The following is a 134722-nucleotide window of genomic DNA, read 5'->3' on the forward strand; positions in this document are numbered from 1 at the left end:
TTGATATCATATCCCCCCTCAAGCGTCTCTTCTCCAGAGAGAATAGGTTCAGTGCTTGTAGTCTTTCCTCATAGCCGATGTCCTCCATTCCCCTAATTATTTTTGTTGCCCTTCTCTGGACTTTCTCCAGTTCTAGCACATCCTTCCTGAGGACCGGTGCCCAGAACTGGACAGCATACTCCAGATGTGGCCAGACCAGAGTCTTGTAGAGTGGAAGAATAATCTCTTTATTTCTAGAGTGAATCCCCTTTTTTATACAACCCAGTATTCTGTTGGCTTTGCTTGCAGCGGCTTGGCATTGCATGCCACTTCCAAGCCTGTTGTCTACCAGTACCCCCAGGTCCCTTTCCATCCTAGACTCACCCAGAGGTTCCCCCCCTAGTGAGTAGCTTGCTTTCTGGTTTCTGGCCCCCAAGTGCATTACTTTACATTTTTCTACATTAAATCTCATCTGCCATGTAGTTGCCCACCCCGTTATTTTGTTCAGGTCTGCTTGCAAGATTTCCACATCCTGCATAGAAGATATTGGCATGCCTAATTTAGTATCATCTGCAAATACTGAGATTGTACTAGATATCCCCTCCTCTAGATCATTTATGAATAAATTAAACAGGATTGGTCCCAGGACAGAACCCTGGGGGACCCCACTTTCCACACCCGCCCAATCCGAGTACTCCCCATTAATCACCACCCTCTGTACTCTCCCCTGGAGCCAGTTCTCTATCCAGGTACTCACCTTATGGTCCATAAGTGTTAATGGGTTCTTAAAGAATTGAAGAGTACAGTATGGTTATACTCTGCAGATTTACTACATGCCACAGCATTCAATTTGCAGCCCATTTTTTAAAGTGCAGGCCACAGCATACAGCCCCTGGTAGCCTAGAAAGTTTTCCCGTGAATGTTTTTCCTGGTTAACAGAACCGAGAGTGAAGAACCAGTCACAAATTTAAAAAAAAAAAAAAAAAAAAAATTGGTCATTCCTCATTCTCTCCCCCGACACTGCATTTTAATACCAACTGGCTTTACAAATATCCTTTTGTTTTTTTAATCAGCAGTATAGCCAAATCAGTGCCCTCGGTTTAATTGCCATCTGTTCTTATTGTGGGAAATTTTCCCTCAACGTTTTTCACTGGCACAGAAGTGAGGTGAATCTACCCAAAGTGAATGTAGACTACAAAAATCTCACTTTCTCTCAATACCTGCAGAACTGAGGAGGTACCTTGACAGAGGAGTGGCTGTGGACATAGTATACTTGGAGTTTGCAAAAGGGTTTGACACCGTTCCTCACACACGGCTGATGTGTAAGGTAAAGTCTACAGGCTTGGAAAGATCAGTTTGTAAATGGATAGAAAACTGGCTAAAAGATAGAATTCAGAGAGTAGTGATTAATGATTTTCACTCTTAATGGTCTAAAGGCAGGGGTCGTCAAACTATGGCCCTCCAGTTGTTCAGGAACTACAATTCCCATCATGCCTAGTCATGTCTGTTAATGTCAGTTTTACAATGCCTCATGGGATGTGTAGTTCTGCAACAACTGGAGGACCGTAGTTTGAAGGATCCCTAGTCTAAGGCATCAGTGGTATACCCCAAGATTCAGTGTTGGGACCCTTACTTTTTAATATCTTTATAAATGATATAGGGTCTGGGACCATTTCAGTCTTTTCAGATGACACCAAACTTTGCAGTGGAATAACTGCCTTACAGAATGTCTTCAACTAGCAAGCTGACTTCAATGCACTGTTTCATTGGGCAACTATGTGGCAAATTAGGTTTACTGTTGATAAATGTTATGCACTCGGGGGGGGGGGGGGGGGGGTAAGAATTTGCATGCATCGTACATACGGGGGGGGGGGGTTACAATTGGGGGAAACCCACAGTGGAGAAGGATCTGGGTGTTCGGGTAGATAAGCTTAATAGCATGCAATGTCAAGCTTCAGTTTTCAAAGCGAGCAAAGTCCTTTCTTGTATTGAGAGGCATGGACTGCAGAGATAGAGAGATAATTTTGCCCCTGTACAAATTAGTAAGACCTTGTCTAGAATATGCAGTCCAGGGTAACAGTTCTATAAAAAGGATATCAGGGAACTGGAGAGAGTGCAGAGAAGGGCAAACTGATAAGAGGCATAGAGGAGCTCAGCTATGAGGAAAGATTAGAGGAACTGAACTTATTCTCTTAAGAGGAGACGGCGATATGATCAACATGTATAAATACATTAGGGGTCCATATAATTAACTTGGTGTTGAGTTATTTATTTTAAAGGTCCTCACAGAGGACACTCTTTACGTCTAGAGGAAAAGTGATTTAGTCTCCAAATACAGAAAGGTTTCTTCACAGTAAGCTGTGAAAATGTGGTTCTGGCCAGTTAAGTCGATTAAGTCAAAAAAAACAAAAACAAAACCGGATTCTTTCCTAGGTGTACATAATATAAATGGGTACTAACATTTATAGGCAAAGTTGATCCAGGGAATGGGGGGCTCAGGAAGGAATTTCTCCTGCTTTAGCAAATTGGATCATGCTTTGCTGGGGTTTTTTTACCTTCCTCTGGATCCACTGTGGGTATAGGATTGTAGGGTGCTTTTTCTTTTATTGGTTGAGCTAGACGGACTTGTGTCTTTTTTCAACCTAACTATACAACTAGCAGTCTTGGCAGGAGTTTCTCTTTAATAATTACAAACTGTGTGGGGCTGCCCACTCATGAAAAAAAAAAAAAATCACCAGCTGGTGCCAAGTTGACCACATCCCCTAATACCATCATTATTCATGTTACAAACTAGAAGATTCTAGGTCATGCTTCATAATTCAGGTGCTTCCCAAGGCCCTGTAGCTTTTTTAGCTATGCTTTTTTGGTTTCAAATCATGAATACACAAGACAAGAGAAGAATATAAAGTACTTTAATTGAAAACCAGGTGATAAACTAATTTATATTTACATTTCTGGACCTAACTGTAAAACTGCATTTGAGTACGACAAGACACAGGAAAACAAGTAGTGCAGCTGCAAACAGGATTCCTGGAAGAGCCACGGTGAGGTGCGGGAGGCTGGCCAATCCTGTGACACACAAGAACAAGATGTAACAAGAGTCTTTGCATTGGCACCAAGATCATAATATAATATTCTAAGTTTGATATTGACATTTATCAGCATAATGCAGGAAGCAACAGAACTTGCACAATTTTCTGGCATTGAGACTTTGGGTTTGATATGTGAAAAGTCTGTGCGATAAACGATTTTCAGTAGCTTAAGGCTAGGGCCTTCTTGGAGATTTTATAGTGCAGATATTAAGATTTAACCATTTGAAGGTGGTCACTAGAGCTATACTAGATATTTTTAATAAATCAATGCTGCTACTAAAATGGTTAGTGAAAGTTAAAATGCTAGGTGTAGCAAAATCGCTAAACAAATGGCTCTCTATGGAGCAGGCTACTCAAGAAGCATTTAATGGCGATCAGGCTCGCGTGTCATATTACTCTATGTGCAAGTGATATCTACAAGATGCTACTGCATGCCACTTGTGTAGTTAGCACCATAGGGAGCTATGTGCTTCATTTGTTAGCTATATGTAGCTACTCACTAGCAATTTAAGTAGAAGCTAATAGAATTTCCTGTACAACGATAAAGCTGGCCATACACTCAGATTGTCATACTAACATTCTCAGTACATTTGATGTCATACGAACATTCTCAGTACATTTGACGACATGACAAATGTTAGAAAGTAGTTAAAACGGAGTGCCACCCAAAAGTGGAACTTCCACTTTAAATACTGACATGCCACATTTGGCGTGTTTTTTTTTGGGGGGGGGGGGGGGGGGGGGAACAGGTACCTGGATCTGACAGGTACCCGCTCCCACTCGGGTCACCTAGGCAGCTCAAGCAGAAGTTCTCTCCCTTCTATCTTCTGGGACACGTCAGAGGTCCCAGAAGATTGCCCAGCCTTTTACGACGCACAACTCGCGCATGTGCACCCGGCTGTGAAACCGCAGGCTGTCACAGCCGGGTGCCAACACTAGAGATGTTGGCGCTGCTGAGAGGAAAGGGAGAGGAGCGTGCTTCGGGCGGCCGCATCGCTAGATCGCAGGACAGGTGAGTGTGTTTATTAAGTTACCAGCTACACTTTGTAGCTGATGACTTAATAAACACAAAAACGAATGAAACTCCAATTTAAAAATTGCGTTTAACATTCAATTTTGGAATTTTTGGAATACTTTAAGGTTTCCCAAATGGAAAAAAAAAAATACACATTCACGGTTAGATGTGTGAAAAAAAGTTTCCTTGTTGGCCCTTCAAATTCTTATCACTGCAATCAAAAAACGTTGATTTGGCCCCATTAATTAGATAATCAAATGAGCGTTCTTAAAAACTGAGAATTAAATGACATTCTACTTGTATGGCCAGCTTAACATACTTAAGTGGCTACCAGGAAATAGTAAAAGCTCTTTGTTGCAAGAGATTCAAATTATGAGTATGACCCTTGCCTAGGCTTGTCAACATCCCTAGAGTAGCGCTAAACACCCTGACCCTCACCTAAGCAGATCAAGTATATCTAGTGTCTAATCAGGCACAATCAAAAAAGATAACTCAGCGGTCAAACAGAAAAGGCGATTTTGCAAAGTGAAATGTAAGAACGTTTTTTTTTTTTTTTTTTTTTTTTTTTTTTTAAATCGTGGAGTTTTTGTTATGACTTGATTAGAGGAAGCTGTATTTTTGTCAGTTTAGTTAGCTTAGTGAACAGCCTAGACACCATCTCAATATGTTTTCCTGTCTAGATATAGGTCACCCTGTTAGCATGCAAATATCGGCTTTTCCTAGCAAACTGACCACAGTCCCACCGGCTGTGCTCAAATGCCTCCTCCAACCTGGTGTCATGCTCCACCCCCTTCCACTGCATGTCTTGTCTCCTAAAACAGTTGCATCAAAGATGAGCTGCAGACAATACTACGTACAAGCAGCGATGAGACAACCTGCTCCTGTCATCTCGCTTTAAAAGTTGATGGCAAAAGTTGATTGAGTAAACAATGCCGCCCAGCCCTTATAATGCACCTATTGACACTTCCTTCTTACAGAGGACTACTAGATTTGAAATTATCCTTTAAATGGTTGTGACTTTAAAATACATAAGCAAAAAATGACTACCCAAATATATGGGCCCAAAATGGGCAACTGTATACAATATGTAGGCAACAAATAGGTAACCATCACAATGTAGACCAGAAAGTTGGTAGTCATGACAATATGCAGGCCAACAAAATGGGCAACCACCACAATACACAGGCAACAAATTGTGCAAGCATGGCAATGTGGCCATCATGAGGGAGAGGCCATCGCCAAAAATGAATCATCCCTCAAACAAAAAAAAAAAAAAAACCCTCCCCTTTTCAAACCAAAACCTTGTGGAAGCCAGCCCAGCTTTTCATGATATCTGCCATGTGCCTTATACCCTCTTCATGTGTCATGACATTTCAAGCAGCTTTACTTGGAGAACCCAAGTCAGCACCACTTACGTTTCTCCAAAGTGCTGACTTAGCCTGGCTGCAGTATAAGCACCCATAGGTCTTCCATTTTTCATGTGTGCCACTCTCTCTCACTCTGTAAAATTTACAGACATAAAGAGCTACATTCCTCGGTGTAGACCACAGAATGCCAGCACATTGTTGGGATCAATAGCCTTTCTAATGCTGCAGAGTCCAAGGTGTCGCAACTAAGCAGAGTGTTGGGAATGGATGTATATGTATCTACCCAATTTGCCGTGTATGAATCCATTTGGGTATGTGTAACTGAAGGTATCTTGTTTGTGCCACCATTAAAATGCATGCCTTATGTCACACAAGAGGGGACATATCCGTTTTAAAATTTCAAATAAGCCACCAAGTTAAACTTAAATTAACAAAATACCCTGAATAAATGGCCAACATCCCAGTAATGAACAGCAATCACAGAAAAAAAAAGCAGGATTTTCAAGGTCGATAAAGGATGGATGATCAAACAAAATTTTGTATAAAATAAATTTTATTAAATCATAAAGATAAAAATATATGTATGCATACAAATGTTTTACCTAAAGATCATATTCCCTAAGGAATTATTGAAACAAGATACCAAATTGGCAACAATTAGGTCTCATAGCGGGTATAGTCTGTAGGTTCTCAAAGAGCCAGCGCGTTTCGCCAAAGGCTTCTTCAGGGCCAGAGAGACCTTCAAGACATTACCATAAAGTCATGCACTAGGCATACCATCTTCCGGGGCAGGTGCCCAGACCAAATGAAGAGGGAGCAACCACACTCCTGTATTCCGGACCGTGTATAACTCAATATGGATAATACACCTATTATAGCAGGCTGGGAGGGGTATAGATATCCAATAATTTGAACTGATACCAACAATAGGATTTAGCAGGACAATTTGTCAATCCAGTACATCCAGCGTCTATCTTGGGAGACTCTCTCCACCAAAGTAAAGCGCATATGCATGTGACCTAGTGACTTTAGTGTAGTTGATCAAACCCTTCCACAGGACCATGTGGACCAGCAGTGTATGGTCCCAAGAAACCAATACCTCAGGGTATACCCTTGATCATTAATCCTTCTGTGTGTGGCCGCTCCTCAATATATACCCGCTAGGAGACATAATTGTTGCCAATTGGTTATCTTGTATCAATGATTCCTTAGGGAAAATGATTTTATGTAAAACATTTGTATGCATACATATATCATTTTTATCTTTGGGATTTAATAAAATTGATTTTATACAAAATGTTGTCGTATTTGTGATAATCCCTCCTTTATCGGCCTTGAAAATCCCGCTCTCTTTTTTTGTGATTGCAAGTAAAACTTAGTTTGCTTGAGTGTGGAGGGGTTTAAGAGCCAGTCTGTTTTTCGCCTCTGACCCCAACCCCACTGGAGAGATTTCCACCAATTCCTGTCCTTGCGACAACAGAAGTTGAAATCTCAATGGAGGACAGAGTAACAAAACTATATTGTCCCCATGTCATTGCTGTGTTGGGTCTCATTTTTGCAATTTTCCAAATTTGTTCTGAGAACCATCTTTAATATTGCTTGTGCAAGGTAGAAACCTACCACAATGCACCCAAATGCCATTAAGCAGTTTAACCCTTCATTGCAGAGTCATTACGGAGAGACAGTGTACACCTATGTGTGTTTTGATGTGTGCTACATTAAGAAAGCCCATTCAATTTAAATAAGTCGATGTGCTGCCGCTAGTGTACATATGCATCGGGGTACCATTTAGAATGAATAGCGGTCTACAAAAACAGTTGCAACATTTTCATACATGCATTACTGTGGTGTAGAGCCAGACTAAAAGATTGAGTGGTGTTTTTACAGAGCAAATATTGGAGCATTTGTGTACTTGTTTCCTATATGTATTCAAAAACAAAATGCTCATACCAGTTTTGGCCTCCGGTTGAAAGACAAGAGGCCCAGCGGTCTTCACCAAGTAATGGGAATAATCAGTCTCAAAGCGCCGACCTACGATGGTAAAGAACCGGTCAAAAGATCAAGTAACACCAGTAATCAGATATCAGATTCATGCACACTGGACGTTATACAAACACCAAAAGCTTTAGCTGTGGAATACTGCATTAAAAAAAATTGTGAGTTTTTAGCATTCTGCAGAGTTTTGCATTAGCATTTTTGCGTCTAGCAAATACTACACTCCCACAAAAGCTTATGGCTCAAAAAAAAAAAAACAAACACAGAATAGCCAAGTTTCGTTTTTTTTTGTTTTTTTTACGGCTAAAAAATTCCTCTTCAACCCTACTAGTTCTGGTGGGGGGGGGGGGGGGTGGGTTCCAGCCAGAAAACGCCCCTGCCAAAAAAAGCTGATAAAAAAAACTTGTGTGCATGGACACATAGGATAAGATGTTGGAGAAAAAAATGCCTGAATCCAAAAACAGCAGCGATAAATGTCCAGTGTGCATGAGGACTTGGGCTCAACTGAGGTGACTGCCACTTACCTCGCTTCAGGCTAAAGCAGTCCGAGGTGCAAGTTTCATTGGGGGAGGGAACACAGACCGAGACGCTACAGAAAACAAACACCTAAACAAGTGGAGAAAAATATTTTAAAGGTTTTAGTTTTTGCCCTCCACCTACTCCCAAAGAATTCCTATCACAGCGACAGCACTCCTGCTAGGCAGGCACCCTGTTCTCATTTGAGTGGTTTATATATTGTTCAATAGGGTTTAAATACACATTACCAAAAGTATTGGGGCGCCTGCCTTTACATGCACATTTTGGACAAGTTCATGCTCCCAACTTTGTGGGAACAGTTTGGGGATTACCCCTTCCTGTTCCAACAGGACTGTGCACAAACAAGATCCATAAAGGCATTGATGCTGGAGTTTTGGGTGGAGGAACTTGACTGTCCTGACCTCAACCCGATAGAACACCTTTGGGATAAATTAGAATGCAGACTGGGCTAGGCCTTCCTCCTGTCCACATCAGTGCCTGACCTCACCAATACCCTTCTGGACGAATGGTCAAACAGTTCCATAGACTCACTCCTAAACCTATTGGACATCCTTCTAAGAAGAGCTGAAACTGTTACAGCTGCAAAGGGTGGGCCAAGGCAATATTAAACCCTACAGACTAAGACTGGGATGCCATTAAAGTTCATGTGCGTGTAAGGGCAGGCGTATTCATTTGGTAATATAGTGTATGTCTAAAGCCAAACTGCCCCCCCCATTTTGGGTAGATTAGGGATGGGATTTAACTGCTCATGTCTCAGAGACTTCCCTCCCACTTCCTGTTCTGTAGACTCAATGGGAAGTGAGGATCTTTCCCAATGTGAGGAACATACTCACTTCAACATTTCACAGAAACAAGTGCCCCATTGGAAGATTCTTCCTCTTGCTGCTTTGGTGGCAACTTAAATTTTGATTTAGCCATTTTATTTTTTTTCAGTGACATCGTTGATCAATACAATTAGAGAGTATAAAAAACAGATCCAACTACAGCATCTTAGCAAACACTATATAGAAAAATACATGCACACTCATACACCCACACAGGTTAAACTGATGTCTTTTTTTGAACCTTACCAACTTTGTAACCCCTCCAAAATTTAAAAAAGCTTTTTTTTTTTTTTTATAAAGGGCAGAGTAACAGGTTCTCTAATACCACCTCCCCAGCAGCACATATTACCGTTCATTGACCCCACCACTTCCCCACTGCAAACAAAATACTTTGTCATTGTGAAAGGGACTCACACCTCATCTAATGATGGTAGGGAAGGAACCTTCAGTCCTATATAAACTCCGGCTAGCAAAACTTTAAGCTGGCCATAGACTGTTCAAATCGCAGCTGGTTCACCTGAATCTGGCCAAAATTCCAACCATGTATGGGCAGGCTCCATCGATAGACTCGGGTACAACCAGCAGGTCGAATTTTTAGGATGGTATTATAGCCACTAGCAATAATCACCCGTGTTGTCCCAGCAGGGAGAGCTCCCTGGCAAGGCATTCCCCCATCAACACTTGCTGTCAATAGAGGAATCAAGCCCTTTTCTTTCCCTTAACCCATGGATGCACAGTGCCTTCCTTTTGTCGTTTGATGGCTGAAAAGGGCTGCAGAAGAGCAACGGGGAGGACAAAAATGTGCTTTTGGGATTGCGCAAACCTGATGCTCCCATACTTCTTTCAACCCAGAAATAAGCATCCATAAAAATGCCCTCACAAATCATTGAAGCACTTCCGTTTTCCAATGGGTCAGACCTAAGCATATTCCCTGAGTCTCCTCAAATTCTCTTTCCACTACAATTACTTGAAATTAGGGAACAATTGGGGGGCACCTAAGCATTGGATAGGAGCAGCTCCAGTGGCTCTCAGATTTGATTCACTACCCATCAGATGGGCTTTTTTTGGTTCCATTTAGATCTGTGCATTGCTGTAAAACAGATTTAACTGTGAAACTAGGTCAGGCTTGGAAAAAAAAAAAAAAAAAAAGAAAATCTAAATACACAATCCTTAACACCCGCAGCCGATTCAAAAGAAGGCAAAAAACTCCAATAGGTTCAGTGGCATTCATTTTGAATGGCATCCATTGCACCTAGCCACTGCCAACACATACATTTTAGCACACCACAATGTATAGATGTGTACAATTTTTGTGTTTTGGTGTGCTGCAAAAAATACTGAGGTGTTAAAATCCATGTCGTGGTTCAATAACCACTCACTGAAGTGAATCAACCACTACAAGTTAACCCATTGCAACATATGGCCTTAAAAAGTCACAAGGTGCCTTTTTTGTTCCCCTTTTTTCTTTTTACGGATAGTTTTAGAGAACCAAAAGCGAAATCTCACCATTGGACAAACAGCATGAAATACACTTCACGCAAGTTAGAACCTTTGTTTTAATTATTTCCTGCACATTGATGAGGCAGTGCAACATCTACATATCTCTGCGAATGTTGTGCAACTAAAACCTTTATCATTTAAATTGTTCATGCCATTTCTTTGGTAAGTTTGCTTGTTTTTTTGCTCTGTGTAAAGCCCTTCGAGTACACCGGATCCTAAAAGCTAATAAAATTAAAGGTGGTTGCCATTTTTTGTCCCCAATTCCCAACATTGGGGACATTTCCCATCACTTCCTGTTCCGTTGACCAGGGACCAAGAAAATGGGTAAAACTTCAGGTCACGTAGGGAGCACCAAAAACACTGCAAAGAAAAGTTTGTCAAGGTTTGGGTGTATTGCTGCATATTGAGGATATGGAGCCCCCACTGGGGTCACAGACCACAATTTCAAATGAATTCAAACAATGCTTCACTCACTCTTCTGAATGCAGTTCCACACTGAACCACAAACAATTCACTCAAACCTTCTTGCTTATGCCAGCCATCGTGCAACCCAAGGACAGATATCTGGAACTCTGCTACACAGCAAGGCTGCCAAGCACCGTTTAGTCCGGGGTCTTAAACTCAATCTGCACTCATTCATAAACTACCTAGAGGAGGGGATATCCAGCACAATCTCGGTATTTGCGGATGATACTAAACTAAGCATGCCAATATCTTCCATGCAGGATGTGGAAACCTTACAAGCGGACCTGAACAAAATAATGGGGTGGGCAACTAAATGGCAGATGAGGTTTAATGTTGAAAAATGTTAAGTAATGCACTTGGGCGTCAGAAACCAGAAAGCAAGCTACTCACTAGGGGGGGGGAACCTCTGGGTGAATCTAAGATGGAAAAGGACCTGGGGGTACTGGTGGACAACAGGCTTGGCAGCGGTATGCAATGCCAAGCTGCTGCAAGCAAAGCCAACAAAATACTGGCATGTATAAAAAAAGGGGATTCACTCCGGAAATGGAGATTCTACCACTCTACAAGACTCTGCTCCGGCCACATCTGGAGTATGCTGTCCAGTTCTGGGCACCGGTCCTCAGGAAGGATGTGCTGGAACTGGAGAGAGTCCAGAGAAGAACAAAAATAATTAGGGGAATGGAGGGCATCAGCTATGAGGAAAGACTACAAGCACTGAACTTATTTTCTCTGGAGAAGAGACACTTGAGAGGGGATATCAATGTACAAATACTGTACTGGTGAGGACACTAGCATAAGGAACAAACTTTTGGGAAAGGAAATACAATAAGACACCAGGCCACTCACTAAAACTAGAGGAAAAATGGTTTAGGCTCCTTTCACACACTCCGTTCGTTGGACTGAGTCAGTTTTTCTCAGCGGGGGATCGAGCCGCCGATCCCCCGCTGAGCAGCAGGAGGACAGCTGTGTCTCTGTGCTGTGTGCGGAGACACAGCTGTCAGTTCCCCATGCATCTCTATGGGGGAAATCAGATGGGAACGGACCGTCTGTCCGTTCTCATCCGATGCAATCCGATCCGCTGGACGGATGGAAAATAGGGTTTCCATCCGTCCAGATTTGACGGATCGGGTCGGATGTCAGCAGACATGTCTCCGCTGACATCCAATGCCCCATAGGAATGCATGGGGGGACCGTTCAGATCCGCCAAAAAAACAGACAGGCGGATCTGAACGTACCGCCTGTGTGAAAGGGGCCTTAACCTTAAAATACGTAAGGGATTCTTCACTGTCAGAGCGCTACGGATGTGGAATTCTCTTCCATAAGCAGTCGTATCAGCAGGGAGCATCGATAGTGTCAAAAAACTATTAGATGGGCACCTTAAAGACCACAACATACAGGGGTATACAATGTACGGTTAACAGCAAACACACATCATAGGTTGAACTGGATGGACTGATGTCTTTTCAACCTCACAAACTATGTAACTATGTGCAACACTTGCAAAATGGCAAAGTTATCCTTCTGGTACATACCTGTGACTGGCTTGAGAAACCAATAAATGTGAATGCAGACACAACAAACCTCTGGTAGCTGGAAGGAACAGGCCCTGTTAAAATATTGGTCATTGGTTCATCCTCTGTATAAGGACATCTACAAAAAGACAGAACATCTAGATTAGGCAAACCTATCTCCATACACATTTCGATTTTTGTATCCTTGCCTTTTTTGAATGTTGGTTACTTGGATGTACAGGGCCCTGTTTTTCCTCCTTGATGTCCAGCCTTCCCTTCTCCCCCATAGATCCAGTGAACATGACTATGTTGAGAATCTTTTTTTGCATTCTGTATTTAATGAAGTTTTTTCCCAAATTTCTCAAGAAAAAACGAAAAAAATAGGACTGGCAAAATGCAGTCTCAAATACAAAAATCAAGCACAAAAGAAACATTTAAGGCTGCCTGATTAGGCATGGCACTGCAAATTGGGTACATAATAGTGACCCAAGCCAGCGTGAACAGTCCATAAAATTTGAACCACTCATCGGAACAAAGAAAAGCGTGGTTTGCCATGTGTGTCGCAGCTGAATCTTGTTGGGCATGCCATTAAAAAGAATGACACCCAAAATTGCGTCACGTGTTCTGGCACAATTTGGAATCGGGGCAGAACAGCTGCAATTCTGACCACAATCCCAAATCACGGGATGTAGATGGGGCCCTATGGACCAGATCTGATTTTACATTTCTGCTATAGGCCTGTCGGTTTAATATTTTTCTTTAAAGGACAACAAATTAGACAACTGATTAAATACTTACCTGCTCTGTGCGATGGTTTTGCGCAGAGCAGTCTCGAACCTCTTCTGAGGTCCCCCGCAAGCGCTCTAGGCTCCTCATGTGCACCACCATAGCAAGCCGCTTGCTATGGGGACATGTGTGGGCTTGCTCTCAAGCTGGGCTGTGCGAGTCCCAGTATTTGACAGCAGCCAGAGCCAATGGTAAAAAAATAAAAATCAGCACTAAGGGGCAAGCAAGCAGTAGGTATAAATACAAAGTCGTGTTTAGTTGGATTAAAAAGAAAAAAAAAAAAAAAAAAACACAAAACACCCATTATTTAAATCAGGGGTGGGGAACCTTTTTTCTGCCAAGGGCCATTTGGATTTTTGTAACATCATTCAGGGGCCATACAAAATGTATGCATAAATGTAATAGGCAAAAAACGCTGTAAAAAATTGCGTGACTGAGGTCACAAAAGTGTGCCCCCTTTCAATGCAGACTGACCACAGCGTGCCCCCTTTCAATGAAGAGAGAGACCACAGCGTGCCCCCTTTCAATGAAGAGAGAGACCACAGCGTGCCCCCTTTCAATGAAGAGAGAGACCACAGCGTGCCCCCTTTCAATGAAGAGAGAGACCACAGCGTGCCCCCTTTCAATGAAGAGAGAGACCACAGCGTGCCCCCTTTCAATGAAGAGAGAGACCACAGCGTGCCCCCTTTCAATGAAGAGAGAGACCACAGCATGCCCCCTTTCAATAAAGAGAGAGACCACAGCGTGCCCCCTTTCAATGAAGAGAGAGACCACAGCGTGCCCCCTTTCAATGAAGAGAGAGACCACAGCTTGCCACAGCTCTGCGCCCTGGGTCCACCCTTTTCTGAGACTCGTACTGTCAGGACGGAGCCATCGGCTCCTTCTGACACAGCGGCACGGGGGGGCGTACACAATGATTGTGCGGCCTGCAGGTTCCCTACCGTTGATTTAAATACTCCTTTGCCCATTTTAAACCATAAGTCTACGCTCACGTCTTGGCGTTGCCATTTACAGGCGTTTTTCTGGATGTTTTTAGGTTGACTAGTGACCGATGGAAAAAATAAAAATGCCTGTAATCTGCCCAAAAAGAAGCTCATGTACTTTGAGCGTTGGGCGTTTTGCTTGAAACGTCAAAACGCTCAGATGTGAACAGGGGCCATTGAAAAGAATAGGATTGGTCTTGTTGGGTGTTTGAGCTGATCCTAGAGCAGAAAAATGCCCCAAAACGCCTACAAGTGAACTTAGCCTTATGGTCTACATGCATGTATGGCTGTCTGGCATATCTCAGGGTGGCTTTCCTGATGGTGACAACAGCAGACCTCTGGAATATGGGTGCTGAAATGAGTCACACTTGTGGTCATGTTTACTGGACTCTAAAAAAAGCAATAGACCGTGGAACACTTTTGAAGGGCAGTATTGCGTTTGCTCAAAGGTGTTCAGCAAGTGCTACTTAAACAGCTATTTTACATTGTGGGACTGTTCCACAACTATAAGCCAAGCATTTGGCCTGCCATGGCCCCACTGATCTCAACGGGAGAGTTTAACAGGCGGTGCAGCCCGAGTAAAACATGCCACGTCAGAACACAAAATCCCAGTCAGTCACATGTGTATAGCCCTGTCTGGCTAGGTTAGAATTTGGGTGGGTGACCAGAAGGTGATAAAACTGCTGCTTGGTCATCTGTTTTTACCACCCCTTTTGGAAGCCCATGTTCTAAGGTAGCAATGCAGGAGAACTGAGAGACCAGGACAGAGCATCCTCATTCTGACAGAAGTGACTGAACATGGACCTTTATGGCAGGAACACCAAGTATATTATTGAAAGCTTTAGATTAACTTGCTAAAGCTTAACACCAGGGTTAATACTCACCCCATCCTCCATTTCCCTATGTACAGCTAGTGAGAAAAAAGTAATCAATTCTGTAGCCTAAACATGGTTATATTATACAGTTGAAGATGGAGCCCTGGGATTATGGAGAACACCCAAGGCACTTAAGTTCATCTAAACCCCAACAACTTTATACACCAAGTTGTTAGGCCCAAGAGCTTTGTGGTTTAAGAAATATTTGTGGTAACCCAATTTTAACCCTAGGATAAAATCTTAGGCACATGGTATGCTGTGTTTGGGTGCAATCTGAATGCATCCATTTGGACAACGCATAAGCACCAAGTGTGCTGTTGTGTGCAGCGGCGTGTTGTAACAAAAGCATTGGAGTGCCATTTAAAGTGCATGGGGTGTGAACCAACCACAACTGACACACTACTGTGACACCAGATAAAAATCATGTCACCATGCCTCACCCATCATTAATCAGAGGCCAGCGAACTGTGGATGCCGGGTCCAGGCTTGGGGTTCCCCAGCAGTGATGAAGACGGAGATGTAGTCTGGGATCAGATGGCTGCAGGAGTCTAGTCTCAAAAAATATGGGATCTCGCAGAAGTATCTGAAGTGGGTAGTCCATTGATGTGTAAAATTCAGAGAAGTCTGGACCTGGATCAGATTTAAGAGACGTGGTCACAACTATGCTTATTCAAGAACCTCAATATTAAGTCTAAACTGAGCAGGCTTGCATATTTCATGACAGTTATTAAGCTGGAGAGCCAAGGTCATCTGACCACAGAAGGCTGCCCTGTGAATTACTGGTCAACGCCTCATTCCCCAGCATCGGAGTATGCATAAATAAAAACCTGTAGTCGCCAAGAACACTTGTGCAGATAAATGTAGAAAGATAACCAAGTAATTGCACAAGGGTAAGTTGGTAGTTAACCACTTAAGCCCTGGAAGATTTTACCCCCTTCCCGACCAGGGCCTATTTTGCGATTCGGTACTGCGTGACTTTAACGGACAATTGCGCGCTCGTGCGACGCTGTACCCAAATTAAATTGACGTCCTTTTTTTCCCACAAACAGAGCTTTCTTTTGGTGGTATTTGATCACCTGTGCGATTTTTTGATCATTCGCTATAAAACAAAAAAAAGCGACAGTTTTGCATAAACAATATTTTTCACATTTTTTTATATGAAATTCCCCCCCCAAAAAATGTAAAAATCTAACATCTTAGGCCAATTTGTTTTCTGCTACATATGTTTGGGAAGAAAAAAAAAAAAAAGCGTATTTTTATTGGTTTGCGCAAAAGTTATTGCGTTTACTAAGGGAAAGATTGTCATTTTAATTGTTTTTTTTTTTAACTAGTAATGGCGGCAATCTGCGATTTTTGCGGGACTGCGGCGGACAGATCGGACCCTTGACTGACATTTTTGACACTTTATGGGGGTACCAGTGACATTACTGCAGTAATCAGTGCTATACATATGCACTGTTACTGTAAAAATAACACTGGGAGGGAAGGGGTTAACTTTATTGAATGGGGAGGGGTTAAGTGTTTCCCTAGGGGCGTGTTTCTAACTGATTGGATGTGACTGTATCAGCACAGATCAACAGTCCTACATAGCAGGACCGTATGATCAGTGCTTTTACACAGGGAAGAATGACAGGCGGCTCTGTTTACATTAGCCGCCTGCCTTTCTCCCTCTCCACCCGACAATCGCGAGTGACCGGCGGACATCGGGTTTGCCGGTCACACGCACGGGCTTCTTAAAGAGTACGAGCGGGGGCAAGAGCGCGCCTCCGGCAGCGCGCGCCCCCTATTGGTTTCCAGGCTAGTGACATAGCGGTACGTCACTTTGCCTGGGAGGGGCTGACCGTCGCCGTATATAGTCGGGCGGCGGTCGGCAAGTGGTTAAGGGAACCTCTACAGCAGCCTTGCAACCTTTTCAACACAGAGGAACCCTTGAAATAAACTTCTGGTCTCGGGAAACCCCCGCTTTAAAAAAAATCTACAACGTATGACAGTGGGAAGAATGCTCCTTACTCTTATCATAGGGAAGAATTACCCCCTTACAGATAGCTAAAAGGAACAATGGTGTCATTGGAAACTACTGAGAGGCAGAAAATGCCTATTGCTCAAGGAACTCCCTAGCAACCTCAGGAGGAACCTTGGTTGAGAAACGCTGCTCTACAGAGTTAATATGAGTGAGGTCATTCCTTATCTACTTCTGAACATGCTGATTGCCCAGATGTTACTGGTTTCAAATTAGTTACTGATCCAGAACAAGTATGCATCAAGAGATTGTGAAATTCAGAACTCCTCTGCATACTTGTACCAAGTCCCTGATTAAAGGATGAAAGCTAATCAGCCTGTAAACCAGCATTTTCAGAAGATGAGGGTAGCAATGGCAGCTACTATATAGTGCATTTGGCCATACAAAAGGCTTAGGACAGCAGATCAGTTTGCTTTGAGGCCCACTTTGTCTGAAAACTTGGAATGAGGTGTCCAAATAGTGGCTTAACAGATTGCCAACTGCCGCACGACTACTTACTGCGGCGGTCAGCCCCTCACAGGCAAAGTGACGTAGTACTATGTCACTTGCCTGTAAGGCTCTAGGGGGCAAGTGCGCACCGCCGGAGGAGCGCTCCCGCCCCCACTCGTTCCCTAAGCAGTCCGCGCGAGTGACCGGCGGACCCGATGTCCGCCGGTCACTCACGATCTCCCCGTGAAGGGGGAGAAAGGCAGGCGGCTAATGTAAACAAAGCCGCCTGTCATTCTCCCCTGTGTAAGAACAGAGATCATACGGTCCTGCTATGTAGGATCGTATGTCTGTTACACCACTAGCCACACCCCTTTACAGTTAGAAGCACGCCCCTAGGGACACACTTGACCCCTTGATCACCAAGTTAACCCCTTCCCTGCCAGTGTCATTTTTACAGTAACAGTGCATATGTATAGCACTGATTACTGTAGAAATGTCACTGGTAACCCCAAAAGTGTCAAAAATGTCAGTCAAGGGTCCGATCTGTCGGCCGCAATGTCGCAGTCCCGCAAAAAAAAAAAAAAACGCAGATCGCCGCCACCAAAAATGACAGAAATCTTTCCCTTAGTTAGTAAACGCAATAACTTCTGCGCAAACCAATCAAAACACGCTTACTGCGATTTTTTTTTTTACCAAACATATGTAGCAGAAAACAAATTGGCCAAAAAGGTTAAAAAAAAAAAATAGATTTTTACATTTTTTTGGGAATTTCATATAAAAAAATTTGAAAAATAGTTATCAAAATTTACGCTCTTTTTTGGTTTATAGCGCAAAAAGTAAAAATCGCACAGGTGATCAAATACCACCAAAAGAAAGCTCTGTTTGTGGTTAAAAAAAAAAAAAAGGACGTCAATTGAATTTGGGTACAGCATCCCACGACCGCACAATTGTCCGTTAAATTCACGCAGTGCCGAATCGCAAAATCGGGCCTGGTCAGGAAGGGGGTAAAATCGTCCGGACTCTTAGGGCTTTAAAAAAAAAAAAAAAAAAGGAGATTCCGCACAGCTGAGAAACCTACTTATGTGCAAATTACATGATCAGATGGTCCTACTGATATTTAAAGTAAGTCTGGATACCTTTAGCAATGCGCAGCTCTACATCCAGTATCCCGCTATTGGTCACAGATGGGAAGGGCGGTGGAGGCTCCACAGAGGACACTAGCGTTAATGACAGAGTGATATTGTACAGGCATTGAATGGTCACCCTGAAAAAGAGTATGAAGGATGTTAGAGCACAAATTCAATCCTATACCTAGTCTATGTATGCAGCCATGTATGACCTGCAACAGATATTTGCTGGGAAATGCCTTACAAATGGGATCAATAACTGTATAATCCTTTACTGGAGTACATTAAAGCCGAACGCCAAGAACTAAGCTATTTTGTAATATTTGCTGACTTCGCATGCGTTGTGCACCTTGTTGGACCTACCACTTTGTAGAATTCGGGTTAATTTCTAACTGACATTTTATGGAGCTTTGGGAGCATAGCCATCACTATATTTCCAGAGCGCCAACACTGGACCTTCCGGCCTCCTGTAGCTGTATAGTCACATGCAACTGCTCTTAAGTTAAAAGATTGTCTCCCATGCACAGCTGCACCGGATTTTGCACTGTCCAGTTTTAGTAAATCAACACCTATGGCTGATTATTTCAGATGGCATTCCTTCATTTACTACTCCTAATGGCGCTGACTGCCAGATTCCGCATGTGTACAATAGCTTTGTTGCTGCTGGGGGCAGAGGCGTAAGTAGAACCTTCAGGGCCACGGTGCAAGAAACCCTAAAAGGCCCTCCGGACCCCTGTCCGGGGCTCTTCCCTTCAAGGGACTCTTCCCACTGATCCTGGGACCCTTTACTCTCATCGTGGGACCCTTCCACAATTTCTGCAGTGGGCTCCCTTCCTGCCATCTTGGGGCCTCCACACGGTGGTTGAATGCCAGGGCCCGGTCGCAAGTGTGACCTTTGCGATCCTGGAAGTTCACCCAGCACAGTAGGAGGGGGGGGGGGTCAGGGGAGCACACAGAGGCCCAGAGACAGAACACAAGTAAACTGGATAGGAGTAGGGGTGGGGGCAGCATACAGAGTAACCAAAATCCTCCATTTTCCTTCTGCAGCTACAGGAGGAAAAAGGAGGACAGTGATTTCTCTACATGCTGCCCCTCCTATCCAGGTGTACAGGGGAGCCGCACAAGCCCCCTGGAGCATGGAGCCCGGTTGCAATTGCAACCCCTGTAGTTACACCCCTGGCTGGGGGATTTATTGTTTAAAAGGGGTGTTGCTGGGAGGTGGGTGGGGGCAAAAAACATGGGGCAGTTCTGAGGTATTGATAGGGGGGGTGGAAACAAAGGTGACCCTGGGGTAACGGGGGGGGAGGGGTCAACAGAGCGAGCAATTCCCTCTTGGTTTTCCTAAAACATTTAATTTTCTCGTTTTTTTGTACACCCAAGCACCCATTGTTTGAGGCCCCAACAATAAGTAGCTTGCTTTGTTTTGCATGCATGCATAAAGATAACCAATGTTGGGCTTTGGATTCCATCTTGACGTGATGAGATGGAATGGTGTTTATACTGTCCTGAAATTCTGTAATCCTAACTATAGTATGACATTCACCCAATAACTGGATATAAATGGCTTTACCTAAAATACCAGATTCAAAAATAATAATGCATTAGTCTAGGGGGGACAGGAATAGGCAGTAAATATTTACATAGTCCATGTTGCTGCAAGCTTGCCCTCCAACTGCACAGCCGGCCATCCCTAAGCCAATCTGCCAGTCACAGACTGGCGAGGGCCTACCCACATCCCGGGACATTGAAGCACACAGCAGAGTGCTGGCTGCCTAGGATTGACAGAACAAGGCAAGTACTACTGCTAATACCAATCCCCTTAGGTCAGTGACTTGGGACACCCAATTGTGAGTCATCTTCTCATCCAAAATCTGTACCCAACCTCACAAAGATGGTTTAAGCCTGAATAGGCATACATTTCTACAGATTATCCAAAACATTAGGGAACGCTTTCCCAGAATAGTGGAAGCCATTATAGCCACAAGGGGTGAGATCAAACTCCATATTAAAGGCACATGGTTTTGGAATAGGATGTTCAACAAGCTGATATAGATGATAACTGGGCTTAGGAACTGACACACTTACGTAAGAGTGCTATCTCGAGTTATCGATCCCGATGAGGAAACCAGAACATCTTGCTTTGCCATGATGGGCAATTGATAAATCAGCTGTCCCTGGACAAACTGAAAAAAGACAGAAAAGCTGATACCAAATTATGCACATAATGTCTTATAAAGGGCACAAAATGATCATCCCACCTGAGGGGTGCTGCAATCCAGAAGCTTTCCTGTCACCACCAGAAAATCTCCTATTATAACTGGGGAAGGACATGTCCCAAAGCCCAGAACAATCGATGTCAACAACAAGGGGGGATTGGTGGTATAGCGAGAAATTACCAGCTGGAAGAACCCATCCCATGAGCAATTTGCCGTCACTGAAAGATAAAGAAGGGTCTTCATTAAAGATGTAGAATGCAATGTGCCAATAGTGACCAGAGGCAAGTTTCAGATCTTTAAAAATCTGACTGGCTCTGCACACTTTTGGCCTGAATAATCAAAACATTTTTCTTCCACAGCAATGGAAACTTATGTAATGGAAAGAAAAAAAACGAACATTACTTATATCTGCATAGCGAGTTCAACAAAAATCAACAAAAATCTACAAAAATATAGACTATCATACAGATCAAAATGGTGCACTTTGTCTGCTCAATTCCAATGATATTTGCTTTAGACCTCATGGACCCAAAATCTAATTTCAGGTCTTTTTTTGAAAACTGGAATAAGGCCACCATGCTGTGTACTTAAATGGTAAGGCAGACTTCTTACACACTGCGACCCACTCAGCAGAGGCACCCACTCTTCTCTAGGCAGAGGAACACCAGTTTCTTAATGCCTGCATCATGTTATTTGATCACACGGTACACAGTCACCGTAGGCACCACCCTGACATGTGGGTCTGAAAAGTTTTCCTGAAGACTATCTCCTTTTTCTGCAACGCCAGGTGGTTTATATAGTATTTCTCCAACACTTTACCCTAGTCACCAGGACCAAGAGGAGGAGAATATACCTAGTGGGGAAACAGTCTTGTCAGGTTGTAATCCTGCCACATTCTAGACAAAATAAAGTTTTATGCAATGTAAAATAATTTATATATTCCAGCTTACAGTTCCTGTCCTAGGACTACTACAAACAGGTCTCCCGCTCTCTCATCTCTAAACTTGAGGGAGGGGGATGCTGTATCCTGGCCTAGGCCAACAAGGCCCAGGCCTAGGGCAGCACTTTGCAGGGGGGCGACAAAAAAGCCACCCACACATGAAAAATACAGCCTCCTCCCGGCTTTTATTGTAGCGCCATTCTTATGGGCCGGACTGGGCAGGGTGGCAGGGCCTATGAGGCAAATCGGTCTGGCACCCCCAAAAGCGTCCAATAGACTTGCAAACGTATGGAAAACCTACTTGAAGCAAGCAAAAGACTCTTAACACAGCTTAGGGTACATTCGCACCAGCCGCTACACTGGTGAAGCCTAAAGAGGAAGGGGTGGGGTTTGCAGATGGCAGGGGGGGGGGGGGTCTTAAACAGGAAGGGTAGTGGCTTTGGCAGAAGGGGTGGGTCATATTTAAATTAGAGGGTGCATGAGTTTAGTCAGGCCTAGGGCAGCACAAATCCTAAATACACCACTGGGGGGGGGGGGGGGGGGTTAGTTTACAGAAGATGGATGACAGTGAAGTTCCAATCACAAGGAACAATAAAGATAGTTGATTGCTGGTAGGATCAACAGGTATTGTCTATACTTGTGAAAATGTTCTCAAGATGAGGAATAAACACAAATGCAGCCACCACATCTAGTACGTTCTAAGTAAGCTGCAATATAACTGAATGTTTAGATATTTCTTAGGGCCTCTAGGCTGCATGTAGGGTAGGCGTGGTGGTCACCACGTCCATGTTTCCCTCCCCGCTGGGTGCAAAGTCACATAAGAGGCCTACCCCAGGGTGGGTTCTGGGCTAAGTTAAGCACTTTGTACAGGGTCACTGCTGTACACCTAGGGCATCTTTCCTTGAGCCATGCTTAGGACCTGGACATATGATTAAACACGAACGCTAGTAAACTGTCATGTACACAGACGCAGTTACTTGTGAATTTAGGAGGGACACTCTGAGCAAATGCCCTCTCCACCTGTCCAGTGCATCATCGCTACCTCACTCCCAGTAGTTACCATCCCATACAGTTGTATGGGATCCTGCAGTGCACCTAGCACAGACTCCATGCACGCACTTTACTGTCTTCCGTACCTGTGTATAGGACAAGGGCATAGGCGGCACAGAGCTGCTCCCATTGCTTTGGGAGATGGATCATGGCCGAAGGAGTGCAGACAACATCTCCCTCACTGCAAGAGGCTCTCTCACCTGAAACATGTACACGCCTAATGACAGGCTGCTAGAGAAACCTTCATTATCCTTGGTAACCCACTTGTGTCTTCACACTATTAACTGTACCATTAGCGTCCTACCCAAATATGCTTTATGATCCAAGCTGTAGACTATGTGCCAGTTACTTTCATTGCACCCCTTTAGTAACTTCAGGCTAGGCAAAAATTTTAAATGTGATAAAGAATAAATATGATAACCGTTCGGAACAAAGTGAAGACAATTTCCTAGCATCCCTAGTCTCTAGCTCAGGCTTGTGGCTGCCCCAGCATACCTGCATAGGAAAGAGTGCATATTTGGCAGGGTCCATACTTTGATGATTCCATGGATAAATAAAATATTGCACTTATGTAACTCAAACAATTTAAGCAAAGCTGCACCACAATCGTGAGATCTTGACAATAAATGAATAACTGATTGAAAAAAAATAGACAAAACCAAATTTGTGACAGTCTGAAATTAGGCTGGACATTCCAGCTTCAGAATATCCAGTGAAAGATTTGAAATCTCAATCCAAAACTCCCTCCACTGCGTATTCAGCGCCACCAAATAAAGGATGTGCTCTTACCAGAGAGCCCGGCCCCCCCTATTATGGAAGGTCATACAGGCTAGAATGAATCCTCCAGCACAGATCTCAGAAAGGAGACTGGGGAGCTGTTCCAATCCTTTTGTCCTCAAGCCGTCCACTTGGTAGTAATGCACCCAGTAAATAAATCCAAAAACGCTGATAGTGTAAACCCCTCTCACAAGTAGTGTTTTTATAAAAAGTATTGCACTTACATAATTCTAGATAAAAGACAGAATAAACAGCAGATATCATGGTGATGGTGGGCATAAAAAACATCCAAACTGCGAAAGTCAGAGTGTGTAGCTCAGCCCGACTGATTGTCACCCTTTGGCGAGTGCAATATTTATTTAATGCTACTCGCGAGAGGGTTTTAACCTATTAGTGTTTTTGTATTCATTTACTGGGTGCATTACCACCAAGTGGACGGCTTGAGGACAAAAGGATTGGAACAGCTCTCCAGTCTCCTTTCGGAGATCTGTGCTGGAGGATTCATTCTAGCCTGCATGACCTTCTGTAATAGTGTGTCTTGGCTCTCTGGAAAGAGCACACCCTTACTTGGTGGCTCTGAACACACGATGGAGGGAGTTTTGGATTGAGATATGGAATCTTTCACTGGATATTATGAAGTTGGAATGTCCAGCCTAATTTTAGATGGTCACATTTTGGTTGTCTATGGACTTTTTCTTCAATTGGTTATCATTCAGCACAAAGCCTTTATTTTATTATTCCAAGGATGGTATCTTCAGGAAGGACTAAGTTCCAGCAATCCCCCTGGACACAGGCGAGTAGCAGTATACTACAAATCGGGAACAAGAACACCCTCCTACTATTGGCTGTCTGTCTTTCCTCCCATACAGTGAGTAAATCCCCCCTCACACCAACATCCTGGCTTTTTATTATATGAACCCTCACACAGTACCGGAGGGTCGGACCCAAGAAAAACCTGCCAAGAAATACCCGGTGTTCAGTTAACCCCGACTTCCCACTGGGGCAGCAGAGATCACTACCTACCTACTTGCATGCATTTCAGGATCTTCAGAGTATCAAGCTACAAAACTGACACCATTAAATCATCTCTTCCAGTTGATCATTCAATAACCACTTATGCCTCGTACACACGCAACGATTGTTGGCCGTGAATTTTCGGCCAACGTCCGATCAGCCGATGGTCGGCTTGTTAGTATGATGCTTCCGACAACCGACCGACTTTTCGGCCGAAAGAAATCTGGTGTGCATGCTATAAAATTTTTGTTGGCCAACAAAGAACGGCCGATTGTTCTTCAGTCAGTACAGATTTCGGCAGACAAAAAACAGATGAGCAAGACTGGGCATGCTCAGAGAAGAAAACACACACGGAAAGTCAACCATGACATCACTTCTGAAGTTGGTTTTTGTTGGCCAACAAAAGTCCAGTGCAAGTCTAGAGCACATTTCAACCAACAAACAACACTGGACAAAAGACGGCCGATCGGTCGGCCAACAATCAGTGCGTGTGTACGAGGCATAAATCTCCCCTCACACCAACATCCTGGCTTTTTTTTTTTATATGAACCCTCACACAGTACCGGAGGGTCGGACCCAAGAAAAACCTGCCAAGAAATACCCGGTGTTCAATTAACCCCAACTTCCCACTGGGGCAGCAGAGATCACTACCTACTTACATGCATTTCAGGGTCTTCAGAGTATCAAGCTACAAAAAACTGACACCATTAAATCATCTCTTCCAGATGATCATTCAATACCCACTTAGTTGGCTTTGCTGCATGCATCCAACATTTGTCTAGGGCTAAGACATCAAGGCACGAACCAGCCTCAAACAATGTCATCTTCTGCGAATATAAGTAGTAGTTTTTCTGGGCATTGGGCCCGATTATGGTCTGCCATTGTTACCGGTGACACCTTCAGCCCATTTAAGCTGAATACTCAAGTGTGAAGTTGAGACAATGACCATTCCGGCATCTTTGGTTTGTTTTGTTTATTTGATAATGGGGATGGGAGAAGGGAATGAGTGGGATACTCCTCTGGCTCAACTAGGTAAAAACTGGGACACTTTGCAGAAAAATGCATGTCAGTGCTGTCTTGACACCAGCTGAATGCCGACCAACGCTTACTAGAGCTCGAAAAATGCCATCTTCCTGGACTGTGCAAGAACTTAGTTTTTAACCCTCAGGTTAACTGAAAAGATCCTGGACTGTAGTAAGACTTGACTCTTGACACTGCATTTAGCGCAAAAGTCCTGTGAACAGCTCCCTCCAGCCCTTCACTGGCTGAGGTAGCTCCTTGTAACTGCTTGTGCTGCTGCAACTCTCAACACTGTACATTTCACACTGCACACTTAACTCTTCAGGGCCCAACCACTTGCACCCCCTTTACACATTCAGGGTCCTCTCACTAGGCAACCCCCCTTTACCGCTAGCTAGGTCCTGGGACCCTTGGACCTTCACCGGAGCAGTCCCCTCTCAGCTAGGCAGACCCCAAGGGCAGTTACAGCACTCACGAACTTGGAATGCTTTCCTGAAACTGGGCCCCCTCAACTCCGCTGGTCCTCGGCACACCGGATCCTCTACAGCTCAGCTCTCTGTACTCTCCCGCAAGCCGCCCGGAACACCTGATCCTTCTGACAGGAGGAGAGACCGCTGTACTCTCCCTGCTGGAACTCTGCTTCCTGCCATAGACGCTGCGTCATACGCGCCCCTCAAACTTATACCCACTCCCAGAATCCAGTGCGGCAGAATCTGCCTTTCTGGGGTAGATACAAGCCTGAATGTGCCACCGATTGGGTTTGCGCCACTGCCCAATGAGAATCCTCTCATGGAGCCAGTGGGGAGACTCCCCAGCCTCAACAGCAACGCCTGGGAGACATGACAGCCCAGCTGAAAATCATGGCCCTGCTGTAAGGCAGCCAAGGCCCCCAGCACCACCCCTCTACATGTAATAGAAATATGTTGAAGTTGGAGTGTTAGTAGTTCAATACAGGAGAGTAGGGTAGGGTTAGATACCATACAGCAAATGAGTTTGTCACTCAAGAACAGGAAGCATGTTAGCTGCAGGATTATCTGGTACTAAATTAAAAAGAAATAATTGAAAAAACCTGAAAGCAAAAAAATGATTGCATCTACAACACATGGACTGGTAAGCTACAATACAGTATATAGAATTTTTGTAAATAGATATACTTCGAACCAAATTTATTTTTTGGGCATTTCGTAATAGAGTCAGGCTACACACAAGTACATTGCTCTTTTTTCCTTTTGCGCTGCAGCAAGGGTGGCCCCCGTGCTGGCAGGACCTTTAAGATTGACTGCTCCGAACACAAGCAGGGACCTCAGTCTCCAGCAGTCCCGACACGTCACCTGCATATTGCTTCAACAGGGAGGTAGGGCACTCTTGATTAGAGCAGGTGCATGGGGCATTTTGGAATGTTGCAGTCTGACCACTGGAGACCTGGGCTACTTCTTTAGCGTGGGAGCAGTGATCTTAGTCTCCAAGGTGCTGCTTGTGTGGGGTACTTTTGAATGCTTGCTGCAGGATATTGGTAACTGTATATGGAGCCTGACTGCATTACAGTAAAAAAACAGGGGGTTTGACTTGGCAAGGACCAGTTTTGTAGACTGCCAATCATTACTTTCAAAAACCTCACCTGTATGTCCAAAGTAGCATGGCGTGATGGGATCTTCAGGATCATGACAACAGTGGTAATGCAAGCATGTGTCACGGGAAACGCTAGAATCCAAGCACGGGACCCTTTCGTTAGGCACAAAGCACTGTGAAGCATTTAGGATATCTGTTAAAAGGAACACAGTATTAAGGGGGTCAGGCCACCCAAAAAAGAAAAAGTTAGTTTTGGGAAGACGCCAATGCTTTTCACTAACCAATGGCTTCTCACGTGTCAAGACACAACGGGATTTACAAGTCTATTACAAATTTAAGTGGGAGTTGGGCTCTTGTTAGAGTTGAGCCATAAAGCCATATAGTGATCGTTAAAGTGGACGTAAACCTCTACATATAGCCAGTGAAGGGACTAGCCTCAAGTGACGCAGAGCTGAAGCAAATCCTCCTACAAAACTTGTACCCGTTTATCTGCAGCCCTTTTCACTACAGCCGCTCAAAGTCCAGAAATAAAGGATAAGTTCATCTTTGCAACATGTTCCACTCAAATTCAGAGTATAACATGTTCGATGCACCAGCAACTCTGCACGCCCCCCCATCTAGAAAAAATGCAGCCGTGTTTACAGGGTTCTATAAAATCTTAAAACTACCAGTACAGACCGCCTTTGCAGCTGTCTGCTTGTATTTCTCAATGAACTCCCAGAGCACTGTTCAGCGTTCTAGGTAGTTCATTGAGCTTCCTGTCATTTAAACTGCCTACCCATATCAGAGGTATGCGCCGACAGCTACACAGTCTGCAGGACCATGGCATTACACCATGATCTGCTGATCCTGGGTGCATTGCTTTATGGGCTCCTAACAAAAAATAAAAATGCATATTTTTTTTACCTGCAAAAAAAAAAAAAAAAAAAAAGTGCATTATTCATTTTTTATAAAGGTGAACTTCTTTAAACAGCTTTTCTGAGCTTTCAGAAAGCAGGGGGTGGGGATCTGAAGTTACAGTCTGCAGAGCTAAGCGGCAGGAGCTCAGAGTTGATTGGAGGGAAGGGACTGATGGGAGCTCGTAGAGCACAGCTTGCCTTGGAGAGGTTGGGAAATCCCTTCTCAGCTCCATAGGTCCCTGTTTAAGTCACCCTGTGTATTAGGGGCACATGGTGACTGAGAAAATGATGGACCGCTACTTAGACACCGACTGGTTTGGATTACTTCAAATTGAACAGTAATATTTATCCACAATATCCCTCAAGAAATCTGATACATTAATTCCACTGTATCAGAAGGATGGAACATTGTACAAGCTTTGCCATAAAGCCTGTTGTAGCCGTGAAGTCTGACTCTGGAATAATCAAAGCATTGCTTGGATGTAGATTCCAAACATGTAATTGGAACACCTATTGCCTCCTGCTATGGTCCAATAAGGTGTTCTGTGTTTATACTTCGGATAATGTGTAATGTACTTTGTTTTAGCCTTGTTGCCGGTCAGTCTGGTCATCCAGGCTGGTATAGGTGCTGAGTTAATTAGCATGTTATTTATAACATCGTCTAGGTGTGGATTTCCATTCATCTATTGTTTCTGTCCAGATGGCTAGTTAATTCGCCCAGGTTGTTTGTGTGCAATTTGTATTGTTAGGGTGATCTGATCAGGAGGGGGGGGGGGATGTCCTCCTGTGTGTGGTATATATTCTGTGTGAGTTTGTTCAATAAAACGGTTCCAGATCTCTAGTCTTGCATGTAGGGCAGCTAAAATATCTGATATCCATGTTCAAGACTGGAGGAAGCAGTATACTGATGGAAGCACACAAGCACATTGCGGGTTGGTTCCATTACAGGGACAAACCCAGAGACAGAGCTGAGCCTGTCACAAGCTGGAGCTCTCTCCCCTGTCACTTTTTTACCTCTGTCAGGAAAACTTGTTAGAAGTGACTCATTTATGGCTGAGGAACGAGGCAGCAGATAGAAAGTACACAATACAGAGGGATAGGCTTTGTTCATATTTTAGAAATCCACAACCACTTTAAACAGGAACAGATCCTCCAATCAATTTTGTACAAGTGCTGCCTTCGGGTTACCAAAGACAAATGCCAAAGAAAACCAAAATGGCATCTTTCTCCAACACAAACATACTGACCTCACCTGGATAAGTTTGTGGTCTACTCGTAGTTTGCTGTTCAATAGGGAGAGGCCTTGGGGATGTCACATTTTTCTTTATTTCAGCGATTACATCAGGCTCCTTTGTTTCAGGGACTTTGTCAGGAGGAGGAGTTGGTGTTGGTTTTTGATCTTCACCTTCTTCCTGAACAAAACGGGTTTTAGTTTGCAATGTTGCATTGGTCAGCAAATCTACACTTCCTTTGGTGAAAGTACTGCTGACTCTGAGTGGTGTTGTCCAAGTGGGCACAGTAGTCAGCTGAGGCACTCTGGTCCTTGGCGTTTGTGTAATCACTCGAGGTTTTTTATCTTTTGACTTTGGGCAAACGATGTCTATGTCCTCAGTTCTTTTACTGCCAACCAATCGCACACGAAGGCTCCATGACTCCCCCTACCAGGAAGAGGGAATAAAGATTAAAAAGGACAGCATTTCCATAGCCAATACCCACCTGGTTATTCATCACCCACATGGTAAATGTGGTCATGTGACATGCCCTTCCCATATATGTAGTCATTGTACAATCGATTGACTTTCTAGAGCAATGATTTGTCAGGAGCTGAACTTGAATGAATTTGATACTGTAAATCTCACTTGCCATGATCACTGAACTTTTAAGCAGATCTGGTTGAAATACAATGGATACATTGAAGTCTTTATAAATGCTAGTTGCCTGGCCGTTAGGGTGACCCACTAGCAATTCTTTACTGTTACTAATTTTTCACATAAAAAAAAAAGGCAGGACTGTGTGCATGCTAGCTCCCAATCAATGAGTCAGTTTACTCAAGCCAGCAGTGGGTGAGACTAATAACCAGGCAATTAGAATTTTGGTAAGGAAAGCTCATTAGCGGCAGCTTCCAATTTTATTTCATGACAGGATTCCAACTATTTTGGCTTTAAGCACCAAACATAACAGGTGCAATAAACACAGTCTGGACATGTGATCTTTAGTAGGGATGATCGAACTTTTGAAAAGTTTGGCTCGACCAGAAGACCCGAACTTCCCGAAAGTTCGGGTCCGGATTCCAGAACCCCATTGAAATCAATGGGACCCGAACTTCGGTAATCAAAAAACAATTTTGAAGCCCTAAAACCCAATAAATGCCCCTAAAAAGTGCCTAGGGTTCTGGGTCATGCCCCAGGGACTATTAATCACACAAAAAAAGTTCTTAAAAATTGCCGTTTTTGATAGAGAGCCAATTATTGAAAAAATTATTGAAAAAAAAAAAATTAGATTTCTTTGGATTTAGTGTCGGGGGGGGGGGGGTCTAAAAAGCGTACCTGTGAAGTTTCAGCTCTGTAGCATGTCCAGAACCAGAAAGAAAAAAAAAAAAAGATAGCTTGTCTTAGAATTCCAGTAGAGCAAGGATATGGCTCCGCTATTTTCACACCTGGGCGTTTTTGTTGCAGATGTTTTTTGGGCATTTTCTGGGCGTCTTTGGAGGCAGGCATAACATCTGAACTTCTGTATAGGGGTATATATACACACACACATATGTATATATACACACATAGGTGTGAAAGTAGCAGAACCCTATGCCTGCGCTAATGAAATTTGCAGGCATAGGGCTCCGCTCCTATCACACCTATATGTGTGTATGTGTATATATACACTATGTGTGTGTATATATACCCCTACACAGAAGTTCAGATGCCATGCCTGCCTCCAATGGTCTCCACAAAAAAAAGCCCAATAAACGCCTGCAACAAAAAAACGGCCAGGTGTGAAAGTAACGGAGCCATATACCTGCTCTACTGCAATTCTAAGACAAATGATCTTTTTTCTATGGCGGTCACCCTGACATGGAAGAGTTTGGTCACCCTGTCATAGCAGTCAGTCAGTTCACCCTACACTACAGTCACCCTGACACTTACACTTTACCTACAGAAACTAGATTATTAAATCTAACTATAGTGGAAAATACCCTAACTACACTAGATATCCCTTTCCTCACACTAAATTGCTAAATGACACTTTTGAAGCAGGAGTAACAACTGCTTCCACTCTCTTCCACAGCCCCTGTATTACAGTGCTAGAGATTTGGCGGGGCTATGTTATATACTGGGGGGCGTATTCACTAGTGATTGGCCTCTGGACCCCCTAGTCACTTCAATCACATTCCTATCATTCTCCTGCCCCCTCAATTGGCTTTTACTGATGGTTCTGGTCCAATCACAGGTCCAATCACAGGCTTTTAAAGCCCAGTTCCTGTCCCATTGCATTTTGGTCGGTTATGGTTGCCGAACTCCGAACTTTTTCCGCAAAAAGTTCGGAATTCGGCCGAATTTCGAACAGTCAATGTTAGGGTCGAACCGATGGTCGACCCGGACCGTTCGATCATCCCTAATCTTTAGGAAACAGGTGCTGAATTCACCAAATTTAAGCAATGGCCTAACAGTTGTCACACTGATCATTTATCCTCCCCCTGGACAATATCTAGCACCCCTGCAAGGCTCTCCTTCCACATTGCTAGAAGCCCAGGCACCACTGTACTCTGTGGAATCAAGCTCTCGAGCCTTCGCTGAATGTCAGGAAGGGACCAGAGGGTACAAGGACGAGGGAGCAGGGCCGTCTTTAATATGGATTGGACCCTGAGCAAACATTTTCTTGGCCCCCTCCCCCCAAATGCAATTTTGCATGCACCTTTTTTTCTGCTGGAAACACATAGCAGCCCATTCAAATGAATATGATGCTGTGCCTTTGAAAATGTGGGCCCCCAACCTGCATACATGTGAATCAGGCCTAAAGTAGGCCCATCAAGCAGTGTCCGGCCTGGTGGTGGCCCAGAGCCATGCAGCGTGCTCTCTAAGGCCCCTTTCACACATGGAGTCCGTCGGACGGACTCAGTTTATCTCAGCGGGAAATCAATCCGTCAATCCCGCGCTGAGCAGGCGGACGACAGCTGTTCTCCGCGCTGTGTGCGGAGACACAGCTCTCAGATCCCCATACATCTCTATGGGGGGAATCGGATGAGAACGGACCGTCGGCCGTTCCGATCTGCTGGATGGATGGAAAATTGGGTTTCCATCCGTCCAGATTCGACGGATCGGATGTCAGCGGACATGTCTCCGCTGCCATCCGATGCCCCATAGAGATGCATGGGGGACCGTTCAGACCCGCCAAAAAAATGGACAGGCGGATCTGAAATGGTACGCCTTACAAATAAATCCTTCTGGACACAGCTGGAAATGGTCAGGATTTACTAACCAACTGTATCAACTGTGGTCAGGCATCAGTTGCACAGATACAAAGTGGAGGGGGGGGGGGGGGGGTTAAACATGACAGCATTTAATAGTCTGTATTTTGTATCTGTGCAACTGCAACTGATGCCCTGACCACAGTTGATATTGGGCAGCAGTGGGAAATCTCTAAAAATTTCCAGGTTGGCAGGTTCATGCATTAAGGGGTACATTAATATACTATTACTACTCTAACTCACTACTACCTATGGGGAGCCTGGGAGCCTAGAGAGGAGAAAGACCTACCTGGCCAGCTCCGCTGTGATCAGTGGCTGCAAGTTGTAACTGCGGCCTGAGTGACAGCCAGGACAGGAGCACTCTGCTGTCGGCTCCACTGTGCAGTCCTGCTGGCTACTCCGTCTCCTACCCCGAGGCCCTCCATCACATCACACCATTCACAGCAAAGGGGCGGGGCTAGTGTGTCAGTTGAGCTCAAGGCCCCGCCCACTCCTCTGCTCGCTCCATCCTAGATATGCAATGACCAGTGTGCGGCGCCGATGCCAGGTCCGGTGTTCCGTGAGAATTACCTACCCGTGAGAAAAACCTACCCTCGTCACTTCTGGTTCACGGCAGTGTGTAACGCGAGCAGTTACATTAAAACAGCTGTGCTGCACTATGAGTCATCTCCGCTCCTGTCCCGGTCGCTTCCCTGCTCTCGGCTAGTAAATATAAAAGCGGTGGCGGCTGTATGCAAAGATAAATCACGGAGCCGCCAGCCGCTTTTATATTTACTAGCCAAGATCAGGGAAGTGACCGGGACAGAAGCGGAGATGACTCATAGTGCAGCACAGCTGTTTTATGTCACCGCCGCGTCGTTAGTTTTTTTTAACGGACACCGAGATCGTTACAGACTAGTGCGCATGCGCACTAGTCTGATCCTCAGCTCTTCCATTAGGTATCCGGGGCTGTGAGCATGCGCACTGCTGCGCTGCTCAGCTGTTCCTGGCCGGAAGTGACGAGGGGTAGGTTTTTCTCACGGGGTAGGTAATTCTCACGTTACACCGGGTGTACTGGCGATTGTTTCAACTTGCCGAAAGTTTCAACCATATACGTCACTTCCGCCGCGAGTACGAGACTTCCAATGCGAGTTTCCAATGCAATGCAGTGGCCGCGGGAGTCAAGATCTTGCCGAAAAATCCAACTCTCGTGCACAGTGTTCCCCGCTATGCACGGGCATCGACTCCCTCGGCCAGGGCATTGCATTGGAAACTTGCATTGGAAGTCTCGTACTCGCGGCGGAAGTGACGTATATGGTTGAAACTTTCGGCAAGTTGAAACAATCGGCAGTACACTGGCCAGATGCCGGTGTAACGTTAAAAAACCATACCCCTCGTCACTTCCGGTCTGAAACAGCAGAGCAGCGCAGCAGAGCGCATGCTCAGAGCCCCGGAGACGTGATTGAACAAGAAAGAAGTTAACAAGTGCGCATGCTCGGAGGGTATGATATGTTAACGGCACTAATACTTGCGGCGGTAACATTAAAACAGTTCTGCTGCAACATCAATCATCTCCTCTCCTCTCCCTGTCACTTCCCTGATCTCCCCTAATATAAAAGCGGCGGCGGGTGTATGAAATGTAAGTGACGGCGATCTGTGCTCCGTGATCCGCTTTTATATTTATTAACCGAGATCAGGGAAGTGACAGGGGAAGGAGCGGACATGAGGCATGATGCAGAGGAGCTGTTATAATGTAACCGCCGCAAGTTAAAGTACCGTGAGAAATCCATACCCTCCGGAAGTGACAAGGGTATGGTTTTTTCACGGAACACCGGCTTCTTTGCACAGAAAGTCACTGACAGTCTGAGAGACTGTCTAGACGCAGCGCCGTGGACCGGAAGTTCGGAACGGTAGATTTACATTACAGCGGTCAGCGCCGATTTGCGGCTTAAGGAGCAGCTCTGCTTTGGGCCCCTAAAGATTGACAGGGCCCTGGCAGCTGCCCTTTTTGCCCTGCAGTAAAGACGGCCCTGCGAGGGAGGCCAGACAATAAGTTATAAATGTTTGTCCATCACGCATCCATGGAAACTGGCCAGCACACTATCGCTAGTGCCTGGGTCTGGGCACAAAAAAAAAAAAAAAAAAAAAATGCATAAAAAAAAAGGAGCACGCACATACTAATATGAGATCAGGGTAGATGCCACTACCTTCTGCTTGTCAGCCAAGCAGTCTACTAGACAATCACACACTACTTGTACTGGACTGCATCCAGACAGTGAATAGCAATTACCCTTGGGCACTTTGGAGCAGGGAACAAAGATGGCAGGACCGAGTCTTCGTGGAGGTAAAGACTAATACCACATTAGAAAAAAAAAAAAAAGGGGGAAAATGTGTACCTCGTCTTTGTGAAGAATGAGAAACTACTCCTAAGAGAGGCTGACAGACAATCGTAACCAAGGCAGCCACAGGTAGCTTCTGGAAGGCAGAGAGGACCATATTTAGGGCCCATGAAATCACTGGGTGCTGTATGGGGAACTTGATCTGAGACACCTCAGGGAAAAAAAATGTAACAAAAAAAAAAAAACTTTGACAGTGAGACCACGGATGATTGACAAAGGAAAGGGCTGAAATCTGTCTTGTTCGAGTGCTTAAAGCCAAGTTTTGGTCAAGTCCTGATTGCAGAAGGCCAGAATGAAGGACAGAGTAATTTCAGATTAAAGTGCCTGTGTTAAAACCAGCCAAAGAAAGATTTCTAGGTATGGGAGTAAATATTTCCAGAATTGGCTTTCATTGATTTTAGCAAAGTAATAATTAGTGAGAAGCAGGGTGTAATACAAGACCCTGAGACAACCGGTCTCGCTAGTTAGGAGGAGGCCAGGGGTTGTTGCCTAGTAGTCCAAGTCTGTCTACAAGGTTCTTTCGGGCCAGTTCAGTGCAAGATCAAGAGAATTTCTTCTCTTGCTCCATTTTTCTTTTCAGAGAAGGAGAGGTAGAATTCACACTGGAAAGAATGCATTAGTTTGAACTGAGACCAGGAAATTGTTAATGCATCAGAGACCAATGCATCAGATGCCAGTGCTACAGAATCAAAGCTCCTGGTCACAACTTCTTGTTGAAACTGGAGGCCAGGATATCTACATACGGGTCCCCCCCCCATTTCTAACATACGTGGTTGAACATGTCAGGGTGAAGGGCTTGTTCCACCTGGGACGTGGACAGCAGAGGACAGCGTTTCTCACTCCCATGAGATGATCTGGCTTGCTTCCTTCAAGGCTGCACAACTCCTGGTGCCTTTTGGTTGACACAGGCTACAGCCGTGGCATTGTCAGATTGAACCCCAATTGGGTGTCCATAAAAGTGTCTAGGGGTTCAGAGTAGAGTTGAGCGAACACCTGGATGTCCGGGTTCGGCGGGTCCGACCAAATTTGGGGAAAAAAAAAAAAAAGTCTGGGTTCGTGACCCGGATAAACACTAAATTGACCCCGATCCCCATTGAAGTCAATGGTCACCCGAACTTTTGAGCACTAAAATGGCTCTAAAAAAACATGGAAAGGGCTAGAGGGCTGCAAATGGCAGCAAAAGCTTGTTAAGAGCATGGCAAGTGCTCTGCAAACAAATGTGGATAGGGAAATAAACATTAAAATAAAAAAGAATCATCTTGATCTAGGAGGACGAGGCCCATATGGAGTAGGAGGTTGAGGTGGCGGTGGATGTGGCGCCCAATTGAAGTTGAAAGGGGCAGATCCGTCATTCAGTATGTCTAGGCGTGTGCACACATACTGCTCCACCATGTTGGTGAAATGCTGCCTCCTGCTAAGACGTTCCATATCAGCTGGTGGTGCTGCGGCTTGGTGTGGCGTGCTGACAAAGCTTTTCCACATTTCGGCCATGCTAACCCTGCCTTCCGAGGTGCTGGCGGTGCCCTGGCGACCTCTTCCTTCTCTGCCTTGGCCTTTGTGCTTCCACTGTGCCCCCGCTGTCAGGTGGGAATGCCACCAGCAGCGCGTCTACCAGCGTGTGCTTGTACTCGTGCATCTTCCGATCACGCTGCAGTGAGGGAATAAAGGACGATACGTTGTCCTTTTAACGGGGATCCAGCAGCATGGCCACCCAGTAATAAGCACAAGTTACAATGTGGGCAACTCGGCGGTCGTTGGAGACACTGCAGCATGAAATTGCTCATGTGTGCCAGGCTGCCCAGAGGCAATGAAAAGCTGTCCTCTGTAGGAGGTGTATCGTCTGTCCTCTGTATTCCCCCAGCCACGCACCAGTGATGGCCATGAGCTGGCCTGGGTGCCACCCTGCTGTGAACATGGTTCCATCTCCTCATCCTCCAGAACTGTGCCCCTGGACAATTGTGTACCTGGCGTTTGTGGGTGCAGGAACTCACCCTCGGAGCCACTTGTGAAGGAGCCATTTGTGAAGGAGCCATTTGTGAATGACTGCCCTGAAAGCCTTGGAAATGATCCCTCTTCCTCCTCCTCCTGTGCCACATCCTCTTCCATCATCGCCCAAAGCGTTTTCAAGGAGGCATAGAAGTGGGATAATTAAGCTGAGAACGGCATCATCAGCACTGGCCATGTTGGTGGAGTACTCAAAACAGCACAACAAGGCACACAGGTCTCGCATGGAGGCCCAGTTATCGGTGGTGAAGTGGGGCTGTTCCGCAGAGCGACTCGCGTGCGTGCTGCAGCTGAAACTCCACTATGGCCTGCTGCTGCTCGCACAGTTTGGCCAGCAAGTGCAAGGTGGAGTTCCACCTTGTGGGCACGTCACATATGAGGTGGTGAGCAGGAAGGCCGAAGTTACACTGCAGCGCTGACAGGCGAGCAGCAGTGTGAGAGCGCCGAAAGTGCGCATAGACGGCCTGCACTTTCTGCAGCAGCTCTGACATATCGGGGTAATTTTAAAGGAACCTCTGCACCAAATTCAGCACATGCACCAGGCAAGGGATGTGTGTCAAACAGGCTAGGCCCAGAGCGGCTACGAGATTTCGCCCATTATCGCACACCACCAGGCTGGGCTTGAGGCTCACTGGCACCAACCACTCATCGGTCTGCTGTTCAATGCCCCTCCACAACTCCTGCGCGGTGTGGGGTTTTTCCCCCCCAAACAGGCAAGTTTTAAAACTGCCTGCTGTCGTTTACCCCTGGCTGTGCTGAAGTTGGTGGTGGAGGCGTTACGCTGACCGGATGAGGAGGCGGTAGAGGATGAGGAAGCGGAGTAGGAGGAGTTAGGAACAGGAGGCAAACTGAAGTGCCCTGCAATCCTCGGTGGTGGAAGGACATGCATCAAACTGCTATCCGCCTCAGGCCCAGCCACTACTGCATTTACCCTGTGTGCTGTTAGGGAGATACAACATCCCTGACCGTGCTTACTGGTCCACGTATCCGTAGTTAGGTGGACCTTGCCACAGATGGCGTTGCGCAGTGCACTTCTGATTTTGTCACCCACTTGGTTGTGCAGGGAAGGGATGGCTTGCCTGGAAAAGTAGTGGCAGCTGGGCACGACGTACTGTGGGACAGCCATCGCCATAAGGCTTTTAAAACTCTGCGTCTCCACCAGACGGATTGACAACATTTCAAAGGCCAGGAATTTGGAAATGCTGGCATTCAGGGCCAGGGATCGCGGGTGGTTAGGGGGGTACTTCCTCTTCCACTCCAGTGTTTGGGAAATAGAAAGTGAACGCTTCCACAGGACATTGTGGAGATGGTTGGTGACCCAGGTGGGGGTGTTGCTGGCAGATCCTCTGTTTGCAGGGTGGCAGGTGCCGTCTCCCTACAGAGGTGGATGAAGAGACAGACTGCAGCAGAAGAGGAAGCAGGAGTCCGAGACCTTTCTTGGTTTTTGAGGCGTCTACTCCACTGCAGCTCGTGCTTTGCACTTAGATACCTGGTCATGCAGGTTGTGCTCAGGTTGAGAAGGTTTATGCCTCGTTCCACAGGACATTGTGGAGATGGTTGGTGACCCAGGTGGGAGTGTTGCTGGCAGATCCTCTGTTTGCAGGGTGGCAGGTGCCGTCTCCCTACAGAGGTGGATGAAGAGACAGACTGCAGCAGAAGAGGAAGCAGGAGTCCGAGACCTTTCTTGGTTTTTGAGGTGTCTACTCCACTGCAGCTCGTGCTTTGCACTTAGATGCCTGGTCATGCAGGTTGTGCTCAGGTTGAGAAGGTTTATGCCTCGTTTCAGGCTCTGATTGCACAGCGTGCAAACCACTCGTGTCCCGTCATCAGCACATTGTCTGAAGAACTGCCACGCTAGGGAACTCCTTTGAGTTGGCTTTGGTGTGCTTGGTCCCTACTGCCTCGTTGGGCAGTAGCAGGTGTAGTGTTTAGGGCACGGGTGCTCCGCTTTTGAACCCTGCTCACTTCTGTTGTGCTGGTGGCTCTGTGCGACCACCACCTCTTCCTCCAAAGTACTCAGGTCACCTGCATAATGTTCATTACATGTGGGGTCGAGGACCTCATCGTCCTCCACAGCATCTTCCACCCAGTCTTCACCCCTGCCCTCCTTGTCGGTCTCCACAATTCGGAATGCCGCAGCAGTTGGCACCTGCGTTTCGTCATCATCCGAGACGTGCTGCGATGGTCCTCCCATGTACTCATCTAGAGACATAAGTGGTTGGGCATCGGTTCACTCAATCTCTTCCACTTCTGGGGCAGGGCTAGGTGGATGGCCCTGGGGAAACCTACTAACAGAGTCAAAAAGAAAGACTGCTGCATGACTTGGGGCTCAGACAGCTTGGCTGATTTGCAAGGGGGTGAGGTGAAAGATTGATGGACATCGGCTGCAGGTGCCAACTCTCCCACCCAGTCTACTGCTGAAAGGTCAGACAATGAAGGAACTGGAGGCACTGTCAGCAACCCAATCTACTATTGCCTGTACTTGTTCTGGCCTCAACATTTCTAGAGGCGCATTAGGCCCTGCCAAATACTGCTGCTGGTTCTGTCGCCTACTCACACCTGAGGAAGGCGTTTCACTTGTGCGTGTAGCTGGCACAGATTAACCACATCCTCTCCTTGCAACAGGAGCTCCACCAGCAGCACCACGACCCAGGCCACGCCCCTTATTTTTTACCTCTCATATTTCTCCAATTTAGGATCTTCCCCTAAATGGGTGTTTATTGAATAGTGGAATAGAACAGTATCCAAAGGGTGTATCTCACAGTAAAATATGCAGACTAAGCCGCAATTTAAATTTTTTTTCCCCTAAATGGCTGTTTATTGAATAGCGGAATAGAACAGTATCCAACGGGTGCATCTCACACGTACAGATACAGACTAGGGCGCATTTTAATTTTTTTCCCTAAATGGCTGTTTATTAATAGCGGAATAGACAACAGTATCCAAAGGGTGTATCTCACAGTAACGTATGAATGAAAGTTTTTTATTTTTCCCTTTAATTGGTGATTTTTGAATAGCAGATTTCAACAGCAGTGTCTAAACGCTGTATGTCACAGTAAAATATGAAGGAAAAAACTTTTTTTTTTTAAAAATCCAGATTAAGCAGACACATATGCACTGAGCTTGCATTAAATGGCCGCTGCACGCCACCCACCTAACAGACTGATAAAGTTTTTTTCTCCCTCCTCGCTGGGCTCAGGTCAGGGCAAAAAGATTGTATTGTGTAGGGATGCAGTGCACAATCAATGTAGATCGCTGTCTGATTAAAGAAAATTCTTCTGTCCTGTGTTCCATTCTTTCCCTGAAAGCAATCTCCAGCCTGTCCTACAATAATCTATTTCTCCCTCGAATAAGCAGCAGCAGGAACCTGTCCCTACAATAGTTAGAGCAGAGTGACGTGTGGCGCTACACGACTCCAGCTTATATGAGGCTGGGTCACATGCCGCACTGGCCAATCACAGCCATGTCATTAGTAGGCATGGCTTCTAAGGGCACACTAGTTAAACGCTTGCTGATTGGCTGCCCTGCAGCTGTTGAAACCGCACCATTAAAACCACGCCAAAACATGAAACAACCAAACGGACTGTATCCCGAATACACAGTAAAATGTTCAGGTCCGTGTCCCGAAAACCCAGAAGTCCGGTACAATCCCGAACAATACAGTCCGTGTTCGCTCAACCTTAGCTCAGAGCCATCCTTACCGCTCTGAGCTCCAGGATGTTGAAGAGCTTGACTTCTACTGATGACAATATTCCCTGAACACTCCCCCCCACCCCAGGCTTGAATGACTGGCATTTGTTAAAACTTTCCAGGAATATAGAAGGAATGACTTTTACATTGTTAAGGCTGGGAATACACTAGGCCAGGTAATTCATTGCTTGGCTTAACAGGAGCATGGGTAGGTCAAGAGCAGGAGCCCGCTTATACCATGCTTACAAGTGTTAGAGAGATCCTAACTTGGGATAGGACTAGAATTAGACCCAAGTATTCGGGAAGTAATTCACCCATCCAACAGCCTAAAGCATCTGAATTGTCCTGTGTATGTATGCAGAAAGCTGGAAGGGAGACGTAGATAAGCCTTTGACCTAGATGCCCTAAGTTGTCATAAGGGCAGGAAAAGGTGCAAGGACTTTTGTGAATACTCAGAGTGCAGAGTATAGGCCAAATGGCAATACAAAGTGATTGACTCCTATAGCAAAGTGTAAAAATTGCTGATGAGGTAGATAAATAGGAATGTGCAAATAGGCATCTTGGATGTCTGTGGATGCCAAGCATCCCCTAGTCTCAGACAATAACTGGCCTTGTGGATCACATGTTAAAATTCAGAATTTGCTGGCATTTTTTAAGTGATTTTATGTACATTTTAAGTGATTTTATGTACAGGATAGGACAACACCCCCCATGGGTTTTAGTATTGTGAACAGAATCCTTTGAACCCGTCTTGTGGGGGTACTGGCATACCTACGCCCCGGGACAAGATGGTCTAGGGCATTCGGCACATCTGACCATCCTTGGGCAGATTTTGGTTGAGTTGAGAGAAGTGGTGAGTGAGTAGAATTTTGAACAGAGGTGTAACCTTCAGGGCCCTGGTGCAAGAAACCATGAAGCTGAGCCCAGAACCCTTCCCACTGATCTCAAAGAACTTTACTCCCATTTCAGAGCCCTTACACTTGTTCTGCAGTGGGTCCCCTACAGTGGCAGAACAGCAGGACCTGGTCAAAAGTAGGACTTGATACCCTGGTAGTTCCAGGACTGGTGTCCGTAGGAATGTGAATAATATCGCTCAGAAGACTGGCAGCAGGGCAGTGGACCAGGTCAGTCATTTTTATTATTTTTTTTAGAGCCCAATAGAGGGGCTTTGGTGCAAAATAAGGGGTCTAAACAGATTCTGTGTACAGAACACATCCAGGTAGCCATATTGCATTTCACAGAAAAAAACAGAGCTGCAAATGGACAAGGAAAGGTCATTTTAATAACCTTATTTAAAAGATTTGTGTCGTAATTGTAGAAGCTGGATTTTTCCTTGCCATTTTATTCCCTAACAAAAGTGGAGTTACCCTTGAAGGACACCCCTCAATCTCTGTCCCTGCAACCTCAACTGTACAAAAAACAGACAGGAATAGCTCTGTAAAGAGTCCAGTTCATTCGAAAACTGAAGTATAGTAAACAGTTTACTATGCTTCAGTTATATATCATAATTTTATTTAAAGGGCCAGGCGCCTTCTCTTTTCTTTTTATGCTTCAGTTATGACTGGACACCGGAGCAATTAGTACCGATCCCACATGGTGCCCATTCAGAAATAGGGGCCAGTAAATTACATATTTATCAGCATCTTCCTCCACTCTATCCTGAAAGCAGTCCCCGAAGCAGCCAGGAGAGGGGAGGGGAAAAACTGGCAGTACTGCAGTGGGAGAGTTGGGACCAGGGGGTACTGAGCGGTGAGACGGTCGTTCAGTGCCCAGGGAGAAAATGGCAAACTGAACTTACATCAGGAGTCCCCCCCCCTTACATCATAGCCCTTCCTTACACCAGTGTGCCCCCCTACCTTAAGCAGCATGGCTGTAGCAGCAGAGGAGCTGGGAGGCGGAGCGGGTGTGAATAAGTACTGTGCTTTCTGGGGGAAAACAAGCCATGTCATTGGTTGTACAACCAAATATGACTAGAGAAAATGTTAAGGGTTTTTTACAGAAGTGAGCACATCCACATTGGCAAGAAAAATGGCATAAGCATAAAAATCAGGTGCATAGGAGTCTGCATTGAAAAAAAATTATGCAGCCTCCAACACCGCCTAAGGGATCTCTTCATTCCCTTTCTTTGCCAGGCATATCGAGATCTGCTAGAGAAGGAGCCTGGCAGTTTTGAGCCCTGGACAGTGATGGCTGTATTAAAACCGTGTATGAGGAATTGTGACATACTGGGTGTGTTGCAAGGAGATTTTGTTGTTGCATCTTCACCCAGTTAACATCAGCATCATCCCAAAATAGGCACATAATGAAAATTAGAGACTTTGAATGTGCCAATGAGAACAAACTTTACACCTACATAATAAAAATGTAAGTTTATTTTACTTTACATTAAAAATAGGCAGTGTTTCTTTAAAAAACATTAGCTACATAAAAAGGTATTGTAGCACTGCCCCCTTGAGGACTGCTGGATTTCACACTTACGGGTCCCCCTAGGCTACCAATAGCAACTTTGACATTCACAGGCTATCACTTTACTTCTCGACTCAGTCAATCCGTCCAGGGGTATGTAGCTTTGTATTTTATTTTATAAATTCGGGATGGGAGAAGGGAATAGTGGGATACTCCAGATTAACTATTCACAAAATGGAGGACTTCTAACTCTTGGTACAGCCAGGCTGTTATTCCCCTTAGCCCAGGTGGGTTTAGGGTTAAGTCTCTTCCCAGATGACTTGATGAACTAAATTATCTTCAGGACACTCTCCTAGTATCCCCTTTGACTGCTGACACCCATCTGCTGACTATCCTATTCTTGGGATGGCCCCCCTCAAGTCAGGCCCCTTGACACGATCCCCTGTACTCAATACTGTTTTTCTACGGTCTCCAGTGACTCCCTCTCTGTCAGCTCTCCTGGACCTCTGGGTTCAGCCTTGTTCCTGTGGCCCTCAGGATGACCCCCTGAGACCACGTTCCACTGCTACAGAGGAGGAGGTAGCTGCCACCCTCCTTCCGGGACACTGCATACCAGCCAAAGACCCTGCAGCACATGTGCTCCTGGCTTTTATACAGTATGCCACAATTGACCAAAACAGCCCATCTCTGCCAATCACCAGGACTGTATCAAAGCCTATGTATCCATTGGTCAGGTTTCCACTAAGCCCCCGTTCACACTGGGGTGACCTGTCAGGTGACCTGGTGGCCTGACAGGTCGCCGTAGGTCGCCTGCCATAGAGAAGCTGTTGACCCGTTCTAATAGGAGCGACACAAGTCGCTCCGACTTAGAAAAAGGGTCCGGAGCTTCTTTGGGGCGACCCGGAGTGACCTGCATAGACTTCAATGTTATGAAGTCCGTGCCGGCCGCTCCGAGGTCGCGGGGCGAGCAGCGCGCCGTGACCTATGAGGTCGCCCGGCAAAGTAGCGTCGCCCCAGTGTGAACGGGGCCTAACTGTCCAACATGCCTCCCTATTGGGAACACTCTAGACCCAATTTCTCACATTGCCTTACCAACGGATCCTGCTCTCTGGTAGGCAGAAAGCAATATAGATTTGCCTCTGATAGGTAGGTGCTAGTGAGAGAGTATAGTCGTTTTTTGCTCTGCCTAAGAGGGGGCTACACGATGTCTAGAGCAGGTAAGGAACCAAAACTTGCTTTTCTTCATTACTTTTTCTGAATGCAGTAGTGCTCAATGTTGATCAGATGTAGACTTAGTGTGTGCAATCTATGAGGAATGGAAGAGAAGTCTGGGGCCCATGCAGCCTCAATGGGCTGAGGATGTAAAGGTATGGCCAATACCTGAAAGATAGAGGCTCAGGCTAAAACTGGAAACAGAGTCAACATAGTTTGCAGATGACAAGCTTAGCTTTTACTATGTAATGCAGAAACTAGCAAGTCCCATTCTTCAGATACTCCTACAGTTAGAGCCTCCCTGACAAAAGGTCCAGTTCTGTTCACCTGCAAATTTTGGGTGTTGCAGTCTACCTTTGGGTTTTCCAGCAACTTATACAGTATTAAATATAACATACAGACCTGTCGAAAGGAAATACAGATGCGGTAAGACACAAAGAAGACGTTTTCCCCATTTGGCTTCCTAGTCGAGAAGACACATTTTGAAATACATCCATCAAAGTCATAAGCAATATCGAATTCATCTGGAACAAAACAAAAAGGGAATGAAAGTAGGTTTGCCAAAGCTGCATTAGTTCGTTGGCAGTTACAGAATATGTAGAACTCTAAGGGGACAAAATGTTTAAGCACTGTACCAAGAGCCCTCCTCCCAAAAAAAAGTGTTCCTTTTCTAGAAAGCTAGCCCCTACCCTAGGTTTCTTATACTAGATAGCTGGTTTATTCTGGAAAGATCCAAGATTTATGAACTGAAAAGACAGTAATTAACATGACTGGGGGTATTGCCCAATGTATAGGCTGCCCGAGCCTGAACCAACCAACCCACATACCTTCCCTGTATCCCAATAAATGACTACACCTCTTTAGTATGGTTTAAAATGGCCAAAGCAGCCTATTAAAAAAACAAATAACCACATTTTTATTACACCATTTTTAAATATATAACATACAAAAACCAGCCTGACAAAAACTACCTGCTTTTCCAATAGGTCTACCAGATTTTTGAAGGCACCCTTAAATGACCAACCGGCTGTATCTGTCACCACCTTAGTGTCACCATAGGCCCCCAGACGCAATTACACCGACTCGGGGACAAACATTTGTAACTCCTCCAACCGATACAGCCAGCTTCCAGCCTTGAGTATTAAAACCACTTATTAAGGCAGGTACACCCATACCAAAGATGGGCCCAGACCCTTGCTCTCCAAAGACCCCTGCCTTCAAAAACCTAGCGACCTCTGCCTGCTGCCCTGACAACACCCGCACCCCAGAAAGTAGCACTGACGAACACATGCCAACACCAAAAACATTCTCCACAGGGCGGGTAGGGAGATTCTAACCCTGCGCTGTCCCTTGCTGGAATGAAGCTACAATCAATAACTCCCCCAGAAGACCCCCTGAGACCACACCCTGACCTTCACCAATAAGGTAAGTCCTCTATTTACTTAAACCTTAACCTACTTAAGCCTTCGCTCTGTGGCCTGTATGTCCAAACCCCAGTCATGCAGGCCCTCTGCCTAGGCTGCTCCTCAGCTCCTGGCCTATTACTTTTTTTCTACCCCCAATCAGCCTCTGCTTGGTCAAACTGATTTGGAATTTAGCTGAAGGCTCCAGAGTGATATGCTTATCCCTACCCCACTGGCCTGCTGCTGTACAACCACCTTAACAGCCTAATGCAGCACCACATATGCCATCAAAATTCTATATAGCTTCCCTTTCTAGCCTCTCCTAGATCCTAGAAGACACTAAAATGTGGCCAACGAAAAATAAATTGATATTTCTTTGAACAGAGACGCACAGATCTATAGTTCCACTCAAGAATGGCCTCTCCAGCACATTGACAACCCAGTTGCCGACCATCACAGTCCCATCTCCACTCATTAAAAACAGGGAAAATAAAAAAATTAATAAATAAAAATCAGCCACACTCCCATTTAGGTCTTCTTGCAGAATTTTTACTCCAACCCAAATCCAGCCTTCCTTGATGCGTTTCCCCATTCCTGGTTTGCTCACAAGGATAAAGAAAGGCCTCCCACTCAAGTCGTCCTTGATGTCATGAAACGCATCATGAAAGGCTGGTTTTGGGTTAGAGACGTCATTGTATGCAGTCAATGCACTGATTTTTGACTTCCAATCCCAAGTTTCCCATTCCTAATTTTTTTATTTATGCCCATTTTTCAGAACAGTAATAGTACAATTTTTCCCACCTAAAATGGAAGCACTTTAACACATGCTTTAAGTATCCTATAATTATGAAAAAAAAAAAAAAAAAAGTTGTAGCACAACAAATGGATTGGCAAAGTCGTGTTAAGGTGCCATACCATAGAATAAATGTCGTTCTTAACCGTCTGACCCCTTCCAAAAAAAAAAAAAAAAATAAAATCTCATGGGCTTAGTAAATAAAGGTTTTTACATATATTACTTCCGAGCGTATTTATTTTTCTATTTTTTTTTTTTTTTTGCGAATAGGTCAAGGTAGAACACTATAGTATATGCATGGCCACAGCCTTTTTTATTTCAGGCATTTATACAGTGCTTTACATACCATGTATTTACTTCAGTCTCAGCTTGAAAGAGGTCCTGTAACGACAATGAAACACGGCATTCTATTCTGAGCATGACACAGAGAAAAATATTGTTTTCTGGATGTCACTACAATTACCTGACCGGCCAATCACCGGTAAAAAAAAGTGCAAGCCACCTGATCTCCTGTACCCTGAAGTACCAGGTATTATTATTTACTCCCTGCAGCAACCGGGAGCAGGACAGTGAAGTGAATGCAGCTTGTGGAAAACTTCTATAGGACCCATTTACACCAAGGCAGAATGTGCGTCGCAGTAAGACAACCTATTCAATATGAATTGGCAGGTGCTAGGTAAATGTATAGTGGGCCTTGTCTGCCTAACAGCAGGGCTGTGATTTGCTAGGTAGGGTGTCAGGGCTTCCAGATGTGCCTGCTGAGGGGAGAAGTATCCCCATTGGTCCCTGTGAGAGGATTCGCATAGGGCAGTGTGGGAAGCCCAATCAGGGGACACATCCCAGCTTGCGACTACCCCAGAAGGCAGATTAGGCTGCAAAGGATTCTGGGAGTGGGTATAAGTTTGGGGGGGGCGTGGCACGGTGTCTTTGGTGGGAGCAGAGTCCCAGGAAAGAGTGCGGCTGTCTCTCCTCCTGTCTGAGGAAGGTGGATGTCTCGGGATGTCGCCTGAGTATCCAGAGAGAGCTGAGTTGAGCTGAGGGGATCCGGTGCGCCGAGAGCCTGCAGAGAGAGAGAGGGGTCCAGTCCCAGGAAAGCTTACACAGGTCGTGAGTACTGAGGATTGCCCCTGGGGGTCTGCCTAGAGTTAGAGGGGACTACTTCAGAAGAGGTTCAAGGATACAGTGTCAGCTAGCTGCAAAGGAGTTACATAGCTAGTGAGGTTGAAAAAAGACATCAGTCCATCCAGTTCAACTTATGATGTGTGTGTGTGTGTTTGCTTTTAACTATACATTGTATACGGTTGTGTTGTGGTCTTTAAGGTGCCCATCTAATAGTTTTTTGAAACTATCAATGCTCCCTGCTGATACGACTGCTTGTGGAAGAGAATTCCACATCCTTACCGCTCTTACAGTGAAGAACCCCTTACACACTTTAAGGTTAAACCGCCTTTCCTCAAGTTTTAGTGAGTGGCCACGTGTCTTATTGTATCTCCTTTCTCTGAATAGTTTGTTCCTTATGCTCGGGTCGCCAGTACAGTATTTGTACATTGATATCATATCCCCCCTCAATCTTCTCTTCTCCAGAAAGAATAGGTTCAGTGCTTGTAGTCTTTCCTCATAGCCGATGCCCTCCATTCCCCTAATTATTTTTGTTGCCATTCTCTGGACTTTCTCCAGTTCCAGCACATCCTTCCTGAGGACCAGTGCCCAGAACTGGACAGCATACTCCAGATGTGGCCGGACCGGAGTCTTTTAGAGTGGGAAAATAATCTCTATTTCTGGAGTGAATCCCTTTTTTATACAACCCAGTATTCTGTTGGCTTTGCTTGCGGCGGCTTGGCATTGCATGCCACTGCCAAGCCTGTTGTCTACCAGTACCCCCAGGTCCCTTTCCATCCTAGACTCACCCAGAGGTTCACCCCCTAGTGAGTAGCTTGCTTTCTGGCCCCCAAGTGCATTACTTTACATTTTTCAACATTAAATCTCATCTGCCATGTAGTTGCCCACCCCGTTATTTTGTTCAGGTCCGCTTGCAAGGTTTCCACATCCTGCATAGAAGATATTGGCATGCCTAATTTAGTATCATCTGCAAATACTGAGATTGTACTCAATATCCCCTCCTCCAGATCATTTATGAATAAATTAAACAGGATTGGTCCCAGGACAGAACCCTGGGGGACCCCACTTTCCACACCCGCCCAATCCGAGTACTCCCCATTAATCACCACCCTCTGTACTCTCCCCTGGAGCCAGTTCTCTATCCAGGTACTCACCTTATGGTCCATACCTACCTTCCCTAGTTTGTACAGTAAGCGTTTGTGGGGAACGGTGTCAAAGGCCTTTGCAAAGTCCAGATACACCACATCCACAGGCTTTCCTTTATTTAGGTGGCAGCTCACTTCATCGTAGAAGGTTAATAGATTGGTTTGGCACGAACGATTTTTCATGAATCCATGCTGATTACTACTTATAATACCGTTTTCATTACTAAAGTCTTGTATGTGGTCCCTTAACAACCCCTCCAAAATTTTGCAGACTACTGATGTTAGGCTGACCGGCCTATAGTTACCCGGGATATATCTCGGCCCCTTTTTAAATATTGGTACCACGCTGGCTTTTTTCCAATCAGCTGGCACCATACCAGTCTGTAAACTATCCTTAAAGATCAAGAATAATGGTCTGGCAATCACCTGGCTGAGCTCATTAAGAACCCTCGGGTGCAAGCCATCCGGTCCCGGGGATTTATTTATGTTAAGTTTCTCTAGTTTAGCTCTAAGTCTATCCTCTGTTAGCCATGGCGGCACTTCCTGAGATGTATTATTTAGTTCGGCCTTACAAGCAAGGTTCGTGTAGCCCCCCCGATTCCTTTGTGAAGACTGAAGAAAATAAATTATTTAACACTTCCGCCTTTTCTCTGTCCTCAGTGGCCATTTTTCCTTTATCTTTAATGGGGCCAATGTGCTCTGGCCTCGCTTTCCTACTGTTTATATACTTAAAGAACTTCTTGGGGTTCTTTTTACTCTCCTCCGCTATATGTCTCTCGTGTTCTATTTTAGCCGCCCTGATTTCGTCTTTACATTTCTTATTACACTCTTTGTAGTGCTTAAATGCTGTCAATGACCCCTCAGTCTTGTATTTTTTGAAGGCCTTTTCTTTAGCTCTAATATACATTTTTATGTTGGAGTTTAGCCACCCAGGGTTTAGTTTTGCTCTTTTAAATTTATTTCCCTGTGGAATGCACTGGCCCACCCCCTTGTTAAGTATGCTCTTGAAGCACTCCCATTTTTCCTCCGTGTTCTTTGTTCCCAGGGTTCTATCCCAATTGATATTTTCTAGCAGCGAGCGCAGTTTAGGGAAATTGGCTCTTTTGAAATTCAGTGTCCTTATATTACCCTTGTGTTTCCTATTACTGTAATTAATACTGAAACCAATTGACCTATGGTCACTGTTCCCTAAGTTTTCCCGTATTTCTATATCCGTGAGCAGGTCTGTATTTTTGGTAATCAGTAGGTCAAGTACCGCATTGTTTCTTGTCGGTGCATTCACCATCTGACCCATGAAATTGTCCTGCAAAACATTTAGGAACTGCCGAGCCTTGGCCGAGTGCGCGGTTCCTTCTGCCCAGTCTATATCCGGATAATTAAAGTCCCCCATTATAATGACATTTCCCATCCTTGCTGCCAATCCTATCTGTAACATGAGGTCCGCCTCACCCTCCTCCCTCTGGTTGGGTGGCCTATAGCATACGCCCAATATTACCTTCCCCACCGTGCCTTCCCTTTGAAGCTCTACCCATAGGGATTCTGCCTCGTCCTTAGCTCCATTATGAATATCATCCCTCATATTTACCTGTATACTGTTCTTAATATACAGACATACCCCTCCCCCTTTTTTACCCTCTCTATCTCTGCGATAAAGGGAATACCCCTGAATGGTTGCCATCCAGTCATGAGAGCTGTCAAACCAAGTCTAAGTTATCCCCACAAAATCTAAGTCCTCCTCAAACAGCAGCTCCAGCTCTCCCATCTTGTTGGCCAGGCTTCTGGCATTGGTATACAAACCTCGTAATTTTGGTCGGTTACATTTATCCTCATTTGATGTTTTTAGGCTGCTCTCTTGATTTTTCCCCGTACCCACCCTGGGTATAGGAGCTCCGAACACCCTACCGCTAATGCCCCCATTTCTGCCCTCTGAAACTTGCTTTCCACTGGCTAATTCTACATCTGTACCCTCCCCCCCATTCCCTAGTTTAAAAGCCCCTCTAACTTTTCGGCCATCTTCTCACCCAGTACGGCTGCACCCTCCCCATTTAGGTGCAATCCGTCCCTACCAAAGAGCTGGTGACCGAATGAGAAGTCAGCCCAGTTCTCCAGGAACCCGAAACCCTCCTTACTACACCAGCTCCTCAGCCACTCGTTAACTTCCCTAATCTCCCGCTGCCTCTCTGGTGTGGCTCGAGGTACAGGTAGTATTTCGGAAAATACTACCTTGGAGGTCCTAGTCCTCAACTTAGCGCCTAAGTCCCTGAAATCGTTTAGGACTCTCAGTCTTCCTCTGCCTATGTCATTGGTACCCACGTGTACCATGACAGCTGGGTCTTCCCCAGCCCCACCCAGTAATCTGTCCACCCGATCCGCGATGTGCCGAACCCAAGCGCCCGGCAAACAAGACTGTTCGGCGCACACGGTCTTTGTCACAGATTACACTATCTGTCCTAATAATTGAGTCCCCTACCACCAGCACCTGTCTTTCCTTTCCCTTTCTCCCGGCCTCACTGGAGGAGTTCTTCCACTGGCAGCTAGGGGCGTCCCTCTGCTCCAGCAATACTGGTCCCTGACTGGTTTCCCCAACATCACACAACGGGGCGTATCTATTGGGGTGCTCCAGCCCAGGATCAGCCTCCTTGCCTTGTCCCCTTCTACCCCTCCTAACTGTCACCCCTCTACTCTGCTCTGATGCCTGCACCTCCGATACTCCGCCCACCTCTGTGCAGACCCCTGTCTGCACCTGACTGGTACGATCCTGGCTCTCCTCCGGTATGGACATTCATCTCAGTGTTGCCAGCTGCTTCCCTAGATTCAGGACCTGAGCTTCCAGGGAAGCAACGTGCTTACATTTTACGCATTTGTATTCGCCCTCGATCACATGTCTGAGGAACGCATACATATCACAAGATGTACACCGAGTCGCATCTCCACACCCGCCAGGCATTGTACCTACTAATCTAATCTAATGGGGATTCAGCAATTTAAGTCTATCCTATGTGGCTATTTCCTGGCTTCCTAACGCTACCTTCTCACCCTCTGGTACTCCGCTCCACTCACTTGACACTCAGACGCACAACACTCCGGTAGCAATAGGTACTCCCAGACACTCCGGTAGCAATAGGTACTCCCAGACACTCCGGTAGCAATAGGTACTCCCAGACACTCCGGTAGCAATAGGTACTCCCAGACACTCCGGTAGCAATAGGTACTCCCAGACACTCCGGTAGCAAGGGTACTACCTCAAGCTGGCCAAAGCGGGGGACAGTATTCAGTGAATTGTACAGCATAACAGTGTCAGGAGTTCTACAGTTTCACAGTCCTGGATGTTCTGGACTTTCAGTCGAGGATTCAGCACTTCTATCAAGTTGTAGTGCGTTAGTGAGCGTTGGCTGGCGTCAAGGAAGCGCCAACAGGCAGTTTCAGGATCAAAGTCCCAATTGTAATTAGTTCGAGCCTAAAGGAGTATCCCACTCATTCCCTTCTCACATCCCCTTCAACTTATAATAAAAACCACAAACAAAGATGCCAGAGTGGTTGTTGCTTCAGTTGTCACACCCAGGGACTCCGCTCACATGGGCTGGAGAGGATTCCGGTACTAATTGCAGACACATATCAGGTCACAGGCCTGGAAACCTTGCTTGCTATATATACACATACATATACACATACACATACATACACATACACCAGGTCATTAAGAGAAGCTCCCGAGCAGAGTATTTTGGGGGTGGTCTCAGAGGTTCTGTAGGTGTATTTTAGTGACCCTGTCATTAAAGTTACTTGCCTAATTACATACCAAGGATGTAACATACTTACCGTTTTGAAAACCAGTGTGTTGTAACGTAACCGCTTAGGGGGGGGGCAGCGGCACGGGAAGGGCACGGTGGCATTTTATTGCTTATCTACCTTAACTATAGTATTTTATATGCGGCCCAAGAAAATTTCTCTACACTCAATGTGGCCCAGAGAAGCCAAAAGGTTGGACACCCATGCCCTAGAGCATAAAATGCCGATCATTGCAATATTTTATGTCCATTTGCGTAGCGGTCTTTCAAATGCAAGTTAGCCCAATTTTTTCGTATAATGTGAAAGATGTTTCACCAAGTAAATAGAGACCCAACATGTCATGCTTTAAAATTGCACACATTTGTGGAATGGCGACAAATCTTTGGTACTTAAAAATCTCCATCGGTGAAGCTTTAAAAATTTTTAACAGTTATCTATTTAGAGTTAGAGGAGGTATTGTGCTAGAATTATTGGTCTCGCTCTGACGATTGCAGCGATACCTCATATGTGTGGTTTAAACAGTTTCATATGCAGGCGCGACTTGCATATGTGTTCCATTTCTGTGCATGAGCACGGAAGGATGGGGCGCTTTAAATTTTTTTTTTTTTTTTTTTTTAACACCATTCTTTTAAATGAAAAGATTTGATCACTTTTATTGCCGTCACAAGGAATGTAAACATCCCTTGTGACAGCAATAGGCAGTGACAGGTACTCATTATGGAGGGATCTAGGGTCTAAAAGAACCCAAACCCCTCCACTACACCTGGCTATTTTGAACGCTTTCTTTTTTAAATCTGGCGCCAGCAAGGCTCCAGTACCCGGAAGTGATGTCATGACTAGGGATGATCGAAAGGTTCGGGTCGACCATCGGTTCGGCCCGAACATTGGGTGTTCGAGGTTCGGCCGAATTTAGAACTTTTTGCCCAAAAAGTTTGGAATTCGGCAACCAGAACCGACCAAAATGCAATGTGACAGGAAAAGGGCTTTAAAAGCCCGTGATTGGACCAGAACCATTAGCAAAAGCCAAGTGAGGGGGCAGGAGAATGCTAGGAATGTGATTGGAGTGACTAGGGGGTCCATAGTCCAATCATTAGTGAATACGCCCCCCAGTACATAAGATAGCCCCCGCCAAATTCCTAGCATTCTTATACGGGACATGGAAGAGAGTGGAAGCAGTTCTGTTACAAAGTGTTACAAAGTGTCATTTAGCATTAGTGTGAGGAAAGGTATATCTAGTGTAGAGTGCTCTTTAAGGCTCCATGTACACGGGACGCTGGAAATGGCCGTTTAGGAGCAGTTGGGCGTTTTTTTCAGAAGCCCCTGAACCCATCTACATTTTATCTTATCTGTCCATGTACACCAGGTCGTTTACAGTCATTTGCAGGCAGTTGCGTTCAGGGACTGTTTTTAGAACGCAATTATTTGCGTTCGAACGTGTGTTTCCCGGCGTTTCAAACGCACAAACGCGTCTGAACGCGTCTGAACGCGTCCAAACGCGTCCGAACGCGATGACCCGCGTTTAGCGTTCTCGTTTTTCCATTTTAAAGGGGAATCATTTTTTTTTACCTCTAGGAACGGTTCTAAACGCAAACGACCGCAAACGCTGCTAAACGCCCGCTAAACGCCCGCTAAACGCGGGTACAAACGCGACCGAACGGACGTTTCAAACGTCCTAAAAATTTCAGCATTCAAAGGGACTTTTAACAACGTCCCGTGTACATGGAGCCTTACACTTTAGTTAGCTTTAATTTATTCAGTTTCTGTAGGGAAAGTGTTAAGTGTAAGGGGACCGTAGTGTAGTGTAGGGTTAACTGACAGTGACTGCTATGGCAGGGTGACCAAACCCTTCCATAGCAGGGTGACCGCTATAGAGAAAAGCTAGTTTCTCTCAAGTCACTTTCGCTTCTGTAATATGGCTTCGCCGCCGCCAGCATTCTTTTTGGCTGCAGGCATTGCTAGTGATTTTTTGAGCACATGTTTGGAGTCAGACATGACATCTGAACATGTGTATAGGGGGTATATATACACACCCATGTATGTATATATACACCTGCACATATATAGGTGTGAAAGGAGCAGAAAAAACTACTTGCGTTAAAGAAATAATTAACACCAATATAGTTACGCTCCTATCACACCTATATATGTCTAGGTGTGTATATACATATATGTGTGTATATACACCACTATACACAAGTTCAGATGTTTTGCCTGCCTCCAAAGAACCCCAAAAAATGCCCAAAAAACACTAGCGTCAAAAAAAAAAAAAAAAAAAAAGCCCAGGTGTGTTGCAGGCATTTTTTTGGGGTTTTTGGAGGCAGGCAAAACATCTGAACTTGTGTATACAGGTATATATACCAATATACACAAGTTCAGATGTTTTGCCTGCCTCTAAAGAACCCCAAAAAATGCCCAAAAAACGCCTGCTACTAAACTGGCAAGGTGTGAAAAGCGAGAAGCCAACAACCTGTGTTCTAAGTGACAAAATACAAACAATCTTTTTTTTTTAATGGTTCTGGACATGCTACAGAGCTGAAACTTCACAGGTTCACCTTTTAGACCCCCCAGACAAAAAAATCACACAAAAAAAAAAAATTGTCATTTTTGATAGATTTTAGATAGAGAGCCAATTATTGAAAAAAAATTAAAAAATAAAAAGGTCTTTGGATTTAGTATCTGGGGGGGGGGGGGGGGGTCTAAAAAGTGTACCTGTGAAGTTTCAGCTCTGTAGCATGTCCAGAACTATTAAAAAAAAAAAAAAAAAAAAAAAAAAAAGATTGTTTGTATTAGTGCAAGTATAGATCTGTAATATGGCTTCGTTCTTTTCACACCTTGCCGGTTTAGTAGCAGGCATTTTTTTGGGCATTTTTTTGGGTTCTTTAGAGGCAGGCAAAACATCTGAACTTGTGTATAGTGGTATATAAACCCGTATACACAAGTTCAGATGTTTTTCCTGCCTCCAAAGAACCCAAAAAACGCCTGCTATTAAACCGGCAATGTGTGAAAAGCGAGAAGCCAACAACCTGTGTTCTAACTTCTAAGTGACAAAGTACAAACAATCTTTTTTTTTTTATGGTTCTGGACATGCTACAGAGCTGAAACTTCACAGGTACACCTTTTAGACCCCCCAGATACTAAATTCAAAAAATCTATTTTTTTTTTAATAATTGGCTCTATCAAAAATGACAATTTTTAAGAACTTTTTCTTTTGTGTGATTAATAGTCCCTGGGGCATGAACCAGAACCCTAGGCCCTTTTTAGGGGCATTTATTGGATTTTAGGGCTTCAAAATGGTGTTTGATTACCGAAGTTCGGGTCCTATTGATTTCAATGGGGTTCTGAAATCCGGGCCGAACTTTCGGGAAGTTCGGATGTTCTGGCCGAACCTAACTTTTGAAAAGTTCGATCATCCCTAGTCATGACATCACTTCTGGGTTTTTACATCGGAGACCCGATCAGAGCCGAATTTGGCTTCGTTTAGGACTCCAACCAGCAGGCGAATGTGCCGGCTGGTGGCTCGGGTCTCCCTGTGGGACGGGAGACCCGGACGGGCCGCCCACTTCCGCTCCTTGTAATGACAGCCGAGTGGCTGCTCAGCCACATCAGTCATTACAAGAAAGCTGACCGTCCGTTCCAAACAGTACCGGGAAGATGCCTCTAGCTGCAGACATCACCCCAATATAACCCCTTAAAGCCAAGGCCGCATATTTGGTTCCGTTGGCGCTAAGGGGTTTAGGTGTATGAGTGGACCCTACAAATGACATCTTTAGGGTTGGACGGTGGGCCTGTAGGTTTCAAAGCTCAATGTGCTCTGTCCAGTTCAATGTGCTTAGAAACTGGTGCACCTAAGAGTGTTGTATATGGTTTGGAGAACTTTACGCAAGTCCTCGGGCTCTTTCGCCTCCGGAAGGCCTCGGGCTCTGATGTTATTGCGGCGATTGCAATTGTCCAGGTCTTCCAGATGCCACTGCATATCCCGAAGAATGTAACGGTCAACTGTATTGTGACTGAACTTTGTGAATAGTAATTTTTGTAGTTTGCAAATCCTCCCTTATGTCCACCTGTTAGGCTAGATGATGAAAGTCAGCCTACAGGGTTTTAATCTCGGCCCGACAGTCTCCCTCACTTCTGTTATCAGCAATTTAAAGTCCTCTTTAGTGGGTAGGAAGTGAAGCTGCTCACGCCATGACATCAATTGGTCTGCTGTGAGGATGGAGGGGGATCTTAAGTGGGGTACACACTAGTAGAAAATCTGCCGAAAATTGCTGTCCGAGGTAAAATCGTCTGATTTTCGGCTAGTGTGTACACACAACTTTCAGCAGCTGATGCCGACATTTTCAACGAAAAAAACTGAGGGACAAACACCAAAATTTTTATCGTCTGTCCCCAGACGACCAACTTTTGTTTAATGTGTATGCAGTACGTCCGTGAAAAATCGGATACGAAAGACCACGCATGATCTGAAGTTGCTGACAACCCGGAAGTCTGGGAACAAATGTCCCAAAAAAAAAAAAAAAAAGGACGAGAAATTTCGTGAACATTTATGCCCTGTCAACTAAAAACGGTAATGATCGCTGAGCAAGAGAGAAAAATCGGAGGATATTTCGTCCAATTTCCATCAAGTGTGTACGGGCCTTTAGGAGAGCACGAGGGAGGTCTATGGCCTTATGCCTCGTACACACGCAACGTCTTTTGTTGGTTGGAATGTGCTCTAGACTGCACACTAATTTTCTCGGCCAACAAAAATCTACTTCAGAAGTGATGTCATGTGCTGGTTTACTTTCCGTGTGTTTTTTCTTCTCTGAGCATGCCCAGTCTTGCTCATCAGATTTTTGTCTGCCGAAATCTGTACTGACTGAGGGAAAATCGGCCGTTGTGTTGACGGCCAACAAAAATTTTATAGCCTGCACACCAGATTTTATTCGGCCGAAAAGTCGGAGTCGGTTGTCGAAAGCATCATACTAACAAGCCGAAAATCGGCCGATCGGACGTTGGCCGAAAATTCACAGCCAATAATCGATGCGTGTGTACGAGGCATTAGGCAGTGGTTCCCAGGGTTCATACCAGTCCCTTTGATCATCCGATTGTGGGGTCTTTGGCTGTGAGGTTCCTGGGTTTGTAGTAGGCCGGGGGAGATCATGAAGGCATCTGCCAGTGCTACTGGAGGTCCCTCGAGCAGTGTTCCCTCTGTGGCTTTGATGAGGTAGGGACAGAGACCACCATTACAGTAGTAGATTGAGTAGGCCGCAGCCTCGGCATAGATTGAGAGCGGCCTTAGTGGGAGGGAGATAGGCCCCAATTTTGGAATGCTGGAGGTGTGCCCAGTAAAGAGTGAGTCATTGTCATGTCCCCTGGATAATGGTGGGGATGGAGGTAGGCTCACCTGTGGACAGATAAGTAGCACTTCCCATACCTCTCAGCAAGATGGTGAGGCCTGCTCCACGTTGGCCAGCGTGCGTGAACGGAGCGGTGGAGGAGCAGCCTGAGCAGGGGTGAGAGGCCCAGGCTTGCTGCGTGCCATCATCCCACCAGGGGAGCTCTCCCGAAGAGCAAGTGTAGCAGCTTCTTGCAATCCTGGAAGCCCAGGAGGGATGGGAGAGTTCTGGGCAGAGCGCTGCGGTGCCATATTGGTTGCCTCCCGCAGTAACGGGCCAGCGAGCTGCTCGAAATAATTGTGTATTGGTGGTCCCGATTGAGATTGTCCAGAGGACCCCACCCTACTTCTGCGAGCGGGTGTTGCGGGATTTGCTTATCCAACGGTGAGGATATCTCCCTTAGAAGCTGTTTTTGTGCAGGCCCGTGAGAAGCTAGAGAGGTGTGGTTATGGTCCTACATAAAGTGAGACCATGGAGAACCAACGTAGCCACCCTCTAACACAGGAAGTCAGTCACGCCCCCCTAGGTTTTGTTTTTTTTAAAGGCTTTTTCGTGGTGACTTAAGAGTTGAGCGAACACCTGGATGTTCAGGTTCAGCGGGTTCGACCAAACTTGGAAAAAAAAGTCTGGGAACTTTGCCCTGATCCCGAACCCCATTGAAGTCAATGGAAACCCGAACTTTTGAGCACTAAAATACCTCTAAAACAAACATGGAAAGGGCTAGAGGGCTGAAAATGGCAGCAAACTCATCTTAAGAGCATGGCAAGTGTTCTGCAAACAAATGTGGATAGGGAAATAACTTAAAAACAAAAAACAGAAAAATAAGAAATAATCATCTTGAATGATGTAGGAGGACGAGGCCCAAATGGAGTAGGAGGTTAAGGTGGCGGTGGATATGGCGGTGGGGACCCTGCCACAGGGCTGTATTTTGGCCTAGGCCAACAAGGCCCAGGCCTAGGGTGGCACTTTGCAGGGGGCAGCAAAAAAGCTGCCCCCCCCCACCCGAGACTCTATTGGCCACTGGTTGCTAGAGCGGCCTCTCTCATTCCCCCCTCTCTCTCACCCCCCCTCTCTCTCTCGCTCTTATCCTCCCTCTCACCCCCCTCTCTCATCCCCCCCCTCTCTCTCTCTCATCCCCCCCCCTCTCTCATCCCCCCCCCTCTCTCATCCCCCCCCTCTCTCTCTCTCTTGCTCTCTCATCCCCCCTCTCGCTCTCTCATCCCCCCCTCTCGCTCTCTCATCCCCCCCTCTCGCTCTCTCATCCCCCCCTCTCGCTCTCTCATCCCCCCCTCTCGCTCTCTCATCCCCCCTCTCGCTCTCTCATCCCCCCCTCTCGCTCTCGCTCTTATCCTCCCTCTCACCCCCCTCTCTCATCCCCCCCCTCTCTCATCCCCCCCCCCCCTCTCTCTCATCCCCCCCCCTCTCTCTCTCTCGCTCTCTCATCCCCCCCTCTCGCTCTCTCATCCCCCCCTCTCGCTCTCTCATCCCCCCCTCTCGCTCTCTCATCCCCCCCTCTCGCTCTCTCATCCCCCCCTCTCGCTCTCTCATCCCCCCCTCTCGCTCTCTCATCCCCCCCTCTCGCTCTCTCATCCCCCCCTCTCGCTCTCTCATCCCCCCCTCTCGCTCTCTCTCGCTCCCTCATCCCCCCTCTCGCTCTCTCTCGCTCCCTCATCCCCCCTCTCGCTCTCTCTCGCTCCCTCATCCCCCCTCTCGCTCTCTCTCGCTCCCTCATCCCCCCTCTCGCTCTCTCTCGCTCCCTCATCCCCCCTCTCGCTCTCTCTCGCTCCCTCATCCCCCCTCTCGCTCTCTCTCGCTCCCTCATCCCCCCTCTCGCTCTCTCTCGCTCCCTCATCCCCCCTCTCGCTCTCTCTCGCTCCCTCATCCCCCCTCTCGCTCTCTCTCGCTCCCTCATCCCCCCTCTCGCTCTCTCTCGCTCCCTCATCCCCCCTCTCGCTCTCTCTCGCTCCCTCATCCCCCCTCTCGCTCTCTCTCGCTCCCTCATCCCCCCTCTCGCTCTCTCTCGCTCCCTCATCCCCCCTCTCGCTCTCTCTCACTCCCTCATCCCCCCTCTCTTTTAGTCCTTCAATTTTGGAGGGAGCCACATCCGTTAAGAAAGGAGTGGGGCAAATTTATATAGGTGTGGGGGGGGGGGGGGTGCCCAATTTTAGTCTTGCCTAGGGCAGCACAAAACCCAAAATACACCGCTGCCCTGCCAGTAAGTGTTTTTCAGCAGAACAAGCTGTCTTGCAGCTGTAGCGGTTACAGGGTTGAGACAAACCCCATTTACCACTGACAGGGGTGCTTACAATGATCTGCTTTTATTTACAGATGTAAACCCTGTATCCCAAAAGGAAGAAAAACTGTAACTGCTTAGCACCGGTTCACATCAGTGCGAAGACAGACATTGCATGTGATTCGGAGCGCATTGCTCTGAAAATCACATGCGATGTCTGTGCGATGTGAATTCAGCCATACAGATTGTAGGTCTGAATTTGCATTGCATTCGGACAACACTCACAGGACCCTTTTTTGGGTCCGCAGCAGAATCAGATCTCGCATGGTGGTTCACACCTATGCGATCCGATTCCTGTCCGAACTAACAGTTCGCACTGCGATATGCGAACTGATCTGGGGGTGCCGTTAACTTTGTATTGACACCCCCAATGATTTGCATATGGCAGTGTAAACTGCCTGCGATTTAAATGTGATGCGGGAACCTGCAGTGGATTCTCAGGGTTCCCGCATCGCATATATGTGAACCGACACTTATAAAGGGTGAGGTGGAGTTGGGCTTCAGTTTGTTAGTGTATCAAAATCTGCTAGTTCAGCAGACACTCTCCTCCTCCCAGATTAACAATGCTGCTGTCTAAGGCTGAGTTCACACTAGCAGCTCCACAGCAGGGGGTCGGGTGCATCTGTTCACCATTTCAGGTGCGAATGAGGTCCGAATTTGTGGCTGAATTTGCACCTGAAATGGACCAGAAGACGCACAGGACCCTTCTGCAATTCGGACCACGGCCGCCCCAGAGGGGTGTGAACCGGATCCTTAGAAACCTGCATCTAATTTGCATCAGTGTGAACGCAGCCTTAGGTTTAGCCTGATTCGCATGCGACCCACAGCAGGGAGTCCGGTGCGTCCCTGTTCTCCATTTCAAATCAGGCCAGAATTTTCACCTGAGTTCCGACCTGAAACCGAACCAAAGACACACAGGACCCCTGTGCAATCCGCTTTGCAGCCATCCCGGAGATGTGTGAACCGGATTCATTGAGAGCCAGGCACAGTCTACGGTCATGCGAATTGGATGCAGGGAAACTGGCATCCAAATCGCATCAGTGTGAACCCAATCTTAACCACTTGCCGACCGTATACTTTATATATACAAGTCGGCAAGCTGGCTCTCCCAGGCAAAACCACGTATCAGTACGTCATTTGCCTGGGAGGAGCTAGGGGGCGAGCGCGCTACCGCCCCCAATCGTCAGCGGGGAAACTGGTGCGTGTGTCAGGCGGCTACGATTGCTGCATGACACCCACGATCTCGCCCCGCTGACAGGACGGTCAGCTGATGTAAACACAGCCGTCCGTCCTTCTCCCTCGGATGATCACAGCGACCATGTGATCCTTCTATATAGGATCGCATGTCTCTGTTCATCACACAAGCCACGCCCCTCCACAGTTAGAATCACTCCCCTAGGCTTACATTTAACCCCTTGATCACCCAGTGTTAACCCCTTCCCTGCCAGCGTCATTATAACAGTAACAGTGCATATATATATATATATATATAGCACTGATTACTGTAGTAATGTCACTGGTACCCCCAAAAGTGTCAAAAATCAGTTAGGGGTCCGATCTGTCCGCCGCAATGTCGCAGTCCTGCAAAAAAAAAAAAACGCAGATCGCCGCCATTACAAGTTAAAAAAAAAATGACAAATCTTTCCCGTAGTTAGTAGACACAATAACTTTAGCGCAAACCAATCAAAATACGCTTATTGCGATTTTTTTTACCAAAAATATGTAGCAGAAAACAAATTGGTCTAAAATGTTAAAAAATTTTGATTTTTAATTTTTTTCTTGGAAATGTCATAGCAGAATGTGAAAAATATTGTTTTTTTTTGCAAAATTGTCACTTTTTTTGTTTATAGCGAAAAAAAAAAAAAAAAAAAAAAAAAAAAAAAAAAAAAAAAAAAAAAAAAAAAAAAAAAAAAAATCGCACAGGTGATCAAATACCACCAAAAGAAAGCTCTGTTTGTGGGGAAAAAAGGACGTCAATTTTATTTGGGTACAGCATCGCACGACCGCGCAATTGTCCGTTACAGTAACGCAGTGCCGAATCGCAAAAATGGGCCTGGTCATTAAAGGGGAAAATCATCTGGTCTTAAAGTGGTTAAGGTGTGCCTGTGCCCCTTAATTCAGTGTGGGGGCACTCCAATACCCCCTGTGTTTTACTGTGGCCAGATCACCAGGTTAAAAACGTAAAACGCTAAAAAAAAAAAATAAAAAAAAAAATGCAGCCTAACCGCAGGCAACCACTTGCTGTACAGTTATATGCTTAAAGGTTGGCAGCCAGTCGTTAATTCATACCAACATACCGACCACTTCTGTTCACATGCGCCTGTCATTCCAGCCACAAGAATCCACTGATTTTTGCAGCTAGAAGCTGGCGTAACCTTAACCTCTTTCCGACCGCCCACCGCAGATTTACTGCGGTAGGGCGGCTTGGCTACGCAAAATCGCGTAAATTTCCGCGATTGTGCACGAAGTCTCAGCGGCACGCGCTGCCGGAGCCGCGTTCCAGCTGTGTTTAGACACAGTGTGAGGCGGCCCGCAAAAGTAGTTGGCGGCGATTACTGCCGGCCTCCCGCAATTGTCAGAGAAACTGACAGAAGACCCACCTGCTTATGTAAACAAAGCAGGCGAGTCTTCTGTCACACAGGCAGGGAGAGGTCAGGAGTCTCAGCCACAACCCCGATCTCTCTGAGCCCATCCCCCAACGCATATTTAGGCACACATTAACCCCTTTGATCACCCCCAGTGTTAACCCCTTCCCTGCCAGTGTCATTTTTACAGTAAGTGCATATTTAGCATTGATTACTGTATTAATGTCACTGGTCCCCAAAAATGTCAGGGGTCCACCGCAATGTTGTCCCGTTAAAAAACGCTGATCGCCGCCATTACTAATAAAAACAAAAAAAAAGATTCAAAAAGTCTATCCCGTAGCTTGTAAACGCTATAACTTTTTGCGCAATTAAAATACGTTTTTTTGGATTTTTTTTTTTTTTTTTTTTTTTACCAAAAACATGTAGCAGAATACAAATTGGCCTAAACTGATAAAAATTTAAAAAAAAAAAAAAACATTTTTATTGGGAATGTTTTATAGCAAAAAGTAAAAAAAAAAATATTGCTTTTTTTTTTAAAAATTGTCAACAACAAAAATTACAAAAATCTTTTCCTTCGTTAGTAAATGCAATAACTTTTGCGCAAACCAATCAAAATACGCTTATTGCGATTTTTTACCAAACATATGTAGCAGAAAACAAATTGGCCTAAAATGTTAAAAGATTTTGATTTTTACATTTTTTTCATATAAAAAAAATGTGAAATTGTTATTTTTTCAAAATTTTTGCTTTTTTTGTTTATAGCGCAAAAAGTAAAAATCGTACAGGTGATCAAATACCACCAAAAGAAAGCTCTGTTTGTGGGAAAAAAAGGACGTAAATTTTGTTTGGGTACGGCGTTGCATGACCGCGCAATTGTCAGTTAAAGTCGCACAGTGCCGAATCGCAAAAAGTGGCCTAGATGTAAGACAGCAAAATCCTCCGGTGGGAAAGTGGTTAAAAAACATTGGCCAGTTTGTGATCCATCATCAAGCCTGCTGTGTACTATATTGCATGGTAAAGCTCCAATACTACATATAAATAGTTACCATTATAGAAGATCACAAGGAATACAAAACAACAAAAGACAACAAACAAATTATTACACAAAGAAGCGAAAGTTTGCTCAAATAAGGACCAATTTTAAAGCTAAAGAGTTACAGCTGGAACTTCAGCTGCTATCCCTGGTGGGAATTAAGCAAAACTTACCCCGGACAAGGAAAGTCACGTTTGCCCCTAGATAATCTGGAGGCACCTGAATTTGGACCCCTTCATTCCCACACAAATATTCTATTCCTGAAGTGTAGCCGCACAGTCCAAAGAGGGGCCACCCAGCCAGAACCAACAACCAGACACCATCCAGCAGCAGTTTGGGCACCATTCTGGGAGGGGGAGAGAGGAGCAGTGGCGCCCACTTCAGGCACATATATACAATAGCAGGGTGTGGTCACCTAAATGGAAGCCCATTTAACCACTTAAGCCCCGGAGGATTTGGCTGCTAAACGACCAGAGGGCATTTTGCGATTCGGCACTGCGTGACTTTAACGGACAATTGCGCGGTCGTGCGACGCTGTACCGAAACGAATTTGGCGTCCTTTTTTTCCCACAAACAGAGCTTTCTTTTGGTGGTATTTGATCACCTGTGCGATTTTTTGATCACGCGCTATAAACAAAAAAAGAGCGTAAATTTTGCAAAAATAGCAATATTTTTCCCTTTTTTTTATATGAAATTCCCCCAAAAAAAAATGTAAAAATCAAAATTTTTTAATATTTTCGGCCAATTTGTTTTATGCTACCTATGTTTGGTAAAAAAAATCGCAAAAAGCGTATTTTGATTGGTTTGCGCAAAAGTTATTGCGTTTACTAACAAAGGGAAAGATTTTTGTCATTTTTGTTGTTTTTTTTTTTAACGCGTAATGGCGGCGATCTGCGATTTTTTTTGCGGTACTGCGACATTGCGGCGGACAGATCGGACCCTTGACTGACATTTTTGACACTTTTGGGGTTACCAGTGACATTTCTACAGTAATCAGTGCTATACATATGCACTGTTACTGTAAAAATGCACTGGTAGTGAAGGGGTTAACTTTATTTGAGAGGGAGGGGCTGTGTGTGTCCCTAGGGGCGTGATTCTAACTGTGATTGGCTGTGGCTTCAACTGTATGAGGAGTGATCAATGGATCTACATAGTAGATCCATGTGATCAGCTCTCATACAGAGAGGAGAATGACAGGCAGCTTGTTTACACAAGCTGCCTGACTATCTCCCTCTCCCCCGCCGATCGCAGAGTGGCCGGCGGCGATCGGGTCCGCCGGTCACGCGCGCGGGGGGGTCCGTGACCACGCGGGAGCGGGAGCGCGCCTCCGGCGGCGCGCGCTCGCTCCCTAAACCCTCACAGGCGAGCGACGTAGACCTACGTCACTTTGCCTGTGAGGGGCTGACCGCCCACGTAGATAGTCGTGCGGCGGTCGGCAAGTGGTTAACATGAGGGCGGCAGTAGCTTAACCACTTCTGGACCCTAAAGCCCCGTACACACGTACCGATGGTCGGCATACAAATGTTCCTCTTTTCTCCCCGGGATGTCGGTGTCTGCTGAAAAGTGCAAAGACAGCACAAGGACAGCACAAGAATTTTGTCCGCCGACTGCAGAAGTGATGTCATGTAATGGTTAACTTTCCCTGTGTTTTCTATTTTCTGAGCATGCCCAGTCTTGCAAATCTGCGGTCTGTCGGCCGAATTCTGTACTGACAGGCGAACAATCGTCCGTTCTGGTGTCGGCATACAAAAATTTTCATGTTTGCAAGAAAGACTTTTGTCCGCGGATTGTGCGCAGACATCTGTCGGAGGCACCATACTAACACGCGTACAATCGGCAGATCCTTCGTCCACCGACGTTTGTATGCCGACGATCGGTACGTGTGTACGGGCCTTTAGGTTTTCCCCCTTATTGACCAGGCCATATTTTGCGATTCGGCACTGCGTTACTTTAACTGACAATTGCGCGGTCGTGTGACGCTGTACCCAAATAAAATTGATGTATTTTTTTCCCCACAAACAGAGCTTTCTTTTGGTGGTATTTGATCACCTGTGCGATTTTTATTTTTTTGCGCTATAAAAAAGAGCGTCAATTATGAAAAAAAAAAACAATATTTTTCGCATTCTGCTATATAACATTCCCAAAAAAATAAAAAATCTGAATTTTTTAACATTTTAGGCTAATTTGTTTTCTGCTACATATTTTTGGTAAAAAAAAATAACAATAAGCGTATTTTGATTGGTTATCGCGTCTACTAACTACGGGAAAGATTTATGTCATTTTATTATTTATTTATTTTTTTACTAGTAATGGCGGCGACTGCGACATTGCGGCGGACAGATCGGACCCCTGACTGACTTTTTTGACACTTTTGGGGGTACCAATGACATTACTGCAATAATCAGTGCTAAAAATATGCACTGTTACTGTAATAATGACACTGGCAGGGAAGAGGTTAACTTTATTGGTGATCAAGGGGTTAAATGTGAGCCTAGGGGAGTGATTCTAACTGTGGGGGCGTGGCTTGTGAAATGACCATAGAGACCTGTAATCCTATATGGAAGGATCACAGGAGCTCTGTGATCATTCCAGAGAGAAGAACGGTCAGCTGTGTTTACAACAGCTGACCGTCCTTCTCTCTCAGCGGGGAGCGATCGCGGGTGTCAGGCGGCAATCGGAGCCGCTTGACACACGCATCGGAGTCCCTGCTGCCGGAGCGCGCTCGCTCCCTAGCTGCAGGTGCGCGACCGAGGTAGAGCTACGTCGGTTTGCGCAAGAGGCGCTGCCTGCCGCGGTATAACTGCAGCGGGCGGTCCTTAAGGCCCCTTTCACACTTATGCGACTTGTCCCGCGATTTTGGACCGCAAAATCGCATGACAAGTCGTTCTCCATTATTTCCAATGAATACCGTTCATATCAGTGCGTTTTGAAGTTGCACCGACTTCAAAGTAGTTCCTGCACTACTTTGCCACGATTTGATTGTGTTTTGAGCCATAGCCATAGCTTTCAAAATCGCAGCAAAATCGCGCGGCAAAATCGCGGTAAAATCGCGGTAAAATCGTGTCGCATAAGTGTGAAAGGGGCCTAAGTGGTTAAATGGGTAGTGTGGGCTTGCTGCCTGCCGATCTTCATATGTTGGATAGTTTTCCCCGCGTAAATAAAGTGGCATGTAAACACCTGTGTCATTGCAGCATAAGGGGGGCCAAAAAACACAACTCAAACACATATTTTTAATCCCCCCCCCCACCACCACCACCACCACCATGTCTAAATTAAGCTTAAAACGATTAGTAAATTCCACAGCGGTGCACTGGGGACACCGTGTGGCTGTTTTTGAGTACTGCATAGGACTTTTCACAGGTTTCTGCAAGTGAAGGCTCGTACACACGATACGAAAATCAGAAGTCAAATTTTGTTCGAGGAACGATCTGCCGATTTTCGGATTGTTAGTACGGTGCTTTCGACAGCCGATTACGGATTTTCGGACGACAAAAACTGGATGTGCAGGCTAATACATTTCTTATTATACGTCAACACAACTTCCGATTTTCGTTTAACTAGTAAAGTTTTAGTCCGAAAAAAATCATAAGAGCAAGACTAGGCATGCTCAGAAACGAAAGAACACATAGAAAACAATCCAACACATGACATCACTTCTGGAGTTGAATTCTGTTGTATGAGAATTTTCGTATGAAAGTATCCTCTTCACTTTCCATATGAGCATGCAACAAAAAACGGACGACAGATCGTTTGATAATCTGATCGTGTGTACGAGGCTTGAAAGTGTACTGAGCGTGATGGAACATTTACAGAAGAACCTTCGCTTCATTCAGAGGCATAACTAGAACCTTCAGGGCCCCGATGCAAACCATGAAGAGCCCCCCGGACCCCTGGCCGGGGTCCTTCCCTTTAAGCCTGGGGCTCTTCCCACTGATCCTGGGGCCATTTAATAATCTCTATGCAGGGCCCTTTATTACGGTCCCGCAGTGGGACCCTTTCACAAGTTCTGCAGTGGGCCCCCTTCCTGCCATCTTAGGGCCTCCCCACAGTGGTGGAATGCCAGGACCCGGTCTCAAGTGTGACCTTTGGGATCCTGGAAGTTCACCCACTGGTGTCAGTAGTTTTTAATTTTTGGTATTTTAATTGTATCATTTTTTATCATTTTATTTTATTTTTTTACAATGTCACTGACTATGACTCTGTCCATTCAGGAAAGGAAGGAGCCGGTAAATTACATATTTACCGACCCCTTCCTGGTTCTCTATTGTGACACATCCCCTGCAGCAGCCGGCAGGAGAGAGATGGGAGCACAGTGTGGGGGGGGGGGAGCACACAGGGGCCCAGAGACAGCAGAACACAAGTGAACTGGATAGGAGGAGTGGTGGGGGCAGCATACAGAGGAACCAATCACCTCCATTTTCCTCCTGCAGCTCATAGGTGTGCATAGCCTATTGCATTAGGGTGTGCACCCCAAAGCCTCAGCTGCACAGGGAAGTGAATAAATGGGAAGTGCTCTGAATATTTACTAGCCCCTTCCTCCATTCTCCATACTGAAACATCCCCCACAGCAGCTGGGGGAGAGGAGAGGAGGGAAGCCAACAGTACTGCAGGGCAGGGGGGGCAACAAGGCGGGGGAACCTAGGCAGTAGGGGGAACCAGCACTGAATGTAGTGATTAGGGTGTGCCCAGGCACACCCGGCACACCCCCTGCGCACGCCTATGCTGCAGCTACAGGAGGAAAAAGGAGGACAGTGATTTCTCTACATGCTGCCCCCCGCCGCCCCTCCTATCCATGTGTACAGGGGAGCCGCAAAGGCCTCCTGGAGCATTGGGCCCGGTTGCAATTGCAACCCCTGCAACCCCTGTAGTTACGCCCCTGGCTTCATTTATGGGAACATTTCTCATTTTGTGGCCTTACAACATTTCCTTTTTGTTGGGAGAATTATAGGTCTACTGAGAGCTCATTGTAATTTTTGCTAAAATACCTTTTATGTTTTTTTTTTTTTTAATTTTTGACTATCATGTCTGAGTTGTGATTTATTTTATTATTACAGGCTTTAATATAGCACCATCAATTTACACAGCACTTTACATTCACATCAGTCCTTATCCTCAAAGACCTTATAATCTAAGGTTCCTATCACACACCAGGACCAATTTAGACCAAAACCAATTGATATACAAAAGCAGGTCTTTGTAGGGTGGGAGAAAGTCCACACAAGCACTGGGGGAATATGCAAACTCTATGCAGATAGAGTCCTAGACGGGATTTGAACTGAGGATCCCAGTGCTGCAAGGCAGAAGAGCTTTCCACTGGGCTGTGGGATCCAATATAACACACAAACAGGTGCTGCGGCAGAGTTATTTGTATAGCCCCGTACACACGTACTGATCGTCGGCCGAACGATCGGCCGTCTTTTGTCCAGGCATGTCGTGCTCATCTCTGAAGTCTCAAAACGTCCAACAAGCAAAATCCCATTCATTTCAATGGCCCCTGTTCACATCTGAGCGTTTTGGTGCCTGAAGCTCAAAAAAGTACATGAGCTCCTTTTTTGGCAGATTACAGGCGTTTTTGTTGGATGTCAATGAGTGCCTCCAAACACCGGCAAAAATCGCCTGAAAAACGCCCCCAAAAAATGCCTAAAAATGATACGTTCAGGTGTGAATGGAGCCTAAGGCCGCTTTCACACAGCCCATCCGTCAGACGGATTCCGTTTATCTCAGCGTGGGATCGGCAGGAGGATGACAGCTGTTCTCCGCACTGCGTGCGGAGACACAGCTGTCAGTTCCCCATACATCTCTATGGGGAAATTGGATGGGAACGGACCGTCCGTTCTCATCCGATCCGCTGAATGGATGGAAAATAGGGTTTCCATCCGTCCAGATTTGACGGATCGAATCGGATGTCAGAGGACACGTCTCCGCTGACATCCGATGCCCCATAGAGATGCATGGGGTGACCGTTCAGATCTACCAAAAAAACTGACAGGCGGATCTGAACGGTCCGCCTGTGTGAAAGAGCCCTTAAGCCCGGTACACACGGATCGATTATTGGCCGGGAATTTTCAGCCAACGTCCAATCGGCCGATTTTCGGCTTGTTAGTATGATGCTTTCGACAACCGACTCCGACTTTTCGGCCGAAAAAAATCTGGTGTGCAGGCTATAAAATTTTTGTTGGCCGTCAACACAACGGCCGATTTTCCGTCAGTCAGTACAGATTTCGGCCGACAAAAATCTGATGAGCAAGACTGGGCATGCTCAGAGAAGAAAAAACACACGGAAAGTCAACCATCACGTGACATCACTTCTGAAGTTGGTTTTTGTTGGCCGAGAAAATTCGTGTGCAGTCTAGAGCACATTCCAACCAACAAAACACAACTTGGACAAAAGTCGGACGATCGGTCGGCCGATAATCGTTGCGTGTGTACGAGGCATTAGAGAAAGTCTATTAGTAGAGATGACTGGCCAAATTTAGTTCTGAGTGGTGGAAATGTGCGCGGGCTAATTTGTAGCGTCTTACTAGCAGTTACCCACTTCTGGACCGGAAGGATTTGCCCCCTTAATGACCAGGCCATTTTTTTGCGATTCGGCATTGCGTTACTTTAACAGACAATTTAACGGTCGTGCGACGCTGTACCCAAATAAAATTGATGTCCTTTTTTTCCCACAAACAGAGCTTTTGGTGGTATTTGATCACCTGTGCGATTTTTATTTTTTGCGTTATAAATAAAAAAACAGCAACAAATCTGAAAAAAAAAACAATCATTTTCACTTGCTGCTATGTAACATTCCCCCCAAAAAATTGAAAAATCTAAATTTTTTAACATTTTAGGCCAATTTGTTTTCTGCTACATATTTGTGGTAAAAAAAAAATCACAATATACGTATTTTGATTGGTTTGCGCAAAAGTTATCACGTCTACTAACTACGGGAAAGATTTATGTCATTTTTATTGTTTTTTTATTACTAGTAATGATGGCGATCTGCGATTTTTAGCGGGACTGCGACATTGCGACAGACAGATCGGACCCCTAACTGACATTTTTGACACTTTTGGGGGGACCAGTGACATTACTACAGTAATCAGTGCTATACATATGCTCTGTTATTGTAATAATGACACTGGCAGGGAAGGGGGTTAACACTGTGGGTCATCAAAGGGTTAAGTGTGAGCCTAGGGGAGTGATTCTAACTGTGGGGGGGGGAGGGGCTTGTGAAATGATCATAGAGACCCATGATCCTATATAGAAGGATCACAGGCACTCTGTGATCATTCCAGAGAGAACGGTCAGCTGCATTTACAACAGCTGCCTGTCCTTCTCTCTCAGCGGGGAACGATCGCAGGTGTCAGGCAGCAATCAGAGCCGCCTGCCCCGTGCATCAGAGTCCCCGCTGCCGAGTGGGGGTAGGAGTGGGCCGCTGGCGGCGCACGCTCGCCCCCTAGCTGCAGGCGCGCAACCGACGTATACCTACGACAGTTCGCACGGAGGGGCTGCCTGCCGCAGTATAACTGCGGCGGGCGGTCCAGAAGCAGTTAAATGAAGTCACAGCATACACTTTCATTTTATAACATCAGCATTGTAATATCAATAAAAAACAATCATTGTTTTTGACAATCCAATGGGGTTGATTTACTAAAATTGGAGAGTGTGATATCTGATGCAGCTGTGCATGGTAGCCAATCAGCTTCTAACTTCAGCTTGTTCAATTAAAGCGGTAGTATACCGCTTTTTGTGACTTTTAACTACAGGTAAGCCTATAATAAGGCTTACCTGTAGGTACAATTAATATCTCCTAAGCCTGCATGGTTTAGGAGATATTTGCACTGCATGCAGCCGCTGACGCGAGCGGCGCATGCGCTCTGAAGGTCCGGCGGATAGGGTTGCCACCTCATCCCTTTAAAACTGAACACATATGAAATACACAGGTTCTGTGGCTGATTAAGGTGGTAATTAAACTCACTTAGGGCCGGATTTAAAGAAACTGCAGCTTCAAACCTCTATGACGTGTTTCAGTTTCGCCGCGTTCAAATCAATTAACTGGCGCTGCGGCGAATTGGCGAGTAAAACAGCAATAATGAATTCCGCCGTCAGCGGGATTCACTTACGATCGCGGCTTCGCCAATTCGCAAACTTATGTCTTCGTGCTTATAGCAGTTTCACATAGCGATGTGGGCTAGTGGATTAGTGCACACATCACATGTCTGTAATTCATCTCCCTCTGCTGTAGGTTCGAGGCTTACCATCTCCACCTACTTTTTTTATTTTCTTTTTTTGTTTATATTGCTAAAATGTAACGGATTACATCATATATATTGCTAAATAATGTTACACTCAGAAGCGCTTGCAAGCTTACACCATTTTAAGTGTTTTTTTGATCTTGTCTGTGTGTCGAATCGATCTTATGAAGGAAAGTACCAAAGGCAAGTGACCAAACCCCTACCCTAATTCAGGGCAAGATGAAACCTCACAATTTTACCATGGTCTTCTTCCCACATTCCATACAATGTTTAGTTCTTTAGCTATATGTGCTTTTTAGCCTTAACACACTCCATTTTTTCCACCATACAGCTTTATTCTGCACAATAGCTAAGTGCTTTGCAACTTCACTGCAGTTCACAACGTCATGGGTTCAAATCACATCACTACACTTGGGATCTCTTTTCACTCTCATTTTTTTAAACAGTTTTTTTAAACTATCTTGAATTTGGGGGGGGAGGGGGGTGTCCTACCCAAATTTCAAGCACATCAATGGAAACAACACAATTTTGATTTTATGAGTGTGGTCCTAGTTTTATCGAGATGCAATTCTTTACATATTTACCATGGTTCTTACAATTTCTTGACCAATAAACATAGGTGTCTGATATTGGACTCTCTCCATATTTCAACAACACAGGCCCTCATAGTCCAACACTACATTTGCCTCACACCTCAACACAACACTGTCACATCCCTACTCTACATTACAACCCCTCACATCACCAGTACAAGCAGCATGCAAAGTGCAAAACTCCGGCCTTGGCAGCTTAATGGGCCATACACTAACAATTTGTCTAGACTTTTTCCTGTAGACTTAACCAAACCATATAATAGAAGCTCAAACCTCAACACTTTCAATTTGGATGCAATCAGGCAGGCCCTTGCACTACATAGAAAATGTCAATCGGAAGGATAAAGTCTTCTCTAAATCTTACAGTGTGGATGGCCCTTTTGTCTGTAGGCACCCACACAAAACAAAAAAACACATGTTCAATTCTAATGTATTTATTTATTTGAGAATGACAGCAGAAGGAGGGATGCAGCAAAAGAATATTGTCACTCTCCAGTCCGTGTGCCTTTACAGCGCCAGACCACGATCTTTGCTCCATGGCTACGGGATTCTGATGTCTTCCACAACTTCCGGCAGAGTTCAGAATCCATTCTGCACCTCTACCAGCTCATAGGGGACAGGCATGGCAAGGTTGCTGGGCAGCTTCCAAGCCACTTTCGAAGTTCCAGGGTGTTCATGTTGGTCATTGGCCATGTGCCTTACCAAATATCCACTGACCACAAAAGAAAATGAGTGGAGTCCATCAAGGTGGGTTTCTACCACCTACACCCGCAAGCAGTACCACTCCTGGAAAAATAAAACAAAGGATAAGACATTTCATTATGAAAATCACATCTTAATGCCTGTTTGCTTCATTCTGAACTTCATTTAATTTCGACATCACGAGTGAAATAACACATTTTATGCCAACTTACACAAACCAGAAATCATTAATGTAAACATTTGAATACACACCTGTGACGCCAGACAGCCCATCACCACAGGCTTCCCATGGTACGTGCCATGATTCCAAGATGTTGATGTTCTGGAAAATTACAACACCATAAGATACCAAGCAGCCGTTCATGTTATCAATAACTACACAGGTGGCATAGACACAAATAAACACCTGCCAGCTCTTCTCAGCCCTTTACACTATTCACAATACCAACATGTTTATGGTTAGAGGTGCATGTTTTTGCTCAAGTAACACAATTTTACCAATGTTGACTACACTTTATCTACAATGGCAAGTGTCATTGGCAGATGATAATCACCCTCTGTCTCCCTGTGAGTGGCACCTCTGCTAACTAGCTAATTAATACACATGCCCTATCTTGACCGGTTACAGTACTTACATGTAAAGTGGCTAGCAACCAGGGTATTCCGGGTGGCCATACCGGCAGCGGTGCTCCGCCGCCTGGGGGCCGCCGGCTGACGGACCTCTGGCTCCCTCTCCTCCGTCAGCTCCCAAGAATCATCCCGGGCAACGCACATGTTGTGCAACACGCAGCACGCCAGGATGATCTTGGAAGCCTTTGTAGGAGAGTACAGGAGTTCACCCCCAGGCCGGGCCAAGCAGAGAAACCGGGACTTGAGAAGACCTATGGTCAACTCAATGATACTCCGGCTTCTCCGCAAGGCCCTGTTGTAATTCCTCTCTGCTGGGCCCTGGGGGTACCTGATTGGAGCCATCAGCCACGTCAGCTGCGGGTAACCAGCATCCCCTGAAAAATAAGAAAAATATACATTAGTTATTCATATCATGTGACTTTAGATGACTCCTCAAAATGGGAGACAATTAGGCATTTTACTAAACAACCTGCTCGTCTGTTTGCAAAAAATCATATGAAACATCTCAACTCTGTCTAACTGCCTAAATCACTAATACAAATGGGAAAAAGGACACACAAAGTGGTGGGTTTCTCTTGCAAGTTACAACTTGGCCCCTATTTTGTTCCTATTACATTAGCCTAGGTCTTACTTCTGGAATATATCTGCAACTAGAGTGAGGAAACCAATATTGACTCACTTATGCAAAGTACTTTGGGGATATGGCAATACCATTGGAATCATTTGTAGGTTTTCTTTGGGTGGCTAGAGGACACCATTTACACATTGGTTAACCACCTTCATTGGACTCAAAGACAACTTTGCAAATCTTTCTTTTGTGAGCTGCTAAGCTGCTGATCTGGTTGTGTGTGAACAGCCTGACAACTAATAACACATCCATTTTAGGTAGGCTTTGCTTAAATCAGGGTGTACACCGATGTAGCTTATTCCTATGTCTATGTAATCTTACAGTTTATGTTGTTAAGACAAAATACTTTACCAATAAGCCACCCTTCGGGCATTTGTCCACTTTCAAACACCTCGTACAGAGTACTTGTTCTTAACATACTGGAATCATGGCACGACCCTGGGTGACCAGTGTTGACACTCATGATGCGCTGTTTGGCGTCACACACTAATTGGACGTTCACAGAGTGGTACTGCTTGCGGTTCCGGTATTCACTTTCGTGGCTCCTTGGGGGCCTAATGGCTATGTGGGTGCCATCGATTGCCCCTAGGATTTGCGGCATGTGTGCCCGCCGGTAGAAACCCAACTTGACTTCATTCCACTCATTTTCATTCTGTGGCCAGTGGATAAAATTGGGCACTATATCCACTATGGCATTAATGACCAACATGAACACCCTTGAAACTGTGGGCTGGCTAATGCCCATGATACTTCCCGAAGTGGCTTGGAAGCTGCCACGCCCTAAAATATACAAAGTGGCCAGCAATCTGGCCATGCCGGGCACCGCATGGCCGCGCTGTGTGTCCGGGTCAATTTTCTCTGCTATGAGCTGGTAGAGGTGTAGAATAGTTCCTCGCTCGAGCCGGAACTTCCTCCTGACATCAGAATCCCGCAGCTTGTCCAAATAGATCCTTGGAGCAAAAATGCGTGGCTGGCGAGGTAAGGGCACACGGACTGGAGGTGCTGCTGCTGGAGGTGCTGCTGCTGCTGCTGCTGCAGCTTCCCCACCTTCTGCTGCCTCCTGTGCCAGGGCTTCCTCAAACAAGGCACCAATAAATGCCAGCATTGCACCATCTAATGCGTCTGGGATATCGTCCTCCATTTTGAACGCGCAAATTCGCGAATGCGCAGATATATATAGAAACGGCCGCTAATTATCACACCTGTGAGCCAGCTATAAAAGGAGCACATGGCCAATATGGCTGCTGGATGTTATAGATCGATGTTTCTTATGTGCTAGCAAGACCCTGTGACCCACAACCTACATTATCTGGAGGTAAGACAATTGTATCTCTCTCTCCCAAAAAAAAGGAAGGAGACAATTTGTACTTATCTTGGGTGTGCTTAAGTTGTCTATGGTGAATCCCCTCCAACCCACAATAGCTTGGGAACCCCTCAAGTGTCTTTTAATCATTGGCAGTTGGCCCCATGTGCATGTGGTTTGGACATGTGTTTTCTCATGTTTGTTAAAGGTGTGCAGTCTAGATTTGGCATCTAAACCTGCCCCCTTACCTTCCCAGCTTCCAAAGACACCATTTTTGCTTTCCTGATAACTGTAATTTATTATGTGCACGTATGTAGGTCATGCGATTTCTCATGTATGTTTAATGTTTGCAGCCTCCTTTTGCCTATAAAGGATTACACCACCACCACCACCACCACTGTGTTTGTGCCATTAGGTAAGTGTTTGGAGGGCCTCGTGTGATTTGTACCCCTATGCGTTTTCTTATGTGTTTTTTTTTTACATTTCTTTGCAGCCTCTTCTGCTCTTTGCCACCACCACCACCACCACCACCACCACTGTGTTTGTGCCATTAGGTAAGTGTTTGGAGGGCCTCGTGTGATTTGTACCCCTATGAGTTTTCTTATGTGTTTTTTTTTTCCATTTCTTTGCAGCCTCTTCTGCTCTTTGCCCACTACTACCACCACCACCACGACCAAGTCTGTTTGTGCCATTAGGTAAGTGTGTTCTGTAACTGTTCACTAATTATACTGTATATGAAGAGCAATCTGCAAATCCTGTTTTTTCTGTTTTCTCTTTTGTCATTTCAGATTTAGGAGTTTGGGGCTCTTTGCTGCTGCTGGACAGCCAGATTCTCTGCCCACCTCGTGCTCCCATGGCCCCACCCACTGGAAGGATGAGAAGGGGCAGGGTGGCCAGGGGGGCCAGGGGGGCCAGGGGGGGCAGGGGGGGCAGGGGGGGCAGGGTGGGCAGATCGTCTGGCTCTGGTGTGAGGGAGGCTCCAGCTGTATCCATGAGGGAGTCCACCATCCCCATCCCGGAGGAGGAAGCCGGGGGAGGTGTTAACACACCAAGTGGACAAGCTGGCTCTTCTGACAGTAGTCCTGGAGCGGGTCCGTCCACCAGAGTCAGCTTGTCCACATTACCCCGGCTTCCCCGTTTCACCCACAATCAGTGCTGTGCCCTGGTCCACGCCTATATGGCCAGATATCAGGCGATACATGGGACCAGGGCCGCGTCTTACTCAGTAACAGAGAAGAACAGATTGTGGGATGAAATCCGGGATGCTGTAAATGCACTGGGTGAAGCACCTCGCCACCGTGACAGTGTGCGGAAGAAGGTCAACGACATCTGTGGGTCCGTTCGGAAGAAGCTAATTGCATGGGCTGCGGAGGGTCTTTATGACCGTCAAGGTCGGCTGGATGAACGTGCACGAAGTTCTCTCTGGGATTATCAATTACCTTTCTTGAACATCATAGGACCCGATACCATCTTTCCCAGAGAGGACTTAGATTCGGATGCTTTGCACCGAGGTAGGATATTATCTTGGATGTCAATTGTGTGAGTTGTTTGGAAAAGATTAACTACTATCCTATGTGTGACATTAAGAGAATGTGATACTTGCCCTTCCAATTGTCCTTTTTTTGTTTTCCCCAACCTGCAATTTGTTCATCTGTAGCACGGATCTCAGCCCCTCCACAGCCCATGCAGCTTGGCGAACCAGACGGACTCACAGGTGTTGACATCAGTGCTGACCCTCCTCCTGGTAGGTCCAATATCATACTGTGCCAAACAATGTAGATGTTTTTTTTTTGCCAAGATAGCTCATATTGCTATGTCCTTTACAGAAGATCCGCAGCAGGGAACACACCCAGTGCAGCTAGGCCTGGAGGAAGGTGTTGGTATGTCTAGTCAAATAATGTTTTTTTGAATCTTATTAACCCCATTAACACACATGTTTTTTCTTAGGAAAGAGTGTTGCCTTTTAGATGTTTACCCTGCAAAACACAGTTGACAGCATTAATGGGTGCCGTCATTAGTAGGCAGACCAAGCCTTCTTAACCTTTGGGAGGGTTTAGCAAGTGTCCTATGAGCCCAGGAAAGCACTTTTGAATGTTTGGCCTCAATGCTTCATTCATGAAGCTAGGAGGGCAATCTGGCCATAATCATTACTGACTAAGGTTATGTACTAAACATGTTTTTTTTTTTTTGTTTTTAAAAGAACATCAGGCCCCTCTTGACGTTGCAGCTGGAGTTGGATCAGGAGCTGGCGACGATTCTGCATCCAGTGCTGTGGTATGTGATATAAGGGAACAAGGTGCACATGTAACATTTCAATGGTAGCATTGATTTTGGACTAGATGTGGCTTACATTGTGTGTGTTAAATTAGTGCTATGACATTCTGACGATGCACCAGCACAACAAGAGTTCTATCTTGAACATCAGGGAATTATGTTATAATTTGGTGTGCCACTAATGTTCCAAAAACATCCAGGATCTTTAAAGTCCGGCCCGTCTTTGATTTTCCAGGTCCAAAATCATGGGTATCGTTTGGTTGGGTTGTCCTGTAGCCGATTGATGGCAAGATTTTAGACAACATACGTAGATGTATAAAGTCATTGGTGTAGTAACAGATTTACCAAAAGCATAAACAACCTACCACACCAGGGTTAATTGGGAACACCTTCATGTTGAATCTTTTTTGCCTTTGTCATATTAGTCACACCAATATAATATGTACCCATTATCAGAAGTGTTGCTAGCTTGGATAATCTTACAATGAACAAGTACTCATTAGAAGCACATCAAACTTTTCAACGTTCTGCTTGGGGTGTTAAGTTGTCAAACTAATCTGAAATATTTAGTCATGATGTTTGATAATGATTTGGTCTATTTCTTCTGCTTTCAGGTAGCCTTAGATGCAGAGGGATTGTCACCTACCCAACTTCGTCCATCTATGCTGGATGTAGCCGAGAGGCTGCTTGATGAGTATCAGGTCCAAAATGAGTTAAGGAGGCGTACTCAGCAATCTACTGAGGCAGTACGTCTGCTCGGGCTCATACAGGAATCTGTAGCAACAATGGTACAGGTTCACCAGGATATGTTACAGGTTCAACAGGATATGCGTAACAGCTTGGTAAGTTTAGCAGACCAGCATCAACGGGATCGGCAAAGTGTTGACACTCAGGTGCTGGCCACACGCCAATGCCTGTTTGGATCTGAAGATGCCCCATTGGCAGAGCCCTCCCAAACATCTCACTCACCTGCCACTGCAGGTTGTGGTAGTGGGAGGGTAATGCCAGTGTTGGCCACTTGTCAGGCAGCTGGGGATGGGACAATTCCTCCTGTAGCCACTCCTAGCACTTCACACTCCGTTCGGACTCCCACACCCCTCAATGAGCAATCCTCCTGCACAACCTCAATGCGCACTGGTTCCACAGTACCCCTTCCACCTGACTACATTCCCTCCACACCTTTATCACTTCACTCCTCCCCAGGCCGTTCTTCTTTTTTGTCACCAATGCGACATGTCGTTTGCCCCCGCACCGTGGACCACAACAAACAATCAACCACCACTCCCCACACATCTTCACAACCCTTGCACCACCAGCAGCATCAAATAGCCTTGGAGCAGCAACGATCCCATCTCATGGTAATGGCACACGTTGCCCAAATGCTTAGGCTGACCCCAGAGCAGATGACACTATTGGCCGAACATCTTCTGTCTGGGACATTTCCAACGTTCAACACCCTGCATCATCAGCAGCCTCAGACAGAAGATATGATCCTAATGGGCCACTTGAGCACAACTCTACAGTTAACCCCAGACCAGATGGAACTCTTGGCACACCATTTGATGGCAGGAAACTTAACAATGCTCACCACACTGCTTCAGGCACGACCACCAACTTGATTTTTTGTTTTTTTGTTTAATTTGGTTTAGTTTTGTTAATGATTTACATTGGCCAATTTTTTGGGCCATTTTTTTTTTAATTTGAGGGTGGCACAATATGATTTATTATAGTGCTTCTTTTGGGGATGAAATAAAATTTTATGCAAAATGATTAGTTTGTGTTTGCTCTTTGGTTTTTTAGGAGTGTTGGTGGCCAAGTAATGGCCCTGGTTAATGTAGGCATTTATACACACGTGCTTCTCTATCTCCAAACATATGATTTCATGTAAATTTAGATAACTCAATGTTCACATAACGACCCAAGAAAAGGTCTCCCTTCAAATGTAGCTTCAAAACAAGTCTCAAGGCTAACATAAACCAAAGCCAACATACTAACAATTACAGACCACACCACTCAAGTAAACAAATACAACACAAAAGACATTCGATGTGTACACCAAAAAGAAAACTTGGGTAATAAAATAAATGTTTTAATAACACATGTGGGTGTCTACCAACTGTAGCGTACAAAAAATATATTACAATATATAATAGAATGAACTAAATTGCCAATGTAACATTTGTGTTGCAAAGAGCAACATACTTAAATTTAATTTAGATAAACATTTTAAACATTTTTTATGTTTTGACATCATTTTTTGGAAGGTTTTCACAAAAACAATTCTTTTTTGTAAACATTTGTGGTTTTGTCCGTTGCCATAAAAACAACAAGGCTTTTTTGTAAACATTTGTGGTTTTGTCCGTTGCCATAAAAACAACAAGGCTTTTTTGTAAACATTTGTGGTTTTGTCCGTTGCCATAAAAACAACAAGGCTTTTTTGTAAACATTTGTGGTTTTGTCGGTTGCCATAAAAACAACAAGGCTTTTTTGTAAACATTTGTGGTTTTGTCCGTTGCCATAAAAACAACAAGGCTTATTTGTAAACATTTGTGGTTTTGTCGGTTGCCATAAAAACAACAAGGCTTTTTTGTAAACATTTTTGGTTTAGTTTGTTACCAAAAACAACAAGGCTTTTTTGTAAACATTTTTGGTTTTGTCGGTTGCCATAAAAACAACAAGGCTTTTTTGTAAACATTTTTTTTTTGGTTGCCAAAAACAAGGCTTTTTTTTTTTTTTTGGTTTTTTTGGTTCCCAAAAAAAGGGTTTTTTAAAAATTTTTATATTTTTTTTGGTTGCCAAAAACAAGGCTTTTTTTGTTTTTTTTGTTTTTTTGGGTCCCAAAAAAAGGGTTTTTTTATAAATTTTTATATTTTTTTTGGTTGCCAAAAACAAGGCTTTTTTTGTTTTTTTTTGGTTTTTTTGGTTCCCAAAAAAAGGGTTTTTTATAAATTTTTATATTTTTTTTGGTTGCCAAAAACAAGGCTTTTTTTTTTTTTTTGGTTTTTTTGGGTCCCAAAAAAAGGGTTTTTTATAAATTTTTATATTTTTTTTGGTTGCCAAAAACAAGGCTTTTTTTTTTTTTTTGGTTTTTTTGGGTCCCAAAAAAAGGGTTTTTTATAAATTTTTATATTTTTTTTGGTTGCCAAAAACAAGGCTTTTTTTGTTTTTTTTGTTTTTTTGGGTCCCAAAAAAAGGGTTTTTTTATAAATTTTTATATTTTTTTTGGTTGCCAAAAACAAGGCTTTTTTTGTTTTTTTTTGGTTTTTTTGGTTCCCAAAAAAAGGGTTTTTTATAAATTTTTATATTTTTTTTGGTTGCCAAAAACAAGGCTTTTTTTTTTTTTTTTTTTTTTTTTGGGTCCCAAAAAAAGGGTTTTTTTTTAAACTGTTTTTGATTTTTTTGTTAGATTTTTGTTTATAATGGGCAACAATTACAAATGTGACATTTCTTTGTGTTGCAACGTGCAACATAAGTAAACAAACAACCAAAAAAAAATACTAGGATCTTTTTAAAGGTGTGACATTCCTAACGAATGGCTCCTTAGGGTCTGGATCCACGCCACAAAGGTGTTCCAAATAGAGAATTCGGTCTCCGCACCACCTCATATAATCCAGGAGGACCTCGTAGGTGAGGTGGGTGTGCCCTGGGTAGAAAAAAACATGACAATTAGTTTTAGGCAAAATGATCCAAACAAGGATTGTAATTAATGTGCCTCAACAAATATGCTTAGGAGTCTATTGGTTGGCTTTTATCAACACTCTGAAGCAAATATGCTAAATTGCTGTTGTAAACCTTAAACTCAAACTTTCACAGCAAATTGTTCAAAAGGTTACATAAGATGGCTTGGAATGTTAGTAGCAGTTCCACCAAAGCTAAGTAAAATGCTTTTCTGCATGTAAACACAAGCAATCATTTTGAAGAATGTAAGGTGTTTTGGGTTCAATTGGTCAACACGATACATGTGCACACATTTATCTCTATCACCATTGGAATCTGTGGAGCGTTCTCTCTCACTCTTACTGTCTATAGATTGAACCTGACACATAGTAGAGACTCACCCTTAGGAATTTTGAGGGCCAGTTCTGGACGGAGCAGATGTGTCTGCTCCCCTGATCTCCTTTCCGCCATCCCAGCTGTGTTAAGAGAGAAGAAAAAGTTTATCAACAAATGGACTCACGCTAACTGTAGGTTACGCAGTCATGAAAACGCTCTAACACCCACTCATTACCCCTCCACATTTCCCTGAAAGTTTTATTTAGACATTGATATGGTGGTGATGCAGATTTGTACAGTGCAAGCGTCATTCTTCTGGGTGAAGCTTGTAGCGTTAAGGATACGTACTCCCTGCTTTTGTGCTGATTGTGTTTTTCTGATGTTTTTGGTGCCTCAGCCCTGCCTGTTCTAAGTGTAAGAAACATATCATTTTGGGAGGGCTGCGGAAAACTAATCAGGTTAGACTTACACTCTCTAGGTTTTTGGGGACAAGAGAAATAACAATCCTCCTTTTTACATGGCCCCTGTACACACCTCTAGGCACCTCCCTCCTGTTGTTTGACCCCACAGCAGGCAGCTTGCTATGGAGGCACATGAGATGAAGCCAAGCACCCTGTGCCTGTTCAGGCACTAGGCTGTGAGCCAGCCTTGCCCCCCTCCCTTCCAATGGTCTCAATGATTAGGAGTGACAGCATCAGGAGGCAATATTGGCATGCTGTCACCTCAGTTAAGGAGGAGGGGGAGTCTGTTCCAGACAAGTATTAGTGCAAAAATTTGGACCGTAAAAAATGGTCCCAGTAAGTCTTAGGGGGAATATGCACACCTATCACTTGGAATACTAATGCATAGAATGCATTCACATAAAGAACCCGCTGCCTTTAGAACAACTTGAAGCCTGAGCGGGGACATACACAGTTAGCATTTCTCCACTTACTAAGTAGACACATTACTGGAAAAGCACACAACTTACCATCATCAGGTTTTTTTGGGGCCCCTGAAGTGGATGGCGTGGCTGGCTCTGGAGAAACTGCACAAAAAGAACACAAATTGTGAACTGGAATGTGGTACATTACCGAGGAAGAGTATTTATGAAAGATTGACAAACACACATTTTCAGTGTTGACTAAATCAGGACATGATTAAATTACAATGTCCCCTAAAAATTTACAAGTACAAAGCACACATTTCCAATGTAGAGAAACTAACACCAATTTAGAATAGGGTGGCTTGAGATAACTTACAAAAGATAACATGTCCTGTAAAGCTCCCCAAAACCACCTTTCAAACATGAAGGTTAAGCAAGAGTGTTTCATGACCAACCTTCCTGTCACATATAGCAAAACTACACTTGCTTTGACTCCAACTTAGATTATCCTAGATACACATCATCCTAGCACACACAATTCATGTGAGAATCTAATTTTAGGTACTTACAGACTAGTTCAGGGGAGCCTGGAGTGGGGGAGGATGGGGGAGACCCTACATGGGGGGATGGTGTCCCTTCATGGGGGGATGGCGTTGTATCTCCTAGAAACACAAAGACACAAATACAATCCTTGAACAAAAGCTATTTGATAAAGGCACACAGAAAGTAGTCTGGAAACATTGAAGGTAGTAGTTACAGTGGACTGGGTAAGCAGTGGCCCCTCTTCCCCAGTCCTCCACAACAAACATCCTCAATGTCAGCTGCTACAAAACCCCAATGTCAAAATATATATATTACAGCCCTTATATTTACCAGGACACATTGAACACACAAACACATGTAGAATACTTACTTCCCCTTTGAGGAGAGCCCAGGTCCTCATCCGAGTCGGACCAATTGGCCTCTTCTTGGCCAACAGTTTGTTCCTGGCCCGGATCCAGGCGACTTGGCCCTGCCTGAGGCTCCTCTCTTGCTGAAGTTACATCAACCACAAAAGAAAACAAAACAAACAATCATTCCTCCAAGTTCGACCTAATACACAACACACCAGCACATCCACATTACTTACAGGGGGCCTGAGAAGGCTGAGCCGCAACATCCTGATCACTGGTTTCTAAAATAAAAGAAAAACATTATATATTATTTATGGACACAAATAGGCAGTAACCTCTCATCATGCTAGCACCATACTCAATGCCCCTACAATTCAGAACATAGAAGTGCACTTACACCAATGAGATGCATTGACCATGTTTTAAAACAGGAGGGCACCATGCAAATTAAGCGGGCGCCTAAGGCCTCGCACCTACAGGGGCCTTGCGGCCAGTGGCGGAGCACCAACATTTCGAAGGGCGCAGTCAGGGAAATCTCCCAAGTAAAAGATTGCTTTCAATCCTCGGATCAAAAAGTTGCAGCAGTGTGCTGCAGTCCCTTCACTGCGTCTGCCAGGTGTCTGTTGTCCGCTGACACTTACTCCTCCTTCTCTGCCTGGGGATTGGCCGTCTGATCATGTTATCCTAAGATGTGGAGGAATCGGTAGGTGTGTACCTGCACCAGTAGGAAGTGACTGGCCGGTCAACTCACTCTGCTATCATCAGTTGTTGCTCTGGGAGGAGAGCTCCGCCCTGGACCCGGAACATACAGGTAACCAGGCCCAGACTTGATATTTTGCAGGCTGGTCATAGATTTGTTGTGTCCACTATGCAAAGTGGTTGAGTAGCCCCAGGGAAGTTGGAAGAGTCTGAAAATGGTTGGTGGAGGAGGAGGAGAAGAAGGCCCTGGGTGGCTGGGGGACAAGGAGAGGGCCCCTGGGGGTTTTCTAGAGGAGGAAAGATCCACAATGACGCCAGAGTCAATTGCCAAGGAAGAGAGTGGAGCTGAGCAAGTCCTGCCTATCTGACATGAAAGCCAAACATGGTGTAGATGGAGCCCTTTGCCCTACACAATGACAGCACCAGAGGTGGAAGGTGAGTGGTAGCGGGTCTTTGACATTATAGAGCATATGGACTCTGTCCATTATTGGTAGTTTTGTTTGGAGTTGTCCTTTAGATGTTTAACTGTGTTGTTTTTGACCCGAGCTGTGAGGGACTGAGGTATGACAGCCCACTATGCTGAGACTTATAGTGCCCTAGAATGTTGAGGACTGAGGAATCCTTAGTCCCTAACAGAGGGCACTACAAGTCTTAGCATAGCAGGCAGTATTTCCTCATTCCCCTACAGAGAGGATTACAAGTCCAAGCAGGTAGCCTTCTGCAGTGGGACTTGTTGTGCCCTTGACTGTGGTGGACTGAGGAAGGGAAGTGTAAGAGGGTCTCTGTAAGCTCAGATGTATGGGGGAGCTTTGGGGAACACAGAGTTCCCTTTTACACCAGAGTCCCCAGCTTCCCCCCTCAAATAATGGTTCCCAAACTCTCCTTATATCAGAGTCTTCACACTTCCCTCTTACAGTGTAGTAAGTCTGGAGACTCCGATGTAAAGGGGGCTCTGTAAAATGTGATTAGAGATTAGAAATTTCTAACATTTTTATTTTCTACTTACGATCCACAATTTTCAGCTGCTCAAATGGCTCGCTGCCTCTGACTGCATATTGGAGTGTGGCCGTCCTCCTCCTCCCCTTCTTCACCAAAAGCACAAGAGGGTGCCGTCCGTCCGCTTTGGCTAGAAGCAGAAGAAAAAAAAAAAACATAAAAAATACGAATGTACATAGTAGTATTAAAGGTTGTGAAGAGACACTTGATGGGGTGTTGGTATTAGTGTTGTTGCATAGCTAAACACATGTCCACCTACCCAAAAAATTGTAACCTATCTGGTCACATGTAATGTATATTTTTACTTACCGGAGATTTGCTCCACAGCCTTTAGCAGGAGCTTGGGTGAGCGCCTTTTGGCATCACTCCAGGCCCGCTGCAGATCCACTATCTCAGGCAGAAACTGAAATCTCCGCTGCAGCCTCATCCGGAGACGACACATCATCTTGTGCTTTTGGTGAAGATGCGTATAAACTTTATCATACCCCCAGAGGAGGAGGAGCTGTGGAAAGAGCAGTGTATGTTTGAGTCCAAGTATGTCCAAAATAGTACAGTCTTCAAATAACATGCTAGGTCGTCTTTGAGATATTGTAGAACAAAGAATTCCATTTCTGGTGATACATATACATCGATGTCCAAATCTACCTCCATGACATAGGTTGCCCCACACTGGTGATTTCCTCTACATGATATAGCCATTTTCTCAATTGGCCTTTCATAACACACCCAGGGCCGCCATCAGGGGGGGACAGGCAGTCACTGTATTTACAACCTTATTGCTGTCCATTTAGCAGGGTGCAAGTAACTTTACACACATGTAGCATAGGTATCAACTTTTGTCACCATGTTAAAAGGACAGCAGTATGGGTAGCATTACAGTGACTGTTATTAGTCCAGGCTCACTAAACTAGCCAATGCTTGGAAAAGCAAGCCATGCAGATTGCTTTTCAGGTCCCTTTTAACACGAGCTGTCTGATTGGGTGTGGCTGTTAATTTTTGACGCAGACCTGATAAGCCCCTCAATTCTCCTTTATGGAGTGTTATATGTAAATGGGATTGCTTCATTTGAGATGCAGATTTAAACTGTGTATGGCCAGGCTGAAGGTACCCAAGTTGATTGGTCGATCACCTGGAGGACAACGTACAACCAGTCTGTCAGATTTTACACACACTTATCGCTAGCATCTCTTGTAGCCACTAGCAATAATCACTGTGTTTTCCTGGCAGGGGCAGCACCAGGAGAACACAATGGCTCCGCAGGAGGGTTTCCCCTGTCTGTGTTGATGGTGGAATCAAGGCAAAATGTTTTTCCTGCAAGCCACGGGACAAACAAAGATAGTTTTTTAATTAATCCATGATTTTGCCAAAATGGAAAAAAAAAGATGTTTGCTTTGTATATTCTTAAGTTTGCTACATAACTAGAACATGTAACAGTGTTATATCATTGCAGGAGATTTCCCTTCACTTCCTGTCTTGGTGTCACCAGGACAGGAAGTGAGGGAATCTCCCGTGGGGATATAGCCAGCAATTCTTTCCTTTTATATATACTATGGACATTATAAGGCAACAATTGCAAGCTATTTCCCCACAGTGATATTCCCCTCACTTCCTGTCTTGGTGACACTAAGACAGGAAGTGAGGGAAAATCTCATGCAATGATATCACCCTACTAGAAATTGTAGTTCCGTCTAAAAAGTATACATAAAGTAAGCACTTGGTTTCCAAAGTGGCAAAATTATGGAGGAGTTAAAACCCCATAGTGTGATCGGGTAATCTGACGGTGTGTTCCTACACTCCTCAATGTGTCTGTTCATTAAGCTGTGCTGAATTATCCTTGATTCACAATTCCTGCAAGAGTTGCACATGGTATGTGGGAGATGCAAATTTAAGGTGGCATAATTATCCACACAATCACACATAATCCTTTTTAAAGGTCACCAGCAGAATTTGATGGCATAGTGGTTCACAGCAGTGCCATCATATTCCAGTTAGATCTGTAAATTAACAAAGCAATGTGATCTGGGGGTGTATTTAACTTGCAATGGACACCCCCATTCATTATCATATGGCAGTGTGAGATGGGTGTGTTGGGAATGTGATCCATTGAGACAAGTGATTATACACTCATGTGTTTCTTTTAGAGGTGATTTGTTCAAGGCAATCCTTTGAAGACATGACCATTCCAGATTTTTGTGATCACTGATTCCATCTCAGGTGAACCAATTAGCTGCTGTGTGCAGATCCAGCTTATGATGGTAAGAGTGTCAGACAAGACAAACGGGGCCGAGCTTGCAGTGTGTATGGATGTATGTAAGGCAATAATTTTTGGCATTATGCATTTAGGGAATATAATGTTTCTAATCTTGCATATATGAAAAGGGTCAATACATTTGTCTTTATCTAGATAGATTCCAAAGCGTCAGAGCAATCTGTCACAGATAATTGGGTTTCATTTTGTGTAAAAGTTGAAACGAATCAAATCTATCTATATACAGGCATAGCCCACTTTAAGTACACAATGGGACCAGGGCATGTATGGAAACTGAAAATGTACTTAAAGTGAAGCAATCCCTTTTTTCTTTTCTCGATGCATGAAAATACACCAGCTCCATTGTAAATTTTGGCCACATTGACATAGCCTTACTCCCAAACCATGTGGGAGCATGTTAAGGGGATCCAGGACTATGACATGATAGATTACCTAGGCAAGCTGGCCAGCCACAAAATGGATATGGTGTAGTCCTGGGTACCTGGGTACCCTGTCGTTGCTCCCTAAGTTTGTTATCCCTGTCACTTATGGTTTGTGAGCAGTGTCATGGCAAGCTGAACAAGCTGTGTCCTTACTCACGATTGTATATAAAGTGAGTGTACTTAAAGCAGGGTATGCCTATCTATATCTATATAGAAAGTTCAGAGATGTGAACCTGTTCCCTATTATATACACTAATATATGGTATATAACATATTCTATAATGTATCTAATGTATATATATTGTATATAATATATACATAGTATATATATTGTCTAATATATATATTTTTTAGATACACATACATACATCTATATATATATACACATATAATATATATATATACATATAATATATATATATATACATATAATATATATATATACATATAATATATATATATACATATAATATATATATATATATATATATACATATAATATATATATATACATATAATATATATACATATATATACATATAATATATATATATATATATATATATAATATAATATATATATATATACATATACATATACATATAATATATATATATATATATACATATATACACATATATATATATACACACATACATATATATATATATATATATATATAGGGAACAGGTTCACATCTAGGAAGTTTCTATAACAGGAAGCTTCTAGATCACGTCTAATAGGCAGAAAGTGCATGCGCAGATCAGCAGACCAAAAGTTTCTTGCACACCCGCTAGATAAGCGACCCACCCAGCCACCATCCCCCATCCCCCATCCCGCACCCTGCACACTCACACCCCCTCCTTACCTTACACACAAATGCCACGATTTCGGCTGTAAACAGTGCAGGAGCCATGATGCACACTTACGACAGGGCCTGGACAATTTCCGGAAACGTGTGCACGCAGCAAAAGTTTCGTTTCCGGTTTCATGTATAAATGTGAGAACGCGGTTTTGTATATTCGCGAATTCGCGAATAGTGAACATACACAACCATTAAGCAGATTTAACTTAGAAAAAGAAATACAAATACATACATTTGTGGACACCAGAAAACTTTATTTAGACACATGAAGACATTTTAAAAAAAAAATTGGAAACATGCTGTTTATTACATTTGTATTTTTCAAACCAAAACAACCTTTGTACAACATTTAGACCATATACATCGACAAAGAGCCCATAATCAACAGATGCATGTGCAGATTGACAGAATTATGTTAACAGCAATAAATACTTACAGAGAGTCAACACACAACACAGCCAAATCTCACCTCCATAAATAACAAAGGGCCAAAAATGTTACCCATAAAACATGTGACACACAAATATATTGGACCTCTTCGTAGGTCAAATCTTTCCTGATGTCTGAGTGAGCTATATATAATCCAAGCAAACACACCCAGAATGGTAACGCCCAGTCCAAAAATTAACTGTGTGTATCCTGTGTGTTTTGGAGCATGCTCAGTTGCCAAAACAAGGGAAATAGAAATGAGGAATAGAAATGTATGTAGGTGTGTATAGTATATGTGAATTGAAAAAATTCTCTCTTGAAGTTTGCTAGTCATTATTTAGAATGTTTAGATACAGGAATACATACATATATATACAATTACGTGAGAGAGAGAGAAATATATATTTAGGGAAACAATTGAAACACACCTTTTGGGATTTGAGAAGTGAGATTGTGACGATTGACCAGATATGTAAGCCAACAATCTGACTCATCACTCATGAACATCCCTAAATTTGGCGTGGCAATTATATCAGGCGTTCTTATGTGCATTTTGGCTGGCGTTTTCCCAGGCGTTTTGACATGCATTTTTTGGGCAGGCATTGTTATATGAAATCACCTACAAAAGCCCCAAAAACAGACCACAAACACGTACATGTGAACGTAGCCCGTTTGGGGGCGTTTGAGGGGGATTTGTCCAGCTCAAGGATCAGCTCCCAAAACAGGCAAAAAATCCAATCCTATTCAGTTCAATGGCCCCTGTTCCCATGTGAGCATTTTGACGGCATGAGGAAAACACCCAACGCTCACTGAGAAATAGCACAATGATTAGGGAGTCTGCCTTCCTGCTGTAGGTTTGTAAGTTCGAATCCGGAAGGTGCCCTCTGTATGGGCAACACTTGGATATCTCCAATCCTCCAAATGTTGACATCATTAATTTTGTTCATGTTTGAAAAAGGCATGTGTATCAGCAAACTTTTAATCCAAAGACATGAACAAAATACAAAAGATGCCCCATAAAGTCAATATGTAGCAATATTGTGAGCTAAAGCTCTATTTGTTTGTTGGGCATACTTTGCTAATTAGCCAAGTATAAGGGATATATATATATATACCTTCAGTTAAATGTGTAGTAAAATGGTAACACTTGGCCATACCCATATGGAAGAAAAGGTAGTATTTGCAATATATTTCTAAAAACATTCTTTGGAAACACATAAAATATTGTCAAAATTGTGACATTTCCTTGATATGTGTGAACTGCTAATAATCTTTCTTTGAAATATGTTTTACATCTATTTTTTTTCTATCGGACGACCAATTCCCCAATGTAATATTTTGTGGGTTTTTTCAGAGAATGTGGAGGTTCTATATAAACACTGTAGATTTGACTGCTATGATTTCGGAGTTAGCAGGAAAGGTGTATGGAATGTGATGGTGTTTACTAAAGGATCCCTTGTTGGAAGTGTGCATGTTTTTCCAATTCCGCCGGTTTTTGCCATTTTCTATGGGCGAGACAGCGGATTTGCAAGCGGTATTCAAAAAAAAATTGACCCAAAATCGCGCTGGCGAAATTTTTTGAGCCAATTTGACGTTGCGCATGCGCACATTCGCGAGTTCGCAGCTCGCGGCTGGAGGAGCTGTTTAACCTTTCCACACTTTCGCAGATATCTCTCTTTCTAAGTCAGTTTTTGAGATTTTTTAAACGCAAGTCATCTCCAAATTGACTTCCACACCTTCCACAGTGATTTGGGATTTTTGGGGGTACAGGGGAAAATTTGGCTAAACTTTAGTCGAGCTTTTAGCTGGCGTGGTTTTAAGTCGCGCTCTGACCATATTGCATCTTAATGAATCTCACACTAGGCGCTATTTTCCGCCCGCCGTTCTTTGAATGCCAATTTCAGACTTAAATAATCGCCGCTTCGCAAAATCACGCCGAAACGCCAATTCGCCGTACTATGAATCAGGCCCTTAGTGTCTTATCTGCATCAAATTAGCTCCAGAACCTGTGTAATTAATATGTGTTTGGTTTTTAAAGGGATGAGGTGGCAACCCTACCGGTGGACCTTCAGAGTTTCCTTGTCGGGAAGCGCCGGAGCCACCGAACCCTGAAGAGACGCCAAGGGATCATGTCCGCTCCCACAGCGGTGTCCGGGGGTCCGTGTCGGGGCTTCGTTCTAAGGTAAGTAATTCATAATGAGCTAGTGTACGATGCATACTAGCTCATTATGCCTTTGTATTGAAGGGTTTTTTTTTTTTTTTTAGTATACTACCACTTTAAGCTTTGACTATAAGGCCCCTTTCACACCTACGGACCGTTCGTCCATCTTTCATCCATCCATTGACAGATGAAAAACTGACATCAATGCATTCCTATGGAAAAACGGATGTAAATTGATGATCATTCATTTACATCCGTTTTCCTCTGCTCCCGTCAACATCTGTTTTTTTTAATCTGTTAGACCCCGTTCACACTGGGGCGACCTGTCAGGCGACCTGGTCGTCTGACAGGTCGCCGTAGGTCGCCTGCCATAGAGAAGCTGTGGACCCGTTCTAATAGGAGCGACACAAGTCGCTCCGACTTGGAAAAAGGGTCCGGAGCTTCTTTGGGGCGACCCGAAGCGACCGTCATAGACTTCAATGTTATGAAGTCCGTGCCGGCCGCTCCGAGGTCGCGGTGCGAGCTGCGCACCGCGACCTGTGAGGTCGCCCCGGCAAGTCGGATCGCCCCAGTGTGAACGGGGTCTTAAAAAAAAACGGATCGGATGACAAAGGATGAAAAACGGATGACAACAGATGAAAAATGGATGACAAAGGATGAAAAACAGATGTGAAACTGATGTTGACTGAAAAAAACTGATGACAAAAAAACGCAACTGAACTGTGCGAAAGGGGGCTTAGGCCAAATGCACACTGGACGTCATAAAACCGCCAGTAGAGTTAGCTGTAGAATGAGTTTTGCAGCATTTATGCAGTAGTGTTTTTAGCTGTAGCATTTTTTAGCTTTTTTTTTTTTAGCAAAACTATACTCCCACAAAAGCTTATAGATCAAAAATGCTGATAAACGCCAAATAGCCGCGTTTTTCTGAACTTTCAAGCTTTTATCAAAACCCACTGGTTTTGGGTTTTCTTTCCAATCAGAAAACGCCCCTGCCAAAAACTGATAACAGCCTGTGTGTGCATGGACACATAGGATAACATGCTGGGGAGTTTATTGGCTGCGGAAAGAAACGCCTGAAGCCAAAAACAACAGCTGTGAAAACGTTCAGTGTGCACGAGGCCTTAAGGCCCGTACACACGTGCAGATTGTCGGCCGAAAAGCTTCGGCCGACGAACGATCGGCCGATTTTCGGCTTGTTAGTATGATGCTTCCGACAGCCGACAGCGCACTTTCGGCCGAAAAGAATCTGTAGTGCAAGCATAAAAAATTTTGTATGCCGACACCAGAACGGCCGATTGTTCGCCAGTCAGTACAGAATTCGGCCGACAGACAGAAGATTTGCAAGACTGGGCATGCTCAGAAAAGAAAAAACACAGGGAAAGTTAACCATCACATGACATCACTTCTGCAGTCGGCTGTAGTCGGCGGACAAAATTCTTGTGCAGTCTTTTGCACTTTTCAACAGACACGACAGCCCGGGGACAAAAGACGGCCGATTGTTCGGCCGACGATCTGCACGTGTGTACGAGGCATTAAACCTTTCATCTGGTTTCTCTGCAGAGCTGCACCAGATTTTGCACTCTCCAGTTTTAGTAAATCAACCCCAATTTAGGCTTACCTAAAAAATATATATTAAAAAAGAATAGCGCGCAAATGCAAAGGAAATTACTACCAAATCTGAAGAGAGTCCATAAATAAAAATGGGGGTTTGGTCCCACCATATGGCCATATCGTGCTCAAGCCCACTACTGCGTCAAAGTACCCCATTGTCAGTGGGTCCTACACTATCCATGAAAAAGAGATGAATCCAGCCTTTCTAACCCATGGAGATAATACTCCTTGCTGGGAAAAATGTGCAAATGCACTACAGGGGACTCCTCCTATATCCACTTGATGGTGGACACTGATTGAGTACAGGTGTCCTCAAAAAATATATCTTTAATGTTCTGAGTGCTCCCTGTCTTCTGGCCATCTCTTTCCACAACTTCCTGGATTCTCTGCATGAATTGCATCTTCTCCTTTGCTGTTTATTTTTATATTTTTAAAGACTACATATCCCATGGTACCTTGCTGTCTATAAGCTGTGTTTCCTGTACTGAAGCCATCTCCTGAAACTCCTCCTCTCAGCTTCCCTGTAGTTCAGAAGGCAGGCTCTGTGAAATGTGTGAAATACAGAGGCTGCCATGGCTGAACTCCCTCTGAAATTGCTAGTTTGCTGACTGTTTATAGCTTTAACATTTTCTGAGTCACTTACCTGAAACAAGCATACAGCCAAAGTGAGGTCAGAATCCTCATAGTGCGCCCAAATTCAGTTGTTTATGTGAGTCCAGTGAGAAGCAACAATGGGTTCTTGTGCTAATGAGGATGGGCATAATCATGAAACAGGTGGTTACTGACCTGCTAATGTGCCCCACCTAAGAGAGGAGTACCAGTAGACATGCTCACTTTCCTCTTTGGGGGTAAATGTATAGGCCTCATGCTGGAGGCCTGGGAAAGTAGAACAGCATTGTGACCACCTCAGCACCCCCTTCTTTAACCACTTTACCACCGGAGGATTTTGCTGTCTTACGTCTGGGCCACTTTTTGCGATTCGGCACTGTGCGACTTTAACTGACAATTGCGCGGTCGTGCGACGCCATACCCAAACGAAATTTATGTCCTTGTTTTCCCACATACAGAGCTTTCTTTTGGTGGTATTTGATCACCTGTGCGATTTTTACTTGTTGCGCTATAAACAAAAAAAGAGCGTAAATTTTGAAAAAATAACAATATTTTTCACATTTTTTTTATATGAAATTCCCCCAAAAAAATGTAAAAATCTATTTTTTTTTAAATTTTTGGCCAATTTGTTTTCTGCTACCTATGTTTGGTAAAAAAATTCACAATAAGCGTATTTTGATTGGTTTGCGCAAAAGTTATTGCGTTTACTAACTAAGGGAAAGATTTTTGTCATTTTTGGTGGGTTTTTTTTAAACGCGTAATGGCGGCGATCTGTGATTTTTTTTTTGCGGGACTGCGACATTGCGGGGGACAGATCGGACCCTTGACTGACATTTTTGACACTTTTGGGGGTACCAGTTACATTACTGCAGTAATCATATATATATATATATATATGCACTGTTACTGTAAAAATGACACTGGCAGTGAAGGGGTTAATTTTATTGGAGAGGGAGGGGTTAATGTATGCCTGGTGATTACTGACGTGTGTGGGGGGAGGGGACTATGTGACACAAGGACAGATCAGATGTTCAGCTATGCTGAACCCTGCAATCTGACCCTGCTTGTCACTTAGGAGATCCGCCCGCTTTGTTTACACAGGCGGGCGGATCTCCACACTAGATCCCCGACGATTGGGGAAGAGCAGTGGCGATAGCCGCCGCTCCTCCCCTGGCCCGACTCCCGCTGTGACTGAATACAGCGGGAGCGAGCCTCTGGCGGCGCGCGCGCGCCGCCGAAAAAGGGGAGTGTCTGACGACGTAGTACTACGTCGTCAGACGATAACGAACCACTTTGCCACAGTAATATTACTGCAGGCAGACGTAAAGTGGTTAATAGCTGACAATTGGAAACCGTTACATAAGGTTACCAATCATATTTTTGACACATTCTGACATATTTTTAGGACTTTTTTATTTCATGTCTTTGGACTGTATTTCTGCTAAGTTGCCATTTGTTTTGTACACCATTAAAATGTTCAGTAAAAGCCATAAAAAGGGATAAAATCAATGAATATCTTGTTGCAGGGTTCGATAAAGGCAGTCTGCATATGAAGTAAGTTCAGCTGGATAACAATCATGCAGCAGCAAGGTCTAGGTGGGTAGTGATGCTGGTAAATACCCTGGACTGGTCTCCATGAGAGGAAAGGGCACAAGGAAAAAGAAACCTAGCAGCTGGTTGGGGTCTATAGAGAGTGGTGGTTTAGTTATGGGTCTGCCAGTGGTGGTTGCTGTGAATGTTCCCTGGGCACATGCGCCCGCCACATGAGCCCCAGGTTTTACGGGCCTTAGGTGTTGAACAGGATCCCCTTGGCGCAAAACCTGGAACCCCTGGGAAGCTGAGGCCTCATGAACAAAGTGTAAATTTTAACTCTTTACCATACCTACAACCGAAGTAAAGGGAAAAAGTGTTTATGGAGGAAGTGGGTTGGAGTCGGTTCCTCAGCTTGCTTTCTCTGCCCCAGCCTTTAGGAAATGGTTTAATAAACTGGACGCCAGTTAATGTGATCTTTGCTCCCAAGGAGACACCTGCAAGTCTATGATCACCTTATCCTTGCCTATCCTATTCTGTGTAGTATAAAGACTAATTGCAACACAATATTTTGGTGTGTGCCCCTGTGTGTGCTCAGTGGAACGCCCAAGCTGAGCAGAGCAGCAGGGGTTTCCTGAAAATAACACTGTGCAGTCATTCTGCATGACATTTTTGACACTTTTGGCGGGACCATTGACATTACTACAGTAATCAGTACTAGAAATATGTACTGTCACTGTAATAATGACACTGGCAGGGAAGGGGTTAACATTATGGGTGATCAAGGGGTTAAATGTGAGCCTAGGGGAGTGATTCTAGCTGTGGGGGGTGTGGCTTCTGAAATGACCATAGAGACATGTGATCCTATATAGAAGGATCACAGGCGCTCTGTGATCATTCCAGAGAGAAGAACGGTCAGCTGTGTTTACAACAGCTGACCATTCTTCTCTCTCAGCCAGGAACGATCGCAGGTATCAGGCGGCAATCAGAGCCACCTGACCCATGCATCGGCTTCCTCACTGATGAGTGGGGGTAGGAGGGCACGCTCGCCCCCTAGCCTCCTGAGAGCGAGCCCCATACATGTACGGCGATTTGCCTGGGAGTGGCTGCCTGCCGCAGTATATCTGCGACGGGCGGTTGTAAAGAGGTTAATAATGTTAAGTTTTTGTCTTCTATGTACCATATGAACATATGACATGATTACCGGTGGGTGGCCGATTCTATGTCTCTCTAGGAAGAAAATGAGATTTTGAGCACTGGTAGACCCACTTATTATATTTATAAGAGATCATCTAAATGCGGTAAGTGGGCACACTTGAAGGGACACTTTAGCGCACAAATCGGTGTTGAAGTTGGTGACTTTTTTTTTAACAGAAGTGTAGCACCCTCCTAGGTAGGTGCTAGAGAGTGAGTATAGTTTTTGGCTCTGTCTGCCTATCAGAGGAGCAGCAGATAAATTCTATATTCTCTATGCTTAACAGGGAGCAGGATCTGTGAGTTAGGTCTGCTCAATGTGCTCAGTGTGTGATTCATCTGGTCTTGGGGAGTGTACTCACTGGTCCAATGGGGAGGCACATTGGACAGTGGAGGAAACCTGGCCAATTGGTACACAGGCTTTGATACAGCCCCAGTGATTGGCACAGACTGGTTGTCTCGGTGCATTGTGGGGTGTGGTATAAAAGCCAGGAGCACGTGTGCTCGGGGTCTTTGAGCAGAGTCCCGGAATGAGGGTGGCGGCTGCCTCTTCTTCTACAGCAGTTGGTGTATGGTCACAGGCAGATGGCCTGGAGAGCCAGAGGGCAGGAGCGGAGGTTCAGGAGAGCTGACTAAGAGGAGTTGAGACAATGGAGAACCTGGAAAAATAGCATCGTGAGTACAGGGGATCGTGTCTAAGGGTCTGACCAGGAAGGGGGCCACTCCAGAGTAGAGTAGTCAGAGGACAGGTGTCAGCTGGTGGAGTGAAAAGGGGTGTTAGGCGAGTACCCTGAAGATAAGTGCTAAGCAAGTGTCTATTTAGGAACATTACCTCAGATTCATCTAGTGGCAAGGTGAAACTGCGGCCTTGCCGCATCCTCAGATAGAAGTCCTAAGCATTGTGAATAGTTCAAGTTCTGGAATATCCCACTCATCCCTTCTCCCATCCCTATTTATAATAAAACAACAAAAACAACCAAAATCCCTAGACTGTTCATTGACTGAGCCGGAGAGTAAAGTGTTAAGATTCTGCATGTAGTTGCCACTGGTAGCCCAGAGGGACCCGAAAAGGTGAGAAATCCAGCAGCCCTCAAGAGGGCAGTGCTACAGAGAGTCTGTTTGATGGACTGATTTCACGTTTGTCAACTTACATTGGGGAATATTATTTTTGACATCACAAGCTTTAAAGAAACCGAGGCATTTGTGGATACGTGATAAATGTGCTTTAATGAGATTGTGTCACACTAGGGTGACCACTGTAATGGAAATATTGAATTCTAGTGTTTTTTTAACTGAAATGGACATTATTCTGATTATTAATATGACAGTGAAAGGCTGTGTGGACATCCTGATACACCAAATGGGTGCCATACACAGCTGTCCCAATTCCTCTTTTACTGAGATGCTAAGGGGGAGGGGGGTTTTGGTTTCACTAGGAGAATGTTTAAAATGTATTGATCAAGTAATTTCCCCATCCCTTTCCTTTCATGGTCAAACCTAGCTGGGGGCTGGATGAACCACAAAGGATGCTGACCATCTGTTTTTTTTGACTATATAGTAAAGGTGACCATAAATGGTAATTGAACCTTTTTAAGTCCTTGACCATACAAGGTATGCAAAGGGAGGGGGTCTTCCCCTGAGAGGGGGTAGATATAAGCCTGAACTGGGGGTCTCATCCCTCTCTGTTGCACTGAAGGCTGACTAAGCTACAAGATGGTAACGTAGAAATTCTGTGTGTGTGGGGTAATCTATATCTGGTCATGTATCCTCTGTCCCGTGTATGGTTCTGTGTAACTTTGTCCATTTGCAACACTATTTGTAAAGATCACTGTTTCTTAAGATTTTTATTATCTATGTCATAATTGATTCATCTAAAGTTTATTTTCTGTAAAATAAATAAGATCTTTATTTTTAGCAGTTATCATTCATTACTTATTTTAATGGTAGTAGCCTAAACAACATTGGCTAGATTTTTGTATAAAAAAGCTTATTGACTAATAAGTGGAAAAGAGAGGGGACTAGGAAAATTTCCTTAACACCACGTGTCCCGGATTGCCCGGGACAGTCCCGCATTTGGAGAGTCTGTCCCGGGTCCCGGTCCCCCTCATTCCGGGACAATGCAGTGTCCCTGAATATCGTGAGAACACGTGCCGCACTGCCGCTCCGCTCCCCCACCGAACCGGCAGAAAGGAAGAGGAAGTGCGCGGCAGCGTGAGCTGCATTCATACTAGTGCATCATCATCATGTGCTGGTCTGGACTGTACCATGTCCGGCGGCCACTGGATGAGAGGATGGCTGGCTGGGCTGTACCGTGTTAGAGGGCGCTCAGGGCGGGCTGTACAATTCGAGCCAATACGAGAGCAGAGCAGTGAGCAGAGGAGTGTATTGTAAATGAATAGAATGTCTGCTGTGCTCTGTGTCACAACAGCGTGAGTGTCCAGTGTGTGTGGCTCAGAGCCACTGGCTCCCCCCCTGCCTTGCTGCACGCTGCGCAGTGCGCGGCCGAGTGAGAGTCACGTCACGTGACGACGGTGACGTCAGCCGGACTCCGGAGCCGGGATCTGTCTGTGCGGCCCCGCCTCACCTCAGCCTGCTGCTGTAACTGAGTCACTGACTGTGACTGTCTGTAATCCAACCACGGCCGGCCGATATCAGCATTTAAGAGGAGGACAAAACCTGGACAAATGTAAGTTTAACTTTTTAATGGATGAGTGTCTGGGTGTAGGGCCTTAAAGATGTAATAGTGGTAAATGTGGTGGGATGCTGCTGCACATATTGGCACTTCTGCACTAAATTGTTGGGCATTTCAGTCACCAGGGTATAGCATTGAAGCAGGCCCATCAGCGCTGGTGTTTTGGCTATAATTTATAGTGATCAATCTTTCCATTGTAGTATAAAAAGTTTTCCGTTTCCACTTTCCTGCTGAAGAATTCTACCATCTATACAGCTATTGTTTATTAAAGTGATTGTAAAGTCTCCTTTAAAAAAATAACAAACATGTAAGAGTCCATTCACACTAACGCGACTTGTCAGGCGACTTGTCAGCCTGACAAGTCGCCGTCCCTCCCGGTCCATTGACTGCTACATGACCCGTTCTAATAGGAGCGACACAAGAAAAAGGGTCCTGTACTACTTCGGGGCGACCTCGGAGTGACTTGCATAGACATTCATTATATGAAATCCGTGCAAGTCGCGCCGAAGTCACGGTGCACGGGACTTCACAAGTCGCCCCCGAAGTAGTACAGAGTCGTGCCGCGGTAGTGTGAATGCGGGCTTATACTTACCTCCTCTGTGTGTGGGTTTTGCACAGAGTAGCCCAGATCCTCCGCTTCTCGGGTCCCTCATTGCTGCTCCTGGCCGCTCCCTCCTATTGAGTGCCCCCACAGCAAGCAGCCTGCTAAGGGGCACCCGAGCCGATCTGCAGCTCTGTGTGTCCATTCAGACACAGAGCTACCATTCAGCCCTGCCCCCTCTGTCTCCTGATTGGCTTTGATTGACAGCCGCGGGAGCCAATGGCGCTGCGGCTGTATCTCAGCCAATCAGGAGGGAGAGTCTAAGGATGGTGGAGGGACTCGTGGACATCGTGTCAAGGTCTTACCTTGCCCTCCTGTTGGAGGAGAGAGCAGAGCTGCCGCTTCCTTCCTGTACAGCTTCTGTCACAGGCGGAGTGCACTGTGCATCACTCCGCCTGTGACAGGAGCCGGAACTATAGAGAAAGTAGCGGCTTCTTCTACAGTGCGGCGGCCCCTCCTCACAGACCGCAGCGCTCGGGGATGGCGGGTTGGGATCGCGCAATCTGGGCTTACCGACCCGCCATCCCAGAGCATAGTGATGCTGGTTCGGGGGGGGGGTATTGACCCGTTGCTCCCCTCCCCCCCCCCCCTGGATCCGCCACTGTGACTATATCTATCACCTGGTGGGTTGCAATTATTACCCTTGTGTTTGTGCTCCAAGGTGCATCTCTGCTAGCGGTATTTTGTTCTCTGTGTCCCTCCATGCATGACCTGGCTTGGCTGACAACTCTCCTGGCTCTCGACCCCGCATCAGCTGATGACCCAGCTTTGGCGGATGATCCTGCTTCGGCAGTATACTCACTTCTGGATCCGACCCCGTCTTGGATTACTACCCGCTCCTGGACTTACCCCGGCTTGTTCCTGCTCTCATTTCCTCACTGTTGCTGTGCGATTATTATTATTGTTGTTTCCTCCAATAAACTGCTTCATTTTACCTGCATTCCCGTGTGGTCTGGTTTCCAGCCACCCTGATACATCGCAGGACATAGAGGGGGCACAGGTAAGTATTAGGGGGTGCTGGGGCGGCTGCTACACACAGAAGGCTTTATATCTTAACCACTTGCCGACCGCCGCACGACTATCTACGTCGGCGGTCAGCCCCTCACAGGCAAACTAACGTAGGGCTACGTTGCTTGCTTGTGAGGGTCTAGGGAGCGAGCGCGCGCCCCCGGAGGCGCGCTCCCGCTCCCGCGTGGTCACGGACCCCCCCGCGTGTGTGACCAGCGGACCCGATGTCCGCCGGCCACTCGGCGATCGGCGGGGGAGAGGGAGAATGTCAGGCAGCTTGTGTAAACAAGCTGCCTGTCATTCTCCTCGCTACAAAGACACTGATCACATGGATCTACTATGTAGATCCGTTGATCAGTGTCCTTACAGCTGAAGCCACAGCCAATCACAGTAGAAAGCACGCCCCTAGGGACACACACAGCCCCTCCCTCCCAAATAAAGTTAACCCCTTCACTACCAGTGTATTTTTACAGTAACAGTGCATATATATAGCACTGATTACTGTAGAAATGTCACTGGTAACCCCAAAAGTGTCAAAAATGTCAGTCAAGGGTCCGATCTGTCCGCCGCAATGTTGCAGTACCGCAAAAAAAATTGCAGATCGCCGCCATTACGCGTTAAAAAAAAAACAACAAAAATGACAAAAATCTTTCCCTTTGTTAGTAAACGCGATAACTTTTGCGCAAACCAATCAAAATACGCTTTTTGCGATTTTTTTTACCAAACATAGGTAGCATAAAACAAATTGGCCGAAAATGTTAAAAAATTTTGATTTTTACATTTTTTTTTGGGGGGAATTTCATATAAAAAAATGTGAAAAATATTGTTATTTTTGCAAAATTTACGCACTTTTTTTGTTTATAGCGCGTGATCAAAAAATCGCACAGGTGATCAAATACCACCAAAAGAAAGCTCTGTTTGTGGGAAAAAAAGGACGCCAAATTCGTTTAGGTACAGCGTCGCACGACCGCGCAATTGTCCGTTAAAGTCACGCAGTGCCGAATCGCAAAATACCCCCTGGTCGGAATGGGGGTAAAATCTTCCGGGGCTTAAGTGGTTAATGCATAGAATGCATTAAGATAAAAAAAAAAAACCTTCCTGACTTTACAACTCCTTTAATCCCTGGGTTGTATAGTTTGGCTTGAATGGCATACAAGGCTCTCTCACCTTGATACAAAGGTCAAGCTGATAGGGACATAATCTGAATGTGCTGCAATTGTGATGAGGCAGCAAACCCCTGAGTGTGACAGCCAACAAGATAAAAAGCTTGCAGCCTTTTTATTTATTCACTTTACATCTGTCACTCATCAGATTCTGTTGCCATTATATAGGAGCTGATGACCAGATCAACATACCTGTTTATGCACCATAAAATCACTACTGGTGCCGGTCTTATCTCATGGATATTTGCCAAAAGAATCCAACTCAGTAGATTGAAGCTTTCCCCTTCTAAAGTCTACAGATATGTTACCAATAAACAGGCCATAGACCTCCCAGCATGACGAAACATGCAGGAACAAATCCAACCACAGGGAGAGAGATTTTTGGCAAATTCAGGCATAATCTAATAACAAGGTTCTCTCTGGTATATTCTACTGGATGTGATAAAATGTTTGCACTGGTGCTCACTGGCTTGTGGAGTAGTACCCCACGTGGGCTTTTTCCTCCCTCTGCAAAATCCACACTCACAGGATGTACAGTGATGAGTAGTAGCAGAAGTGGTGCTCACTGGCTTGTGGAGTAGCACCCCACGTGGGCTTTTTCCTCCCTCTGCAAAATCCACACTCACAGGATGTACAGTGATGAGTAGTAGCAGTAGGTCTCCGGTGTGCCAACAGTGTCTGTCTCGAGGGGCAGAATGCGGCCTGGCCGGCCCAGACTCAAGTGGGGAGGGTTCCAAGATGGATGGAGTGTCCCTGCACTTTCCCTATTTGTCTAGAATCTCTCTTTGATGCTAAGCACTGTCCATGACAGATGGGTTATCTGTACCTACTCTATCCACACGTGAAATGCGTGCCAAACCCGGGAGCCAGGGTTCTAAATAGACTTTGCTTGACCTAAGATTGCCACCAAAGTCACATGGGAGATCTTTACCACTTGCCGACCGCCGCCCAACTATATACGGCGGCGGTCAGCCCCTCCCAGGCAAAGTGACGTACCGATACGTCACTAGCCTGGGGGGGGAATGTCAGTCAAGGGTCCGATCTGTCCGCCGCAATGTCACAGTACCGCAAAAAAATCGCAGAACGCCGTCATTACGCGTTAAAAAAAAAAACAGCAAAAATGACAAAAATCTTTCCCTTAGTTGGAAACGCAAAAACTTTTGCGCAAACCAATCAAAATACGCTTTTTGCGATTTTTTTTACCAAACATATGTAGCAGAAAACAAATTGGCCTAAAATGTTAAAAAATTTTGATTTTTACATTTTTTGGGGGGGAATTTCATATAAAAAAATGTGAAAAATATTGTTATTTTTGCAAAATTGTCGCTCTTTTTTTGTTTATAGCGCATGATCAAAAAATCGCACAGGTGATCAAATACCACCAAAAGAAAGCTCTGTTTGTGGGAAAAAAAGGACGTCAAATTCGTTTAGGTACGGCGTCGCACGACCGCGCAATTGTCCGTTAAAATCACGCAGTGCTGAATCGCAAAATACCCCCTGGTCAGGAAGGGGGTAAAATCTTCTGGGGCTTAAGTGGTTAAGAGCAATCTATAGAATTCTGTGTTTGTAAAGTTCTCATCTTTCTGAAATTGTTACCAAGCACGTTCTTAGTCAAGAGAATTAATGATAAAGACAGATATTGTTCAGGCTTGTTCAGTAGACCTCAAGGCGTGCCTCTCACTCTGTCAGCAGTGTAGTACTCTCCTAGACAGGTGCTAGGTAAAGCATTTGTTTTGCTCTGTCTGCTTATCAGGGGAGCCTGATCTTTTAGTTAGGCCTGCTCTCTGGGCTCAGTGTGCATTAATTTGGTCTGAGGGAGTGTCCCCACTGGATCCAATAGGGAGGCATGTTGGACAGTGGAGGAAATCTGGCCAATGATGCACATGCTTTTGGGGGAGTGCCAGTGGGAGGGCACCATGGCAGTGCATCCTGGGATTGACCCTAAAAGCTGAGAGCACATGAGGCAGGGTGTCTTTGGCGGGAAGCAGAGTGCCAGGAGGAGGGTGGCGGCTGTCTCTTCTTCTGTATGTTGAGTAAAGTGGTCACAGGCCCGGTGAGCCAGGTGTGGAGCTGAGCCATAAAGGTCCTGGAGAAACTGACAGTGGAGCTACCTGGGAAAAAAAGTGTCAGTGAGTACCAAGGTTCTTGCCAAGGGGTCTGCCCAGGAAGGGGACGACTCCAGTGAGGTCAGTGGACAGAAGGTTAGCGCACACAGTCAGTAAGAAAGGGGGTGCCAAGTAGAACTCTGAAGAGTAATCTACCAAGTAGTTCACCTTTCACATACTTCACTTCGGTGGCAGGGTGAAGCAGCAGCCTTGCCGCATTCAACATAGATAGAAGTCCTCAAGATTGTGCATAATTTGCTTAGTTGGAGTATCCCACTCATCCCTTCTCCCATCCCATCATAAAATAAAAACAACAAAAACCAAATCCCCTGGACTGTTTACTGACTGAGCCAAGAATCTAAAGTACTAGGAATTTACAAGTCGTTGCTATGGGTAACCCAGGGGAATCCGCTTTAACCACTTAAGCCTCTGAAGATTTTACCCCCTTCCTGACCAGGGCCTATTTTGCGATTCGGCACTGCGTGACTTTAACGGACAATTGCGCGGTCGTGCGATGCTGTACCTAAACGAATTTGACGTCCTTTTTTTCCCACAAACAGAGCTTTCTTTTGGAGGTATTTGATCACCTGTGCGATTTTTTGATCATGCGCTATAAACAAAAAAAGAGCATCAATTTTGCAAAAATAACAATATTTTTCACATTTTTTTATATGAAATTCCCCCCCCCCCCCCCAAAAAAATGTAAAAATCAAATTTTTTTAACATTTTAGGGCAATTTGTTTTATGCTACATATTTTTGGTAAAAAAAAATCGCAAAAAGCGTATTTTGATTAGTTTGCGCAAAAGTTATTGCGTTTACTAACTAAGGGAAAGATTTTTGTCATTTTTGTTGTTATTTTTTTTAACGTGTAATGGCGGCGATCTGCGATTTTTTTTGCGGTACTGTGACATTGCGGCAGACAGATCGGACCCTTGACTGACATTTTTGACACTTTTGGGGTTACCAGTGACATTACTACAGTAATCAGTGCTATACATATGCACTGTTACTGTAAAATGACACTGGTAGTGAAGGGGTTAACTTTTTTTGAGAGGGAGGGGTTAAGTGTGTCCCTAGGGGCGTGATTCTAACTGTGATTGGCTGTGGCTTGAGGTGTAGGAACACTGATCAACGGTCCTACATAGTAGAACCGTGTGATCTCTATTCTTACACAGGGAAGAATGACAGGCGGCTTGTTTACATCAGCCGCCTGCCTTTCTCCCGATGTAACGGACGATCGCGAGTGCCCGGCGGACATCGGGTCCGCCGGGCACACGCGCGGGGGGGTCCGTGACCGAGCGGGAGCGCGCCTCCGGCGGCGCACGCTCCCTCCCCAGAGCCTCAGAGGCTAGTGACGTACCCATACGTCACTTTGCCTGTGAGGGGCTGACCGCCACAGTATATGTATTTGCGGCGGTCGGCAAGTGGTTAAGCAGCTCCCATGGGAGTAGTGCTACATCGGTGTTTTTGTAATTGCTTGAAATACCCATAACTGGTGACAGCTTAAAACTGATCTACTAATGTGGGGGGATGTGGGGGGGGGGGGGGCACTGGCACAGAGATCACTCACAGCTCAACCACCCACATCACTGTAACTTTACAGCCTATAGATTTGCAAAAAATCTGAGTCTGCCTAAAGGGAACAAAACTTTGGCTCTGCTCCCAGGTTAATACATGTGGTTGAATCAAGGCCCAATGAGGCACGCCTCTATTCTGAATAGTATGCTCCAGGTAGACAGAATTGGCTGCACCATTGCTAACTACTTTTGACACTCACAAGAATTTTTTTCATTTAGTTGTCAAATGGTACATAATTAAAAAAAAGACTGGTAACAGAGATTATTAGTTCTTATTAAATGAACCTTTACCAAAAAATAGCCTGTGCAGTCAAGGGGCTCCAGTAGATATTAACCACTTGCCGTCTGCTCACTAGAGCTGTACTGCGGCAAAGTGGCTCTTGTAGGTCTGACGACGTAGACCTACGTCGCCAGACACTCCCCTTTCTCAGCGGCGCGTGCCCCGCCGGAGGCTCGCTCCCGCTGTATTCAGTCACAGCGGGAGTCGGGCCAGGGGAGGAGCAGCGGCGATCGCCGCTGCTCTTCCCCGATCGTCTGGGGAATTGAGTGTGGAGATCCGCCCGCTTGTGTAAACAAAGCGGGCGGATCTCCTAAGTGACAAACAGTGACAGATTGCAGGGTTCAGCATAGCTGAACATCCGATCTGTCCTTGTGTCACTCAGTCACCTCCCCCCCCACACGTTAGTAAGCACCAGGCATACATTAACCCCTCCCTCTCCAATAAAATTAACCCCTTCCCTGCCAGTGTCATTTTTACAGTAACAGTGCATATATATAGCACTGATTACTGCAGTAATGTCACTGGTACCCCCAAAAGTGTTTTTTTTATTGCGTTTACTAACTAAGGGAAAGATTTTTGCCATTTTTGTTGTTTTTTTTTTTTAACGAGTAATGGCGGCGATCTGCGATTTTTTTTTTTTGCGGGACTGTGACATTGCAGCGGACAGATCGGACCCTTGACTGACATTCCCGCAAAAAAAAAAAAAACGCAGATCGCCGCCATTACTCGTTAAAAAAAACAACAAAAATGACAGAAATCTTTCCCTTAGTTAGTAAACGCAATAACTTTTGCGCAAACCAATCAAAATACGCTTATTGTGATTTTTTTTAACAAACATAGGTAGCAGAAAACAAATTGGCCAAAAATTAAAAAAAATTTTGATTTTTACGTTTTTTTGGGGGGGAATTTCATATAAAAAAATGTGAAAAATATTGTTATTTTTGCAAAATTTACGCTCTTTTTTTGTTTATAGCGCAAAAAGTAAAATTCGCACAGGTGATCAAATACCACCAAAAGAAAGACCTGTTTGTGAGAAAAAAAGGACGTAAATTTCGTTTGGGTACGGCGTCGCACAACCGCGTAATTGTCAGTTAAAGTCGCACAGTGCCGAATCGCAAAAAGTGGCCCAGACGTAAGACAGCAAAATCCTCCGGTGGTAAAGTGGTTAAGAAGCCAGGGACCAGCTGATAAGGCTTCACCTATACCTAAACTATCACCTTTGGGTGGACTAACCCCTTATGATATTTATGATAAAGATGTTTTATGTTTTTTTTATTTTTTTGCATGGAGACAGATTCTTGCTCTGCACAACAACATGTTTACCCTTTTTATAGTGGCCGGGCTGCGTTGTAATTATACTTGCACTTTAGCCTTGTACAGAGTTGTAGATTATCCTGTCAGTGGAAACCTGAAAAACCAGTCTGACGTATAACGAAACAGCTTGTTTTTCACAGAGTGTGGCTGACATTTGGATCGTTCTGATGACACATGCAATGCATGTGTGCCGGGCATGTCCTATGTCCATCTAGCCCTGGGGCATACCTCTATGGCCTGTATTCCAGATAGCTTGGACAATAGGAGCTGACTCAACTAGTCAATGGGTCAAGGACACCTGTATTAATCTGAGCAATGTCACATTTTATTGGTTGTAAGGTTTGCTGAATAACAGATTAGTTTGGTTGTTTTCTGTCAGTAAGAGAAATGCCAATCTAAAGCCTCGTACACACGCATCGATTATTGGCTGGGAATTTTCGGCCAACGTCCGATCGGCCGATTTTCGGCTTGTTAGTATGATGCTTTCGACAACCGACTCCGACTTTTCGGCCGAATAAAATCTGGTGTGCAGGCTATAAAATTTTTGTTGGCCGTCAACAAAACGCCCGATTTTCCATCAGTCAGTACAGATTTCGGCAGACAAAAATCTGATGAGCAAGACTGGGAATGCTCAGAGAAGAAAAAACACACGGAAAGTAAACCAGCACATGACATCACTTCTGAAGTAGATTTTTGTTGGCCGAGAAAATTCGTGTGCAGTCTAGGCACATTCCAACCAACACAACACCACTCTGGACAAAAGTCGGATGATCGGTCGGCCGATAATCGTTGCGTGTGTACGAGGCATTAGGATGACCATATGCTCTAGGGCAGTGATGGCGAACCTTGGCACCCCAGATGTTTTGGAACTACATTTCCCATGATGCACATGCACTCTGCAGTGTAGTCTAGCATCATGGGAAATGTAGTTCAGAAACATCTGGGGTGCCAAGGTTTGCCATCACTGCTCTAGGGTGAAAGTTTCAATTTGTTTCCTGAGTCTAATAACTGGCTCAAAGATAAGATATCTTCCAGAAGTCCTTCTTGAGGTGACAGATACACATTTACATCTCCTAACCCCCCTAAAATGAGAAAGGGTGATATATTTTAGTATAAATTATGTAGGAAAGGAACCCATCTCTGTCACGTTCTTTATTACACAGTGCATGAAGAACAGTGCTGGGAAAAATTCCTTTAGTATCCCAAAGCGATAAAAGGGTCAACGAGTTCTCCTTCCCCCTTGATGAGCCTTGAACCACTGCAGCGGCATAGTTTTTACAGTTCTGCTCTTTTTGCAACCTCCCCTTCCGCTTATGAAGCGCCCAAGGTAGCAGCCTGTTCAGCCTACCCTTCGGCCCTGCCCCAATGAAAAATAATTACTAGAATAAATAATTGGTTGAAGAGACACTGTCACTGTATCTATTCGGGTTAAAGCGACAATGTCTGCATACAGCCCACCCCCCAGACATGTATAGTCAGCGTTGCTGTTAGAAATCGCGGGGCCCCATACAGACTACCTGGCAGGGCCCCCCCAAGAAAATATTAAAGATATATTTAGCTGAAATTACAACAAAATCACTATTATCAGACACAAATATAACATAACTCGCATAATTCCTGCTAAATCTAAAAAAAAAAAAACTATGTTAAATAAAAAAGAAGATGAGATGAGAAAAATATACAGGCTGGGCAGTTGGAGCTCAGTGATCAGAGAGACAGAGAGAGAGAAACAAAGTTACAATTTACAAATAAACTCCTGAGCAGAGATAACATTAGAGCCATGGCTGGGAGGGGGGCCCACACAAGGGAGGGGGATTAGTGAGGGACGACTGTCTCTTTCTCAACAGATAAAAGCTGATAGCAGGGAGAGGGACAGATCAGATTCAGGTGCTGGAGGAAGATTTCTGTATTTGTTGTCCATCACTAATCCCCCTCTCTGTGTGGGCCTCCCTGTGTGCTCAGGCCCCCTACTAGAGGGCTGGTGGTCCCCACCTATCAGCGGCCCTGTGTATAGTTACCTAAAATTGTTGACTCAACACCTCCCTGCACTTTTGGAGCCCCCTCCCCTCTGAATAAAGAAGGATACATGACCTCCTCATTGTGACAGTGCTTAGACCTGAGCAACCAGTCATTAGGTCTGGAAACTGTCACATGTGGGGGTGCCATGACGTCATCCCCAGTCTAGGATCGAACACTCAAGCTTAGACAGGAGCTCCAAAACAAACATTTACAAGGCAGGGATGCTTCAGTACGAATGTCATGAAGGAGTGTGACTGGGTGACCAATAGGGATGGGCCGAACACCCCCCTGTTCGGGTCCCATCAGAACATCTCGAACAGGGAGAAAGTTCTAGTGGACTCTATAAAAGTCTATGGGAAAAATCAAATTATTGCCATAAAAAGTGTATAAGGACCCGGGTACTGCCCCGGGGGACATGTATCAATGAAAAAAATTGTTTTAAAACAATTGTTTTTAAAGGAGCAATGATTTTAAGGATGCTTAAAGTAAAACAATAAAAATGAAAAATTCCTTTAAATATCGTGCCTGGGGGGGTCCCCTTAATGTGTGTCATGAACCAAGCCATCTTTGTCCGAGCAACAATTGTGAAATTGATTGCGAAACATGTAGAGCTTTCATTCTAATCCACTTCGGTTATCCATACCTCTGACGAGCACCATAGGGAGTCCTCTTGGCTGGACACCCATGGTTAGGTTTGGGTAACTGTTTGTTCTAAATTATTTTAACGTTGTGATGTATTGTTAATTATGATGTAAAAAACTTTTTAAACATATGTTAATAAATTTTCTTTTTAATTATATGATTGTTTGTGTGCCTATAATGTCATGGGATGTGGCACAGAGTTCTACATTCTTACCCATATACACTGGATGGTACCACCCTATTCAATTGTATAATTCTAATTTAAAATATGTTTTTCTTCAACAATTGTGTGAAGGCTTCCCTGTATGTTTCCAGCCGTGTGCTCTACATCTGATCTCTGTGTACCAACTTCGGCTTATTCACCTGACCATCCCTGTCTGATTGTTGCCCCGACCTTCGGCTTGTCCTTCTGACTATCCATGTCCGCTTGTTGCCCCCCTACCTTTGGCGTGTTCTCCTGACTATGCATTGTGGCCCTTTACTGCTGCTTCCTTTTCATCCACCATGAACGTGAGCTGGGGGACCCTGGGGGCCGCGACCTGGAGTCAGCTGCAGCCAAGTACTTCCTCGCCATCAGAGACTCTGGTGAAAACCTGCTGGCTCTTAGACTCCGAACCCGCAAGTGATGGGGAGCGCACCACGGAGATTGTGAACCCAACGGCTGACTGCTGACCCTCAGAAGTACGTTTTTGGGTTTACAACCTCTGTGGTGCGCTCCCCGTCACTTGCTCCCGCAGGTGACACTGACAATGTGAAACCACAAAAAACAAAGAAGTGGCGCACCGACCTAGTGCATTATCCTAATAAAATAATAATATTCATATGTTATTATAAGAAAAGATGCAGATTTTATAATATTGAAAATTACTTTTGAAATTACGTTACCATCCTAGAGCTATATGAGATTTTAGCAGTGGCGGCCAGTGTGTTGGGGGCGCATCACACATCCATGCGTCCGGCCACCTAATCTGCATGCAGGGCGCCGGACGCATGGAGCTTAATGGGGATTTTTTTTTTTTTTACATCACCTGATTAGAGCCAGGGGCTCTAATAGGGCGATGCAAAGGGTGGGCTCGGGGTGCAGAGCAGTGCGTCCTGAGCCCACCCATTGTGTGACAATAGCGAATGAAAATTCGCTATTGCCACACCGATCCTCCTCCTGGCCAATCAGGAAGCGCGTCCGATACGTGCTTCCTGATTGGCTGCAAGGCAAACCTCATGCCATTGGCCGAGGAGGAGGCGGGAGGACTGCAGGAGACGCGCCGGGAGACAGAGTGAGGTGAAGCCGCCGCCGCTGGGACTGAAGAGAAGCCGCCGCCAGGTAAGTGCATTGGTCTGGGGGGGGGGGGCAGAAGCCCACACTACATTGAAGAGGGCACGCTGTGGCGCTCTGCATTGATTAGGTGGCATGCTGTGGCGCTCTGCAATGATTGGGGACAATGCTGTGGCACTCTGCAATGATTGGGGACAATGCTGTGGCGCTCTGCAATGATTGGGGACAATGCTGTGGTGCTCTGCAATGATTGGGGACAATGCTGTGGTGCTCTGCAATGATTGGGGGGCATGCTGTGGCACTCTGCAATGATTGGGGACAATGCTGTGGCGCTCTGCAATGATTGGGACAATGCTGTGGCGCTCTGCAATGATTGGGGGGCATGCTGTGGCGCTCTGCATTGATTGGGGGGGGGCACGCTGTGGCATTCTGCATTGATTGGGGGGCATGCTGTGGCATTCTGCATTGATTGGGGGTCATGCTGTGGCACTCTGCATTGATGGGGCATGCTGTGGCACTCCACAATGATTGGGGGCAATGCTGTGGCACTCTGCAATGATTGGGGGTATGCTGTGGCACTCTGCAATGAATGGGGGCAATTCTGTGGCACTCTGCAATGATTGGGGGCATGCTGTGGCGCTCTGCATTGATTGGGGGCATGCTGTGGCACTCTGCATTGATGGGGGCATGCTGTGGCACTCTGCATTGATTGGGGGCATGCTGTGGCACTCTGCATTGATTGGGGGCACGCTGTGACACTCTGCATTGATTGGGGGGGCACGCTGTGGCATTCTGCATTGATTGGGGGGCATGCTGTGGCATTCTGCATTGATTGGGGGTCATGCTGTGGCACTCTGCATTGATTGGGGGCACGCTGTGGTGCTCTGCAATGATTGGAGGCATTGCTGTGGTGCTCTGCAATGATTGGGGACAATGCTGTGGCACTCTGCATTGATGGGGGCATGCTGTGGCACTCCGCAATGATTGGGGGGCATGCTGTGGCACTCTGCATTGATGGGGGCATGCTGTGGCACTCTGCATTGATTGGGGGGCATGCTGTGGCATTCTGCATTGATTGGGGGGGCACGCTGTGGCATTCTGCATTGATTGGGGGGCATGCTGTGGCATTCTGCATTGATTGGGGGTCATGCTGTGGCACTCTGCATTGATGGGGCATGCTGTGGCACTCCACAATGATTGGGGGCAATGCTGTGGCACTCTGCAATGATTGGGGGTATGCTGTGGCACTCTGCAATGAATGGGGGCAATTCTGTGGCACTCTGCAATGATTGGGGGCATGCTGTGGCGCTCTGCATTGATCGGGGGCATGCTGTGGCACTCTGCATTGATGGGGGCATGCTGTGGCACTCTGCATTGATTGGGGGCATGCTGTGGCACTCTGCATTGATTGGGGGCACGCTGTGACACTCTGCATTGATTGGGGGGGCACGCTGTGGCATTCTGCATTGATTGGGGGGCATGCTGTGGCATTCTGCATTGATTGGGGGTCATGCTGTGGCACTCTGCATTGATTGGGGGCACGCTGTGGTGCTCTGCAATGATTGGAGGCATTGCTGTGGTGCTCTGCAATGATTGGGGACAATGCTGTGGCACTCTGCATTGATGGGGGCATGCTGTGGCACTCCGCAATGATTGGGGGGCATGCTGTGGCACTCTGCATTGATGGGGGCATGCTGTGGCACTCTGCATTGATTGGGGGGCATGCTGTGGCACTCTGCAATGATTGGGGGCAATGCTGTGGCACTCTGCAATGATTGGGGGCATGCTGTGGCACTCTGTATTGATTGGGGGCATGCTGTGGCACTCTGCATTGATGGAGGCATGCTGTGGCACTCTGCATTGATTGGGGGCATGCTGTGGCATTCTGCATTGATTGGGGGGCATGCTGTGGCACTCTGCATTGATTGGGGGCACGCTGTGACACTCTGCATTGATTGGGGGGCACGCTGTGGCATTCTGCATTGATTGGGGGACATGCTGTGGCATTCTGCATTGATTGGGGGCATGCTGTGGCACTCTGCATTGATTGGGGGCACGCTGTGGCATTCTGCATTGATGGGGGCATGCTGTGGCATTCTGCATTGATTGGGGGGCACGCTGTGGCGCTCTGCATTGATTGGGGGCACGCCGGTCACTCATTTTTCTGTTTGCGCCCCCCCCCCAAAAAATTTTGAGCACCAGCCGCCATTGGATTTTAGTGATTGGGTCTACGCTTCCCTTTGACTGTGTGTCACAATAATTGTGAACTTCGATCCTGGACTTACAAACAAGCACTGACATATTAACTAACCCTCTAATCTCCCCTAATGTCCCAGACAAATAGAAAGTAAAGAAAGTTATTGGACACACGCTGACTGCTGGTGAACGACTGAAAATGTCACATCTGTGACTAGGAAAATCAAATCCTATCACGTCATCAGTACAATCAATACTCTCAATAGCCGTCATGTCTGTTTTGACCTTGCTTGTGTCACTCTTTAACCTGGGATCACAAATGAATAAACTACCATTGTTTGTGTAGAGGGGGAAGCGTATTGTATGCGATGACTTATGCTGACCACACTTGTATCATTAAACATTTGTGTGTGAAGTGCCAGTTTGATCACTTTCAGTTAGATATTTGTTGAAAAAAGTAAACGAAGATTGAAAGCAATCTTTTCTGAAACAATATACAGTACACGTTCACCGTCCTCCAGACTTTAGCCCCTTCATGCCTAAGCCTTTTTCTGACATTTGTTGCTCACAAGTTAAAAAACAATATTTTTTGCTAGAAGATTACCTAGAACATTATATATATATATATATATATATATATATATATATATATATATATATTTTTTTTAGCAGAGACCCTAGAATAAAATGGCGATTTTTGCAATATTTTATGTCACACGGTATTTGTGCAACGGTCTTTCAAAATGCAATTTTTTTGGAAGAAATACACTTTCATAAAGTAAAAAAAAACAGAACAGTAAAGTTAGCCCAATTTTTTTGTATATTATGAAAGATAATGTTACACCGAGTAAATAGATACCTAACATGTTATGTTTTAAAATTGCGCACACTCGTGGAATGGCGACAAGCTTTGGTACTTAACCACTCACCGCATATCAACGTACCGGTACGTCGGCTGACTTTGCGGTAGTATACCGGGAAGATGCCTCTAGCTAGAGACATCATCCCGGTACCATGGTTTGAAGCCGACGGTCGGCTTTCCGTCGGTAATGTCCGATGCGGCTCGGGAGCCGCTCGATCGTTACCCGGGTGAGCGGGAGGGGACGTCCCCCCCCCCCCTCCCGCCGCCTTCCCTGACTTTGCTCGGGGCTCCCGTCCCACCGGGAGCCCCGAGCACCCAGCCGGCACGTCCGCCGGCTGGATGGAGTCCCGATGAATGCCGGAAACGGCATTGATCGGGTCTCCGATGACGTAACCCGGAGGCGGTGTCCATGACTTCACTTCCGGGTTACTGTGCTGCAAAAGGCGGCAGATTTGAAAAACGGCTGTATGCTAACTTTACTGTTTAGTATTTTTTAAATGCAGTGAAATGTGATTTTTCACATTTTTTCCAAAAAAATGGCGTTTTAAAGACCGCTGCGCAAATACCGCGTGACAAAAAATTTTGCAATGACCGACATTTTATTCTCCAGAGTCTTTGCTAAAAAAATATATATAATGTTTGGGGGTTCTAAGTAGTTTTCTAGGAAAAAATACTGGTTTTAACTTGTAAACAAAAAGTGTCCGAAATAGGGCTGGGGGTAAAGTGGTTAAGAATCTCCATAGGCAATGTTTTAAAATATTTGAATGGGTACCTCTTTAGAGTTACAGAGGGGGTCTAGGGCTAAAATTATTGCTTTTGCTCTAATGATCGCAGCAGTACCTCACATGTGTGGTTGAACAGCGTTTACATATGCGGGCGTGACTTACATATGCATTTGCTTCTGTGCATGAGCACGAAGGGATGGGGTGCTTTGAAAATAAATGTTTTCCTTATTTATTTCTTTTTTTAGGAATGTTGCCCCATTGTTGGTGTCAGTTGAAGGAATAGTGCCCCATCTTTTTTGTGTCAGTAGGAGGAGTAATACAAGTTCCATCATTTTTATCAGTGTGGGAAATTGTACCTGTTGTACAACTGTACCTAATTGTACCTCCTACCTGTCAGAAGGAGGAGAAATTGTGCCCCATCCTTGGTGTCAGTGGGAGGAGTATTGCCCCATCAGTGGTGTCAGTTGAAGGAATAGTTCCCCAATCGTTGGCGTCAGTGGGAGGAATAATGTTCCATTATTTATATTAGTAGGGAAAATTGTGCCCCCATTGTTGGTATTAGTGGAAGAAATAGGGCCTCATTGTTGGTGTCAGTGGGAAGAATTATGTCTAACCTCTCATCTTTTTTGTCAATGGAAGGAATAGTCCCCATCATTGGTATTAGTGGGAGGAATAGTGCCCCATCTTTTGTTTCAGTGGAAGGAATAGTGTTCCATCACTTATATCAGTGGGGGAAATTGTGCCCCATTGTTGGTGTCAGTGGAAGTAGTATGGCCCCATTTTTTGTGTCAATGGGAAGAAATATGCGTAACCATCTGTGTCAGTGGAAGAAATGTTGCCCTATCATTGGTGTCAGTGGGAGGAATAGTGCCCCATCATTGGTGTCAGTTGGAGTAATAGTGCTCCATATTTTGTGTCAGTGGGAGGAATAGAGTTCCATCATTTATTTCAGTGGGGGAAATTGTACCTGTGGTCAGTAGCAGGAGGAATAGTGCACCATTGTTGGTGTCAGAGGGAGGAATAGTGCCCCATCAGTGGTGTCAGTTGTAAGAATAGTTCCCCATCGTTGGTGTCAGTTGGAGGAATAGTGACTGCCCCATATTTAGTGTCAATGGGAGAAGTAGTGTTCCATTATTTATATCAGTGGGGGAAATTGTACCTGTGGTCAGTAACAGGAGGAATAGTGCACCATCATTGGTGTCAGAGGGGGGAATAGTGCACCATCATTGGTGTCAGAGGGGGGAATAGTGCCCCATCAGTGGTGTCAGTTGGAAGAATAGTTCCCCATCATTGGTATCAGTGGGAGGAATAGTTCCCTATTGTTGGTGTCAGTGGGAGGAAAAGTACCTCATTGTTGGTGTCATTAGGATGAATAGTACTCCATTGTTGGTGTGAGTGGGAGTAAGTGTTCCACCATTTATTTCAGTGGGGGAAAATATTACCCTATTGCTGGTGTCAGTGGAAGGAATAGGGCCAATTGTTGGTGTTAATGAGAAGAATTATGTCTAGTGCCCCATCTTTTATGTCAGTTGAAGGAATAGTCCCCATCATTGGTGTCAGGAAAAGTGTCCCATCATTGGTATTAGTGGGAGGAATAGTCCCCTATCTTTTGTGTCAGTGGGAGGAATAGTGTTCCATCATTTATATCAATGGGGGAAATTGTACCTGTGGTCAGTAGCAGGAGAAATAGTGCCCCATCATTGGTGTCAGAGGGAGGAATAGTGCCCCACCAGTGGTGTCAGTTGGAAGAATAGTTCCCCATCGTTGGTATCAGTGGGAGGAATAGTTCCCCATTGTTAGTGTCAGCGGGAGGAAAAGTACCTCATCCTTGGTGTCATTAGGAGGAATAGTGTCCCATTGTTTGTGTAAGTGGGAGTAAGTGTTCCATCATTTATAACAGTAGGAGAAATTGTGCCCCATTACTTGTGTCAGTGGAAGAAATAGTCCCCATTTTTAGTGTCAGGAATAGTGCCCCATCATTGATATCAGTGGGAGGAATAGTCCCTTTTCTTTTGTGTCAGTGGAGGGAATAGTGCCCCATCGTTGGTGTCAGTTGGAGGAAAAGTACCCTATCTTTTATGTCAGTGGGAGGAATAGCGTTCTATCATTTATATCAGTGGGAGAAATCGTGCCCCATTGCTGGTGCCAGTGGAAGGAATAGGGCCCCATTGTTGGTGTCAGTCAGAAGAACTATGTCTAACTATTTGTGTCTGTGGAAGGAATGTTGCCCCATTGTTGGTGTCGGTGGGAGGAATAGTGCTCCATCGTTGGTGTCATTAGGAGGAATAGTGCCCCATCTTTGGTGTCAGTTGGAGGAATAGTGACCCATCGTTGGTGTCATTTGGAGGAATAGTGCCCCGTCTTTGGTGTCAGTTGGAGGAATAGTGCCCCATCTTTGGTGTCAGTTGGAGGAATAGTGCCGAATCTTTTGTGTTAGTGGGAGGAGTAGTGTTCCATAATTTATATCAGTGGAGGAAATTGTGCCCCATTGTTGGTGTTAGTAGAAAGTATAGTGCCCCCTCATTGGTGTCAGTGGGAAGAATTACACCTGTTTGTGTCAGTGGAAGGAAAGTTACCGTTGGCATCAGTGAGAGGAACAGTGCTTCATATCAAGGGAAGAAGAGTGTCCCAAGAGCCAGTAAAGGTAATCAAAGGGCCATAATTTGGAGACCACTGCACTACACGATAGGCACTTCTATCTTTGAATGGATCCCATGGAATAGGTAAAAAATGATTACAATATTGTTATAAGGTTGTCTATACATGGTAGCTTTGATTGTGTTATCAGTGGTTGGATAGGGTCAAAGTACCTGAGTTTGTTGAATCTTTTCACATACCATGCCTGCCTCACCAGAGACTTTTCCTACATGTATGCAAGCAAATTCGACACTCAAAAAGTACTTACCTATGCTTTGTGGAAGTAAACACTCTTCACACTAAACAGGATGGATTGTAATATAAGGCTGCGTCTTTGTAGATGCTAACTAATTTAAAGCATATTCTCCAAAAAATGTAATCTGTTATGTCAACAGCCTACCTAAAATGCTTTAGATTTTTTGTGCTGCCGCTGTAGTTCTACCTTTTAGCATTGCCCTCTATGCTGTATTACAGTCTAGGCCATTTTAAATGAAAATGACTCAGCCATGCAGTACGAACACAAAAAAAAAAGGATACGTTCACCTTATTAAAAAATATAATAAATGCAAATTTTTTTGCAGATAAAAAAACGTGCATATATTATTTTTTGTTGCAGGAGCCTGGAAAGCATTGCACCAGCGATCAACAGATCGCTAATGCCATGCAGGTCTCCTGCACACTGTCAGTGTATGGGCTTACCCGTACATCCTTTATGGGCAAGCTGTCCCTGACAGGAACACTCAATTACCACCAAGGGTCTTCACAACGCCGTGGTAGTTCATTGAGAACTACAAGCCGATAACCGCAGAGCTCTGTGTATGAATGACCCAGCAGTGTGGGCGGAAAGAATGCACTGGTCCACAATTGAATTGAAAAAATCTTCTGTGAAAAATAAACTGAATGGGCGTAAAATTATTGTTTTCTGGCTGAATGCCTGGTTGCGCTGTACATGAGGGGATTATAGGTGCTGCAGAATTTGTAGGTAACCATACAAGGTTTAAAAGTGCCTCTGGGAGACCAGTATGGGCCCTAATCCTACGTGGCTGATGTGACGCCCCACTATTTGTACTTGGCCTTTCATCTGGGTGTACTGCATTGCTGGTGCTCCCCACTTTGCTGGGATGTACAGTGCCAGTGGCGGCCTGTGCATAGGGGGCGTCGGGGCGCCGCCCCCCCCCCCCCTAAAAAAAAGGAAAAAGAAAATTACAAAAAGAACAATAAAATTTTGAAAAAAAAAAATCGTGTTGGCCGGCCTATGTGGTGGCTATGGGGGGGGGGGGGGGGGTGGGGTTTACGACCCAGAAGAGGCGCAACCTGGGCGCAGGTCATAGCGCTAGGACACCCCCACTTTCGTGATATCCTGGCTGTGATTGGTCCAGTCTCCAGCCTGGACCAATCATCATCCAGGACATCCGATTTCTGACCCTGCTGACGTCGCAATGGGGGCGGTGTCGGTGCATGCGTTAGTCACGCACCGTCACCGCCCGATCTCCTTCCCGCGGCCCGGACCGATCGGAAGACCAGAAGACTGAAGAGGACAAGACGAGCAGCGCCGTGGACGGTTCCCGGAATCCCGCCGCTGTCAGAAAAAGAGGACTCGAGGAGAGGAGCAGCGCCGTGGACGTCTCGCAGGCAGCCCAGGAGGAGAGCAGGTAAGTGATTGAAGCTGACCTGTGCCCTCACCTGTGCCATGCCTATACCATCACCTGTACCATGCCTATACCATCACCTGTGCCATGCCTATACCATCACCTGTGTCATGCCTATACCATCACCTGTGCCATGCCTGTACCATCACCTGTGCCATGCCTATACCATCACCTGTGCCATGCCTGTACCATGCCTATACCATCACCTGTGCCATGCCTATACCATCACCTGTACCATGCCTATACCATCACCTGTGCCATGCCTGTACCATCACCTGTGCCATGCCTGTACCATCACCTGTGCCATGCCTATACCATCACCTGTGCCATGCCTGTGCCATGCCTATACCATCACCTGTGCCATGCCTGTACCATCACCTGTGCCATGCCTATACCATCACCTGTGCCATGCCTGTACCATGCCTATACCATCACCTGTGCCATGCCTATACCATCACCTGTGCCATGCCTGTACCATCACCTGTGCCATGCCTATACCATCACCTGTGCCATGCCTGTACCATCACCTGTGCCATGCCTATACCATCACCTGTGCCATGCCTGTACCATGCCTATACCATCACCTGTGCCATGCCCATACCATCACCTGTGCCATGCCTGTGCCATGCCTATACCATCACAAGACGAGCAGCGCCGTGGACGGTTCCCGGAATCCCGCCGCCATCAGAAGAAGAGGACTCAAGGAGAGGAGCAGCGCCGTGGACGTCTCGCAGGCAGCCCAGGAGGAGAGCAGGTAAGTGATTGAAGCCGACCTGTGCCCTCACCTGTGCCATGCCTATACCATCACCTGTACCATGCCTATACCATCACCTGTGCCATGCCTATACCATCACCTGTGCCATGCCTATACCATCACCTGTGCCATGCCTATACCATCACCTGTGCCATGCCTATACCATCACCTGTGCCATGCCTGTACCATCACCTGTGCCATGCCTATACCATCACCTGTGCCATGCCTGTACCATGCCTATACCATCACCTGTGCCATGCCTATACCATCACCTGTGCCATGCCTGTACCATCACCTGTGCCATGCCTATACCATCACCTGTGCCATGCCTGTACCATCACCTGTGCCATGCCTGTACCATGACGTCACCCATAGAGTTACTATGGGGCTTCCGTTGTCAGCTGCCTCTTCTGCACACTCCCACACACAGAAGTGTGACTGTGGGACCGGACCAGAGCGGCTTCAGAAAAGGTATGTATAGCGATTTCTTCTTTACAGAGTTAGATAGATTAGTCTTAGAATGTGGCTGTGAGTATATTTAGGGTTCGTTTTAAGCTAAACTTTTACTTTAAGTGTACCTCTTTCTCATCTCAGAAAGTTGGAAGACGTGCAGGACACTATTGAAGTTAGATACTTTCCAGGGTGCTTTTCTGTATGTGCGTTTTTTACATGTTTTTGATGCGGTTTTGGTGCATTTTTGCACCACCATAAATAAGGACATGTGTGTTCCAGTGCGTATTTAGTGTGTGTAGGTGTGTTTTTTTGGTGTGTTTCAATGTCTTTTTGATCATTCATAATTAGGGTGCTTGTTTTTAAGTTTGGCCATTTTTTTCTTTGTTATCTTTTTTGTTTCTATTTTGTTGAAAAAAGAGTATTGTTTTGTACATACAAGTGGTTCATGGTCACATGTATATAAGATTTAGTATACTTAGGTCATTTAGTCCATTAGGTAGGTGTTCCTCAAAATAAGTGGTGTTTTTCCAGTGTGCTCATTTCCCCCGCTGTGATTATTTCTCCAGATGTGCTCTTTAGCCATAGTGACAAATTGATAAGTGGGTGTCAGTTTCTTGCTGAAAACAGATTTTTAAATTTATTTTATTTTTTTACTTTTACATATTGCATCAATGAAAATAAATGAAAAGTATTTGTAGCCCTACCCCTGCAGGGGGCGCTGATAATGACATGACAAAGCGCAGGCGTGCGAAACATGTAGTCAGGGCAACGAGAAGCTTGTGTTCCACGCTGGTTCCTGCTCTGCTCTGGGCATGACTGACTGACGGTGGTGTGAAGCTGTTCCTGGAAGTGACGCGGATTCCGGCGGCTGTGTGATACGGCCGACACACACGCCGGTTCTCCGTCCGGCTCCGCTCCTCTTCTCCACCGGGGTCTTCCATCTGTTCCCCAAGAGGTCTTTTTCAATGGGGCTATCCAACTCCATCTGACCCTCCCGGGACCCCCACAACGTCTTCACCTGATGCCCAAGATGAGACGACCAAGCGCTCTTCCCTCATTTTATCTGGTAATATGAATACATTTTTACTGTTTATCCCCCACTGACTGTGTTTCAATCCTGGGGTGTTCATCCACTTATACCACCCATAGGCGCCACCCCCTCCTTTTATTTTTTTGATAATTACATAGCACCCTACAGGTAGGTGCTATGTAAAGATATAGTGGGCCTTGTCTGCCTAACAGCAGGGCTGTGATTTGTTAGTTAGGGTGTCATGGCTTCCAGATGTGCCTGCTGAGGGGAGAAGTATCCCCACTGGCTCCTGTGAGAGGCTTCTCATAGGGCAGTGTGGGAAGCCCAATCAGGGGACACATCCAAGCTTGTAACTACCCCAGGAGGCAGATCAAGCTGCAAAGGATTCTGGGAGCGGGTATAAGTTTGGGGGAAGTGCGTGACAGGTTGTCTTTGGCGGGAGCAGAGTCCCAGGAAGGACAGTGCCGCTGTTTCTCCTCCTGTCTGAGGAAGGCGGATGAATCGGGGTGTCGCCCGAGAATCCAGAGAGTGCTAAGCTGAGCTGAGGGGGATCCGGTGTGCCGAGAGCCTGCGGAGCGTGAGAGGGGTCCAGTCCCAGGAAAGCCTACACAGGTTGTGAGTACTGCGGATTGCCCCTGGGGGGTCTGCCTAGAGTCAGAGGGGACCACTCCGGAAGAGGTTCTGGGATCCAGTGTCAGCTAGCGGTAAAGGGGGTACCTGGGTTGAGGACCCAGAAGTTGTAAAGGGGGTACATAGTCAGTGGACCCTGAAGAGTTCAAGGTCAAAGGGGGCACCTGCAGTTTGGGCCCTGAATTGTGCAGAGCATATCAGTACAGTGACAGTTACACAGAGTTCTACAACATACTACCTCAAGCTGTACCAAGCGGGGGAAAGTATTTGGTGGCTTACACAGCACAACAGTACCAAGAGTTTCTACAGTTTTCAGTCTTGGATCTACAGGACTATAAGTCGGGGATTCAACACTTTCTTGAAGTTACAGAGCGTTCTTAGAGTCAGTGAGCGTTGGCTGGCGCTGGCTAGCAACGAGAAAGCGCCAACGGGCATTTTTCCAGGATCAAGTCCGAATTGTAGTTAGGTAAAGCCGAAATGAGTATCCCACTCATTCCCTTCTCCCATCCCCTTAATTTCCAATAAAAAACCACAAACAAAGATGCCGGAGTTGTCGCTGCTTCAGTTATCACACCCAGGGTCACAGCTCACATGGGCTGGAGAGAGTATCGGTTCTAATGGCCGACCCACATCAGGCCACAGGCCTGGAAACCTTGCTGCAATTATATTAACAATTTTTTTCCCCAAACAGTACCAAGGCTTCCAATCACCCAAACAATGTCTATTTACACATGCTCCAAAAACAGTAGAATGCTGGCCATGCACTATATGAAAAATTGCCCGAAATTCCATCATTTGGACAGTTCTTTCGTTTTTCAGGCAGTTAATGGGCACAAATCGGTAACCGGTTGTGACGTTTTTTGAAATTTGGAAATTTTCTGCCGAACGAAGGATAAAGTGAAAGGGTAATGTGTTTCTCGTCCAGACTGTTTGCACTAGGTATATGTGACAAAACCAACAAAAAACTGATTAATTTATGTCCATTGAACGATTTATCGGTCATTACATGATGGCACTATCGTTTGCTCTCACAGCCCAGTGTTCGTTTTTCGAAAATGAGTTTGAACAATTTTTTGTATAGTGTATGGCCAGCATAAGGGTTGTCCTTTACCGCTGGCGGAACTTGGAGCAGGATAGGGAGGGATTGGGGTGCATGGGATACTCCGAAAACGTGCAACACATAGCGGTTAGAGGACATTCTTCTCCTTCACCACTTCAGCTCCAGGCCATTTTTTGCAAAACGGCACTGCGTTACTTTAACTGACAATTGCGCGGTTGTGCGACGATGTACCCAAAAAATTGATGTCCTATTTTTCCCACAAATAGAGCTTTCTTTTGGTGGTATTTGATCACCTCTGTGGTTTTTAGTTTTTGCGCTAATAAACAAAAAATGAGCGCAAATTTTGAAAAGAAAAAAAAAAACAACAACAATATTTTTTACTTTCTGCTATAAAACATTCCCAATAAAAACCTTTCAAAAAATCTAATTTTTTTTAACAGTTTAGGCCAAGTTATATGCTATATATTTTTGGTAAAAAAAAAAAATCCCAAAAAGCGTATAATAATTGGTTTGCGCAAAAGTTATAGCGTTTACAAACTATGGGATAGATTTTTGGACTTTTTATTTATTTATTTATTTTATTAGTAATGGCGGCAATCAGCGATTTTTATCGAGACTGCAACATTGCGGCGGACAAATCTGACACTCCTGTGACACTTTTTGGGGACCAGTGACATTAATACAGTAATCAGTGCTAAATAATATGCACTGTTCCTGTATAAATGACACTGGCAGGGAAGGGGGTTAACACTGGGTGTGATCAAGGGGTTAAATGTGTTCCCTAGATGTACTTACTAACTGTGGAGGGGGGGGGATAGATTGAACAGAGGCAGAGAGAGATCTGTTATTCAGCTTAGCTCAACACAATCTTTCCCTGCCTCTCTGACAGGAGAGCCGTCTTGCATTGTTTACATTCCAGACGACTCTCCTGTCAGTCTAGCCGAAGATCGTGGAAGTTTATATGCTGAGCAAGTTATCGTTGCCAATCCAAATTCAAACCTTGCCAGACAATTTGAATTAAAACATATCACGGTATCCAAATATAAGACTTTTTTTAGGCCTAACCCTCAACATGGGCATTACTAAAAAGAATGAGTTGCGCTCATATTGGTCCACAGACCCGATTCATCATATGACCATGTTCTCTGTTGCCACGTCCAGGCCTAGATACGAGAATATAATGCAATGTATGCATTTCAGCAACAATGAACTTGTCTTCCTCGGGGTGACCCTGGATATGATCGGCTACAAGAAATTTGGCCCCTTGTAAATCACTTTAACCAAAAATTTGCAGCCTTGTATACACCCCAACAAGATGTCTCATTGATGAGTCCCTCATTAATTTTTCTGGTCGCCTTGCTTTCAAACAGTTTATCCCCAGCAAACATGCCAGATATGGGGCCAAAATGTAAAAGCTCTATGAGAGGGCAACAGGCTATACACGGAATTTCCTGATTTATGAGGGAAAAGATAGTCACATGGAACCCCCGACTGCCCAGACTACATGAGGAGCAGTGGCAAGATTGTTTGGGACTTGGTGTCACCCTTATTTCAAAAGGGGTACCACTTGTACGTGGACAATTTTTATATAAGCGTGCCACTTTTTAGACCTTTATGAATTTGGAATTGGCTCACGTGGCACCGTGCAACCTAATCACCGGGGCTTCCCCCAATGGCTCATAAATACACGACTTAGACGGGGGGAGAAAGCCTGCTTGAGAAATAATAAATTGCTTGCAGTTGGAGGGACAAACGGGATGTTTTCCAAATTTACTCAGCCACAACAGTCCAAATTGCAACAGCGACTGTTGTTGTTGAGAAGCCCCTCTGTGTCCACGACTACAATCTTAACGTGGAAAGGGTGGACTTCAACGGTCAGATGATGGCGCCGCACCTAATTTCCTGTAAAGCCAGACGCTGGTACAGGAAAGTGTCCGCATATTTATTCCAATTTGCCACGTTCAGCGTTTTTGTACTATACAAAGCGTCAGGAGGAAGTGGACCCTTCCTAAAATTTCAGGAAGAGATCATCACAACCCTTTTGTATCCAGAAGATGCTATGGCCCAATTTCCCAATCCAGATGCAGTGACCTGGCTGCATGAGAGGCATTTTCCAGATTTCCTCCCTGGTACCCCGACCCAAAGTGCACCCCAAAAAAGATGTTGTACAGTGCCTTGCGAAAGTATTCGGCCCCCTTGAACTTTGCGACCTTTTGCCACATTTCAGGCTTCAAACAAAGATATAAAACTGTAATTTTTTGTGAAGAATCAACAACAAGTGGGACACAATCATGAAGTGGAATGAAATTTATTGGATATTTCAAACTTTGTTAACAAATAAAAAAATGAAAAATTGGGCGTGCAAAATTATTCAGCCCCTTTACTTTCAGTGCAGCAAACTCTCTCCAGAAGTTCAGTGAGGATCTCTGAATGATCCAATGCTGACCCAAATGACTAATGATAATAAATAGAATCCACCTGTGGTTATCAAGTCTCCGCATAATTGCACCTGCACTGTGATAGTCTCAGAGGTCCGTTTAAAGCGCAGAGAGCATCATGAAGAACAAGGAACACACCAGGCAGGTCCGAGATACTGTTGTGGAGAAATTTAAAGCCGGATTTATATACAAAAAGATTTCCCAAGCTTTAAACATCCCAAGGAGCACTGTGCAAGCGATAATATTGAAATGGAAGGAGTATCAGACCACTGCAAATCTACGAAGACCTGGCTGTCCCTCTAAACTTTCAGCTCATACAAGGAGAAGACTGATCAGAGATGCAGCCAAGAGGCCCATGATCACTCTGGATGAACTGCAGAGATCTACAGCTGAGGTGGGAGACTCTGTCCATAGGACAACAATCAGTCATATACTGCACAAATCTGGCCTTTATGGAAGAGTGGCAAGAAGAAAGCCATTTCTTAAAGATATCCATAAAAAGTGTAGTTTAAAGTTTGCCACAAGCCACCTGGGAGACACCAAACATGTGGAAGAAGGTGCTCTGGTCAGATGAAACCAAAATCGAACTTTTTGGCAACAATGCAAAACGTTATGTTTGGCGTAAAAGCAACACAGCTCATCACCCTGAACACACCATCCCCACTGTCAAATATGGTGGTGGCAGCATCATGGTTTGGGCCTGCTTTTCTTCAGCAGGGACAGGGAAGATGGTTAAAATTGATGGGAAGATGGATGGAGCCAAATACAGGACCATTCTGGAAGAAAACCTGATGGGAGTCTACAAAAGACCTGAGACTGGGACGGAGATTTGTCTTCCAACAAGACAATGATCCAAAACATAAAGCAAAATCTACAATGGAATGGTTCACAAATAAACATATCCAGGTGTTAGAATGGCCAAGTCAAAGTCCAGACCTGAATCCAATCGAGAATATGTGGAAAGAACTGAAAACTGCTGTTCACAAATGCTCTCTATCCAACCTCACTGAGCTTGAGCTGTTTTGCAAGGAGGAATGGGCAAAAATTGAAGTCTCTCGATGTGCAGAACTGATAGAGACATACCCAAGCGACTTACAGCTGTAATCGCAGCAAAAGGTGGCGCTACAAAGTATTAACTTAAGGGGGCTGAATAATTTTGCACGCCCAATTTTTCAGTGTTTTATTTTTAAAAAAAGTTTGAAATATCCAATAAATTTAGTTCCACTTCATGATTGTGTCCTCCTTGTTGATTCTTCACAAAAAAATTACAGTTTTATATCTTTATGTTTGAAGCCTGAAATGTGGCAAAAGGTCGCAAAGTTCAAGGGGGCCGAATACTTTCGCAAGGCACTGTATCTGTGGTAGATGTGGATTTAGGTATGACACCCGTTAATTTTGTCCCTCCTGTCCTGGCCAACCTGGGCTCTGTCTCAAGGACTGTTTCCCTTGCTGCCACACTCTAGAGGAGTATGGGGTACAGCACGGCACAGTCTCGAAAAATGTTAGATAGTCAGGAAACTCGCATTTTAAGAGACTCTAGCCTGGAAAGTTTACAGTAACAGGAAAGTTACAAAAAACATAAAAAAAAGAAATTAAAAAGCCAAAAATAGTCATTTTATTGAGTTATTGTTCAGTTGATATCGTGTTTTATTGTTATTTGCTTTGCAGGAACTCCATTCAGCTGCATCACTGATCTGTTTATTCTGGGAGGTGTAGGCATCATCTTGGTATCGTTTTTTTCAGCCGGTGGATGGCCTTAATGTAAAAGCAGTCCTGGCAGCTAATTAGCTGCTAGAATGCTTTTACAAGCAGTGGGAGGGGATGTCCTGCCTAACCCCTAACGCCCCCACCGCCTCCCACAATTTTATTTAGCTCTCCTGTCCCACCGGGGGAACCCTAGAATGCAGCCAACAAATCCGCCAGCTGACCATAGAGCTGATCAGAGCATTTCACCACTTCGGTTTAAGATATAAACAGCGCCATTTTTTTATTTGGAAAGCATCTGATCACACCAATCTTGGTGGGGTCAGATGATTTAAGGGCTGAGGATAGATATAGAGTCTAATAGACCCAAAAGTTCTCAGAAAAGAGTACCTGTCACTGCCTATTGACATATTTACATTCCCTGTGATAATAATAAAAGTGATAAAAAAAAATAAAGGGAAAGCGTAAAAATAAAACAAAAAAGCAAAAGAAAAAAGAAAAAAAATTAAAGCACCCCTGTCCCCCAGTGCTCACACTCAAAGGTGAACACAATCATTGGTCTTGTGCCGTATAAAAACAGCAATCGCACCATGCATGTGAGGTATCACTGTGAACGTCAGATCAAGGGCAGTAATTCTAGCGCTAGACCTGCTGTGTAAATCTAAAGCGGTAACCTGTAAAGGCTTTTCAAAATGTACGTAGTTTGTCGTTGCTGCATGGGCGTGTGCAATTTTAAAGCATGTCATGTTTGGTATCTAAGATCATGTTATATTTTACCATCTTTATATTTTTGCTCAGCGAGGATTGCTCTGCTGATCCCCTCTCAGCAGGCGGATGGCAGGTTCGTCTCCACTCACTGTGCAGAGACAGACCTGTCAGAGTCCCACTCTTCTCTATGGGGAGATTGGAGCCTGTCCATTTTTATCCGATCCTACCCTCTGAACGGATGGCGAACATATCGCCATAGGTCTATTTTCAGCAGATCCAGTCTGGGCAGGTGTCTGTGGACATCCGCCTCCCCATAGAGAACAATGGGTGGCCCGGATGGGTCCATCTGAAAAATGGACAGGTGGACCTGATCAGTCCATCCAATAGTGTGAAAGGGGCCTTCTACAGAGCGTAAGTGATGATGGTGACTCCCAGTGCAGACCCAGCTCAGGTGTCAGCCGTCCACATCTTAAAATGACCCTCTCTGGAGGGATTCCTAAATGTACAAAATATAAGTAGATATAGGTAATAACACCAGAGATTATTGATCCAGGGAATATCAGATTGCCTTCTAGGGGATCAGTAAGAAGTTTTTTTTTCCTCTGCTGGAGCAAATTGGATCATGCTGTATACAGGGTCTTTTTCTACCTCTGGGTCAACTATGGGTATAGGATCCCATGTACAGTATATGGAAGTCTTCCCTTCATACATCTTCTATTGGTTGAACTAGATGGACTGGTGTCTATTTTCAACCTGACTAACTATGTACCTATTATTTGAAAAGAGGTGGTTGGGAGCAGTCCAGATCAGACCAAAGTCTGCAGCACTTTGGTCTGATCTGGACTGCTCCCAACCACCTCTTTTAAAATACTAGTTTAATAGGAATGTGGCTGGCATATGGTCAGTGTAGTGAGCCAACAAATTCTCACTTTTTTCTTAACTATGTACCTATGTCATGCCTCTTTAGCCAGCTACTCCATGCAATAGACCTCTTGACGGAGGACCAGCAGGCATCTGGTGATCATACACATTTCAATAAATGGTTATTTATTTCTTCCCTTAGGATGAATTGATGTGCAGTCAACCACCAATTGATGCATATGCCACACACGGGGAAGTGGATTTTCGACCTCTAGTTAAGATCTAATCGTTGTTGATCACATCTCTGTTTCCAACGTGTAATCTCAGAAACTGATTGATTAAAAAATTCATGAACAAAGTATCTTAACATTGTTGATTGATTCGAAATGATTGATAAGGCCCTGTTCACACCTGAGTGTTTTTCAGCTCGTAAAACGCTCATCTCTGAAGTCTGAAAACGCCCAACAAGCAAAATCCTTTTCATTTCAATGACCTCTGTTCACATCTGAGCGTTTTGTTTCCTGAAGCAAAACGCCTGAAGCTCAAAAAAGTGCATGAGCTTCTTTTTTGGGCAGATTACAAGCGTCTGTTTTAGATGTCAATGTCTGCCTCCAAACACCTGCAAAAAATGCCTGAAAAATGCCCAAACGCCTAAAAAACGATATGCTCAGGTGTGAATGGAGCCTAATTTTCAGCTTTGGCTGATTGACTTAAGCCCCGTACACACGATCAGATTATCGAACGATCTGTCGTCCGTTTTTTGTGGCATGCTAGTCTGATGTGGAAAGTGAAGAGGTTATTTTCACACGAATTTTCCCGTAAGACAGAATTCTACTTCAGAAGTGATGTCATGTGTTGGATTGCTTTCTTTGTGTTCTTTCTTCTCTGAGCATGCCTAGTCTTGCTCTTAAGATTTTTTTCCGTCGAAAACTGTACTAATGAGACGAAAATCGGACGTTGTTTTGACGGACAATAAAAATTTTATAGCCTGCACACTAGGATTTTTTCGGCCGAAAAGGTGGAGTCGGTTGTCGGATGCACCATACTAACAATCCGAAAATCAGCAGATCGGTCGTCGGACGAATTTTCCCTACAGATTTTCTTATCGTGTGTACGGGGCTTTAGTTTTACCAAATCTAATTTAACCACTTGCCGACCGCTTACATTGAGCGTACTGCGGCAAAGTGGTTCGTTATCGTCCAGCGACGTAGGTCTATGTCGCTGGACTCCTCCCCTTGTGGACGGCGCGCGCGTGTATTCAGACACAGCGGGAGTCGGGCCAGGGGAGGAGAGGCGGTGATCACCGCCGCTCTTCCCCGATCGTCGGGGAATCGAGTTTGGAGATCCACCCACTTGTGTAAACAGAGCAGGTGGATCTCCTAAGTGACAGGCAGGGTCAGATTACAGGATTCAGCATAGCTGAACCTGCGATCTGTCCTTGTGTCACACAACCCCCCTCCCCCCACACATGTCAGTAAGCACCAGGCATACATTAACCCCTCCCTCTCCAATAAAAGTTAACCCCTTCCCTGCCAGTGTCATATTACAGCAACAGTGCATATTTATAGCACTGATTACTGTAGTAATGTCACTGGTACCCCCAAAAGTGTCAAAAATGTCAGTTAAGGGTCCGTTCTGTCCGCCGCAATGTCGCAGCCTCGCAATAAAAATCGCAGATCGCCGCCATTACTAGTTAAAAAAAAACAATAAAAATTACATAAATTTCCTGTAGTTAGTAGCTGCGATAACTTTTGCGCAAACCAATCAAAATACGCTTATTGCGATTTTTTTTACCAAAAATATGTAGCAGAAAACAAATTGGCCTAAAATGTTAAAAAAAAAATAGATTTTTCACATTTTTTGGGGGGGAATTTCATATAAAAAAATGTGAAAAAATATTATTTTTTCAAAATTGTCGCTCTTTTTTTGTTTATAGCGCAAAAAGTAAAAATCGCACAGGTGATCAAATACCACCAAAAGAAAGCTCTATTTGTGGGAAAAAAGGACACCAATTTAATTTGGGTAAAGGATCGCACGACCGCGCAATTGTCCGTTAAAGTAAAGCAGTGCTGAATCGCAAAATAGGGCTTGGTCAGGAATGGGGTAAAATCTTCCGGTCTTAAAGCGGTTAAAAATACGCTCATTGAGAATTTGTTTTGTCAAAGACATGTAGCTAAATACATTTTGGCCTAAATATATGACAAAAAATTGAATATATTGGATATTTTTTAACTGTCAAAGTAGAAAAATATTGTTATTTTTTCAAAATTGTCGCTTTTTTTAATTAATATCGCAAAAAATGAAAAGCGCAGAGGTGATCAAATACCACCAAAAGAAAGCTCTGTTTGTGGGAAAAAAAAGGACGTAAATTTAGGCTGGCCATACATTATACAATTTTCTTATTCAATTTTCCTTTAGAGTTACCAAAATGATATAATATGAGGTCAAATCTAAGCACTTTCAATGTGTATGCAATCAGTCAGGCCCTTGTACTATAAAGTTGAAGGTAAATCTAAAGGAAATTGAATAAGAAAGTTGTATAGTGTATGGCCAGCCTTAGTTTGGGTACAGCGTTGCATGACCGCGCAATTGTCAGTTTAAGTCGCGCAGTGCCGAATCGCAAAAAGTGGCCTGGACGTAAAGCAGGAAAGTCCTAAAGTGGTTAAAACAAATCTAAACCCGATCAAAGAAAACATAAGGCTTTTCAATTGCTTGTCAATTCATTTCGATTTGATCGAATCGCACATCGGTAGGATAAGAAAATCTAATTCGAATGCTTGCTACGTAAAAAAAAAAAAAAAAGAACTTACAAAAAAAATAAATAAACAAAAAATAAATAAATAAACAAAAAATAAATAAACAAAAATAGTCAATGTATTGTAACGTTTTACTGCTGTCCTGGAAGGTTGCATATTTTTAGCAAATACTTTTGCACTTCTTTAATATAAAAAAACAAACAAAAAACAAAAATATGGAAACGTAAATAAAAAAAATAAATAAACAAAAAATAAATAAATAAACAAAAAATAAATAAACAAAAATAGTCAATGTATTGTAACGTTTTACTGCTGTCCCGGAAGGTTGCATATTTTTAGCAAATACTTTTGCACTTCTTTAATATAAAAAAACAAACAAAAAACAAAAATATGGAAACGTAAATAAAAAAAATAAATAAACAAAAAAATAAATAAACAAAAATAAATAAACAAAAATAGTCAATGTATTGTAACGTTTTACTGCTGTCCCGGAAGGTTGCATATTTTTAGCAAATACTTTTGCACTTCTTTAATATAAAAAAACAAACAAAAAACAAAAATATGGAAAAGTAAATAAAAAAATAAATAAACAAAAAATAAATAAATAAACAAAAATAGTCAATGTATTGTAACGTTTTACTGCTGTCCCGGAAGGTTGCATATTTTTAGCAAGTACTTTGGCACTTCTTTTAATATAAAAAAACAAACAAAAAACAAAAATATGGAAAAGTAAATAAAAAAATAAATAAACAAAAAATAAATAAATAAACAAAAAATAAATAAACAAAAATAGTCAATGTATTGTAATGTTTTACTGCTGTCCCGGAAGGTTGCATATTTTTAGCAAATACTTTTGCACTTCTTTAATATAAAAAAACAAACAAAAAACAAAAATATGGAAAAGTAAATAAAAAAATAAATAAACAAAAAATAAATAAATAAACAAAAAATAAATAAACAAAAATAGTCAATGTATTGTAATGTTTTACTGCTGTCCCGGAAGGTTGCATATTTTTAGCAAATACTTTTGCACTTCTTTAATATAAAAAAACAAACAAAAAACAAAAATATGGAAACGTAAATAAAAAATAAACAAAAAATAAATAAATAAACAAAAAATAAATAAACAAAAATAGTCAATGTATTGTAACGTTTTACTGCTGTCCCGGAAGGTTGCATATTTTTAGCAAATACTTTTGCATTTCTTTAATATAAAAAAAACAAACAAAAAACAAAAATATGTAAACGTAAATAAAAAAATAAATAAACAAAAAATAAATAAATAAACAAAAAATAAATAAATAAACAAAAATAGTCAATGTATTGTAACGTTTTACTGCTGTCCCGGAAGGTTGCATATTTTTAGCAAATACTTTTGCACTTCTTTAATATAAAAAACAAACAAAAAACAAAAATATGGAAACGTAAATAAAAAAATAAATAAACAAAAAATAAATAAATAAACAAAAAATAAATAAACAAAAATAGTCAATGTATTGTAACGTTTTACTGCTGTACTGGAAGGTTGCATATTTTTAGCACATACTTTTGCACTTCTTTAATATAAAAAAAAAACAAAAAACAAAAATAGGGAAACGTAAATAAAAAAATAAACAAAAAATAAATAAATAAACAAAAAATAAATAAACAAAAATAGTCAATGTATTGTAACGTTTTACTGCTGTACTGGAAGGTTGCATATTTTTAGCACATACTTTTGCACTTCTTTAATATAAAAAAAAAACAAAAAACAAAAATAGGGAAACGTAAATAAAAAAATAAACAAAAAATAAATAAATAAACAAAAAATAAATAAACAAAAATAGTCAATGTATTGTAACGTTTTACTGCTGTACTGGAAGGTTGCATATTTTTAGCACATACTTTTGCACTTCTTTAATATAAAAAAAAAACAAAAAACAAAAATAGGGAAACGTAAATAAAAAAATAAACAAAAAATAAATAAATAAACAAAAAATAAATAAACAAAAATAGTCAATGTATTGTAACGTTTTACTGCTGTACTGGAAGGTTGCATATTTTTAGCACATACTTTTGCACTTCTTTAATATAAAAAAAAAACAAAAAACAAAAATAGGGAAACGTAAATAAAAAAATAAACAAAAAATAAATAAATAAACAAAAAATAAATAAACAAAAATAGTCAATGTATTGTAACGTTTTACTGCTGTCCCGGAAGGTTGCATATTTTTAGCACATACTTTTGCACTTCTTTAATATAAAAAAACAAACAAAAAACAAAAATATGGAAACGTAAATAAAAAAATAAATAAACAAAAAATAAATAAACAAACAAAAAATAAATAAACAAAAATAGTCAATGTATTGTAACGTTTTACTGCTGTCCCGGATGGTTGCATATTTTTAGCACATAGTTTTGCACTTTTTTTAATATAAAAAAACAAACAAAAAACAAAAATATGGAAACGTAAATAAAAAAATAAATAAACAAAAAATAAATAAATAAACAAAAATAGTCAATGTATTGTAACGTTTTACAGCTGTCCCGGAAGGTTGCAAATTTTTAGCAAATACTTTTGCACTTCTTTAATATAAAAAAACAAACAAAAATATGGAAATGTAAATAAAAAAATAAATAAACAAAAAAATAAATAAACAAAAAATAAATAAATAAACAAAAATAGTCAATGTATTGTAACGTTTTACTGCTGTCCCGGAAGGTTGCATATTTTTAGCAAATACTTTTGCACTTCTTTAATATAAAAAAACAAACAAAAAACAAAAATATGGAAAAGTAAATAAAAAAAATAAATAAACAAAAAATAAATAAATAAACAAAAATAGTCAATGTATTGTAACGTTTTACTGCTGTCCCGGAAGGTTGCATATTTTTAGCACATAGTTTTGCACTTCTTTAATATAAAAAACAAACAAAAAAACAAAAATATGGAAACGTAAATAAAAAAAATAAATAAAAATGACAACCATAAACAGTATTAGGGTGTGAATATTGGGTGAG

The 134722-nt window shown here is 44.6% G+C and overlaps 1 protein-coding gene across 1 annotated transcript; it reads right to left on the reverse strand.

The window, feature by feature from the left end:
• Window positions 1–2778: 2778 nt before the first annotated feature.
• Window positions 2779–64022, reverse strand: LOC309564537 (zona pellucida sperm-binding protein 4-like; the record flags this gene model as incomplete). Its single annotated transcript, XM_082269178.1, has 12 exons — window positions 2779–3048; window positions 7404–7484; window positions 7973–8054; window positions 12307–12424; window positions 15370–15559; window positions 18515–18642; window positions 20591–20688; window positions 20764–20939; window positions 27141–27284; window positions 29243–29648; window positions 44545–44666; window positions 63851–64022. The coding sequence occupies 12 exons, from the start codon at window positions 64020–64022 to the stop codon at window positions 2915–2917; spliced, it is 1851 nt and encodes a 616-aa protein (XP_082125304.1). The 3' UTR covers window positions 2779–2914.
• Between the last annotated feature and the right edge of the window lie 70700 nt (window positions 64023–134722).

This window comes from Pelophylax lessonae, assembly GCF_965119305.1.
Source record: "Pelophylax lessonae genome assembly, chromosome: 9".
Lineage (NCBI taxonomy): Eukaryota > Metazoa > Chordata > Amphibia > Anura > Ranidae > Pelophylax > Pelophylax lessonae.